The sequence below is a fragment of the Ceratotherium simum genome, chromosome 26, assembly GCF_057802395.1.
Source record: "Ceratotherium simum simum isolate JZ-2026a chromosome 26, ASM5780239v1, whole genome shotgun sequence".
Taxonomy (NCBI): Eukaryota; Metazoa; Chordata; class Mammalia; order Perissodactyla; family Rhinocerotidae; genus Ceratotherium; species Ceratotherium simum.
In genome coordinates, this window is record NC_141925.1 from 35,952,119 (window position 1) to 36,080,231 (window position 128,113).

The 128,113-nt window shown below is 56.9% G+C and overlaps 2 protein-coding genes across 4 annotated transcripts; one reads left to right on the plus strand and one right to left on the minus strand.

Annotated features, from left to right (window-relative positions):
- Positions 1 to 2,938: 2,938 nt before the first annotated feature.
- On the plus strand, positions 2,939 to 20,354 carry SLC29A4 (solute carrier family 29 member 4). 3 transcript variants are annotated; one of them, XM_004440877.3, is made up of 11 exons: positions 5,129 to 6,316; positions 6,462 to 6,647; positions 10,091 to 10,222; positions 10,478 to 10,591; positions 11,085 to 11,213; positions 13,715 to 13,789; positions 15,315 to 15,562; positions 16,197 to 16,338; positions 16,499 to 16,686; positions 17,573 to 17,813; positions 19,006 to 20,354. In XM_004440877.3, the coding sequence occupies exons 1-11, from the start codon at positions 6,052 to 6,054 to the stop codon at positions 19,146 to 19,148; spliced, it is 1,863 nt and encodes a 620-aa protein (XP_004440934.2). In that variant the 5' UTR covers positions 5,129 to 6,051; the 3' UTR covers positions 19,149 to 20,354. The 3 variants fall into 3 exon arrangements, with proteins under 3 accessions (XP_087273625.1, XP_004440934.2, XP_087273624.1); XM_087417499.1 differs by lacking the exons at positions 5,129 to 6,316; positions 19,006 to 20,354 and adding an exon at positions 2,939 to 3,058 and having other exon boundaries at positions 17,573 to 18,291; XM_087417498.1 differs by lacking the exon at positions 19,006 to 20,354 and having other exon boundaries at positions 17,573 to 18,291.
- A 1,224-nt stretch (positions 20,355 to 21,578) lies between these two features.
- Positions 21,579 to 111,270, minus strand: TNRC18 (trinucleotide repeat containing 18). Its single transcript, XM_087417500.1, is given in 33 exon segments — positions 21,579 to 23,031; positions 23,851 to 23,925; positions 24,057 to 24,293; positions 27,751 to 29,093; positions 29,467 to 29,631; positions 30,367 to 30,483; positions 33,396 to 33,504; positions 33,596 to 33,671; positions 34,202 to 34,319; positions 36,302 to 36,443; positions 36,819 to 36,971; positions 40,793 to 41,223; positions 51,831 to 52,076; positions 56,893 to 57,168; positions 60,528 to 60,888; positions 62,307 to 62,478; positions 64,148 to 64,276; positions 64,499 to 64,635; positions 65,234 to 65,409; positions 70,881 to 71,879; positions 73,118 to 73,547; positions 74,964 to 75,154; positions 75,744 to 75,890; positions 76,261 to 76,466; positions 76,775 to 76,877; positions 83,776 to 84,991; positions 84,993 to 85,102; positions 85,105 to 85,146; positions 85,149 to 85,478; positions 85,954 to 86,079; positions 88,556 to 88,711; positions 108,542 to 108,974; positions 110,870 to 111,270. Coding segments are annotated over 32 exon segments (8,913 nt in total). The 5' UTR covers positions 108,729 to 108,974; positions 110,870 to 111,270; the 3' UTR covers positions 21,579 to 22,824.
- Between the last annotated feature and the right edge of the window lie 16,843 nt (positions 111,271 to 128,113).

Below are 128,113 nucleotides of genomic sequence, written 5' to 3' on the forward strand. Positions count from 1 at the left end.
GGGTAGGAAGGCTGTGAAATCTCTTAAAAGGCTTCATTTGTGTCGCTTGGATCTTCCAGCTGTATAATCCTGTCACTTGCAAATAATAATGGCACTCCCCTTTTCCAATTTTTATGTATCTTACTTCTTTCTCTTGGGTTACAATGTCAACTAGGACTCCGAAGCGGGGAGAGGCAGAAGGTAAAATAACGGGTGAGGGCACACATCCGAGCCTAGCTCTCACGTTTAGAGAGATGGGCCTTTTGACTTCACGTTTAGAGAGATGGGCCTTTTGACTTCACGTTTAGAGAGATGGGCCTTTTGACTTCAGTGCATGTAAAAATCCACTGATTCTTATCTTACGAAGGTTTTTTAAAAATTAAGAATGGATGTTGTATTTTCCCAAATGCCTTTTTAGTATCTACACAGATGATCATATGATTTTTCCTTTGACCTATTAACATGATGAATTATGTTAATGGCAACATTTACCTGAGATGATCTTGTATCTGGAATGTCGTATTCTTATTTTAGGGTGCTCCTGGATTCTGTTTGCTAATATTTTATGTAGGATTTTATACTGATATTCACAGGCGAGACGGGTCTGTTGTTTCCTTAGAGAAATCTCCGTCAGGTTGAGGAAGCTCTTCGTTCTTCTCTCCCGTGCCGTGGAATGCTTCAGTTACCTTGTGGTGGTCTTCTTTAACAGTTCGGTAGAATTCTGGAAATGTGTGAAACTGCCTAAGCCTGGGGTGTGGGAGCAGAGGAGTCACAGCTCTTTAACAGAATTCTCTCCTTCCTCTCTAGTAATTGTTCTGTTCAGATTTCTTTCTCGTCTGATGGCAGCTTGTCGGCTCATTTGTACTTTCCCAGAAAATCTTTTTACCCAGTTTTTCCAACTTTTTGGCACAAAGTGCCAAGTATCTTCTGTATTTCTTCTCGTTTCCTGCTTCTGTATCACTTAACACTTTCACGCCGCCAGTTTTCCACATTACTATAAATACTTCAGAACCATACATCCTAGGGGTGACTTCCGATTTCTCTGTGTGGTTTCACATTATTCCACTGGTTTTCTCGGGTTTTTCAAAGATACCAATCATGTCGTCTGTCCCCCATTGTGATGAATATTCCTTTTCCACTCTTCTTGGGTAATTGGACTATTTGCAATGTTTGGCTATTATGACAAACATCTTTGTATATAAAAAGCTCTTTCTATATTTAGAATTATTTCCTTGGGCTAGATTTTCTGGATCAAAAGGTAAGCACGTTTTTTAGGCCAATTTACTTTCCAGAACAGTTGTTCTCATTCGCACTCCCACCAGCAACCTAGGCATAAAACCTAGGTCACATCATGCTCGCTCCTTCACCTAAAGGAAGGAGCCCCATGGGTTCCTTCTGAAACTCCATAGGCAGGGACCCCTGATGGGTCCCCACATCTAGAACAGTGTCTCACACACACACAATAATTTTTATTCACGTCCAGGACAGCTCGGCCTGGCTTCCTGCACAGGCCAAGGATCCCCTTTCAGAGCTCCAGACCCAAGGGAAGCCTCAGGCTCATTGACTAAGATTAACCATTGGAACCACTGGCCAGCAGAGGAAAGGCAGGGGGCTGCCTCCCACCCCTGGGTGCACAGCAGCATCCTCTCAGGTCACTTACACTCCACTGCACTCAACACAGCCCCGCTTAGCACCCAGCTCAGCCCACCCTTCAAACAAGCATTTGCTTCCTGCTGTGTGCCAGGCACTCCACCAAGCGCAGAGGATCCAGAGGGAAACAAGGCAGTCCCTTACTCCTGGGGCTCGTCTCTTAGAAGAGAAAGGCAAGGCCTCCAGGGAAGGTGCCGCCCACAGCTATGGGTGAAAGCACCTCTGGGGCCTCCTGGTTGATGGCAGGTGGGTCTCAGGGCAGGAGGGTCTCTAGTCTGGTGGAGAGTGAGGGGAGGGCATCCAGGGGGGTTCTGGCCGGTGCCCTAGAAGGCCCCTGTGTTGATCACACCCAGGTAACTCCATCCTGGGTGGGGAGGGGACTCCCCTGATCCCCATGGACAGGCCCCAGCCCTGGAGGGACCCAGGGCAGTCTAGCTCCCACCTGGTTCCTGTTCTCACCTTGCGCCGACCCCTTCCTGGCAAGGAACACCCTCCCCTCCATCCCACCCATCGCTGGCTCACTTGCAGTGCCAGGGCCCTGGGGGTCTCCTCCCGGGCAAGAGCTCCTGAGTTCAAGAGTCTCTCTTAGGGCCACTTTACAGATGAGTAAACCAAGGCTCAGAGGCTAGTGTGCCCGGCAGACAGCCCTCAGGGGAGGGTTATAATTCTACCTGGGAGAAAACTGAGGTTCCATGATGGGAAGCGACCTAGTCAGGGTCTGATCCCAAGCTGGGGGGAGAGGAGACTGGGCAGGGGGTGGGGACCAGGCAAGGGCGCTGGGCACAGGGAGAGGCCGCAGCCCCTAGACCTGGCTGGAATCCGCACTCCGCAGGGTCTCAGCCCGCGGACTCCGTCCTTCAAAACTTAGAGTCTGGTCATTAGGGTGACCTGTCACACACCCCCACCCTGCACCGCAGACCTCCCTGCCTCACGAGGGGACCCAGGGGGCTGGGAGGGGGGAGTAGTCCTGGGCACCAAGGCTGGGAGGTGGGCATGGGGTGGGGGGCTAGATCAGCCGCAGGTCACCCCGAGGTCAGCGGGGCCACCATGCCCCCCTGGGGTGTCAGCTTCTGCCCCGCCCCGCCTCTGCGGGCGCCGCGGGAGGGGGAGGGAGAGGGGGAGGAGGAGGAGGAGGAGGAGGAGGAGGAGGAGGAGGAGGAGGAGGAGGAGGGAGGGGAGGGCGGGACTCCGCTCGGGGCGGGCCGGGGCGGAGCGCGGGGGCCCCGGCTGTGCTCGCCGCTGCGCTGCGCCCCCGGACGCGCTCGGCGACCAGGGGCGGCGGAGCGGGACCCACGGAGGACGCCGGCCGCGCCCGGCCCGAGGCGGGGTGCGGGGCGCAGCGGCCGGGGCGCGGGCGCCCAGGGGTCCCGGCGCGGGGCGGCGGGCGCGGGCGGGGCCGGGCGCGCCGAGGACCCCCGGGCCGGCCGAGGTAAGCGGTCCCCGCGAAGGGACGGGCGGGCGGGGACCGGCGGGGCGCGGGGACCTGTCGGAGCCTTTGTCTGCGGCGCGTGGCCCCGCTCCGCGCCCCCTCCTCCTCCGTGCCGGCCGGGGCAGCCGAGGCCAGGGGCGGGGGCGCGTGACCCCGGGGACTCTAAGTCCCCCACCTGACCCCAGCCCCTGCCCCGGGAGAAGAGGGCTCCCACCCCTACCCCCTGTCCAGCATCCAGACCGGGCCAGCCCCCCACCAGCCCAACTGCCAGCGCAGGACCCAGACCCGGGAAGGGAGAGAGTGGCCCGTGGCCCGCCCGAGGCCATGCCGGCCTTGGCGCGACCTCCTTCCGGGGCACGACCTAAGGGTCCTTCCACCTGAAGTTCCTCCCTGACCCCTTCCGTCCCTGCTCACCCCTTCCCCAGCCAGCCCCCTCCTAGTTCTTGAGAAAGTCGTCTGCAAGAGGCCGGCCTGTGCCCAGGGGTCACCTCGGAGTGGCCAGGGGACTCTGTCCTTTGCCTAGGGGCGCAGGCCTCGGCACCAACTTTGTTGCTGATGGGGCCAGGCAGGCAGGAGCCTGGGGTGGGGTGCTGCCAGCGTCTACAACTGCAGAAACCAGGGCCGCGGAGGCGTGGGTCCTGGCGGCTCAGCTGCCAGCCAGCGCCTGTGGCCAGTGCATTCACCTGTCCTCCAAGAGCTGCAGGAAGGGAGTGGCCGGAGGGTGTTGAAACTCACTTTCCCGTGGTCAGGACCAACCGGGAGGAGCTGGGGCAGTCTAGAACGCTTGGCTGGGGAAAGGGCAGCAGAGGAGTCACAAGCCGGCCCAGGCACAGGGGCCTGGGGCCAACCGGGGGCATCCACTACCAGGGCTCCTGGCCCCCGGGGAGTGTGAGGCCCGAGGAGGGCCAGCACTGCTGGCTTTCCAAACCGAGTTCAGGTCCCTCGTTCCCCCCGGCTGGAGGTGCGGCGCGCGGCCCTGAGAGGGTCAGCGTGGCCTTGGGGTCCAGATGCCTGGCCTCCACAGTGCCCGGGGCACATTCAGATCCAGTGTCCATTCAGTCGCAGCTAAGATGGGGGGAAAAAGGAGGTCGCCCAGGCCAGGGCCCCAGTATGAGCTGCAGGAGCGCTGGATTCGGCTCTCTGTGCCTCAGTCTCCCTTTCCACAAAGTGGGGGCATGAGCTGGGCTTTCGGGACTACTGGGGTCGGGAGCCCTCTCTGGCCCCAAGCAGTGTCCGGAGGTGGTGGCCTGTGTGACTGCTGAGCACGTGCTGTGTTCAGCCAAGCCTTCCCTGCTAACCCCCGCCCCGCCCTGTTTGTGAAGTGCTTTCTCACCTACTCCTCCACAAGAGGGAGGTGGGGAAACTGAGGCCCAGGGGGCCCGTTGAGGCAGTGACCAGTGACCTGAGGGCCAAAGAGATGCCCTGTGTCTTCTCAGCTGCGCCCCGGGCGGGTGTGGAGGGCTCCTGACAGGGTGGGGGAGCAGAGAAGAGCCCTGTGCAGGCCCTTAAGTATTAATGAAAGGAGGGGTCTGGGGAGGGGCAGGCTGGAGGCCTGCAGCCCCGGAGTGGGGGTCGTCCCCGGTGCACCCCTGCCCCGCCACCACATGAGGCCCAGCCTCTGCCCAGGCCAGTGAGGTCATGTTTAGGGGCCATGAGCCATGGTAGGGGGAGCCAGAGCCCTCCCAGGGGGCCTGGAGAGGCACATGGGGACAGTGGCTGGGGCGGACAGTGTGGGTGGCAGCTACCCGCCTCCCGACTGAGGAGCAGTGAGGCCGCCTCCCGGCTCGATGCAGAGCATGTCTGCAGCCGGCCGGGAGAGGCCGAGCGGAACCTCAGCGTGGAGGCGGGCGTGTCTGGGCGCTGCGGCTCGGGAACCTCTGCTGAGCACAGGCCAGGGGTCGGGGCTCTGGTGTCCTCAGGGGGCTGGAGGGAGGAGGGTTCTGTCGTTGTAGACCGGCTGCCGCTGGCCGCCGTCCTGGCCCTTCTTATCAGCGGAGGGAGGCCGGGCATCTCCAAGCCTCCGCTGCAGGATCCTGGCCAAGGCTGAGCTCTGTCCTAAGTCCAGCTCGGTCCCCCAGCTCCAGGTGTGGCTGGGGGCCCAGGGCTGGGGGCTCAGGAAGAGGACTGAGCCTGGAGGGGGAATGACACCTGCTTCCCAGCCCCCCCTTCCCCACTGCTTCTGGGGACCCATCAGCTTGGGTCAGCCCCCCCGGCAGGGCCAGAATGTCCCCAGTCCCCAGGACCGACTGGAAGCAGTGATGGCTCCAGCCCCCAGGCCCGGATAAAAGGTCTCCTTGGAGAGTTAGGAAAGGAGGAAGGAGGCCAGGAGGGGGCGCTCCATGACTCGTCAGCACCACAATGTGGAGGCTGGGGGTTGGATAAACTGAGGCAGGAGAACCGGAAGCAATGAGATGAAACGGGGGTCGGCATGGCTGTGTGCCAACCGCAGAGAAAATCGGAGTAACTCGGGCGCGTGGGATCCTTCTCCCGGCTTCTCCCATGGGTCCCCCAACCCGTGCTCACGGACTGGGGAAGCAGAGGTGCCACCCTCCGTGCCCGATGCCGTGGTGTCCCATCTCTGCCCCAGATGCTCTACGACGGGCACGTATCCTTTTTGCAATCAATAGAATGAATAAAGACCATTAGAAAAATGAATTGGTAGATGTTTTAGGGAAAGAACCAGAGCCCGACCCCCACACACAGGGTTACCTATACAGTGGGGGTGTCTCTCCATTGCGGATCAATTAGCTCCTTCCTTTCCTCCAAAGATAAGGGCTAGCAGATTTGAGCTGAAGCAAGAGAAACTGAGGCAAGATCAAAGGAAGGACTTCCTGCCGCTGAAGGTGGCTGGCCCTAGAACGGAGGGCCGTGGTGGCCCAGGGTGTCCCACAGGCCTGGGTTTGGGTCTGGGCTCCACCCCTGACTGCCTGTGAGAGCCAGGTCACGGGGCGAGGAGGATTCACTCCCTCACCCTCGTTTTCCTCGGCTGTAAAATGAGTGACTATCAGCACCCCTCCTGGAGGGAACTGGTGCGTGGGACACTGAGCACAGTGCTGGCACGCCAAGTGTTCCACAGTGTCGTCTGTTTTCTGACTGCTCACCAAGTCCTGGCATTCCACCTCCAAAATATTTCTCCGCTGCATCTATTTCTCTCCATGCCTGCTGCTGCCACCCCCATGCAGGCCTCCGTGGTTGCTCCCCACTGCAGCAAGGGTGAGCTTCTTGACGCAGGTCACACGGCATCACTCGTCCGCTTAGGTTTGTGCCCACTGTTTCAAAATCAGTGGAATGAATTGTGCAGATGGCCCCAGGCGGGGGGCGGTGCAGGCTTGGCCACTTGGCAGCGGGACATGGGGGTCCCTCCTCCCCGCCCCCTCAGCCGCCTCCTCTTCTCCCTCTGCAGCACGGGCTGCCATGGGCTCCGTGGGAAGCCAGCGCCTCGAGGAGCCCAGTGTGGCGGGCACGCCGGACGGGAGCCTGGTGACGAGCTTCAACTTTGACAGCTGCCAGCTGGATGAGGAGGCAGCGGCGGGGGCCGCTCAGGGCCAGGGCGGGGGCGCCGGGGGCGGCCCGATTTCCCCAGACTCTGGTGAGTGAGGGTGCGGGCAAGGTATACATCTGGCCCCAAACAGGGTCTGGCCCTGGGAGCCCGTGGGAGCCTGGGGGAGGGGCGCCTTGGGCGGTCACTGGGCGCAGGAGGCAGCGTCTGTCAGGGCGGATTGCTGTTTGCACAACAAACAAGCCCACCGGCTCAGTGTCCCCACCCTAAGGCCGCATGTCCAGTGCAGGTCACCGAGCAGGGCTGTGGAGGCTCCGTCTTGCCGGGGGCTCCCGTGGCCACTGGGCGGGTGAAAGGGCACATGGTGAATCACGGACTGATCCATACCGTACATAAAGCTTCCATCTAGAAGAGACACGGGTCACTTTGGTCACATTTTGTTGGCCAAAGCAAGCTACACCTCGCTTCAGTGGAGACGGGGAAGTGCCGGAAGGGAGGAGGATTGATGTGAGGTTCAAAGACCTGATTTCCCATCTTGCTGTATGACCTGGGGCAACGGCCCATACCTCTCTGAGCCTCAGTGTCCCACGTTGAGGAAATAGGCCAGGTGCTTGTGAGTTCAGACTTGCAAAGTGGGCGGCGTGTGAGTCTGGAGGCAGACAGGTTTGCGTTCATCGCCAGCTCCCACCCCTCTGCCTCTCGGGGACTTGGGCAAGTCACTGTTCTCTGGGCCTGGTTTCTTCATCTGTGAAGGGGAATGATCCTGGTGCCACCCTCAGTGTGCTTGCAACAGAATCCCTAAGACATGGCTTAGGACTGTCCCCAACACTCTGGTGGCCCCCGTAAGTGATAGCTGTGTTGGGTGGTTCTGGATTATACTAGATTGTACCACCTCAGGCTGGGAAGTAGGGGCTCATTCTCTAGTTCCCTCCCTTCTTTCTGCAGATGGGGAGTGGAGCTTCTGCTGGACCAACCCTGGGATGGGTTGGGGTAACCTCCCTGCCCCCAAGTACGTAGACGGAGCCAGCTCGGTGCCCATCCCCCCAGGTGCCAGACTCCTCCTGGCCAGGTGTGGCAGTGGCCCTGGCAGCCATGGCCATAGAAGTGGGTGGTGGCCGTGGTGGCCGTGGCAGTGGTGGTTTTAACTCTAGTGGCCTTGGTGGCTTGATGGTGGCTGGATCAGTCAGGTTTCCACCAGAGAAACAGAGCCAGTAGGAGCTACAGAGACAGAGAGCAGATAGACAGAGGGCTGCTGATGTGATGCAGATACAGATATGTACATACACATACGGATTTCCTACAGCAGTGGGCTCACTGAAGGGGAGGCTGGCTAAGTCTGAGTCTGTAAGGCACATGGTCAGGAAGGAAGATCACAAACAGGCTGAAACCCCACAAGTATGAGCTGTTTGGGGTCTCTGAGCTCTGGGAAGACCTAAAGGTCTTGCCTGATTAGGTCAGGCCCACCCAGGGTAATTTCACTCTTGATTAACTTAAAGTCTGCTAAGGGACGACTTTAATTGGAAAACTCCCTTCACAGCAGCGTCTCGATCAGCGCTTGAATGAACAGCTGGGAAATGTATTCAGCCTGCCACGTGGACCCTTAGAACTGACCGTCACAGTCTGCCCCTTGCCAGCTCGGTTCCCATACACAGCCCCTTAAAGCATACTTTATCTCCAAGTAAAGGCACCAGCAGTCATACCACGACCTAGCACGACCTAACTAACCCCCGTACCACCAAAACCAGGCTAACGCTTTCCCCGGAAGATGCCAAGGCCTCGTGTGGTGTTCACACCTCCCCTGGGATACCCCGTAACTTAAACACTGAGATGTGAAATTAACTGTTACGGACACATCTTATGGTAGATGATAAGGGAATAAGAGAGGGAACAACACGAGAGTATTTGGTTAACACGTGTACACACACGTTTCGTGTCACAACGAGGAAGGAGTGCTCAGAGCGGTTGCGGTCCTCGTGTCTGTGCCTGGTCACGTGCTCACGGCTGGGATTTACAGCCACCTCCTCCTCCTCCCTGTCTCTACCCGCCTCGGCCCCACTGGGCGCTTCAGCTGGTCCTGGCTCCTGCCTGGAGGGGTGACCCGAACCTCCATTCCTGAAGGTTCTGGGGGGCTAGCAGTCCTGCTGGAATTGGGGTGTCGTTTGCCATTGACCTTACTCGGGGCCTGGAAGTCCTACGAGATGCCATGTGTCTGTGCTCCGCACACGCTCGTCCTTTTGCCGCGTGTAGTAGCACCCTGACAGTCAGGGTCACTCACCCCTCTTCCCTGCCTGCTGATTCAGGGCCGGGGGGCCCCGAAGGGGCTGGGTGGCAGTCTGCTTCCAGGTCAGCGGGATGAGCGTGTCTCGGGGTAGAACATTCCTGCCTTTGGAACTAGGACATTTTGCTAGTGGATCTCTAAAGGTCGTAGTGAGTGGTCCCAGTCCCCTTCCACCCCGTGGTTCCTGGACACGTGACTACTGACCCAAGAGAGTCAGCCTGGTATACTGGACACTGATTTAGAGCATGGACAGCCTCCTGGGGGACGCCGCCTCTGCCCCACAAGCTGGCCCCGTAGCTGAGTCTTCAAAAGACCATTCTACCGTGCTGTCCAGCCAGCTGCTTCCATGGCCACTGATGGCGATAGTCGTGGTGGCAGTGGTCTCTTGGTGGTGGACAGTGGCCGTGGTGATGGTTGCACTGGCCACCGTCAATGGTTGTACATCTCTCAGCCATGATTCTGATGACTGGGGCAGCTGTGGCCATGAAGGTGGATGGTGGCCATGGTGATGGTGGCCCTGACACTGGTGGTGGCTATAGTGACAGTCACCATGGTTATAGTGACTGTGAAGGTGACCGCAGTGGCTATGACAGTGATGAGAATGGCCGTGATGCAGTGGCATTGGCAACCATGGCTGTGGGGATGGACAGAAGGCAGGGTGATGGCCGCCATGACACTGGTGGATACGGTGGCCATGGTCATGATGGACCGTGGATATGGTGATGGTGGTCATGATGGTGGGTGCTGTGATGACGGTGGCCATGGTGTTTGGTGACTTGTGATGATAGCCATGATGGCACTGGCATGGACATGGGCAGTGGTTGCCATAGTAATGGACAGTGGCCACAGTCATGATGGCTTTGGTAGTTTGGATATGGTGGCAGTGGCCATAGTGATGCCGGCTGTGGTGGGAGCCAAGATGGCAGTGGCTCTGGTGGCTGTGGCAGATGAATGGTGGCACGGGATGGTGGGCTGCCATGTCTGTGATTAGGATAATGGCTGTAGTGGCTGTGGCTGAGGTGGTCATGATGGTGGGGGCTAGGGTGGACTCGGTGGCCACGGTGATGGCGGCCGTGGCGATGGACCACAGCCCTGGTGTGGCGGCCATGGCGATGGACCGCAGCCCTGGTGTGGCAGCCGTGGCGATGGACCGCAGCCCTGGTGTGGCGGCCGTGGCGATGGACCGCAGCCTTGGTGTGGTGGCCATGGCCGTGCGGGGGCTCGTCCACTTCTCACCTGGTGTCTCTGGGTCTAGCGGCAGAGGAGCCAGCGCCCGACGACCGCTACCACGCCATCTACTTTGCGATGCTGCTGGCCGGCGTGGGCTTCCTGCTGCCCTACAACAGCTTCATCACCGACGTGGACTACCTGCATCACAAGTACCCAGGTGGGTCCCCCGGCCGCGCCCTCCCTCACCGGCTGCCCGGCAGGCTCAGCTCTGGCCGCCGCCCTCCGGAAACCCCGTGGGCAGGACCCTGCTGAGGAACCCGTTTTATTCAAATCCTGGCTGAGCTGTGAATTGCTGAGTGACCTCAGGGCAGCCACTCACCCTCTCTGGGCAGAGCGAGGGGGCAGCGCCTGGCAGGGGTGGGTGCAGAGGGTGGGCTCCCCCTGAGCACCTGTGGCTGGCTGACCCTCACAGGGACCTCCATTGTGTTCGACATGAGCCTCACCTACATCTTGGTGGCGCTGGTGGCCGTGCTCCTGAACAATGCACTGGTGGAGAGACTGAGCCTGCACACCAGGATCACCGCCGGTACGCCGCCCACACGCCCCCCGGGGCTCCCAGCTCCCACTCGCCTGGCCTGTCATTCAGCGCCCCGGTTTCCCGGCCTCAGTCTCCTTGCCTGTAGAATGGGCACGCCTCCTAGGACTGTTACGGGGTTCAGTGTATGAAAATAGGGTCAGGCCCACAGTGGTCCACAGGCTAGCTGCTGCCTGGCCCCTGGGGAGGCTCTCGTGCACCACACAGTGTATCCCAGCCCACGCTCTTCCCTTGGCCTGGTCTGCCCTTCCTTTCTCCTCTTCATGGCGACTTCCAGTTTCAAGGCCCAGCGCCAAGAGCACCTCCTCCAGGAAGCCCTCCAGGTGCCCCTCTTAGACTCTAAGATGTCCCTGGCCCTCCCAGTATTAAGGAGAAGGGCAGAGAGAGAGGTCACCTCAGACCTGGCTCTACAGGGGGGGTGGGATGAGGGGGAGCCCCAAGCCCAGCAGCTCACTGCCCTCCTTTCTGGCTTCTCCCCCGACAGGCTACCTCCTGGCCTTGGGCCCCCTCCTCTTTATCAGTGTCTGTGACGTGTGGCTGCAGCTCTTCTCTCGTGACCAGGCTTACGCCATCAACCTGGCTGCGGTGGGCACCGTGGCCTTCGGCTGCACAGGTAGGGACAGGGGGCAGGGGCGGGGCTGAGCCCCCGAGTGCCTGCCGCAGGCCGACCCCCAGCCCCACTCGTGTGCTGGGGCATAGCACACGAGATGAGCCCAGCGCGGTGCCGGTCCGTATCCACACGCACACCCCACACACGGGCTCACACACAACACACACACACAGTGCCTGCCCCACACACGGGCTCACACACAACACACACACAGTGCCTGCCCCACACACGTGCTCACACACAACACACACACACAGTGCCTGCCCCACACACGGGCTCACACACAACACACACACACAGTGCCTGCCCCACACACGTGCTCACACACAACACACACACACAGTGCCTGCCCCACACACGTGCTCACACACAACACACACACAGAGTGCCTGCCCCACACACGTGCTCACACACAAGGCACACACAGAGTGCCTGCCCCACACACGGGCTCACACACAACACACACATAGTGCCTGCCCCACACACGGGCTCACACACAACACACACACAGAATGCCTGCCCCGCACACGGGCTCACACACAACACACACACAGTGCCTGCCCCACACACATGCTCACACACAACACACACACAGTGCCTGCCCCACACACATGCTCACACACAACACGCACACAGTGCCTGCCCCACACACATGCTCACACACAGGGCCAGAGCGCACACACCATGCACGCGTCCATACCCCGCTGTGCCACATGGACATTGGGGCAGTTCCCTGCTTTTCTCTGATATAAACTGGCCTTCAAGGCCCATCCTGCCCATGTCACCGTGTCACTGTGTTTCTCTTGAGCATGGCTTCCAAACTAATTTTTTTTAAACTTTTTATTTTGAAAATATTTCAGGGGCCGGCCCTGTGGCGTAGCGGTTAAGTGTGCGCACTCCGCTGCTGGTGGCCCGGGTTCGGACCCCGGGTATGCACCAACTTACCGCTTGTCAGGCCATGCTGTGGCGGCATCCCACATAAAGTGGAGGAAGATGGGCACGGTTGTTAGCCCAGGGCCAGTCTTCCTCAGCAAAAAGAGGAGGATTGGCATGGATGTTAGCTCAGGGCTGATCTTCCTCACAAAAAAAAAAAAGAAAATATTTCAAACCTATAGAAAGGTTGCAAGAATAATATAATGAACCCCATATACCCTGCACCCAGAGTCTCCACTTGTTAACATTCTGCCATATACGCTGTCTCTTTCCATCCCCTCCCAATAAAGTGTGTGTGTATATATAAAAGATATAAAATTTCTCCCAAATATATATAAATATAAAATAATCCATGTTTCCCCCTAAACCGTTTGAGAGTGACGTGACATCATTACACATCTTGCCTAAACACCAACACTTCACTGTGTTTTCTAAGAGCCAAGATATTTCTTCTGTAACTACACTATGATTCCAAATTCAGGAAATTTAATGTGGATACCATACTGGGATCTAATCTGCAGTCCATGCTCAAATCTCACCAATTGTCCCGAGAACGTTCTTCATGGCATTTTATTTTTCTGACCCAGGATCCAATCCGGGGTCATACACTGTGTTTAGTGTCACATCTTCAGTCTCCTTTAATCCGAAACAGTCCTCAGCCTTCTTCTGTCTTCCGTGGCAGTGACGTTTTGGAAAGGTCCGGGCCAGTTGTTTTGTAGACTTTCAAACTGTTTCTGACCATGATTTCCAGGGAGAAAAACATTTTACATGTGACCCAGTGAACGTGTGTGTGTGTGTGTGTGTGTGTGTGTGTGTGTAAATGAAATCCAGGCTGTTATCCTGAAATAATATCCTCCATCTAGGCAGTGTGCTCAGGTCTGTTCGGTTCTGTTCTATTTTGTTTAAAAAAAAAGTGCTGGTGGGGACCGGGAGATCCTGGTTGGCCAGCCCTGCTCTGGGGTCTACATCTAGGCGTGGACTTGCCCGACCGCAGGGGATGAGCCAGTGCGTTTTTATTTTCCCCACAATTTCTGTCTGTGTTGGTTAGGATGAGAGAGGTTACACTGTAGTAACAAATGAGCCCAGACATCTCAGTGGCTTCGAGAACAGGACTTATTTCTGGCTCTTGCTGCGTGTCCAGCGTGTCGATGGGGCTCTGCTCCACACAGTCACTCGGGGATTCAGGCTGACAGCGGCGCGCCTGTAACGCGTGGCCTGCCTTCAGTCACCAGCCGCCAGGGGGAAGAAAGGCTGGAAGTCCTCGCGGGCTTTTCACAGCCTCGTCCAGAGGCGACGTGTATCATTTCTGCTCGTTTCTCATTGGCCAGAGCTAGTCCAGGAGTCTGGCCAGCCCCGGGGGCATGTGGAAGGCAGTACGCGCACTCTGTGGTGGGCAGTGCTGTTTCCCCCATGCCCTGCAGGGTGGTGGGACCAAAGCCCTCTGCCGCCGGTGGCGTTAGCGTCCGTTTCCCCACACACGCACCAATGTGGCGTTCTCAAACTTGAATTCCGTTCCAAGCCGACAGGTGATAAGTGGTGTCTCATGGTTACCCCTTTCTCTCTCGCTCAAGTGCAGCAATCCAGCTTCTACGGGTACACGGGGATGCTGCCCAAGAGGTACACGCAAGGGGTGATGACCGGGGAGAGTGAGTATCCGCAGCCCCCGGCAGGGGGCGGGCTGCCCAGCTCTGGGAGCCTCTTCCTGGGGAACCCCCAACTATGTGCCCCACACCGAGGCAGGGCTCACAGCTCTGGGGCTGCCGGGCTGGAGACGGGGACCACCATCTCCCCTCGCCTGGCTGGTGGGGGACTCCCAGACGGGAGGGGCATGGCTGTGATGTGTGCACGGGGTAAGCCACTTTACATCCCAGATGTCCGGTGCCGAACCTCAGCGCCAAGCTCTCCGTAGAGCCCCAGGCCCACCCCTGCTCAGCAGCCCCCCCCCGGCTTCTCAAACTCACTTTCCCAGGCTCACCTCGTCATCTCCCACCTGCCCCTGCTCAGTGAATGGCGCCCCCGAGCTCAGACCCGAAACTTGCCAACACCCAGCCCTCCCCCAGGTCTTGTGGACTTGCCCTCCAGGCTCACTCCTTCATTCCAGCCCCGGGTCCAGGAGGCCAACCCCCTTCTTGCCCTGCTGCCCCCTCTCTGCACAGGGGCAGCACCACCCTTAGGTCGGCCCCACACTTGGAAGCACCTTTCTCCAGATGCCCTCCATCTTCCTTCCGTGCCTGGACGGGCCAGGGTCAGCAGTGCTGTCCAGGCAGGAAGCTGGGCCCAGGCCAGGACCCGCGTGGGCTCTGGTCCCCATTTCTCCCCTCTGGGGCAGTCTGCACCCGCTACCTACAGTGAGGTCGACCAGAGGCCCCCAGGGCTCCAGGCCTCACGTCTGTGGAGCTTGGTTCCAGGAAGGGAGCAGGCAGGTGGATGACTTCTGCCAGCCCAGACATGTTTGTCACGGAGAGGAGGAGATGCGGCTGCCAGAATGGTGCTGACACGCTGATTTGGGGTGACTTATGTAGCCAGGGGCCCCACGAAAAAGATTTACTTGGGGTCCCGCCCACACTAGGGGTGGCCCACAGTGGCCACGACCTGCCCCTGCCAAACACTGCCCAGTGGCATGTGGTCACCCTTAGACGAACCCCCATCCTGCCCAAGACCCCCCGCCTGCCATGATCCCGCCGCCCTCCCCTGTGACCTCAGGACCCCATCCACACAGTTCCAAGCCCTCCCACTGCCTTTAGCTCCTCAAACAGGACCGCGCCGAGCTCACGCCAGCTCCCCGCCAGGGGCTCGTCCCCCCAGTCTCTGCCTGCACCCCCATCACGCACAATGGTTGATGTTTTCCTGTGACTTGTTTGTGCCTGTGTGCTGTCCCCGCTGTGTCCTCAGGGCAGTACGGTGCCGGGCACACAGCAGGCACTCAATAAATGCTCCCGGGGTGTGCGTGTGAGCAGGCAGCAGTGCTGGGGAGGGGCGTCTGAGTGGGCACATTCTGTGGACCATCATGTGTCTGAGGCCGGGCAAGGCTGGGCAGACTGGGTTGGGGGCTGGGAGGGCCTGGAGCTGGGGCAAGGGGGGCAGGACTGGGCCAGAGCCAGCCTCAGGCGGGGCGGGGCGGGGTCTGGGGAGGACAGGGCCCAGGCCGGTCACAGCCCCCCATCACCGCAGGCACTGCGGGCGTGACGGTGTCCCTGAGCCGCATCCTCACCAAGCTGCTGCTGCCGGACGAGCGGGCCAGCACGCTCATCTTCTTCCTGGTCTCCGCCGGCCTGGAGCTGCTCTGCTGCCTGCTGCACCTGCTGGTGCGCCGCAGCCGCTTCGTGCTCCGCCACACGGCGCGGCCCCGCCACAGCCGCCCGGCCGCCCGGCCCCGCTACTGCGTGCACCACGACGTGGCCGCGGGGGACGTCCACTTCGTGAGTCCGCCGCCGCCGCCGCCTCCCTGCAGCCAGGGGGGCCCGAGGCCCGGCCCAGCGCCTCCCGCTGTGGCCTCCCCAAGGGGCCTCCCGGTCCCGTGGGCCAAGGTGGCGGTTGTTGGTGGCGCCGCGCATCTGCGGCTGGGGACCCGGGCGCCCTCTGGTGGCGGCAGGCCGCACGGCCCCCGAGGGCCCAGGGCTGCAGGGGTGGAGGCACCTACGGGATGAGGCGCAGGAGGCGGCTGCGCAGAGGGCAGGGCGGGGGAGCCAGGGTTATCGCAGACGTTGATCCAGCAACTCACTTGGGCCCTCGGCTGGGGACACTGCAGTGAGCCAGAGACACCGTCCTCCGTGGAAGCCAGAGACCCGGAGACGGGCCAAAGGATGGAAACTAGGGGCCTCCTTAATGGTCAAAGAGGTTCCCCAGGAGTGGCTTTTGGGCTGAGACCTGACCCGTGTGCAGGGGGAGATGTGACGATACACAGGAAGGGTGTTGGGAGCAGAGGGAAAAGCACGTGCAGAGGCTCAGAGGCTGGGAGCAGCTTGTGTGTTTGAAGGATGGTGAGGAAGTGAGGGCGGGCAGGAGGCCTCAAGGGCCCCCCCCAAACCCCGTCTTGCTTTGGCCTCCCTCCAGGAGCACCAAAGCCCAGCCCTGGCTAACTGCGGGTCCCCGAAGGACAGCCCAGCCCACGAGGTGACCAGTGGCCACGGGGGTGCCTACACGCGCTTCGACGTGCCTCGGCCGAGAGTCAAGAGGAGCTGGCCTTCCTTCCGAGGTGGGGGCGGGCCGGGTCCCGAGCTCGCAGCAGCACCGCAGGCACCCCTCCCCACCGTGGGCCCAGTCGTCAGTCTGTACCCGCGGGTGGCGCTCAGGCTGGCCGAGGCGGGTCGGGGCCCGCAGGGCGCTGCCCCCTGACCCCAGCCCGCCGCCCACAGCGCTGCTGCTGCACCGCTACATGGTGGCCCGCGTCATCTGGGCCGACATGCTCTCCATCGCCGTGACCTACTTCATCACGCTGTGCCTCTTCCCGGGCCTCGAGTCTGAGATCCGCCACTGCATCCTGGGCGAGTGGCTGCCCATCCTCATCATGGCCGTGTTCAACCTCTCTGACTTCGTGGGCAAGGTGGGCCGCCCGCCCCTGCCCCTGGACGGGGGGTGTGCCACCAGTGGGGGTGTCAGACCACCAGGGCCACTGACGGAGGGTCCCCAGGGAGGGATAGGCCCTGAGCTGAGGATGCGTGTGGCTCTCGGGCGGGCAGGGTGGAAGCCAAGCAAAGGCGCTGTTCCAGACCACGTCCCAGAGGGTGGCCCCCAACTGACCCCACAGGGTGGCGCTGGAGTGTCAGCTGTGTCCCCGAGGCTGGCACCGGCTCTCGTCCTCCCGCCCCACGCTCACTAGTGAGTGGGTCTCTGACAGCACAGGAAGAACCCGAGGGGGCAGGGCCCCAGAAATGGCTCCAAGGGGCCAGAAGGATTCGAGCAGAGGGTCCTGTGCTCCGAGTGCAGGGCGGGGTTGGGAGTCAGGGCTGGAGTCAGAACAAAGCTGCCGTTTCTGGGGCAGTCCTTCTCTAGATGAAGGAACAAGAGGCTCAGAGAGGGCAAGCCATTTGCCTGCGGTCACACAGCTGAGAGGGCCGAGAAACAAGTGTGTGCTTCGAGAGGGAGCAAGGCTTAGTTAGCGGGTGCAGCTCCTAATCCTATTGCTTCCTGCTATGCGAGTTGATGCAAGTGGGCCTGCCCCTCTGGGCCTCGGTGTCCTCACTTCTCAAGAGCCCCCACCCTGCGAGGGTGCTGCTGTGAGGACTGAGTGGGGACGTGGGCAGCATTCTGATGGGGGCTGAGCACACGGCACGGGCTGTTTTGCTCTAACGAGGGGTTTGGTGGGTTCTAGCGGACGGAGCTGGGAAAGGACGGGGACACAGCCTGAGCTGGCCTGAGCCGGGCGTGTCCGGGACAGGGGGTGTGTCTGCGGTGGAGACGCAGGGGCCCACACGCCCGGCTCCCCACAGATCCTGGCGGCCCTGCCCATGGCCTGGCGGGGCCCCCACCTGCTGGCCTGCTCCTGCCTGCGCATGGTCTTCATCCCGCTCTTCATCCTGTGCGTCTACCCCAGCGGCGCACCCGCCCTCCGCCACCCGGCGTGGCCTTGCGTCTTCTCCCTGCTCCTGGGCATCAGCAACGGCTACTTCGGCAGCGTACCCATGATCCTGGCGGCGGGCAAAGTGAGCCCCAAGCAGCGGGAGCTGGCAGGTAAGGCCCCGCTCGGCCAGCCCCGGCTCACCCGCCTGGCAGCCGACGCCCGCAGGCCTGTTGGTGCTCCACTGCCAGGAGGGGAAACCAAGGCCCATAGAAGCCAAAGCCACACGGCAAGAAGGCGCATTTGGGTTCCAGGATTCACGTCACACTCAGGGAGCTCGTAGGTGTGGGGACATTCTTTAGTCACTCCTTCCTTCGTTCATTCCACAACTACTTGGTGGGCCCCTGCTGTGTGCCAGGCATTGTTCTAGGTGCTAGGCACACAGTGGCAACAAAACAGTGATCCTTGCGCTTCTGGGGCTGAGCAGTGTCAGAAGGCTTCATTGAGGGGGTGACTTTTGAGCAAAGACCTGGAGGAAGTAGTGAGGGAGCCAGCCACATGATAATGCAAGGGAAGAGCATTCCAGGCATTGAGAATAGCATGTGCAAAGGCCCTGAGGCAGAAGCAGCAGTGTGTGCCAGTGGCAGGGGAGTGAGGAGGTGGGAGGGGGCCGCTGTGAGGGTGGGAGCAGAGGAGGGACGGGATCTCACTGTGTTTGTTAAGGACCCCTGTGGTGCTGCTCCGACAGCAGAGAGAGATCAGGCAGGGACGGGGCATAAGTGAGGAGCTACTGCAACAGTCCTGGCCCTAGAGAACAGGGTTTGGACCAGGGCAGGGGTGCCGGGAGCTGGAAGGTGCTGGATCCTGGATCTGTTTTGACGGTAGAGCCCGTAGGTCTGCTGACAGATTAGGAAATGGTGTGAGAAAGGGACGTGGGGTCAAGAAGGACTCCCCAGATGGGGGCCTGCTGCTCAGGGGAAAAGGTTGGGTTGGTGTCCGCTGCGGTGGGGCGGCGTGTGGCGTGGGAGGGCGCCGGAGTCAGGCACCAGACACGGTAGGTCTGAGAAGCCCGTTAGACATCCCAAATTGCCCGGGACAAGGAGGCAGTTGGAGATGGGAGACTGGAGATAAAGGGAAGCGGACAAGGCCCGGGGCGCCCTGCGTGTTCAAACGGGGGCCAGTCCTCGGACGGCCACCTCCCCGGAGCAGGCAGTGGTCACCCGCTTCAAGCCTGGAAGACAAGGCTTTGGCCCCGGCCCTTTGTCAAGTGGCCGCCGGGTTCGTCTGCGGGGATTCGGCCGCTGTGGTCCCCGAGGGCCGCTCGCCGCCCCGTCCTCCGCCAGCTCGGGCCGGTCTCGTCCGCAGGGAACACCATGACAGTGTCCTACATGACTGGGCTGACGCTGGGCTCCGCCGTGGCCTACTGCACCTACAGCCTCACCCGGGACGCCCACGGCAGCTGCTTCCCCACCTCCCCCGCCAACGCCTCCTTCCCGGCCGGCCTCTGAGCCAGGCCTGGGCCCCAGCCGTGCCCCAGGAGGGCCGCTGGGGTCCAATCCAGGGACCCGAGGCCTGAGGCCCCCTCCCCGCCCCTGCCTGCAGTGCCTGCGGGGCCCCGGCCTCCTCCTCGTGCCAACAGCGCCACCCTCTCTGGGCCCAGCCACCTGTCCTTGCGGCCCCAGGGTTCTGCCAAGTTCTTGGAGGCCTGGGACGAATTGCTGCCACCCAGGGCTCCGCTCAGCACTGTGCTCTGGTCCCGTCTCATGCCCACCCTTCATCCTCCATCTGCGTCCAGTGGCCCCAGCTCTAGCCAGGCCAGTGCTCTGTGGGGTCACTCACAGGCGAGCAGAGCACCAGCCAGGGTCCCCGCCTGGTGACCCCCACCCCCGGGTCTGCTTTGAGGCCCCCGGCCCAGATCACACCATCCACGGTACCTGTCAGGTGCCGCCTGAGCCAGCCCTTCCTTCATCCGGGACCTTCGTCATGAACGTGAGGCCCTCAGAGGAGAGGGCCCATCCCCAGCCTTGTCACCCCACAACCTCTGCCTCTCACTCATCCTTAAACACCGGTTCTCCCAAACAAAACGCATTTGCCATAAGGGAATTGTAGCCCTGGGTCTGAATGGTCTCAGACCACGGTCTGCGCTGGCCTCTCCGCGACCACAGCTTTGGGGCACCCACAGCTAGGCACCGACCCCACACCGGGACCTCTCCGTGCACCCAGGCACCCACCCGATACCACAGGCCCGGGGGTCTGTGCCTGACCAGGGACCCCCCTCAAATTCTTGGCTCCTGCATCTGTCCGTGATACAGGAGGGGCGCAGTTTGGGGGCCACAAAGCAGGGCCCCACACCCTGGCTGAAGCCAACTTGACCCAGGCCTTGATCCCTGTCCGGCGAGGCCCAAGGAGGGACGTGACATGCCCCGAGTCCCTGGCAAAGAGGGAAGGCGGGGGTCCCACTCCAGCTTGGACCCTGCAGAGCATCCTGCCAAAGATGGGCTTTTCCGGGGGGGACGGCCTGCCCTTCCACACCCACAGCACAGCCGTGACCACCCCACCCTGCTGTGTCCCGTCCACCTGTCTGTCCACCAACTGTACCGCACCGGCCATTAAAAAACGAAGGCAGAGACTCCTCCACCGCCGCCTCCTGAGTAACGTCTGTGAGGGTGGGGTTGCCGCTGCCATTTCGGCCACCAGGGAGGGGGGGGTGCTGGTGGGACAAGGCCACCTGCGCAGCTGGGACCCCAGTCTTCCCGTCTTCCCGTCTGGAGAGGGGCCCGGCCTGCACCCAGGCCTGAAGTTTCCAGCGGGCGGGTGGGGGAGGGTCTCCACTCACCTGGTGGGCCTGGGACAGGTTTGTGGGGATGGGGCGGGGCTGAGGAGCGCCTTGGTGCCCCTTGGGTCACCAGCTCAGGGAGCATGGCTGCATCCCGCCCATTTGAAGGGGGAGAAAAACAAGGAGGGGAGGCACCCTGCCACCCCACTCCCTCACCCCCACCCCCTGGGGACTCAGCAGGTCCAGGCTGAGGTTCTGGGCTCCAGCAGCAACTCTGTTGCTGATTTGTGTGATCTGGACAAACTCCTGTTCTATTCTGTGCCTTAGTTTCCCCAAGGAGTGGGGTTGGTCCACTCTTTGATGTAGGTCCCTTTCAGCCCAGGGACCCACCCACCCAGCAGGCACCGCCCTTGGGAGCCCGGGGCAGCCACGTGGGCCAAGACCACGAGGGGCAATGCCACAGGGGCTGCCAGGTGGCGCCAGTGTGCTGTTCCTCCCCAGACTCCAGGTGTGGGAGGGGCCACCCACTGCCGCGGGACTCAGTTTCTCTGAAATGGGAGGATGGTCAGAGCCCCCCCGGCCAGAAGCTGGGCTAGCTGCCTTCTGTGTTAACGCTCTCAAGTGCCACGCTGTAACCTCTTCACACAGCCCTGCAACAGCAAAGCCTGGAATGTCACCCACATCCCATCCACAAGAACACCAGGTCACTGGGCAGTACCATGGGGTCAGGCTGGGAGCTGACCTCAGGGAGGGAGGGGGCGGCAGCCTCCCCTGCCGCTGCAGCCGCCCCCCTCTGCATGCGCTCAGGGCCACTCAGACCATCAGCATTTTGTGGACCTGGCTGGGAGCGCTCGACTGGCATTTTAAAGGAAGGAAAAAGAAGCCCTCCGGCCCCACACTAGCCAAGAGAACTCTCTGCACTGATGGACACGTTCTCTACCTCGGCTGCCCAATACAGTAGCCACTAGCCACGTGTGGAAACATGGCTGGTGCAACCGAGACACTTCTCATTTCTGTTCATATAAATGAGCTGAATTTCCACAGCCACAAGCGGCCCCTGGCTGCTGTACGTCTACTCTGCCCCCTGCGCCCGCCCAGGGGCTGTACCCCTTCCCGACACCCAGCCCACCCCGCCCCTGAAATGAGCCACTCCAGACAACGGTCCTTTTCCAATTATAGCTTTTTCTTTTCTTTTCTTTTCTTTTTTTATGAAAAAGATCACACAGAATTCGTCAACAAACAAAATTCCAAAAGAAACTTTTTTAAAAAAAGGAAAACAATAATTCCCCCAAAAAACAAAACCGAAGTCTGGCTTTTCCTTCCCTTAAGATTGTCTGGACGAGGCCTCCGCCCCCGAAGGTGGGGGCTGTAAGTGCCGTGGAGGAGCGCTGGCTCCCCTCAGCCTCTGCTCTCCCTAACTCTTCTCCATCGTGGGGGCGAGTACAGTACACCTGGGCAGGGGGTGGCGGGCGGGGTGTGCATGGGATGGGGGGCCTGTGAAGCGGGGTGCTAGACGCTCACGATCTAACAGGAAATAAAAAATAATATTCTGCACGTCAGAATGTGTTTGCTTTTTTTTATAATTTCATAGCTATTTTTTCACAGTTTTAAAAAGTTTATATTTATATATATTTATATATATTTATCTTTATATATATAATTAAAAAGTGGACTCCATCTGAAGGCGTATGATACAGGGGAGAGTCTGGGTACAATAAAACTGTACAGTTAAGAACGGCCGCCTCCCTCGGGCTGGCGGGCCGGGCCGGGGCCTTCAGCACCATTGGGGTTGTCTGTAGTGTGAGGGTCTGGACTGGGTGGGGGGCCTCGCTGGGGCCTTGGGGCGCGCAGCCCCCTCCCGGTGGCGCCGGCCAATGCTCCCGGGCCCCACCCTGCCCTGGGTCTGTACTCCAAATCCAGGCCATCCTGAGAGGGCGGAGACCGGCCCACGGCAGGAGGCTCGGGGTGGACTCCGTGCTGACGGGGGCCAGGCACGGGGCGCTCCAGGAGGACCCATGGGCGGCGGGAACCCCAGAGCGTCAGTTCGGGTCCTCGGAAACGCCTCCCCCCCGAATCCCCAGTCCGCATGGGCCCGAGGACGCCAGAGTCCAGGGGCCTGGCCTGGCCGAGTGCTTACAAGGTGCTGGAGGGGAGCCCCGAGGGGCCGGGCAGAGCCATACCCTGATAGCAGAGAGGGGCCCCTGACTGGGGGCACCGAGGAGTTCACAAAGGGGGGCTGGAGACGTGTGCACATGTGGCACACACGTGCATGCATACGGGCACACACATGTACACACTCACGGGCGCACTCGCATGCACACAACCGACACGCGTGGCCCCCGAGCTGTGGCAGTGATGGTGAGGGCCCATCGGCCCTCGGGGCCCAAGGCGGTGGGCGGGGCGCGGGCTCAGCAGAGCACGGGGACGCCGTCAGTGGAGAAGATCATGCCTGTGGTGGGCTCGTAGGTGCCCGCGAGGTAGTACAGGCCCTCGCTGTCCTGGTACTTCTTGGTCTTGAGCATCTGCTCGTACTGCTCCAGGCCCACCACCAGGCACTTGTGCGACACCGTCTGCACATCGTTCTCATCCACATGTGAGGACTGGTACAGGGCGCGCTGCGGGCATGGCAGGCGGTGTCAGGACGAGGAAGACCCCTCCCAGCACAGAGCACCAGAGAAAGCCTCGAGGGCAGAGCCCCAGAGACCGAGAGAGACTCCCCAGAGAGACCCAGAGACCAAGAGAGACCCCTCCAGAGAGACTCAGAGACAGACAGACCCAGAGAGACCCCCAGAGACAGACAGATCCCCAGAGACCCAGATGCAGAACACACCCCCTAGAGAGATCAGAAGACCAAGAGAGACCTCAGAGAAACCCAGAGACTGAGACAGACAGAGTGAAAGAGACCCAGAGACTGAGAAACAGACATAGAGAGACCCTCAGAGACCCAGAGAGACCTAGAGACTGAGAGACAGAAAGACCCAGAGACACAGAGACCGAGAGACAAAGACACAGAAAGACACAGAGAGACCCTCAGAGAGATCCAGAGACCGAGAGACACAAAGAAACATATCCCCAGACAGACCAAGAGACACAGAGACAGAGAGAGACCCACAGACAGAGAGAGAGAGACAGAGAGACACAGAGAGGGACTGGGGACAAAGATGGATAAAGAATAATTAAGCCAAAGACTGAGACAGAGACTGAGAGACAGACCAAGACCCAGAGAGGTGAAGAGACAGAGATCGAGAGAGAGAAAGAAACAGAGACACAGACCGAAAGAGACAGAGACTGGGAGACAGAGACCAAGAGAGACACAAAGACCACAAGCGACAGAGAGACAGAGGCCAGGAAACAGCGGCGTAGAGTCAGAGGGACAAGGGACGGGAGGCTGAGAGCGGGAGCCCAGGGCCCCCGGCTGTGTGGGGCCCTCCTACCTCCATGAAGTCCTTCCTCTGGCTGGAGGCCCGCAGGGCTGCGGGCAGGCTGCGGCCAGACTTCTGGTCCCAGTGCTGTGTGCGACAGACGAGGGGCAGTGGTGAGCCAGGGCCCGGCCTTGCCCAACCCCAGACCCCAGAGTGCGGCTGCCCTGGCCTCCACCTCCCCGAGCCGCGCCCGCCTGGCCCAGGGACTCGCGGCTCACCTGGCCCTCGTGGAGGCGCTTGCCGGGGCTGGTCTCCTCGGGGTGGTAGAACCACTTGACACGGACCACCATGTTGCTGCCCCACGACTCCCACATGCTCTGGATGCGGCCGATGTAGGGCAGGTTGGGGCGGCCGGCCGACAAGAACACGGCGCAGTCCCCGATACGGATCATCTCCTTGCCGCGCACGATGGCCTTGTAGAAGAGCTTGCGGGCTTTGCCCTTCATGCCGCGGCGCTGCGGGAGATGGGCAGTCAGGGCGCACCCGGCCCCGCCCGGCGCCGCAGCCCCTTCCCCAAACTCCGGGGGTTCTGCAGGGTTCGGGGCAAGGGGGAGGAAGCCCCTTGTCTAACTGGGGAGCCCTCTTTCATCTCTTTGGCATGCTGGGTCTCCGAGAGGGGCTCTATTTAAACCAAGCACTCTGCAGCTAGCAGGGACTCGCAACGCCCCGTTCCAGAGCAGTGTTGGCAAATGACGCCCACGAGGGCCCGCAGCCCCCACATGGCTCCACCCCGCAAGACTGCCTCACATGTGGGGGCCGCCACAGCGCACAGATTCATTCAACACACCCCCGGGGGGGTCACAGAGCTCGGCACTCACTGCGCAGCCTCAATCTACACCAGAACAAAGGGCACAGGGGCTCAGCACGAGTCAACCCCACCACGGCATGACCAGGGGCGAGTGAGCACAGGGCGCGGGCTGAGGGCCGTCCACCCGCCGGCACGGCCGTCTGCCCCCACAGAGGGCAGCTGCTGACGAAGGGCAGAGCCCCGGCCTGCAGGATCCAGCACTGGGCCCACGTCTGCAGGCTGCCAGGCCCCATGACAGGCTGGGGGTCTCTTTATTCACTCAACAAACACTTCCTGCACCCTCCTCAGTGCCCGAGCCTGGGCTGGCACTGAGACAGATGTGCAGTCTCCGAGAAGGGACCCAGCAAGCACCAGGCGGCTCCAGGACCTGTCACTGTCCCTAGGGGACCCCCCGCCCCGCCCCGAGAACCCAGGCCCAAGCAAAGCTCTGCCCTCCCACGGAAAGGGCAGGTCTTCTCCTCAAACTAAGTTCTAAAAGTCACTTCTCCCTTCTCACATTGCCTGCCAGGCAGCTCAACACCAATTTTCTGCCAAAATAGTAGAAACCTACATGCCCATTTCCTCCCGAGCCAGCAGTCCCTCTTCTACCTTTACTTCATCAGATTCCTGGTGGCGACAAGCTTTTGGATGTCTGTATTACTCATTTCGTATATGTTCTGTAAAATGCTCAAGGCACGGAGTAAATCAGTTTGAGGTGAGAGGAACAGCTCAGACTTCTAAACTGACTCATCTTTGACAGCAGGTAGGTTGTTGGCATCCAGCGGCTACTCGCCTTCCCACAGACCCCGCCCTGGTCCACATGGTTCCCCAGTGGGGCTGATCCCACCCTTGGGGTGGACACAGGACTCAGTCTGGCCAATCCAAACATCCCGTTCTCCTCCTGACCATTGTGATTGGCTCAGGGGTGGGTTCAGGACCCAAACCAAAGATATTCCAACAACTTCAGCTTGAAACCCTGGGACAAAGATACTTCCTTCCTACTGTCACTTCTGAGCTGGCAGACCATGAGCTGAAAGCTACTGGGGCTGCCTGAGAAGGAGACCGATACAAAGGAAGGAAGGAGAAACTGAAGCCTGGAGCACAGAGTGGTCCCAAGAGTGGGTCTGAAGACAGCCTTTGAGCCCCTGGATCCAGCTGTACCTGAAGCCAGACACCCCTGGACTTTTTTGTTCAAGAGGCCAGCCAGTAAGTTAGGCCTTGCGCTCTGTCCTCTACAGCAGTAAGAGCCCTCAGTGATACTGACATTAGAACTTGCAATGGCAAATGCTAAAATAAGGAATGGGCGTCACCATGGGGGCAGGACAGCAGGATGTGCCTGTCCTCAGCTGAGAAGCTGTTACTCCTTGATATGCCCCCTCAATAAAGCCCCTGCAGGATCAGAGCTCCAGGGGGCCTGGTCCGGAATGTCTGGCTGAGGCTTATCAGGAAAGATTCTAGAGAACCTACACGCTCAGGTTTGCTGCCTCAGTGGTGACCTTGCCCAGAGAGGCTCTTTCGGCCTGGATCCAACAATCCGAGGTTTAACGTCAGGTAACCTCCGCCCTGCAGGGTCAGAGAAGCAGATCATCTGCCCCAGATTCAAGTCAGTGCCTCAAAAGCAGGGCGGCCCAGAGGAGAGCAGGAGCTGAAGGGGTGGGGGAGCCCTCCCTGACGTTCTGCTGTGCATCCCTTCCCTGACAAAGGGGGAATCCCCCGTCCTAAAGAGCTCTCCGGGGGTGCAGCCTCGGGCAGGTGGAGCCGCCCTCTCCCACTCCGGGGGTTTCTAACTGCCCCTGGGGGGCACGAGGAGGAGCCCTAAAAGGCTGCTGAAAGACGGAAACCCCCACGCTAAAGTCTTGATTCAGAACATCCCTCAACTTCTCTGGCCTTGTTGACACACTCCAGGGAGCTGACCCGATGCAAATACGCCAGAAGCTTCCCAAGCTCTTAAGAGGTACATTGCCAGAGACCCCACAAGCTCACTGCTGTCAACCCCCAAACCCTAAACCTGCCCTGGCAGGAAGTGGCTCTGGAGAGGTATAGACCTAGCAGGGCGTCTCCTCCCTGCCTGTCTCAGGTGTGGCCTCCAAGGACCCAGGACTAGTGAGACGGATGCCATGGGTGAACCTGGCCGGCTGCACCCATGGACAAGCTCACACATCTAGTGGACAAAAGCCCCCAGGCTCTTCCTGTCCAGGGGGATGGGACAGACCGGTGGCCACAGAAGAGGCTCCTATTCTGCACATGGAAGCACGCGTGTGCGCATGTGTGTATGCATAGGCAGTGCATTTGTGTACACGTATACATGTGTGCCTGCATGTACTGTGTACATGTGCATGCACGCGTGTGCATGTATGTTTCTGCATGCATGTATGCAGGTGTGTGCGCATGTGTGTACTGCACTGTGTACGAGTATACGTGTGCATGCATATACGGGAATACATGTGTGTGCATACATGTACGTACGTGTATAAGCATATGTATGCCTGTGTGTGCTGCGTGTCCACATGTGCAGCTGGTAGGCAGGCACAGAGTGGGTGGGAAGGGCTCCTCCTGGAGAACCAACCATCCTTTACTGTAGGGGTGGCCTCGTGACCCAGACCTGGCCAACCAGAATGTTCTGCTTTTCGGGCCACACTGATCGGCTCAAGACTGGGCATGTGATGCAGCCAGGCCCCGGGACTCCAGCCTGGACTTCTGCTGGCAAATAAAGGGAAAGGGCCCTCTGCTGCGATTGTGAACGGGTCGGCGGGAAGCCTTGAGCCGTTCTGCCACATGAAGGCCGAGAGCAGAAACGAAGCTAACGCAAAGCAAACCAGGCTGCCCGGCTGAGAGCCCTGCTGCACGGGACTCAACACCCGCCAATGGGGTCTGTGCTGGTCCCGGCACGCTGTCCTGACTGGCTTCTGCGGAGGGGTGGGCCTGGGTCCCGGGAACTGGAGGGCAGTGCTGCTCTGTAAGGACACGGACTTGGGAGTCAGGCGGAGACTCAGCATGCCGTCCTACAAACGGGAGAGCCAGCCGCTCCCCCAGCCCTCCATGCCAGGGGGACAGGAAGGGAGGAAGGCGGGCAGCGGCAGTCAGCCGCCAGAGGAAGATAAAGACTCCAGACCCCGCTGCGCTACCTGGGTGGGCTTGCCGAACCACTTCCAGAGCTGCCGGGCAGGTAGGAAGGCGGCAATCTTGGGCCGGTTCTCCACGGACGGCAGGCGCTGCCGCTTGGCCAGCTCCTTGGTGGTGGGGAGGTGGACCCCCTCTCTCTTCTTGGGTCGGCTCTTGGCCCCGGCCCCGGCCTGCGCCTTGGGCTGCAGAGGCTGCGGGGGCTGTGGCGGGGGAGCCTGGGGTACGGGGGCCGATGCCTTCTTGCCCGGGGAGTGGGCTGAGGAGCGGGCCTTGCCAGTCTGCTTGGGGGCCTTGCTGGGGAGGGCTGGGGGGGCAGAGGGCCCGGCCGCGGGGGCAGGGGCTGCCTCATCGTCCGAGCTGCAGGAAGAATCGTCTGTGGTGGAGGAGGAGGAGGAGGAGGAGGAGGAGGAGGAGGAAGAAGAGGAGGAGGAGGAAGAGGAGGAGGAGGACGAGGAGGAGGAGGACGACGAGGAGGAAGACGACGAGGAGGAAGAGGAAGACGAGGAGGAGGAAGACGAGGAAGACGAGGAGGAGGAAGAGGAGGAGGAGGCCCTAGAGCTGGAGGCACCGCAGGTCCGGCCCCCGCCGCCCCGGCCTTCCTCCTCTCCCTCTGTCTCTGAGCTGCTGCTGCTGCTGCTGCTGCTGCTGCTGCCACTGTCGCTGCTGCCGCTGCTGCCGCTGCTGCTCTCCGACTCCTCGGCCCCGTCCTGCTCCGCCTGGCCCTTGTCGGGGCTCTTGGGGTTCCCCGAGTCCTCAAACGTGAGCCCGGCCCCGGGCTCCTGGGCCAGGTCGCCATCGCCGGCCTTGGGCCGGGCCGCCTTGGGCTCGTTGCTGCCCGCTGCCGGGGGGTAGCTGCCCAGGCCCAGGAGGTTCTTGGGCTCCTGCCAGCTCCCAGCCCCGGGGTCCTCCCGCAGAAGCAGAGCCTCTTTGGCCTTCTTGCTTTTGGGTGACATTACACCCTCGTGGTCCAGCTTCACGAGCAGCTCTGCCTCCTCCCCGGGCCTCCGAACGCCCTTGGCAGCCGACTCCTCGGCAGCCCGAGCCTTCTTGGGCTTGGGGCGGGTGGCGGGCATGGTGATGGGCATGGTGACAAGGGGGGCCGGGGCCAGGGCTGTGGTGGGGGCCGGCAGCTCCCCAAAGGGCTCAGGAGCCGGGCAGCTGGCAAAGGTGGATGGCGCCGTGCTGGGCTGAGGGGGTGCTGGGCGAGCCTTGGGGGCTTTGGCCCGCTTGTCTGCGGGCTCTGGTGGGCTCTTCTTGGAACTTGGGGTGCTGACGGGCTCCAGGGTCAACGGGGTGGAGGGGACCTCATCCGTTGAGCCCCCCTCCTCCAGGACAGCAGCTCTGTCTAGAAGAGAGAAGGGAAGAGCAGATGTGAGGCCGGGGCAGGGGCTTCCCAAGCCCGAGCGCCTGCCCCAGTGCTGGCTCCACGGCTCCTACGTGGGGCCCAGGAACGGCGCCCTCTCCAGGATCACAGTCATCCACATATTGTGACCCGAGTGGTCCCGGTGGCCTTGGATCTTAGTCTGAGCACTTTTCTCTGGATTCTGGAGCAAACACACCCTGGCTGATCTCAGCTCTGCCTCTGAGCCCCAGCTTCCTGACTGCTCACCAACCGTCAGAGAGCAGCTCCCACAGAGGCAGGAGTGGTCTCTGTGCCAAGACCCCGCACCCCCAAACCGGCCCTTGCGTCTCGGGGGGTCAGGGTGTGGGCCACGTACCACCCTTGGCTTTGGTGCTAGGCTTCCGCCCGCGCCCTCGCGCCTTGGCGCCGGTCTCCTCGGACCCTGGCGCACCCCCATCTTTGCTGTCCCCGGTGTCTTTGCTGGTCTTCCGGCTGCGGCGCTTGGCGCTCGGCACCAGGAGGGCCGGGGACGGCTCAGCACCTGCAGGGCAGGACAAACAGCGGCTCAGGCCTGGTCTCCACTCTCCCAACCTCTGGAGCATCCTCTGTCACGGGGAGCAGGGGTGGGGAGGAACTGGAGGACACTGTGTGTATGGTTGACCCCACTTGGCCTGCCTGGCAAGCTGTGCAATTGGGGAGGAAGGCCCCATCTGCAGGAACACAGCCCAGGTGTCTGCACACGAGAAGCTCAATGGAGGCTCCTCGAATGAGCGGACTGGGAGAGGCTGAGCAAAGATGCTGACTTTGGTGTTTTTTATGATTCCCTTCAGTGGTGCTTAAAACCTCTGAGGTTCTGGACCCCTGAAGGTCAGGCAGTCCTGGGTCCGAGTGCTGGCTCTGCCTCTAACTAGTCATGGGTGTGTGGGTAGTCATTTCACCTCTTTGAACCCGAGTTTCGTATTGGTCAGTCAAAGGGGACGGCATTTCTGTCACACAGGACTGAGACAAGGATTCAAGGCTATGGTGGACTTACATAGCACAGAGCTGTCCATAACAATTACTGATCCCTTCCACGGCCTGGGCCACCTGGCCTTACAGGCCTCGGGATGCAGACCCGGGGAGCCGTGGGATCCCCTCTCCAGAGCCCGTCCTGGGAACCCCCACCCATGGTTTCTGCCATTTCCTTCCCCTGGGGGTTCAAATGGTCGAAATGGCGACAGAGTCCAGAGTCTGAGGGAAGCCAGGTGAGGGCCCAGGCAGCAGGACCACCACTCACACTGGATCTTATAGTCGGGAGGCAGGAGGCGGATGTGTGAGAGGGGAATCCTTCCTGTGTCTCCGTCGTCAAACTCCACGGTGATCAGGTCCCCATCGTCCTCGAGGCCCAGCAAGCCTGTTGGAGGAGGGGCAGGGTCAGCGGAGGCCCGCGGACCTCTGGCTCCTGGCGGGCACGAGAGCAAAGTGGAGGCCAAACAGGCCAGTAAGCAGCCCTGGGCTAGGATGTGTAAGGGCGGGTATGCAGTGGTGCAGAATGTGGGCTTCAGAGCCACACGGTCCCGACGGGAGCACTGGGTCTCCCATTCTAGCTGAGTGTGTGTCCTGACTTCGGAGACACATGCCTGAGGCCACTCACTCCCCGGGCCCTCCCCAAAACAACACAAAGGCAGGTGAAGGAACAGTCAAGGACAGAGGGAGTGGGCGAGGGGACGCAGCAGGTGGGAGTGCCAGCGTTTCGGAAGACGACGTCCGCATGGACGAGAGGGACTGACTCTGGTCTCAGCGGTCTCTGCTCTGTCGGGGGCCTGAAAGGAGACGATGCCAACGAGAAGGAAGCTGGTTTTCACAAGGAAACCCCACAAAGTCTCGGGCCCTGGAGGCGCCAAGCACTTCTGGAGGCAGGGCTGCAGGGGACCCCAACCCTGGACAGGCTGAGGGTCACAAGGCAGCAGAAGCCGGGAGGTGGACGTCTGGGGAGAGATTCTGACGGACACTGGGCACAGGGAGGTGCGTGGTGGGCGCCCCACCAACCAAGGTGACAGGGAAGTCTGCACACTGAATAGTAACCCCTAGCCCCACTCCCAAGTGCCAGGCACTGAGCCCAGATCCCCAAGGATAGAGGCCTGGGGCAGAGCCGCAGGGGCAGGCACTTGGGGCCCCCAACAACACATTCCTGCGTGCCACTGTCAGGAGACCCTGCCCATGCATGGGTCTTCCAATCCACTTGTTGAGGATCCCCAGAGACACAAGGACAGCCTGTAACGAAAAGCAGACACCAAACAGAGAGTGGAGGGGAGCTCGAGAAGGAACACAGAACCCAGAGATGGGGAGGGAGACCTGGAAGGAAGGGAGATAAGAAACCTAAAATGAAAACAACAGGTCCTCAAAGAAAATTAAAAAAGAGAGAATGTATCCATGAAACAAAAAAAATGATAAAAAAAAAAAAAGGAATAGTCAGAGAATAAGAACAAACTTAGGAATTTTTTAAATGATAGCAGAAATTTCAAAAATGCAACAGAATAGAAAGGCCAGAAGGTAAGGTTGGGTAAATCTCCTAGAAAGTTGAACAAAAAAGATAAAGAAATAGGCAATAATAGGAAAAAAGATACCAGCATTGAGGGCCACCAGAAGAGTGTGAGTTCCAGGGAAAAGAGAGTAAATGAAGGAAAGAAACTCTCAAAGAAGGAATACAAGATATGTCCAGGAAGGATAAAAGGAAATTTGCTTCAAAATCAAAGCCCCTCTCCCCCAACTACCCAGCACGCATGCGCGTACACGCACACACGCACACACACAGAAAACCACATGAAATTCTACATCTAGAAGATCCTAAAAGCTTCCAGAGAGAAAAAGCAGGCCTTCTACAAAGATTTGGGAATAATCATGACATTGAACTTCTCAGACAACATTGGAAGCTAGATAAAAATGGAACAGTGACTTTGAAATGACAAGGGAAAATTATTTCCAACCTAGAATTTATACCCAGCTCAACTATCTCTAAAGAACAGGATAAAATAGGGGCCAGCCCAGTGGCATAGTGGTTAAGTTCGCACACTCCACTTCGGCAGCTCGGGGTTCATGGATTCGGATTCCTGGCGCAGACCTACATGCTGTTCATCAATCCATGCTGTGGTAGCATCCCACATACAAAACAGAGGAAGACTAGCACAGATGTTAGCTCAGTGACAATCTTCCTCAAGCAAAAAGAGCATTGGCAACAGATGTTAGCTTAGGACTAATGTTCCTCACCAAAAATAAAAAAGAATAGGATAAAATAGAGATTTCAGGCACACACATGCTTGAGGAATTTACCTCCCTCAACCCTTTCTCAGAAAGCTATAGAAAGATTCTCAACTACAACAAGGGAATGAGACAGGAAGAGAAAGGCACAGGTGCAACCCAGGAGAGAGATGGAATTCTCAGAATGATGGCAAGGGGAAGTCCCAAGAGCGACGACACCCAAGCGGCAGGCCTAGAAAGCAGCTAGCCCATCATGGTTCAGGGGACAGAAAGCTCTGGGAGATCAGAATCAAGACAAACTTTCACCATACTAAGAGGACTTCCTGCCCAGCACCCCTGCTCCCATCTTCTGGGTATGTACAGATATTAGGTGGGCAAGGGGTGGACTGTATTTGGCATCTGGGGTTTTTTTTTTTTTTGATGCCATGAACATCCACATCCACATCCCCATCTCCTGGATATGCTGGTTTTGCAATAGCTAAGGGGTGCACTGTTTGAGTAGCTGCTGCTTTCGTATGTCTGACATCCATACCTATGTCTTCTGAGGCATCTGTTATTTCTGTCTGCTAACAACATCCCAGCTTTCCTGGGGAAGCTGCCTTCCCATCTCTCTCAGGCCACATGTAAAATTAGGAAGCACCCCCACTCATCAGCTTCAGTGATGAGCAAACAACCCAGGCCCAGCTGATCAGACTCACAGCAGTGGGGCCCATGAAATCCACGTGATCCAAGCCAGTTCAGTAGGATTCCATCCTAGGACTTATATGGGAAAAGCGAGAAGTTCTCTGACGACAGGATTTGTTAAGATGGTGACACAGAGGCCCTGAGGAGCTGAGTGTGAAGCCAGCACAGATAGAGCACTGCTGACAGCCTGAGTCCTGAGGACACCATGTCCACAGTATGGGGGTCCAACCGTGCCCAAAGGCCCCATACGTTTTCAGTTACAGGAGCTGATGAAATTCTTTATGCTTAAGCCAGTTGGAGATGGGTTTCAACCAAACAAATCCATACTGATACATTAGGAAATGGGGGTGCCAGAGGGGGTCTCGGGGGAGCAGAGCACCTCACCTCGGACCACAGTGCCCGGGTAGAGGCAGCGGTACTGCTGGCTCCAATAGGCCGCGATCCTGGTCCCTTGCGGCAAGAAGCGAGTGGAGGCTGGCCTCACATCGATGATCTGGGAAGGCGAAGGATTGAGTGCCAGGTGGAGACCAGGAACAGCCCCGGCCCCCCATCCTCCCAGCGGCCCTGCCTCCCCTCCCGCTCACCGCCTCCTGCAGCAGCTGCTCCAGACAGTAGATGTGGGGCCGGTTCCCACGTTCACCCTCTACCACCACACGGTATCTGCAAGGCCAGGGCAAGTGTGGTGTGAGGTGGCAGAGACCGGGGACGGCCCAACAGGGGCCCCTGCACACAAGACTCCTGGCGCCACCACCACCAGCTCTACCTCCTAGACCGCTGAGCTGTGACATCAGAGCCTGAGGGTTTGCTGACTCGCTGTGCAAACTTGGGGCAAGTCTCTCCCCTTCTGGGCCTCAGTTTCCTCATCTGTACAACTAGGAGTTGCAGATCCAAGAGAGGTCAGCACACTCTCTCATGCCCCTTCCTGCTGAGGCCCTTGCCACCTGGGGGCCGGCCACGCCCACCCCAGCACACCCTGAGTGTACTGTCCTCCCAATGTCCTCTGAGCCCACCCACACCCCTTCGAGGTAAGCACCATTCGCCCGGTTCTATGGAGGATAAGCTGCAGCTCAGACAGAGGAAGCAACCTGCCCACAGAGGCCCAGCAAGCACCCCGGATGCAGGACTGGGCAAGGTTCTTCAGGCTCTGAGCCGGGCGCTGCCCCTGCCCGGTCCCCTAGTCCCCCACTCACATGTCTGGTGAGTGCACCGTCTGCACGTGCCCGGCGTACAGCAGCTTGTCATCCATGGGGATGAGCACACGCAAGCCGTCTTTCAGCTCGTCCTTGTCGATGATGCAGGAGCGTGGAGCTGCAGGAGGGCGGGCAGTGAGGCGGGGCTAGAGCCAGGGGGCCACCAGGAGACCCTCCCTCCATCCCCTCAGGCCTGCCTGGTCAACCCTGAGGCACCCCTCTCAGAGCGGAAGGCCTGGGGTGCCTGGGGAAACCTGCAAGGCATATGCACCCGTGTGTGTACACACCTACTCGCCTGCACAGACAGCCTCGTGTGGAGATGTGCATGCACACACAGTGTGCACATGGGGTCTGTGTGCAGCCCCTCCCCTCCCAGCCCTAGGTGTCTGAAAGACCCCAGGCAGGTGTGAACTGGGGCTGACAGCCTGCACACACTGCCCACCCCGCTCCCAAAGACCACCACCCCGAGCCAGGCATGAGGCTCTAGGTCATCAGCCCCCCACTGCTGCCCCTTTGGCCAAAGCTCTGGGAGTTTCCATCGGCTTTTTCTCCACCTGGAATGCCATTTGTTCTGGAAATCAATCCTCCACAGCCAAACATCCCGACCCCGCTGTCAGCACTCACTGCTCCCAGCAACTCATCTCTCGCTGTCCTCAGCCCAAGGTGCCACTCCCCTTGGCTTAGGCCTCCCCTTCCTGGGAACCCCCCCCACCAGACCCTCCTCAGTTCTCCTCCTCCAGGCTCCACCAAGCTGCTGAGGCCTCCTGGGCCTGCTCTTCCTCTTGTGGGACCTCGAACCCGGCCCCTCCGTGTCATTACCGAGAGACCCAGACAGCTCGTGGGGGTGGATGGAACCACCAACCCACCTCTCCTTCCCTGCCTGCACCCACACCCTTGCCACAGCCTCCCCGTGGCGGGAGTGGACTTACCACCCCTCGACATTGGGCATAACCATGTGACCCGCTCTGGCCAACAGCACAAGGGTAGGAGTGACCGAGGGCCAACTCAGAACCCGGGCCTTAAGAGGCCTCATCGGTTTCCCCTCTCTCTCTTGAGCCTCTGGCAGCTTGGCCATGAGAACATGCCCTAGCTAGCCCACCAGTCCAGGGCGATGAATGGCCACGGAGCAGAGTGGTCCCTGCCTCCCATTATCATGGGAGCAAGCCCAGCTGAGGTCAGCCCAGCCACCCTGAAGACAACTGAGACACAAATACTTACTGCTATCTACCACTGAGATTGAGTGACTGCTTGTCATGCAGCAACAGCTGACTCATACACTCCCAATGAGGTGACAAAGTTACCCAGGGCCGGCCCTGCTCCTCCTTGTGCTCCACACCCGTCCCCACCCAACTCACCCCTCAGTCTGTCCTCCGAGCTCCAGACCCCCAGGTCCAAGTGCTACTGGACGGCACTTCCCTGGGATGTGCTCCAGGCACCCCAAACTCCAGCCAGCAAAGGCCGGCACATGAGCTTCCCCCGCGCCCCTCCATGACCCATCTCGGCAACAGCTGTTCCACTCAGCCCACCACCACCAGTCTGCACCCCTTCCCTTCTCATCTGCTCACACAACCCACCCCACAGCCCGTCTACTCCCCCTCCTAAGGCGCTCAAACCCACCCTGTGTCCCTCCCTGCTGCCCCCACGGCAGCCCCACCATTGCTCACCTGGATCCTCGCAACAGCCTCCTAACTGGACTCACTGCCCCGCCGCGGGCCCCTCCAATTCATTCTCTACACTGCAGTCCGAGAGCTCACTGCAAAACCAACCTGACCACACTGATCTCCCACCTACAGCCTCTGACTGCTTCTTGTTTTCATCACAGTGAAGACCAAACTCCTACCAAGGCCTGGGAGATTTTGGGTGATCTGCCTCTGGCCTCCTCCCCAGCCCAAGGCCACTCTCTCACCCGCAACTTACTAAATCAGAGCCAAACTGGCCTTCTTGCAGTTTACCGCAGGCACTATCTCAGGGCCTTTGCACATGCCGTTCCCTCTGTCACCCTATTCCCTGCCCATCTCAGGCCCTGGTAAACTTCCCCAGGGCAACCTCCTGCACCCCCATAGTCCAGGCCTGAGCCAACACAGCATTGCAGGCACTCACCTGGAGTTAGCGGCCGCTCCACAGCCCCACCACGTGGCAGGTGCTCATCCTCAGAGAAGCTCGAGTCCTGGTTGGGTTCAAAGTCCTCCTCGGCAGCCATGCTCTCCATCAGCTTGCTCACAGCTCCCCCCTTCCCCCGGTTCTGGGGACAGAGTATGGCCCACCAACAGCTTAGGACATGGCATGAGAGTCCTGCCCAGCTGGGACCCTCCTTGGAAACTCTGGGTCACAGGCTGCAGTGGCATCTGCCACATGTGCAGTGAGGGGTTCCCAGCTGGGCTCACCCCACAGGCCAGAGGGAGGATGAAATGGACCCATAACCCACCCGGCTGGGGCCTGCATGTGCTGAGGCAGCACGTCCAGCCACACACAATGGATCTGGGCAAACAAGCTTGGCCGGGGGCTGGCCGGGGTCTAGCTGGCGTGGAGGGCAGACGCCCAAATCAACTGAGCAAAGAAGCCCACCCAGGCCTGGGGGAGCCCATGGGACCTGACTTACTTGCGCGGCGAGCCTCACCTCTTTCTTCACCTCCTTCCCTTTGGCCTTGGCCTTGCTCCTCTTGGCGGTGGCCGGGGAGCTGGTGTGAGGGGCCCGGGCCTCCGGGGGCAGGGCGGGAGCGCGGGGCGGGGGCAGCACAGCTCCCGATCCCGCCTCCTTCCCCTTCTTCTTCTGGGGGAGGAAGCAATAGAGCAGAGCCATCAGAGGGCAGGGAAGGCCCAGCCTCCCCACCACTCGCCTCCTGAGAGAGGAACGAAACACCCTCCCTCCCCCCAGCCAGTATTTTTGGTTTCAATCTTAGTTGTTTTATTACTACTATATATTACTTGTTAAAAAAAAAAAAAAAAAACACCCAAGTGTGTTTACGTGCAAGTTCCTCTCCAACGATCCTATCAACTGAACAGAAGTAACTAGAGTCACCAGTAACAGTGTGGGGTATCCTTCCAGAACTTTCTACAAGCACTTATAACCGTGTAAACATGAAGGCTATGCAGACACGTTTGTGCACACAGTATTTTTTTTAACTAGATGGGAATTTACCAAAAGTCCGGCTTCGCAACTTTCCCCCCCAAGTAGATCTGATACACACAGAGGTAGCCACATTTTTTATTTTTAACAGCTGCCAATGTGCTGCAGCATGCAGGAGCCGCAATTCATTTAACCACTCCTCTAACGATGGACACGTAGGCTGCTTCCATTTTTTTGCTCTTTCACATGATGCCATGAAAAACAACAGTACCGATTAGTTCCACAGACATATTCCTGGGAGTAGTGCTTAAAACCGTTGGGCTGCTGCCTGAGTCGCTTCCCGAACGCCTGTTACTTTCCACTTGCCCCAGCAGTGGGGGGCCACCTCCATCCCAGCCCAAAGCCCCTCCGCGTGGTGGAATGGGGCACTCCCCCTCCCTGGTGGGGCGAAAACTGGGCCCAGCGCTCGGGGCTGTGCACGGCCTCACTCATCAGAGCAAAGACTCAGAACCAGCCTAGAGGTCCAGCCACCTGTCAGAGAAAGGCTGGAGCCCCAAGAGAGACAGTTACAAGCTTTCATCACAGAGCTGAGAGGCCTGGTCTGAGGAGAGCGGGAGGATGACACTGTGTGCCACTGGCAGGCTCACACCAGTCAGCTTGACCCAGGGGTGACGGGTGGCAGGGCAAGGCAGGGGGAACATCAGGCTTTTTAAAAGAGACATTCCTAAAACATAACCAAGTCAAGAGACCAGGGGAGGGGGAGAATTAAGAAACAGGAAAAGATAGTACCAGGCAAATGTTGCCAAGACTACAGAAGCCACAGCTTCTCCATCAGACGCATGAAACTCTAAGCCAACAGCATGAAAAGCGACAAGATAGGAAATGTTATAGGGATAAAAGGTATCCGGTTTAATCCCCATTTTGGGAAAAAACATACACATACACATACACACACACACACACCCATTACATTGTCCTGTTTCTGAGGCACGTTTCAATTCTGTTTGCATCTCTGAAGTCAGAGGCATCTTGGGGGGTGAAGGAACATTGTTAACATGGGTATGTTTCCTCTCCCCCTAATGTCTGTTATTAAAGGGACAGCTCATCCTATGGCACACGTCTCTGTAGCTGGACACACGGGGGAAAGAACGGCAGCAGAAACAGTATCTCTGAGTGGATATCTCTCCATCTTCCAAGTTACTGTTATAATCAGATAAAACTGGTAACTGTTTCTTTCCCATTTCTGGGAACCTTATTATTTTTTTCAAATAAGAAAAACACCCCAAAGGTGACAAGTCTGTACAGAGAATGGAGATGGTCATCGCCATGGTAATTTCAATGGCAAAATACCATTGTCGACCAAATCACCGAGGGCCAGCATGGCTGATGGCGGGAGACAACGGAAACCAGGGACAGCCAGGGGGTGGGGTGTTATCCAGCCATTTACAAATATTGATTAAAAAAAAAAGTAAAGTAAAAGCTCATGGTAAATGAGAATGCACAAGATATAAACCCAAGTCTAAAAAGCAGGATACGAAAGTGTATCTCAAAAAACCATGACCCGTGGCTGCTCCTGGGGTGATCTGCCGGGTATCTGACTGCCCCTTTCGTTGACAGTTAACCTGCTGTTTCAGTCGCTTCCTGTACCACCAGGGGGCTGGGACTGGGCGAGCCCCGGTCCTCTCTCCAGCAGGAGGCGCCATCTTGGGAGAGGCCCAATGAGGCAGTGTGGCCCCGCGGTCAGCGCCCAGGCTCTGGTGCTAGACACCCCGTGTTCAAAGCTCTGCCCCGATGATCCTTAGTGCTGCGACCTGGTGTGGGTTACAGGGCCCCTGTGAGGCGCAGCTGATGCGATAACCCACCTCATGCGGTTTTGTGAGTAATAAGAAATCTCTATGTGGTCTCTGGCCCCGGGGCCTGACACAGAGCTCCTAAACCCCTCGGAATGTCCTGGGTCACAGGAGCGCCTTTTGTTCTAACGAGGCGACTCCTGGTAAGCTTAGACAGCTTCAGGATGGGGCCTGGTCACCAGAAAGCCAAGCCACCACTAGAAGTGTGGAATTTTCAGCTGCACCTCCCATCCTCCAGGGAGGGACGAGGGGCTGGAGATTGAGTTCATAATCGACCATGCCAAAAGGAGGAAACCTCCATCAAACCCCTACACGACGGGGTCTGAACACAGTGGGGTGCTGGGCAGGTGACACACCCAGAGAGGTCACAGAGGCTCTGCGCTCCTTCCCCCACGCCTCGCCCTGCACGTCTCTTCCACCAGCTGCTCCTGAGTCGGATCCTTTAGAACAAACAGTAGCAGTCAGTCAAGTATCTTCCCGAGTTCTGCGAGTCATTCCAGTGACCTATCCAACCTAAGGCAGGGGTCAGGAAAATCCCCAATTTACAGCCGGTCGGCCAGAAGCACAGGTGACAACCTGGGACTTGCAACTGGCATCTGAAACTGGGGCTAGGGGCTTAACCTGTGGGGTCTGTGCCAACTCTGGGTAGTGAGTGTCAGAAAGGCTGTGAGTAAACAGCTTTCCTTTATCAATAAATGAAGTAACGGCGGTCAAGTGGTCAAAACACACCTGGGCCCCACCGTGGGTCTCCTGGCATGATCACCATCATCATCATTACGTATTGTTCCAGCAAGCCTTCTCCCAGGCCTGGAAAACCCTGAGACGGCTTCAGCCGCGAGCAAACAAGAGGCAAGCACGGATGAAGGTGCTTGTGGATGACACTCAAATGTGGCCCCTTCCTCACCATACCCTGCTATCAGAAAACCAATCCCAAGTCTCATCCCTTTTTGTGACTTTCTCTAGAATGTTACTGTTATTTGAGGGTCATCCGCTATCAGGGACACGGGGTAGAGAGGCCTGAGTCAGAGACGACTGTCGAGAGCTGGCTGTTGGGTCTGAAGGCAACCACCTAAACAGGGAACAGCTGGCCATTAACTTCCTAGCAGCCAGTGCAAAAAGGGTAACAAGTCTAATCATCATAGAGTTCTTGAAAAGCTGGTGTTCTCAACCTGGGGTGTCCACAGAGAGAATTGAGGGAATATGTGAACTTGGACGGGAATAAAGAAACCCCATCTTTATTTTCACTAACATCTGAAGAAATGAGGTTTTCCTTCAGGTGTGGGTGGAGGCCACAAACCACAGTAGGACCAACGGTGTCTAAGACTTTGTCACCAACAGAAATCACTCCCATGCAACTCATGACAGTTACCACAGAGACCTTGAAATATCGTTTAAGCTCATCGCTTCAAGATAATGACATTACTAGACCTGCTGCCAGGTACAAAAGACGTTCACGGAGGAGCACAGAGAGGGCCGTATCACAGACGGAGGTTTACAGGAGCCCTGTTTTCCTCTGGGGTCCCGAACTTTTCTCTCACATTTTAGAAGGTTATTCTGAGACGGGAGGCAAAGGGTCCATGGCAGACACTGAAGCCACCTCCTGAGGCTGGGCGGGGTGGGGCCTGGCATCCGGGGCCCCTTCCCGCTGCCCCCACCTGTGCACTGAGCCCCTACCTTCCTGGGGTCCTTCCTGTCCTTGGCACGGCCGGCGTCCTTGCGCGGGCTCAGCGGGCCACCTTTGCCGCAGCGGCTGGGCTTGGTGACAACGGGCACCACACTGCTGGGTGCTGGGGCCGCGGCCGAGGCGTCGTGCAGGAAGATGCGCTCGCTGCGCCGCCGCGTCCACAGGTCGTCGTCGCTGGCCTCGGGCCCCGCCTCGAAGCCGGGCTCCTTGGGACCCCGCAGCTTGCGGGCCTTGCGCCCCTTCTCCGTTGCCAGCTTGGCCTTGTCGGGGCTGGTGGGGCCGGGACCCCGGGCGCCTGGCGCGGGCGTGGCCAGGGAGGGGCCTGGCTCCCCCGGTCCCTTCTTGGGCCGCAGCAGGCCGGCAGGTGACCGCTTCCGCACCTTGACCTCACTCTCCGAGTCGGTGTACTCGAACTCCGTGCCTGGACGTGGGGCGAGGGAGGGGCTGTGGACAGGGGCTCCTGGACTCCACTTCCCACCCAGCCAGCTGCCCTGGCCACCAGCAGAAAGGCCAGAGACCCGTTCCAGGGGAGGAACCTGAGGCCCAGAGGAGGAGGACCCACCTGGCCACATGCCTGTGAGGGGCAGGTCCTGCTGGCCCCACTCCTGTCCCAAACCGCCCTGGCTGCCCAGACTCTGCTTCCCATCCCTCACCCCCAAGGCATCATCTGGGAAGGTGAGGAGTCCTGCCTGGGCCCGCATGAGCTTCCCTACTGCCTCTTGTGTGCCCCATGGGAACCCCAGAAGCCAGGGCAGGCGAGCCGGGGAGGGCCCCACACCTGCAGGGGCAGGAACCGCTGAGGGAAGCGGGTGGGGAAAGCCCATGCAAAATCCCCGAGCCCGGCGGGGCCTCTGCTCCCTTCCTGGTGCCGCTTCTCAGAGCTGGGCAGTCCCTGGCACTTTACAGAGGCAGGCCCCACCAGAACCCACACAGCCCAGGGGCCCAGCCCCTCCTCTCACCCCAGAGGCCGCCCCTTCCCACTGCCAAGGGGCCAGCTTCCTCGGGCATAGGGCAGCCCTGGGTCTCAGGGCCCAGCTCCTGGGGTCCTTGAACACACAACCTCTCACCAACACCCAGCTGAACTCTGTCCCTTCAAACCTCCAGGCCTTTGCTTCTGTTGGTCCCTCTGCCCAGAGCACCATCTCTCCCCTGACTCCTACCTGGAAAACTGTGGCCTTCTCTCTGAGAAGACCCACTCAGCACCCTGGGGAGACCTCTGTGCACCCCCATCACCACAGGCACATCTCACACTGTAGGGTTCCTGTCCATGTTTCCCCCTGGGTTGACCACCACAGAGGAAGACTTGCCCTGGGTCCCACAGCACATGAGCCAAGAAGCCAGGATGAATTCCAGGCCTCTTGACCCCTGGGCAGCCGGCAGCCTGCCCATGAGGGCTCCTGTGGGAGGCCGGGCCCCATTGCCCCAACAGATGCAGCCACAGCAACAGGAACCAGGGTGGGGGAAGGAGACACACTCCATGGGAAGGAGCCATTTGCAAAGCTTAATGATCCTATTAATTAATCCTTTGTTAACAGACTTCCTGCTGCACAGGGAGGCAGCTGGGTGGGGGGCTTTCACAGCTGATTAGGGTGCAGGCCATAAAACACAGGCTGGAGAGTTCTGCTGCTGGGTATGGCGGAATGAGACCCCCCGATGACAGCCCACCTGCAGAAAACCTAGATGCACATAAAACACTGCAGGTGCACTACACAGGGCAGGGGTACCAGAGAGTGGACAGAGCAGTGACAGAGAGTGGATGCACGCTTGGAAGTGGGGAGACTGAAGCTGTGTGGCTAAGACAGGGTTGGAGAATAAATATTCATGAGACCAATGGGATAGCATGAACAGTACCTGGGACAGAGGAAGCGCTCTCTGTGAGTGTGCTGCGGTGGGGACAAGCAGGAAGCCCAGAGACAGGGAAGGATCTGCCGAGGCCTCACTGCCAGACAGTGCCAGAACAGGGAGGAGAACCCTCATCCTTGACCCCCACCTAGTGTGCTGTGCTCCTGCCTCCTCCCAAAGAAGTAAGGCAGTCAAGGAGGAACAGAGGAACAAAAAAAAGACTCAAAATAAGAAACAAAAGGGTGAGACACAAAGAGATGCAAGTCAAAGGATGAGAAAGATATACCTGTAAATAGCAACCAAAAGAGAGCTGGGGGGCTACCCTAATATCAGACAAAACAGACTCTAAGACAAGAATTGTTACTGGAGACAAAGAAGGACATTTTAAATTGAGAAAATGGTCAATCCATCAGGAAGACATAACAATTATAAACATACACAAATACATTCCAAAAACATATTTAAAAGATTATACACTATGACCAAGTGGGATTTATTCCAGGAATGCAAGGTTGGTTCAACACAAAAAAAAATCAGTGTTAAGACACCATATTAATAGAATAAAGGACAAAAACCACAGGAACATCTCAAGAGGTACAGAAAAAATAACTGACAAAATCTAACACCCTTTCATGATAAAATCAGTCAACAAACTAGAAATAGAAGGAACTTCCTCAACCTGACAAAGGACATTCCTGATCAGTATGATGACCACTAACATCATACTTAATGGTGAAAGAATGAATATTTTCTCCCTAAGATCAGAAGACAAAGATATCTGTTCTCACCACTTCTATTCAACATTGTACAGGAGATTCTAGTCAGGGCAATTAGGCAAAAAAAAGAAATAAAATGTGTACACATTGGAAAGGAAGAAGTAAAACTATCTCTATTCTCAGATGACATGACCTTGTATTATAGAAAGTCCTAAGAATCTACTGAAAAACTATTAGAACTAATACATGAGTTCAGCAAGGTTGCAGGATACAAGATCAATATACATAAATCAACTGTATTTCTATACACTGGCAATGAACACTCCAAAATTGAAAAGAAGAGAATTCCATTTATAATAGCATAAAAAAAATACTTAGGAATAAATTTAACAAAAGAAGTACAAGACTTGTACAGTGAAAGCTACAAAACATTGCTGAAAGAAATTAAAGACCCAAATAAATGGAAAGACATCTCAGGTTCATGGATTGAAAAACTTAAATTGTTAAGATGCCAATACTCCGCAACATGATCTACCAGTTCAACACAATTCCTGTCAGAATCCCAGTTGGCTTTTTTACAGAAATTGACAAGCTGATCCTAAAATCCATATGGAAATGCAAGAGACTCTGAAGCACCAAGACAATCTTGAAAAAGAAGAACACAGATGGAGGACTCACATTTCCCATTTTCAAAGCTTCCTACAATAATTCCTACAGTAATCAAGACAACATGGTACTGGCACAGGAACAGACATATAGATCAATGGAATAGAACTGAGGGTCCAGAAATAATCCTTCATATTTATGTTCAATTGATTTTTGACAAGGGCACCAAGAGCATTCAATGGGGAAAGAATAGACTTTCACCACGTGATACTGGGACAACTGGATCTCCACGTGCCAATGCTCCCACATCACTCCATACACAAAAACTAACTCAAAATGGAGCACAGACCTAAATGTAAGGCCCAAACTATAAGACTCTTAGGAGAAAACAGGACTAAATCTTTGTGACCTTGGATTAGGCAATATTTTCTTACATACAATGCCACAAGTACAAGTGACATCAGAAGAAATAGATAAATTAGATCTAATCAAAATTTAACTTTTCTTTCAAACAACACTATCAAGAAAGTGAATAGATAACTCCAGAATGGGAGAAAATACCTGCAAACCATGTATCTGATAAGAAAGTTATAGCCAAAATATATAAAGAACTCTTACTCAACAACAAAAAGACAAATAACCCAATTAAAAAATGAATAAAGGATTTAAATAGACAGTTCTCCTAAAATGGCATACAAATGGATACTAAGCATGTGAAAGGATGCTCGACATCATTAGTTATTAAAGAAATGCAAATCAAAACCATAATGAGGTACCACTGCACCCCACTAGTATGGCTATCATCAAAAAGACAGATAATAACAAGTATTGGCGAGGATGAGGAGAAACTGGAATTCTCATACACTGCTGATGGGAAAATAAAATGCTGCAGCCACTTTGGGAAAGTCTGGCAGTTCTTTAAAAGGTTAAACATAAAGTTTACAAATGACCCAGAAATTTTACTCCTAGATTTGTACCCAGGAGAACTGAAAACAAGTCCACACAAAAATGTGTACATGAATGGTCATAGCAGCATTATTCATGATAGCCCAAAAGTGAAAACAAAAACAAAAAAGTAGATAAAATGTGGTGAAACCATAAAATGGAATATTATTTAGCCATAAAAAGGAATGACGTCACACAAGAAGAAATAGACAATCTGAATGGGCCTATACCGAAATCAATAATTAATAACCTTCTAAAACAGAAAGCGCCAGGCCCAGATGAGTTCACTGGTAAATTCGACCAAACATTTTAAGGAAGAAACTATACTAATCCTCTACAATCTGTGTCAGAAGATAGAAGAAGAGGTAATACTTCCTAAGTCATTCTATGAGGCCAGTATTACCCTAATACCAAAACCAGACAAAGATACTCCAAGACAAGAAAACTAGAGAACAATATTTCTCATGAACACAGATGCAAAAATCCTCAACAAAATTTAGCAAATCAAACCCAACAATGTATGAAAAGAATTATACAATCACGACTAAGTGGGATCTATCCCAGGTATGCAAGGCTGGATCAACATTCAAAAATCAATTAATGTGATTACATTAATACATTAATACATACATAGCCTGTTGATTAACAGGCTAAAGAAGAAAAATCACATGATCATATCAATAGATGCAGAAAAACCATTCGATAAAATCCAACACCCATTCATTATAAAAACTCTCAGTAAACCAAGATCAGAGGGGAACCTCCTCAACTTGATAAAGAATATCCACAAAAAACCTGCAGCCAACATCATACTTAATGGTGAAAAACTTAGATCAGGAACAAGGCAAGGATGTTCCCTCTCACCACTGCTTTTCAACATCATACTGAAGTCATAGCTAATGCAATAAGACAAAAAAAGGAAATAAAAGGTATACTGATTGAGGAAGGAAGAAGTAAAACTGTCTTTGCTCACAGATGACACGATTATCTAGAAAATCCAAAAGAAGTCGACAAAAAACAAAAAGCAAAAAAACAAAAACAATCTCCTGGAACTAAGAAGTGATTATAGCAAGGTTGCATGATACAAGATCAATATGCAAAAGCCAATCGCTTTCCTATATATTAGCAATGAACAAGTTGGAGTTTGAAATTAGAAACAAAATACCCTTTACATTAGCACTCCAAAAAATGAAATACTTAGGTTAAATCTAAAAAAAATATGTACAAGATCCATATGAGGAAAACTACAAAACTGTTGAAAGAAATCAAAGAAGACATTCCATGTTCATGGATAGGAAGACTTGATATTATCAAGATGTCAATTCTTCCCAACTTAATCTACAGATTCAATGCAATCCCAATCAAAATCCCAGCAAGTTATTTTGTAGATATTAACAAACTAATTCTAAAGTTTATATGGACAGGCCAAAGACCCAGAACAGCCAACTCAATGTTGAAGGAGAACAAAGTCAGAAGACAGACAGTTCCTGACTTCAAGACTTACTACAAAGCTACAGTAATCAAGATGGTGCAGTATTGGCAACAGAACAGCCAAGTAGACCAATGGAACCAAACAGAAAGCCCAGAAACAGACTGCCATAAACATAGTCAATTGACCTTTGACAAGGGAGGAAAGCCAATACAACAGAGAAAAGATAGTCTTTTCAACAAATAGTGCTGAAACAGTTGCACATCCACAGGCGAAAAAAAAAAAAAGAATCCAGACACAGATCTTACACTCTTCACAAAAATTAACTCAAAATGGACCACAGGCCTAAATGTAAAATGCAAAACTATAAAACTCCTGGCATATAACATAGAAGAAAATCTAGATGACCATGGTTGGGTTTGGCAGTGAATTTTTAGATACAACACCAAAACCATGATCCGCGAAACAAGAACTGATAAGCTGGACTTAATTAAAATAAAAAATTCTGCTTATGAAAGACAAGCCATAGACTGGGAGAAAATATTTGCAAAAGACAGACCTGATAAAGGACCGTTACCCAAAATATATAAAGAACTCTTAAAACTCAACATTAAGAAAACAAACTGAAAAGTGGGCCTAAACCCTTAACAGACACTTCATCAAAGAAGATATACAGATGGCAAATAAGCACAAGAAAGGATGCTCCACATCATATGTCATTAGGGAAATGAAAATTACCATAATGAAATACTACTACACACTTAGGAGAATGGCTAAAATCCAAACACTAACACCCAACGTTGGCGGGGATGTGGAGCAATAGGAACTCTCACTCACTGCTGGTGGGAACGCAAAATGGTACAGCCACTCTGGAAGGCAGTTTGGCAGTTTCTTACAAAACTAAATATACTCTCACCATGTGATCCAGCAATCACACACCCTGGTATTTACCCAGAGGAGCTCAAAACTTAGGCCTACACAAAAACCTGCAGACAGATGTTTATAGCAGCTTTAGTCAAAATTGCCAAAACTTGGATGCCACCCACATGTCCTAGATATCCTTAAGTAGATGAATGGATAAATGAAGTGTGGTCCATCCAGACAATGGAATATTATTCAGTGCTAAAAAGAAATGAGCTATCAAGCCATGAAAAGACGTGGAGGAACCTTAAATGCACATCACTAAGTGAAAAGTCAATCTGAAAAGGCGACATACTGTATGATTCCAAGTATATGACATTCTGGAAAAGGCAAAACTATGGGGACAATAAAAATATCAGCAGTTGCCAGAGGTGTGTGGGGAGGGGAGATGAATAGGCAGAGTACAGAGGACTTCTAGGGCAGTGAAACTACTCTGTATGATACTATAATGGTAGATACACGCCATTATACATTTGTCCAAACCCACAGAATGTACAACACCAAGAGTGAACCCTAACGTAAACAATGGATTCTGGGTGATGATGAAGTGTCGATGAAGGTTCATCAATTATAACCAACGCACCACTCTGGTGGGGGAATGTTGATAACAGAGGGGCTATGTATGTGTGGGGGCAGTGAGTATATGGGAAATCTCTATATCTTTCTCTCAATTTTGCTGTGAACCTAAAACTGCTCTAAAAAATAGGTCTATGTAAAAAAATAAAAGGAATGGAGTACGGATACATGTTACAACATGGATGAAACTTCGAACAATTACACTAAGTCAAAGAAGCCAGACACAGAAGGCCACATATTGTATGAATTTCATTCACATGAAATGTCCAGAATAGAGAAATCCCTAGAGACAGAAAGTAGTGGTTGCCTAGGGCTGGAGGTTTACAGGAATGGGTATTGGGTTTCTTTCTGAGGTGATGAAAATGTTCTGAAATTAGACAGTGATGATTGCTGGACAACTCTGTGAATACAATAAAAACCACTGAATTATATACTTTAAAAGGGTGAATCTTATGCTATGTGAATTATATCTCAACCAAGCTGTTGTTTTATAAAATGGATAGATTCAAACTCAACCATAGCAATGGTTACATTAAATATTAATAGATTAAACAGTCAAATGAAAAGACAGAGATTTCAAAAAGGATTAAAAAAAAAGGACCCAACTATAAGCTGTCTACAAAAGACTGACTTTAAACATGATGACAAAGGTAAAATGAGAGTAAATGGATGGGAAAAGATACACTATGCAAAGAGTAAGCAAGAAAGCTGGACTGATTATTTAATACCAGATAAAATATATTTCAAAACAAAATGTATTACAAGAGAGAAAAGACTACTTCATAACAAAAGGGTCAATTCAAGAGGAAAACATAACAATCATAAATATGTATACACTCAATAATAGAGTTTCAAATATGTGAAGCAAACATTGACAGAATTAAATTAAAAGGAGAAAGAATTCTGCAATCATAATAGGAGATTTTAACACTCATCTCTAAGCAACTGATAGAACTAGACAAAAAACTAACAAAGATATACAAGATCTTAACACTTTCAATCACACTGACTTGACGGATAGGATTGACTGATTTACAGAATGCTCTACCTCGTGACGTCAGAATACATATTCTTTAGGTGCACACAGTACATTTACTGGGAAAGATCATATATCCTCAGAGTTTAAAAATTTAAAAAGATTGAACTTATACAGAGTGTGTTCTCTGACCAAGATGAAATTAAGTTAGAAATCAGTAACAATAAGATAACCAGGCAACGCCCACCAATAGCTGGAAAACAAATAACACTCTTCTAAATAATCATTGGCCCCATTTGAGGAAAGCATCCTAGGAGCTTGTTGGAAAACAAGGATTTTTGAGATGCACTAACATTCTGCCTCTACACTGTTTCCAATCTTTTTAATCTACAGAGCCCAGACTTGGGCTGCAACATCCAACTGGATTTCCAGCCTCCAGCCAGCCCTGTTCTCTTCAGATGGGTGAGCGCCGGCCACCTGAATTGACATGAGCCAATTTCTCAGTCGATCCTGTTGCTACTGTTTCTCCTGACTAATAGGGATTTTGTTCAATCCAGGGGAGACTGCCAGCAACCAAGGACGTCAGGTCAGTCCTGAACAGGTTTTTCCTCCAATTACAACCCAAAGTTTACATAACGTCTTCTTGTCCTTATACCATTTACTTGTGCCATTAAAATGTGTGATTGTAAACAGACAAGGAGTTTTACCACCCCTAGATTTTCTAATGGTTTAATGAATTCTATGTCTAACATAACACATTCTCAAAGCTATACATCCAGTTACCTTTACATTTGAAAAATCTGGTCATATGACCAGCATGTACTTAAAGCTACCTAATGGTGGAATTTAATAAAGTACAATAAAATGTGAAATAAATAAATAAATATCATTGGATCAAAGTAGAAATTACAAGAGAAATTGGAAAATACTTTGAACTGAATAATAATGAAAATATGACAACATAACAAAATGTGTGACATGCAACTAAAGCAGTGTTTAGAGAAGGTTGATAGCTCTGAATGTCTCTAGAAGAAAAGAAGGTCCCAAGTCCATGACCTAAGCTTGCACCTTAAGAAATAGGAGGTGCTGGAAATTATATCCAAAGTGAACAGAAGGAAGGAACTAATAAAGAGCAGAAACAAATGAAATCAATAACTTCTAGCCAGACTAACTGAGAAATTGGAGACACAAATTATCTATATCAGCAATGAAAAATGAAGCACCACTACAGATCCTTCAGACATTAAAAATATAAAAAGAGGGGGCTGGGCCCATGGCCAAGCGGTTAAAGTTCTGTGCACTCCGCTTCGGCGGCTTGGATTCGCAGGTTCAGGTCCCAAGCGCAGACCCACTCCACTCATCAGCCATGCTGTGGAGGCATCCCACATACAAAGGAGAGGAAGATGGGTGCAGATGTTAGCTCAGGGCTAATCTTCCTCAACCAAAAAGAAAAAAAAGAGGCATATTGCCAACGAATGTTAGCTCAGGGCAAATCTTCCTCACCAAAAAAAACATAAAACAAAACATATATATATAACAAGAGGATAACTTGAACTCTCTGCCAATACATTTGACCATTTGAATGAAATGGATGTCTGGGCAAGTGCAGAAGCCTAAAGGTTCTAGGACAGCTGGTGCATTAGGGGGTGGGCTGGGGGCTGTGGACAGGTTGATGACGTCTGAGCAGCCACAGTCTGAGGGTGGAGGGTCAGATAGGTGGAATCTGACCAGACAGCAATGGGGAGCCAGTCAGGGGTTCTAAGCAGAGAAGTGGCCTGGTCAACTTTGAGCTTTGAGGAAAAGCACTCCAGCTGTGTAAAGAATACCTGAGGGGGTGAGCCTTGGGGTAGGCCAGCGCCACTGTCCAAGGAAGCCAGGCCCGAAGCCCCCAGGGAACAATGGGAAGACACAAGGGTGAGAAGGAGGGAGAAGGGAGAGGAAGGAGGCAGGGCCAGGGCCTGGAGGCTGGTGTGGGTGTCGGGGAGTTAAGTGAGGCTGCCCCAGAGACCGGGGTCCCAGGAGGTGGTAGAGGCCACTGGGAATAGGGCTTTGGTCCGGGAGCCTGCAGAGTGCATGAGGCCAGGAGCAGCTGGAGGAGGCCTGGGCAGGCAGCCGGGCAGCACCACAGCCCGTTTTCCCTGTCCCAGCCGCTGCCAGGAGGGCCTCATGTGTACCCCTGAGGCTCAGAAGAGGGCATGAGGAGATCAGCTGGGAGGCCAGAGCAGCTGCGCTGACGACCCAGCCTCCACTGAGGCCAGATGAGCTCACAGCCTGAATACATGCAGGACTATCTCAGTCTCGAACATCAACCCCAGGTGCGGGTGGGCTGGGTGCAGGTGGGGACACTTGGCCTGGTGAGAAGGGGGATGGGCCCCAGCAGGCAGGGATATGACTGGAGACGCAGAGAGGAAGGAAGCCGGGCCAGGACAAGGCCGAGCCTCTTGCCGGAGTGTTAGCACCTGCTGCCTCCATTTGCTGATCAGATCACAGAGCCCCTGGCAACCCCGACTCCTCCAGGCCCCAACCCCAGGCCACATGAGGCCTGCCCCATCTGGGCCCACCCATCTCACCAAATGAACCCCCTCTGATGCCCCAAATGTAAAGAAGCTTCCCCTTCCCTAAACCGTTGCAAAGCCTGTCCCTTCTGCCTGCACCTCTGCTTCTCCTCCGGATGCTTGGCCAGCTCCTACTTCACTCTCGTGCTTCAGCCTGGTGTCACCAACCTCCCTTGGGCTCCCCCAGGCCCCACGGTACCGATCTGAGGCCTCTCTGCCTCCCACAACAGCCCAACGTTGGGCACCTGAAGTGGGGGGGTCAGGCCATGTTCCCCCTCCTGGGGAACAGTAGGCCAGGCCCGCGTTACCAGTACCCCTGAATGCTCAGGACGGGGCTGGCCCACAAGGCCGGGCTCCCCCAGCCCCCAGCCCCGCTCCTACCATTCTCTGAGCCTCAGTTTTCTCATCTGCAGGAGGGGGCAGTGATATCCCCCTCCCTGCAACCCACCTGCTGGTACTTACCCAGCAGGCTCTGCCGCTCCTCCTTCTTCCGGGCCTTCTGCTTGGCCTCCAGCTGCACCACAGAAAGGGCCGGCCCCACCGTGGGGCTGGGGAGAGCGCTGGCTGCAAAGCGGGCCAGCAGACCCAGCCCACTCTCCTCCAGGCCTGGCGACAGGGCCCGCTCCCGGGCCCCCAGCCTATAGCCGCTGCCGGCCTCGTCTTCCTCCTCCAGCTCATCCTCCTCTTCCTCCTCCTCGGAACTCTCATCTGGCGTGCAGAAAACAGGGGGCAAGTCAGAGCCTTGGCCTGGGCGTGCGCAGCCCCCCACCACCCCCCACTCAGCCGGAGCACCAGAGCGGGTGCCACAGCTCCAGCCTAGCTCCTCACTCCTCACCAGTTGGGGTAGATCCAGAACCAGCCCACGAGGCCCCCCCATGGCCCAATGCCCCCATCAAAGCAAGCCCAAGCCGTGGGCAGCCTGAACAGCCCAGAGGTGGACAGCGGCTTTGGGAATCAGAGTGGGTTTCTGCAAGGGGAACACCAACATGCACCTGTGCTGTGGGGGGCGACAGACACGCGGACAAGGACTGGAGACAGCTCTCTCCACGGTCTCACGCACACACACACACACGCCCCAACGTACAACATGAAGGCTGAGGAGGGAGGCAGGAGAGAAGAGAAGGAAAGAGGCGAGGGAGAAGAGGAAAGGGGGCTCAGACTGGGGGTCCAGGCACAGGAGCCTGGGGGCAGTTTCACCAGCCGGAAGCCTGGGGGCTGGCAGCAGGAGAAGGTGGAGTTTGGTCTCTTCGTGGGCGGGTAAGGAGACCCCCACAGATGAAGCCCTGAGCAGGCTCTGGGGTCCAAAGTTGACTCCAATACCACGCCCCCTGCTGGGAAGCCTGGGGCAAGTCCCTGGCCCTCTCTGAGCCCCTATTTTCTCATCTGTGGCACAGGGTAGCCCTCGCGGCCACCCACCCAGCTAATGGTAGGGTCCAAACAGGATGACATGTTATGTAGGAGAAAGCACTTTGCAGTCACAAAGAGGATCAAACAGAAACAGGACCACCCTGTCCTGCAGAAAGTACTGCCCCTTGTACTGTCCCTGCAGCCGAAGGAGCCACAAGCTGGGTATGCTTCTTGACCCCCAGGGAGTGGTGAGGGGAGCGGGTGGGCCGGCTAGCCTACTCCGCACCAGGAGACTGAGCACCGGCCTGCTCAAGCACTGGGGCAGCAGAGCAGCACCCGAACCTGAGGTTCGCTGGCTGTCTTGTCGCCCCTGGTCAAGTAGAAGGAGTCTCGAAAGAAGCCCCAGCCTCTCTCTGGTTGGTGAATAGAGACGTGCCTCTCCGGAGGAAGTGGCCCTGCCGCCTGAGGACCAACAGCCTGAGCCCAGCTCAGACCATTGGGACAAAAGTAAGTGGGCGGCAGAGAAAGCAGGCAGGACGATGCCCTCCACCAAAAACAGAGACCGCCTGGAAGCACACCTTGCTTCTGACCTTCCCAGGGAGATGCCTCAGCTGACCCCACAAGGGCAGCCAGGCGGGAGAACGTCAGGGGCTGACTCTACCCGAGACGCCACGGCCAAGGAACCACTGAGGGACACCTGCCCAAGGGTACCTGTCTACCCAGAGCCCCGGGAGTGTGAAGGTGGCTCTGGGAGCCACTGGCCAAGGGCAGGGCCAGAAGAGGCTGGAGGCACCTCTCTCTAGCAAGAAGAGGCAGGAGGGAGAGAAGATGAGCCATCGCCCCTCCGCACTCTGTCTGGGGACTCAGGGGGGCGGGGGCAGATGGACAGCCTAGTCCACCTTCTCCTGCCAACATCCCACTCCACCTGCTGGCTGGAGTGCAACCAGCGGCCAAAAGCAGTGGCCCTGGGGTGCCAATGAGGACCAAGGTTCTCTCTGTCCACCCACGTATCTGAGCGACCCCTCAGCAAGGGAGGCGGTGATGAGCTTAAGGAATCCCTGCAGGGAGTTGAGAGAGGAAGGATGCAGAGAGAGAGGAGGTGTTAAGATGGGGAGAGACCGAGCCCGGCTCCCAGAGCAGTGACGGATGAAGCGGGATGGAGGCCAGCGGGGCAGGCAGGCAGCAGGCAGTGCACACTTGCGATCCATTCACAGTGCGGGCGTCACATGGTTCTGTCTCCGCCCCAGTGGGCCACAGCGGCAAAGCAGGCTAAGTGTAGGCAGACTTTCACAGCACCTGGGTCCCCCATGGCAGGCCCCCCCTGGGGTTGGACAATTTGAGCAGGGTGGCGGGCAGGGGCTGGCTGGGGTGGGGGCACTGGAGGGGTGTGGCCAGGTTTCCCTTCTAGAAATATCCTTCCTGGGCTGCTCAGGTGTGGAGACTCCAGAACTCTCTCCCATCCGGAAAGATTCTCCACCACAGGGTCCAGCGGAGGAGGGCTGGCTCTGGGTTTCTGGACGCCCGGAATGTCGACTTCAGATCCCAGAAAACCAGTAGCAGCCCAAGCCCAGCACCTTGAGATGGAAGAGTGTTCGGAAGGCAAAAGCCAAAACAGGGTGTGCTTCACACACAAGAGACGCAGATGATCTTGGTCTCCCGGGACCCTCCCCCCGCCCCCCTCCCACTCCTGCGAGCCTGATAAGCCCGCCCTGGCTGCCTCCCCTGGTGGCCAGTAGGCTAAGGCCGGGGTCTGTGGGTCAGGGGGAGCAGAAGGGTCTCAGGACCAAGAAAGCCTTTCTGGAGCTGTCCACACCTGAGGCAACAAAGCCCGCTAAGGGCAGCGGGAGAAAAAGTCCCAACAAAGAAACCCAAGGAAATGTGGAAAAACATTTTTATAAAAAAACTCTTGGCTCAGTATGTGGGGTTGGCTGTTGGAACGTGGTTTGGTTTTCCAAAACCTGATCCATAAATGCCCAAGCAATCCGCTGCTGCCATAGCCGATGGGGGCAAACCCCGAGGACGGGAGGTGCAGAGGGGACACAAAGAAAAGGGTTTTGCCTACCTACGGAGCAACGAGCCAGGCTCGGACCCAAGCTCAGTGACCCGCTGCGCCGTCTGCCCTACTCCCAGCCTTCGCTTTGCGTCCAGAGTGCAGCGTGAGAGCAAATGCAAGAGACCAAAACAGACATTCAAAGCATCATGGGTAGGGGTCAAGGGTGAAGGTATGGTCAAGCTGCTGGGAGGAGAAAGCAGACACACTAGAAAAGCCAAGCCAATTAGGGGTTTTAGTATCAGAGGTCAGTAAGGCCCTATTACCCAAATATCCCTTTCAAGACCTGACCGACTGTCTGTGGGCAGCGGGGCCCCTCCCCTCCCCCATCTGAGCTCGGGCCACTGCTGCGTCTGACTCTGGTCTGAGGGCCCCCAGCTTCCTCTGCCCACTCTGCACAAACGGCTCCTTGCTAAGAGATCTGGGTTGCTGTCTGCTTCTCAACAGGGTCTGAGCTGGGGCAAGAGAGCTCAAAAACTTGGAAGCTGGAACTCTGGCTTTAAGGGGTAGGAGGCATGGGGGTCCAGCCTGGGGAGGAGGGGAGGGGAGATGATGAACCAGCCAGACTCATCCATGGAGGCCCGGGCTGGGGAGGCCTGGGAAAATGAGGCTGGGTGGCGAGCTAGTGGCCTTCCTCCTCGGCCCAGATCGCATTCGCTCAGGCGAACGTCAGTGCCAAGGGCACCTGGCCCCCTGCTGCACCATCTCCTGGGTCACCCAAAATGGATCTCGGCCAATCAGGAAGGGAGGTGTTCGAGGAAGAGGCAGACTGGGACTCAAGAGTTCAGCTAGAATCGGGGCAGTGTTCCAGTCCCTGGGGCCGAGCCACTTCCTGTCCAGGCTGGGCCTGACATGCCCAGGCCTCACTGGGGGAGCATCGGGGTCTGGGCTCTGACTCAGGGGCTGCTCTCCAGGCTCTGGGATCCCTGAAGGGGGTCCACTCTGAAGCAAACCCTAAACCAGGGCGAGAAACATTTAAGGATCCACTGACTTCCCCCCGATCCCCACCTGGGACATTTCTGACTGGAGGGCCTGGTGAGCTCCAACACTTCTAATCCCCGAAGTCCAACTGTGATGTCAAAGCATCAGAGCCAGGATGCTCGCAGGGGTCATGGAGCCGACCCTCTTTACAAGTGAGGAGAATGAGGCCCGGGGCCGCGCTGAGAGCAGATCAGGCCTGTGGATGCAGGCCAGGGCTCTCTCCAAAGTGCTGTGCTTGCCCCTCTATACGGCAATAAGCCCACACTTTCAAATTTCACAAGAAAACTCGGGGACAGCAAACGGTCTTGACCCTGCACTGCCTACATGCCCTTCAAAACAGAAATAGGTGTTAGAAAACAAGTGTTTGTAAATATTTCTTAACCACTGTTGCATAGCAAAATAGAGCTTTAAGAAAAAAAAAGGACAAACAAGCAGCTAAAAAAAAAAGATGAAGCTGGATGTGAAAGCAGCTGACTTTAAACCTGAAAAAAGAAACGCATGCCAACAGCTCCCAGGGATATTTGAATAATAGAGGAAAGCGCAGACTGCATTATTCCGTCTCTGCCCCTTCGGGGTGGGGGTGAGCAGGGGAGGGGGAGGAACAACGGGGAAGCGGCACCTAACGTCTAGTAAGGACACAGCAAGAGAGACAAGGCACACGGGTTTAGTTAAAAATGAACTCGGTATGTTTAATAAAGCTTGGCATTACCAAAATCGCGGTACAAACATCAAGTCACACGCCCACACAACAGGATCCCATTTACAAAGCGTCCCTCAGGAGGCCTCCACCGCCCTGCCAAGGGCACCCAGCCCAGGCCTTCGCTCTAGGGCAGGAGGCGAGGACAGGCGGGCGGAGAGGGGAGAGTGGAGGAAGGTGGAGACTAAAAACAGTCCACATAAAAGCTCCAACAGAGCCAGCCAGTGATATTACCACAATGATACAGGTACAGATAAAAACAAGGGTAAAAAGCCTCCGGCTGATAGCAGGCTACGCTGCCAAGAACCAAGATGGCGCCGGGCCGTGGCCCCCCAAGGGGCCGCCGCAGCATGGCCATCTCTCTGTGCTCTCGCTCTCTCGCTCGCTCTCTCGCTCACACTCACTCTCTCGCTATAAACACAGAAGGTATTGTGTTTGGAGCTAGTAACCTTGGTCAAATGAGTCCTCCGAAGAATCGCTGAAGGAGGAACGGGCCTCGACCTCGGGAAGCAGCAAACAAAACGGCTGCTTCCTGCCAGCGGCCGGCTTGGGTTTCAGAGTCCGGGTGGCCACCAGGCCCCTCTTGCTCAGCTTGGGGCCCCCCGCCGGCTTGCTGCTCTTGGCCACCATGCCACACAGGATAGAAGATGTCAGCTTGGAGCTGGAGGGGCCTTGGGCAGACCACTCATCCTTCAGGAATTCTTCGTCTTCCTCTGAGTCAGTATCTGCAGTCAAAGTAGTTGGTAATAAGGATAAGTCACACAGGCGGGGGAGGGAGGGGCTCGGGTCTTTCTTTCATTATTCTTAGAGGTTTTGAGAACAGCCTGGTCCGTGCCACAACAGAGAAGTCCAAAGGCCTGCTGGCCACAGAACAAGCTGGGACACCACCTCCAGCTCTGCCGGCCTGGACCTCTCATCCGGGAGGCCTTCGAGCCACAGGCATACACAGCCCGTCTTTCACGGGCTTCGACCCAGGCCCTTTCTAGGCTGGCTGCTGCCAACGTCACCCACCACACACCACCTCAGCGGACAGCCTTTCCAGGCCCTGGGGAAAGATGAGCCCCGCTCTCAGGAAGGTCTCTCCCCTGGTCACAGAGGTCACCGCCAGGTCTCGTCTATCCCACAGGACAGCACCCAGCCCAGGGGCTGCTACTGGGGAGGGACAAGGCCCAGGAGGGGAAGGGCTCAGGTAAAGCTCTTCTCCTCCCAAACACCAGTGGTGTGCCGGGCTGGCACGTGCAGACCTCTTCCCAACTTCCCGCTCAGCCACTTCACCATGGCGGCTTGCAAGAGGCCACGACGAAAGCGGGTACACCAAGGAAACTGGCAAATGTTACAACTTGGGGCTTACAGAGCCAGTTACTAGCACACGGCTTCTCATGACTCTCTGGCTTTACTACACCGGTGAGGCCAAGGGGTCCCAAGCTTTCGTGGGAGATGATCACCCAACTTTGAAGAAGGGAGCTGTCAAGTGGGCACAGTTCTGGCCCCTTCCAACCCCAACCCAAATATATACCATTTCCATCTGTTTTACCCATGGGGTTGTCAAGCAAGATTCCATGGGAAGAAAGGGCTCTGAAGCCAAAGTCTACAATCCCTTGACCTGGGATCCACTCTGAACATGAGGAACATGAGCAGACGCAGCTCCAGCTCCAGCAGCCCTACCATCTCCAAGTCCAAGAGAAACTACACATGCGTATGTGGGGCGGAGGGGCACTGGCTGCCTCCTCCAACATCTGCACTTTCCACTCCAACCCAGACCCCAGCTGCAGGATGGCCCGGCAACTTGTCCCGGGTAGGACAAGGATAAGCACGAGCCCCTGCCCATCCCCTAGCCACAGCTCTCCCTCCCGTGTGCTCCATCCAGTCCCTCCCAAGGCCACATCCCATGCTGGAGACACCCATGGGTGACGATGACCAACTTGGCCTCCCACCAGAACCCACCAGGCAGGCCATCCCACCCCTACAATCCAAAGGGAAAAAGCAAGAGGCAGCGTCCTCTCTCCCTCCTCCTGCTGGCACAGCATCTCTCTGCTCAGAAACACTCTGACCTCTTTGTGACCGTGCACCCATTTGCCTAGAATGGCACAAAAGGCAATGTAAAAAGTAGAGAGAACAGCTCTCTCAACAGCCAGCTGCATATCAAATCCCGCATCTAGTCGCAGATGGGCCTTCCGACCTCCTTGTTGCAACATTAACTCACTTCTCTCACCTGGACAGGTCTCAGCAATTTGAACCCTGCTTCTCGAGCGTGCACATCTGCCGCCATGGACTCACTGGCTGAGAGCATCCCAAAGGCCGCAGGGACGGAGCCTGCCTCTAGCCACAAGCTGTATTCCATCCACATCCACTTGTAAGCAGGGGAATGGAGGATTCTTCCAGCAACCAACCAGGCCACACTCATCGAACACTCTCCCTTGATAGACCAAAGAGCAGCGATCCTCCTCGCTCCCTCTTCATTATTCCAAAACAAGCAGAGACGGAAAGAGCAATGGAAAGCCTTTGCCTCCTCCTTCAGAGCTACAAGTCTCTGAAACTGGCCCACAGCAGCCAGGAACCTCGGCAGCGCTGTGCGGATCACACCATCCGAATCAAAGGCCACAGAAGCTACAGCAATGGCACCGGTCCTCAGCACATAAGGCACAAAGGAGCCACTTGCCCCACGTCCTCCAGAGCATCAACCCTGGAGAGTCACTGGTCTAGGACAACCAGAAACATGAACATTTAAAAAAATAATAACAACAGCTTAATCTGCTGCCAGGTGCCCCCTCCAGATCTTTACCGACCTGAGCTCAAGTAAAGCTCAACGGCCCTGTGAGGCAGGTGATGACATCCCAAATCGAAAGCAATAAAACTTTTATTCTCCTCCCTTAAGAAAACACTTTGTTACAACATTAAACTCATCTATTTTTTGCTCTAGACATTCAAACTCCCCCCGATAAACCAGGCAGAGCCAAATCAAAAGCCCCAGACACACAGATCCAGGCACTCACCAACGAAAAAGCCCTCCACCCCAGCCAGGGCCTAGGGACCCCCAGAACAAGCCCCGCCGACAGATGCCAGGAGCCTGACCTTCCGTCCTGGGCATCAGGTGTTCCGCCCACAAATACTTACAGAGCACCTGTTACAGGCCAGTCGGCGGGCTCCCGGCCCCCCGAGTCCAGGAGAGCCGGCGGGGGGACTCAGGCTGCCGGCGCAGGAAAACCACACGCCCCGAGTCCTCGTGGAGGAGCTCCAGTGTCCCTCAGGCCCCCAGCTGGGACGTCTCAGGGGCTCCACAGCCACGTGCAGCCACCGTCTGGGCAGCGCGGAGACCGCGTCCACTGTGGCAGGAGCTCCTGAGAGTGGAAACCCACAGGCTGGGCCTGACCGCGGCGCGAACCCCACCAGCGCGCAGTCGACCTCGCCTCGCCTCAGGATCCATCCTCGGGAACAACACCGCTAACCAGTGGGGGGGCCCGCCCTTCAGTGCCCAGCACGGCGTACGCTCCACAGACGCCATTTTCAGTAACATTCGGCCCAATGATGGAGAGCCGCGTGCGGGCAGGGAAGGCCGTGTCATCTCTAATGTCCTCACCAGCGGCCGCTCTAAAGCTAACGGCCAAAAACTCGGCGACGCAAGGACTCCGCACGACGCCTTTCCGGCCAACAAGCGGAAGGCGGGCACGAGGGGGCAAGCGGACTTCCGTTCCCACCTGCCGATCACCGGCGCCCACAAATCACAAGCGCCGGCCCGGCACAGCGCCCGGCAATCACAGGCACTTCCGCTTCAGGCAGGCGCGCGCGCGCGCGCGCGCGCACACACACACGCACACACGCACGCGCACGCACACGCACGCACACGCACACGCACACACACGCACACACACACACACGCGCACACACACACACACACACACACACACACACACACACACACACACACACACACACACACACACACACACACACACACACACACACACCCCTTCCGCCCCACTTCCGGCCTGGAGCCCTGGCAGGGAAGGAAAAGATACCTTCGAGCGCCGTGACAGAAAGAGGAGGGAGGAAGGAGAGACGAAGCGGCGCGGCGTCCGCTACTTACTGTAGGAATAGCTGCTCACTTCCGACGCGAACGGGGAGTGGGCCGACTTGGGCTGGCCTCTGGCCTTGAACCCCACCTCCGTCTTCCGGGCTTTGGCGGCCCTTTTGTGTTTACCTTCTCTGGAGGCTTTGAGAGACAGGCCGAGGCCTTTGGCCAGCGCCTTCCTGTCCTTGCCCAGCAGCCCATCATAGGGCGTCAGGTACCGGCCGCAGCCCCCGCTCGTCTTTGATTTCCCCCCAGAACTGTCCGAGAACTTGAAGGGCGACTTCAGCTTGTCTTGCTTTGTGAGGGAGAGGGCCTTGTCCAGCTTGCTGGCCAGCTGCTCCTGGTCGCTGGCCATCTTCTTCTTCTTAATCTTGAGCTGGAGGGGAAGTGGGGAAGTCACGGGTTAAGACATTGGGCAAAAGAGGACGGCGGGTTTCAGCGCACGAGCTCTGAGGAGCAGGGGCTCCAGTCCCCCTCCTCGCCTCTGGGGCTTCTGGCAAGTTGCTTAATTCCTCTTAGCCTAAATGCTTCTACTCTGTAAAATGGGTATGGTTATGTATGAGCATCGCGGGGTTATTCCGAAGATGAACCAAGATAAGGCACACAAAGCACTTAAATAGCCGTTACTGTGGTTATGATTATCGCTGGCACTGGCGTCTCCACTCTGGCTGTCCAGCACTGCCTGGTGCCTCCTAGGGAAGCACTTGAAACAAGCAGCAAGGCCGATGAGCAGAAGGCAGCTGGATTAAGGGAGGAGGGAGGGAAGCAAGATGGAAAACCCAGATCACAACACCGCTGATCTGCTTATCTCAACCATCTAAAGCATCCCACGAAGACTGCACCACAGCCTAAGTCAGCCCATCCAACCAAATCGGCTGAAGCTGCCAAGAAAATGCCTCAAGTGTGCCTGGCATGCCTGACGCAGAAGGAACGATTAGAGATTTCACAGATTAAATTCCTGCTTGCATGTCTCTCGTCAGCGGTAGTCGTTTGTTGTTAAAGTGAAATGTGCAGTTTCAAAACCATTAATGCCCCTCGTTTGAACATTTTATCTCTGTTTTCTTTAATCAGGTAACATTTCATAAGGAGAACATTTGAAGAACAACAAAAGTATCCTTCACGATCTGAGTATAAAGGATCCTGATGTACAAACTGGCTCTCTTCCCACCACCTGGATCCAGTCTCCCTGCGTGAGTATTTCCCTCTGATGGCCAGGTCAACCAAAACAGCTGCCTCGCACAGGGCTTTACAGGGAGGGATGACAAGGGACATTGGTATTTAGAGACAAGGGCCTTAAGTGGATGATTTCAATGCTCTGCAGAAATAAGGCAAATCAAGGACTTGGCTCTTACCCCATGACCCCCGGAGAGTTCACAGAGGAAATTACAATGGCATCAAGCCATTGTTTCTTACAACTACAGAATGATGAAGCTGCTCATTAAACAATTACACCGTTAAACAAGAGAGTGATTGCATTATTTGGTTAAGAACTTGAAGTCTCTCTGCTGAGCTTCAGCAGAGGGTCATGGAGCACACAGGGGATGTGGCTTTAGTCTCAGCTCCACCTGAGGCTGTGTTACTTTGGTAAGTCTTGGACCTCCTCTGGACCTTCACTTCCCCCTTTGTACAATAAGGAAGATTGAAGAAAAGTCCCTCTGGCACTGAGGCAACCATTTCTACAGTTTCTGTGCAGCAGTAGGGCCCACAGCCCTGCACAGGGCACATGAACTCTGGCATATGCTCCAGACCTTCCACCCCAAGATGGCAGCACAGCTGGAAGACAGGGTTACTGACCTGACTCATGAAGTCAGACGAGGCTTCGTGCTCGTCCCAAGGCTGGTTCCTGCCCCTAGCCTTCCCCGTTCCAACAAGGGCATTGTGTTCCTCCTCAGGCCCCTTGTGCCTCTTCCTTGTTCCTGCTCCCAGCTCGTAGTCATCCGATGTCAGCAGGGGCTTGCTGCTCAGCCTGAAACCCAGAGGCACCACTGCTCAGCACCCTGGCCAAACAGCACTCGAGGGCTGGGGGTCGCCCTCATGGCCCTGAAGGGTGGGCTCTGGATGTCCAAGCACAGACAGTGATGACAGAGTGACGAGTCTGGGGAGACGGATCCTGCAAAACTATGGTGCTGCAATTGTGGGATATTTGTGAACGAGGCAGGATGCGAGTTTAAGGTAGAAGAAAAACTTCTCCAAGTCAGTCTCCTCCGCTGGCCCCTTTCTCTCTCGTGCTCCTTCACACATACACTCGCACACACATCTTTGGTCAGATACCTCTTTACCAAAAGATGTCAAGAACAAGGATCAGAAATGCCAAGGAAATCCACCAGGATGAGAGAGGATGAAGATCAAGAGCTTCTATGAAAAAGGAGCCACTGGCCAGTCTCCTATACCCTTGAGAGCACAGGCAGCCAAGATGTGGGCCCAGTTAAAAGGCTTCTCTTGCTGCTTTAAACTAAACCCTCACAAATAAGAACAGCCCACTTTTACTTGGTGCTCACTATGTGTCTTGCCCCATGTTAGCGCTTTATATTTTAGCCACAAAACAACACTCTGTTCTATACACTGCTTTTTATAGATGAGGAAACAGGCTCAGAAAAGCTAACACCTGGCCTGAGATCACAACGAGGGAAGGCCTAGGACTCGAAAGCAGGAAGCACAACCACCTCTAGGGTCCGCACCCCTAACCAGTCGGCCTGCTTACTGGTGGCTTCTCCAGGAGCTGCTCCCCTACCCTCCTATGGCTGGTGATGGGGTATTTCTTCCTTTCCCCATCCTCTCCTCAGTCAGGAGCATCCAAGGAGATTAAATGCAAGACATGGGGGCCATCCCCTCCTGAGAAGACCTGTGGCTGACTCACTGCCTCTCCTGTGCCTTTTGAAGGCACCCTGTGGCCCCCTCTGCTTCCTCAAGCCAAGCACTGGGCCGCCTAGCGTCCACCCCGCCCTGATGTCCCAGGCTGAGGCCCACTCTAACCCCCTTCCTTTGATGGGCCTCCTTCAGCTCATGCTACTCCCTGACACCCAGGGAAGACCACAGCATCTTCCCTATCCACGCCCGGCCTAGAGGAAAAGCTCTCGTCCCAGCCAGCATTTGAGAAAACCACACGTAGCTTCTGCTGCCACCCAAGGAGCCTGTCCCCAGAGTGCACGAAGGAGGTGGCCCTGGTTGGAAAAGGCAGGCTCTGGCACGACGAGCCAAGTCAGGAATGACATTGTCTGGCACACAGGAAACCAAGCAGCAGCACGAGTGTGAGCCGTCCCAGTGAGGCTGGCAGCTCATTGGCTCCCTCCGCAGGGAGGAGGTGCATGGGGAAGAGCGGGAATTAGGCTCTAGCCGTGAGGGAAGCAGACGTGGCAGGAAGATGGGTGAGGCGCTTGGGTGACAGCACGGCAACCTTCCTCGTCGGGGTCATCAGCCTGCTCAGTGCTGGGACAAGTCTGCCTGTCTGTTCCACGCCTGGCTCACCCTCCTGGCCCGGGCAGTGTGCACCGTGCTCCCTGAGAGCTACCAATCCAGACGGGTCAGAGCCTGAGGGACTCAAGGTCCCCGGCACCCAGACACAGGCCCCGCGTGGGCCGCGCTCCTCCCCTCCGAGCTCTGTGCCAGTTCCCGACCCGCCGAGGGGCCAGCCTTACTTTCCGCTACTGTTGCGGCTCTTCCCTCTCTTGCGGGGGGGCGACAGGGCGCTCAGGGCGTGGGTCCGTTTCCGCGGCCTGCCAGGGCCTCTGCGTGCCAAGCTTCTATGGGGTTCCTCGCGCCTGTCCCTTAAAAAGAATCACACGCTTGGCTGTGAACCTGGGGGGTGGAGGGGGCACGGAGAGAGGACACACGATGCGCACACGTCACTCGCATCCACACACACCTCTGACGGCCTAGCACAGCCGACCTACTGAGCGCCAGTGCCTAAGAGAGCCCGGCCAGGGCGCCGCCTGCCATGGCCTTGTCGCCGGCCGGGGCCCACAGTGGGGACCAGGGTGCAGACTCACTCGGAATCACGCCGTCTCTGCAGCTTCACCAGCTCTCGCTGCTTCTCCTTGTACTGCCGCTGGACCTCTGCCAGCCGCATCCGGAAATCCAGCTCCATGGCGTCCATGTTTTCCAGGGAGGACTTCATGGCATACATCTGGAGGCAAGAGGAGGGATGAGGAGGCCGACGGCCACTATCCCCGACTGCCAGGTGCCCACTCCCTTGGGTGGGGGTGGCGCGACTTCCTGGTGAAGACCGGGGGCCCAGCCCAAATTCCACTTCTGCCTCTCACTAGCTGTGGCCTTGGGCAAACTGGGGACTCCTCATCGGCACCCCCAGGACTGTAAAACCCGCCTTGCAGGGCTGTGTCCAGGCCAAGTTAGCCCGTGACAACTGCTTAAGCAGCATCAGCTATCGCATTATCTATCGCTTATACCCGGGGTCTCAGAGAGGTGAGGCTGCTTGCCCAAGGCCCACAGGCAGCAAGGGGCACAGCCAGATCTGCTCTTCCCGATCTGCCAAGCTGCCGCCTGTGGGACCTGCTCCACACCTCATCAGTTGCATAAACTGAGGCCATGGAGGGGAAACAACCGGCCTGGGACCACACAGCAAGGTGGGAGAGGAATCTGCATGCAGATCAGGCCCTTCTGACCCCAAAGCCAGCTGTGCCACAGGCAAGATGGGGTCTCTAGAGGGGGACCCTGCCCCCGCCCCCACCCCACAGGCAGGAGAAGATGGGCCCAGAACACCTCACCCGCTCCTCCTTCTTCTGCATCCAGCTGTACTTCTTGTTGGGGTTCAGCTCCCGCGGAAGCCGCAGGTTCTTGAGCGGGTCCACGAAGGGGCTGTCTAGCACCTCCTTCAGCATGTGGCTGCTGGCCGCCAGCAGGCTCTCCAGCGAGGGCCGCACCGCCACGCCTCGCTCCGCACCTGCAGACAGGAAGCGGGTGAGCCCATGCTCCCTGGGTGGGCAGGACTCACAGGCATTGCAGCCACCCCCTCTCAGACCTCACACAGGGAGGAAACTGAGGCCCCAAGCGAGCTCAGGACTTGCCCCAGGCCACACGGCCCCCCAGGATGCTGAATGGACCTCAGCCCTTTCAAGATGCAGGAAAATAGCGCTAAGTAAGAAGAACAGGGGAGAGCACCAGACATACAACGTGGTCCTGTTCCTCACAGCTTTTGCTGGTGCACAGAAAAACCTGCGGAGAGTCACCAAAGGCCAGCAGAGGTTCCCTCGAGGAGTGTGGCTCTCTTTTTGCTTATCTGTCCTTAACATTTTCCATGAGAAATATGCATGGTTTTCATAGTCAGAAAAAAGAGCCCAAAATGAAGTTTTGTAAACAGTAAAAAAAAGTAATATGCACATATGATAAAAAACACAAACCAAGCGGAAAGGTGTGAAGAAACGAAAGCCGTCCCCCTCCTTGGACAATGCCATAGCTGACAGTTTCTGGTAGATGGTTCCAGAAACATGCATATTCAAACATACATAACATACATGGCATCCTTATAAGTATAAAAATGGCATCAATCAATACGTACCAAACCACATTTTGCTTTTTTCTACTTGACATCTTTTCACGTTAGCACGTAACAAAGATCTACTGCATTCATATTATTAGCTTGAATCTTAAAAAAATTGCCATTTCCGTAGGTCAAAACACTAGAACATCAGCAATTTTATACAGCCAAACCTAATAACAACAGCATACAATTCTCTTGCACTGATTAGTTTTAATTTATGTAATAATCCCCCACTGATGGCATTTAGTCGTTTCTGATTATTGTTGCAGTGAATGGACAGGCACACAGCTGAGACACGTAAGTTAGGAGAATCCCTACCCATGCGACCAATGTGATCGAGGAACATGGGTTTGTCTCTTTGATAAGTATTCCAACTGCCCTTCAGAAAGGCTGCAGGAACTCAGAATTTCAGCACTGGTACATGAGAGCCTGTGTCCCCCACAATCTCTCCACCAAATTAACATTTAATATTTTAATTTTTTAATTGATGTTTTCTTTTTTTTTCTGCTCAGGAAGATTCACCCTGAGCTAACATCTGTTGCCAGTGTTCCTCTTTTTGCTTGAGGAAGATTCAGCCTGAACTAACATCTGTGCCAGTCTTCCTCTACTGTGTATGTGGGTCACTGCCACAGGATGGCCACCAACAAGTGGTGTAGGTCCGCGCCCGGGAACCGAACCTGGGCCCCTGAAGCGGAGCACACCGAACTTAACCACTAGGCCATGGGGCTGGCCCTAATTGATGTTTTTTTTGTGATCTAATTTATGATCAATTTTTGTGAATGTTCCACGTGTGCCTGGGGAAGAAAGTGTATTCTTTACTATCAGCGTGTAAAGGTCCATAAAATCGACATTAATATTACATCGCATAGACCAGGGCTTCTCAGCCGTGGTGCTGTTCCCGTTTCTTTCTGGTCGGCTAATTCTCTGCTGCGGGGGTGGCTGTCCTGGGCTCAGGGTAAGATGCTCAGCAGCATCCTTGCCTTTACCCACTAGATGTCATTAGTATTCCCCCCAAGCTGTGACAACCAAGTGTCACTGCCTGTTGAGGTTTGCTGGTTTTGCTCGTCTATATCCTTCTGAAAACTGAGACCACAAAGCGGTGAAGCCTATCGGCTCCCAAGGATGGGTATTAGACTGAGCTGTCTGGCCCCCCCGAGATAATGCCTGTGTACCACCTCACCCCCTCCAAGGTCCTCCAAGCCATATGATTCTTGCTGGGTAAGGCAGGGGAAAGCTGCTCCCTTAGGGAGGAGGGGACCAAGGGGCCACTCTGTCACCTCCTTCTCCCACCAACAAACCTGCCTTGCTGGGGCACTCACGACTGACAGCCCAGGCCAGCTGCTATGGGTTGAATTGTGTCCCCCCCAAATCCGTATGTTGAAGTCCTAATGCTGGTACCTCAGAATGTGACCTTATTTGGAGACAGTCTTTACAGATGTCATCAAGTTAAAGTGAAGTCTTTAGGGTGGGCGCTAATCCAATATGACCGTGTCCTTATAAAAAGGGGAAGTCTGGACACAGACATGCACAGAGGGAAGACCATGTGAGGACACAGGGAGAAGTTGGCCATCTACACGCCAAGGGGAGAGGCCTGAGAAAGAACCAACTCTGCCAAGACCTTATTCTAGAACTTCCAGCCTCCAGAACCGTGAGACAGTACAAGTCTGTTATTTAGGCTCCCCAGGCTGCAGTATTTGTTACGGCAGCCCTAGCTGGCTAAGACACCAGCCTTGTGGCTTTGCCAGTGCAGGAGCAAGACATGCACCGGAACCCCACGAGACCAGGTGTCAGTGACGGGCTGAGGGCCGGAGGGGCAGGAGGGAGGGAAGGATGGCTGCCCAATTCACTCACAATTGTAGGTAGTTGCATGGGGGCGGGGGAAAGTGGGATGGCTGGCGACTCCAGGACATGGCGTGGGCCATGGGCAAAGCTCTCCCTGGCCTATGAGCCCTGGACCTGCTGTGTGACCGGGACCATCCACTGCCCAGCTCTGGACGGAAACCACAGGGGACTGATGCTCAGTATTCCATCAGTGACTGCTGGGAAGAGAAGAGGCCACCAGGACCTGCCTTACCCCTGTGGGTCACACCCCTGCACACAGTGCCTCCAAGGGCACTTTCCAGCCCCCAGAGGCGCAGACCCAGCACTGGAGCCACTGTGCAGCACTAAAGGGCAGCTCAAGCTTCCGGGTCCAAACCAACTGCTGATCCTCCCCCAAAACCTGCCCCTCCCGCCGCTTCCCCAGCTCTGAAACTGGCACACCTACTTTTCAGCAGCTCAGGCCCAAACCCTGGAATCACCTCACACCACATCCAGCCCATCAGCAAAGCCTGCTGGCTCCACCTTAACTCCCACCCAGACCCCACCTGCTCTCACCTCCGCACCCCTGCCACGTGGGGGATCCGCCCTAGCCCCTGGGTCAGGTCCCCACGTAGCCCCCAAACGACCCTATTTAAGTCTGGTCCTATCACGCCAACTCAAAACCATCTTCCGTCGGCTCTCCATTTGACTCGAAGTAAAAGGCTCCCAGGGATCTGACCCCACCCCCATTACCCCACCACCACCTCCTCACCACCGCTCTCCCCTTCCCGCTCTGCTCCAGCCCCTGGCCTCCTTGCCCTTGTTCCAACATGCCACGCACACTGTCACCTTAGGACCTTTGCATCTGCTGCTCCTTCAGCCTGGAATGGTTTTCCCCAGAAGAATCTTGTTTCGTCGCCTGCCTCGGGTCACCTGATCAAGAGGAGCTTCCCTGGCCGTCCTCTATAAGAGCCCACCCTCCCACCTCTGCCCTGTCCCCTTCCCAAGTTTCCACCACCTGCCTGTCACCACCCGATGGTGCCGAGGGCTGCAAGTGGATGACCTTGCTCACTGCTGGGCCCCAGCGCCAAACACAGTGCCGGGCATACAGTAGGCGCCTAACGAGTATTTGATGGGTGAGGGTATATGGGGCCCCCAAATAGAAAGTGAAACAGGAATGCAAAAGGGGGGGCAGGGGCCACCAAAGTGGGTGATCCACCCTCAGCCCTCCCTCCCAGATGACCCTGGCCCTCTGCCGCCCCCACCAAAAACCCACCGCCAATGGGTGGGATATCAAGGGGGTTTTCATTTTCTTCTGAAAAAAAGATTTTTTTGTACCAAACTATTTAAATGAGAGCAAAGAGGCAATGAACCTTAGAAACACAACAACAAAACAGACTCGTGGGGCGGTGGGGGGGGGTGGGGGGCACTGGTCCAAGCTTCCAAGGGGCCATTTGACCACAACGATGAACAAGTCTTGAAAACGTGACCTTGTTCTGAGCCAGCAATTCTACCCCTGGGAATGCATCCCCAGGAAATGAGAGGCATGGACAAAGATCTTTCTTCAAGAGTAATCATCATGTTATTAACAACAGCAAAAAGAAAGAAAAAAAAGGCAAACTAAAATGCCCGGCCATCTAGGATTGGGTCATCGAAGGCTGGGGCCTGCCCTGGGCAGTAAACCAGCTATCCCTAAAAAAATTTTTTTTAAAACACATGACTTTGAAAAATGTTTAATAAAGAATATACTAAGTAAAAAGGGCAGGTTACAGAACTGTTTACAAAATGATCTTAATTTTAGCAGCATGTGCGTGTATAAAAAAAGTTCTAGAGGAAAGACACCAAAACACGGGCAATGCTATTATTATCTCCCAACAGCTGTCGTCCGCCCGTTCTCCATGCTGGTCCCAGCCCAGTGTGGGGTGCCGAGGCTGTGCCTGCCCACAGCCCCTCCCTCACACATTTCTTGGAGCACCCCAGTTTTCTATGTCGAACATCAGTGGTTTGTGCCAGCCCAGAATGCACTGCCCCTTCTGCTGAAGGCCCCCGTTTCCATTTGATGACCACCCCTCCCTACACTCCAGAGGTGACACCTCCATCAAGGGCAGGGCATGATCAGCCTGGTCCATCCCATCTCCTGGGCTGCAGGGTTTGCTTCTACAAAAAGCATGAACCTCAGTGAGCCAATGAGAATGAATCACAGTATCTTTGCCAGAGCTACCAGGAAAAAGGTGGCCTCTTTTGGGAGTCTGCTGAGCTGAGCAGACCCATGGGCCTGGGAGGAAGTATTGGTGACCCCCAGGAGGACAGTGGGCCTGCCTCGAATAAGGCCAAGAGAGAGAAAAGTAGAGCAAGGGGGAGAGACAGATGGGGAAGGGTAGGAAAAGAAACTCCTGATTACTTGGTTTGAGCACCTGGATCCAGCCATACCTGAAACTAATTACCTAATTACTGCTGTACTTTGGTTCTATGAGCCCATTAATTTCCCCCGCCTTTTTCTTTTTTTTTTGTACGTTTTTGTTTTGTTTTGTTTTGTTTTAAAATTATTTATTTATTTATTTTTCCCCCAAAGCCCCAGTAGATAGTTGTATGTCATAGTTGCACATCCTTCTAGTTGCTGTATGTGGGACGCGGCCTCAGCATGGCCGGAGAAGCGGTGCAGTTGGTGTGCGCCCGGGATCCGAACCCCCGGCCACCAGCAGCGGAGCGCGCGCACTTAACCACTAAGCCACGGGGCCGGCCCATCCCCCGCCTTTTTCTAAGCCAGTTAAAATGAGAGTTTCTGTCCCTTGCAACCCAAAGAACCCTGCCAATACAAAATTCACCACTGACAGAACAAGGAGAAATTTTACCACTAAAACCCCCAGAGACTGACTGCACAACGTGAATGTACATAACACTACTGAACTGTACACTTAAAAATGGTTAAGATGGTAAATTTTACGTTATGTGCATTTTACCACGATTTTTGAAAGGAAAATATGAATAAACCATATCCTGGGATTTTTCAAAATTATATTCTCATTAAAACAAAAAAATTAACCTATAGACACCAATGGCCCAGCATGGCTCACCTCCCACCTCCTGGCTCCTCTTCTCCAGCTCCCGCTCAGCAATCTCGCTCAGCAGGGTGATGCCGTGCAGGAAGTTGTGCTCCAGGACAAGGCTCTGCACTGCCTCCAGCTTCTCCAGGGCCTGGGCTCCGGTGCCTGGGGAGGGCAGGGGCCTGGCCTGGGGCAGCTCTGCAGCCGCCGCCAGGGCATTCATGCCGGCCAGCGGGTCCTCCAGGCCAGGCAGGAACTGGTCGGAGCCTGCCTCCTCCAGGAAGCAGGTGCCACCGGGCACCGGGGCAGCCTCCTGGGCCTCCAGACTTGGGCACTCCCTGTCCCTGGCGGGCACATCGCAGTCTGCCAGTTCCAGGCTGGGCCGGGGCTCACTCTGTGCCGCCTGGGCCAGGCCTTCCTCCGGCACTGCCTCCGCCATGGGCACAGCCATGGGCACATCAACGGGCACCTCCACCGGCTCCTCCTTAGCCTCGACCAGTGTCTTAGGTGTCAGCCGCGCCCCCAAGTCCGGGACAGCTGTGCAAGATTCTGTCCGGCCTGGAGAATCCACCCGCACTTCGGCCCCCTCGGTGAAGTCTGGGCACCCCGGGGGCTCCGTGCCCTCCTGCCCACTGGCACTCAGCGCCTGGGCCTCCAGCAGGCTGCCTCCACAGCCCCCCAAGGGGCTTGGGGGTGCCATTGCTTCCTCAGGGGGCAGTGTCAGCGGGGACTCCAAGGAGGGCAGCTCTGCGGGGCCCTCGTCCATGTCCTCCACCTCTGCCTTCACCTCCCGCTCCACTAGCGGCGCTTCGTCCGGGCCCTCCCGCAGTGGCTCTGGGATCTTGGAGGGCGACAGGCGGAGGGGCTTGTCTTCGGGCGAGAGTGCCAGGCGTTCGGGCCCGTCAGCTGGGAGCGGCACGTCGGGGGCCAGGCCATCGGCGTCAGCAGCTGCCGTGGGCTGCAGCAGGAACGGGTAGGGCCTCCCATAATGCGGCGGCAGGGCTGGGAACGGGTACCTGGGCGGGATATCTGCAAGGACACCAAGGGTCAGCGGGGGCCCTTATGCCATGTCTGATAAGCTCTCTGTCCCCATCAACACCCACCCACCCAGCAGCCAGGACAGAGACCCACAGCCACCCTCTCTGCTTGGCCGGCCTGCAGGCCTGGGATGTCTTCCAGGCGTCATCGGAGGAACCCCAGGGCCTTTCTGCACGTCTGGGCCACAGAGAGAAAAATCAGCCACCATCCTGTGTCCCCCAGGGTCTCCAGGCTCAAAGGCAGAAACCACAGTTGGCTCTTTCTCTAGTCCCTTCTCCCTCAGCACCCAGAGCAAAGCGGGACCAGAAGCCAATGCTCAGTAAGACCCCAAAACCATCCCACCCAGCCTGTGCCATCTCTGCCCTCCATCCCAGAAGCACCCGCCCACCCCACCCCATTAGAGCAGAGTTAGGGCATCCAAGTTGTTCAAAAAATAACAGTAACACAGTGCTGCCTCCCCTTTTTTATTCTGAACTCCTGCCCTCGAGTGTAATCCCCGAGAGCAGGAGGGCGTGCAGCTGAACTTCTGCAGTGCTGGGCAAGTGCAGACACTCAGCAGGAGCCTGACCTGGGGAGACAGATGCACGGAGCACCCCCCAGGGCCGTCATGTGCTTAGCACATGACGTTAGCCCAGCAGCAAATCTCCCCAGAGAGGGGAGCCACTTGCCCAAGATCACACAGCATCCTGGTGGCAGAATTGGAATTGGAACTCAGGTCCTCCCAAGTGAGCTCACACTTGTAACAGCCCCAGGGCGGAGGAAGGCGAGCCTCGGGCCCACCAAGGCACCTGCTGACCGTCCCCACTGACTCAGGACAGGGGCAGAGTGCATGAGCGCACACAGCACATGGGGTCGGGGTACTGCCCAGAGTGGGCATCCCTGCACTATTACCAATGTGACAACTTAGCAGCTACTGTGTGCCAGGGGGTGCTAAATACCCTACAGGTCTGATTTTGCTTAATGTCAGGACAAGTCCCTCTAAAGTTCTAAGAGTACACCCATTTTCTCAGAGTCAGAGACAGATGACATCTCACTCATGCATTCGTTCTACGAGTGGCAGTGGGCCCGTACGCAGTAGGTGCTCAACAGAGACAGAAAGAATAAAAGGATGAATGACTGAATGAGTAAATGAACAGAGAGGGGACCCGCTTCACTGGCAGCCAGAGCCAGAGCCGCCTGAAGCTTGCGCAGAACTGAGGTGAGGCCCGGGGTCTCAGCCGTGCTCCTACCTGAGAACAAGGCCTGGAAGGGGCTGGAGGCTTCCTTCTCCAGCTCCAAGTCCTTCTTCTCGACCACATTTTCAGGCGCCTCCTCCTTGCGAGTGATGCCAGGGGTGGGCGGCGGGGAGGCAGGCGGCGGGCTGCTGGGGTGGGAGCTGGGTGTGGCGGGGTAGGCGTAGGTGGGCGGCTTGGACACGTCCTCCAGCTTCTGGATGACCTTGGCCTTCAGGGCAGCCACAGGGGAAGCGCGGGGAGATGGCGGTGGGCTCATGGTCTTGCCATAGGTGCCCGCGGAGCCGGCAGCCAGGCCGGCGGGCTTCCGAGGCAGCAGCCCGGGGCCCGAGGCGGCCAGGCCAGCCTTGCCCGCGGCCTCCAGGCTCCGCTTGCTCACCTTCTCCTCCATCTCCGCCCGATGCTCCTGGGCCTTCAGCCGCTCCTGCTGGGGAGGCGGCCAGCAGGCAAGGTCAGCGCAGCAGGAGCCATCGCCCAGCACCTGCCCTGTCCCTGGCGTCCCCTCAGCCCGCGGAGAACCTCAGGCAGGGTCCGGGGTGCGGGCCGCCCACCCTCCCAGCCTGAGATGGACATTCCGCCACAGCACACGTGTAACCAGCACGGCGATCCTTCTAGAACCCCAGCAGACAGGGCAGGGGGCCTCGGTGGGCCTGAAGGCCGTCCGCTGGGGCTGGTGGGGGACCTCCAGTGCAGACCTTGGCCCTGCTGGGACCCGCAGTCAGGGTGGGGGGGCCGGGGCAGAGGCGTGAGCCTCCTGCAGTTGAAGAACCCGTGCCGCTCCCCAGCACCTTCACGGCATTAGGATAACTACCTTCACGGAGAACTCCCTACCTACTGAACATTCTTCCGTCTTATCACATTTGGGTCTCAAACACCTCGAGGGGGTATGGGGAGCCTTTTCTTGCCTTTGATGACTTTTGAGGAAACGGGAGGGAGCTGGCTCAAGGACAGCCATGCTCACAGCCAGGGCAGGGAAGAGCCCAGCTGGTGGGGGGGTGCCAGGCAGTCAGCACACAAAACACACTGGTAAGAAATGCTCCAGGCACCAGCCACTCTCACGATTATTAAATCTCACTGAACAACCCAGCGACGTAGCAATTACTAGCATCTCTGTTTTCCAGGGGAGGAAACTCGAAGCCCAGAGAGGTGAAGTCACTTGCCCAAGGGCACACAGCCAGGCGTAGCAGAGCTAAGGTTCAAACCCAGGGCCCTGTCTGTGCCTGTGCCACCTCTGCTGACTCCTCTGGAGCAGCTGCTTGCACAGGGAGGAGGGACGAGGCCGAGCAGAAGATACACATCCTGACCCTTCAAGGAGGCAGAGCTGTGGGCTTCAGGGAGTCCACCCACACGGGGGGCTCCTCACGTCTCTCACCTTACGGGGTCAGGCCACACGGCTGTCAGAGGCCAGCCCCCACCCAAGAGGGGAGCCCAGGGCCATCACGCGGGCAGCCCAGTCAGGTGGCCCGGAGAGAGAAGTCAGGCTGGGCTCAGGAAACATCCAATGAAAACGTCCCCAGGCCACAAGCCGCCTCTCCTGCCTTGGTTTCCCCACTGCTCTCTGCACCCCGCCCCTGCTAGCCCTCATCCACCTCTGGGCCTTGCTCACACTGTTCCCTCTGCCTGGAGGGCTTGGCCATGGTTGACTCCTTCAGGCCTCCAGGCCCGTGTCACCTCCTCCAGGAGGCTCCCCCTGACCACCAGCCCCTCTCGTCCTTCCTCCCTCACAGTCTGTAACTGTTTGAAGTTTCCGCTGGTGACCTGTCTGCCTCACCGTCAACGGGGGGCCCCAAAAGGGGCCTCCACTGCCCCCATGGACCCCCGTGACCACCCCACCCCAACTCACCACCAGCTGGGCACTCCTCTGCAGCTCCAAGGCCTGGGCTGCCTGCTGCTGCAGGTACAGGAGCTCCTGCTGCCGCAGGAAGTGCTGCTGGGAGAAGAGCTGCAGCTGCTGGGCGTGGTGGAGGGGGCTGCGGCCCGGCGGGTACAGGGCCGGCCAGAGCGGCGGCACGGTGGCCCGCTCCATCAGCTCCGCTGAGGACGGACGAGACGGACAGTGAGGCTGCACCCGCCGCCTGACGCCCCGTCACCCCATCTTCCAGCGAGTAGATGTTTCACACGGCGGGGGAGTTGGGCTCGGCTGGGCACCTCCCCGGGTGCTTCCTGGGCGCCAGGAAGCCTGGCCTCCCTTGGCACCCACACCCCAGGCCCAGGGAACATGGGCCCTGTCCACACCCCATGTGGGATGTCCCCAAGGCCTCACAGCTGGAGCGTGCCAACGTGGGGACTCCAATTCCTCCTCCCACTACACCCAGTGGTCTGCAAGGTGGATTCCTGAGGGATGGGGCCACCAAGGCAGGGGCCCAGCCAGGGGGGCCCTGCTCTGCTTCTCCACATGGGCTTTCTGGGCAGGAGCTCATCGAAACAAGGACCACTGGGGCCGTGTGACACGTGGAAACCACAGAGGTCAGAATGTCCTCTCTGAGCCCCAGTCTGCCTCCCACCCTGTTCAAAGGCTGGGCAGACACTCCCCTCCCCAGTAGGAAGCCCTTGGCATTAAGAGATGGTCTTGCTGGGCAAGGCCACTGCAGCCACTGCCCCCGGCCACAGGGCTGCCACTCACCAAAGTGAGGCAGGTGATCACTGGGAATGACTACCAGCTGGCCCGACTGGGGGTCCCTGACGAACTGGTAGGCCGACGGCAGGGAACCCCCCAGGCTGGGTGGGAAGGCGGGTGCCATGCCCTGGTGCAGAGAAGGGGGGCCCAGGCCTAGGAGAGACGCAGGCCCAAGTCAGTGCTGGGGGCCTGGGCCTACCCCCACCCCTGCCCTGCCCACTCCCCCGTCCTCTACCTCCTGGGGCCTCCACGCAGGAAGCCGAGGGGTGAGGGCCAGCTGACAACTAGCATGCCCACAGCCGCCACCCACCTCTGGGCACCATCCCCAAATGGGCTTGGCCAAGAAACCCTACGAGGCTGCTCCCATAATAAGTACCCTCCTTGGACAAGGAGGAGAGGAAGGGTCCTGCCCCTGCCCCAGCCGCCAGCACTGTGCTCCAGCAAGACTCAGGTTGGGCGTGCTCTAGCACACCCACCGCCCCAGCCCTCCCACCAGATAGGGGAGCAGTCGCCCCACACTCACCATAGGGGTGTCCGGCGAGCCACATGGATGTGCTGCCTGAGCGGGGCAGCCAGGGGTGAGTGGCCAGGTGGGCCGCAGGGTCGGCAGACCAGCGACCTGAGCCCGCCAGTGCCGAGCCCCCAGTCACCATGAGGTTGGGGTTCAGGCCATTAGCAGCACAGCTGGTGGGGTGCAGGCGGGCCAGGTCAGCCAGCTCCTTGCTTTCTCTGGAAGGGGAACAGAGGCTTCAGCAATAGCCCACACAGCCCCGGGGACGGGTAGGAAAGCAGGGGTGTCACCCGATGTAAACGAGGGACAGCCAGGCCTGCTGTCAGGACAGCACTGCACCTGGCTTCCAGACGAGCAAGCTCAGGCTCAGAAAAAAAGGGCCCCTGGGGCCGGCCCCGGGAGAGGGCCCACGCTCACTGGAGGGGGCTGTGGGGGCCACCTGGCCCAGGATCAGCTCCCGCTCTCAGGATCACAGCCCCAGTGGTCCAGGGGCCCCTAGACCCCCCAGGCTGCCCCGACCCCGCACCTGAGCAGCTTCTCCTGGTCCCGGTCCAGCCGTGCCCCCAGCAGCCGTTCCTCCCGGTGCCTGGCCCTCTCATCCCCACAGTCCTCTTCAGCTCGGCCGTGCCCTGAGGGGAGCAGGCAGGGAGTGAGCCCCCGTCCAGAGCCGGGGGCCCCCACTCAGAGCCCCCAACAAGCCCTCCATCTCTGAGCAGGTCCTTCACACTGGAACACCTTCCCTCGTGATGCACCTGCGGCCTCCAAACCCTGGCCAGGGGTCCTCTGAGCCTGGAGACGTCCCTCCATCAGCCCCCAAAAACCTGTTCCATGACACGCAGTAGCCGCAGCCACAAATGGACTCACAGGCATGGGTGTCGCAGTAAATGGACAGCGCCCTCCTACTACAGCGTCAGGCCGAGCGGGCTCCCACTACTCTATATGGAACACCGGGAAGGCAGGTGCCGGGGCGCATGGAGGGGAAACCACAACCCAAGATAGCGGCCACCGCTCAGAAGCACAGCCAGACCCAGGTCACAGGACCCGGCCGCCATGCTGAGGTCCCTCATGCTTCTGTCTGTTGCAGACACGTGGCTAATCTTCTTAAAATCAAGATAGAGAAGCAAAACCAGAGAACACCATCCACGTGGGGTTGAGTGCAGGAGGTGGGAGCTGCCACCGGCTTGCCCGTGCCTGCCCTGCTGCCTGGCGGGCACCCCGCCCATGGCTGATCCAGCTGTACCTTCCCTGACCTCCCCAACCCCCCAGCACAGAGAAGGCAGGTCCCCAAGTCCAGCCTGGCACACAGCGTGTTACTAAAGGGGAGGGTCCCTCCTGGCCCGGCCATCTTCCACCAGCCCTGCCGCGGCCCCTCTTCCCAGGTGTCTTCTACACCACGAGCCAGAAACCGGTGCGCGTGTGGCAGCCCCAGGCAGGCCAGGACACAGGACACAGCAGTCACCAGCAGCAGAGGCCACACTGTGAATGGCGGCCACGTGTCTTAAAGGAGACGCCTGCTGAGCTTGGACTACCTACCTCTCAGGGTCGGCCTCCCTGGAGCTGCCAGGAAGAGGGTGGGCCGGGCTGGTGTCCTCCCTGCCACCCATCCAGGGACACTATGCCCAGGACCCCACCAGCGGGGCACACTTGCCTGCCCTGAGGACCCTAGGAAGCCCCAGCGCAGCCTCAGCCCCCAAGGCCCAGTCAACTCAGGTGATGTGCTCAGGGAAGAGGCCGCCCCCAGCCCCCAGCACAATGACGTGATTGCTCTGCTGGAGACAAGTGTCCCGGGCCCTTGCCGGGGTCCATCTGCAGCCCCCACACTCATGACCCCTTTGGGCAAGGAGCCTACTTGGAGTGCTGCCGTCAGGCACCTCCCTGTCGCTTCTCCCTTCCTGCACCCCCAAAATAAGGGCTCCCAAAGAACAGAGCCCCCAGGAGAGGCTCAGGGAGGCCGGCTTCTCCCTTTCCCTACAGGAGGTGGGGGCCCGCCCGCCCCAGGACAAGGGAGAGGAGCCCGGAGGGAAGGCACAGCTAGTGGCAGCTGGAAACGGGCTGGTGGGGCAACCTGGGCAGGCCTGGGAGGCCGGCCTAAATGTTCCAGAAGTTCTGGAGGCGACCCAGGACAATGGGGAAGCGCCGTGCACCTTTAAGCAGAGAAAAGCCAGAGAGGTGGGGCATCCGACGGGCAAGCAGGAGTGACGGCAGGCAAGAAAACCCATCTGTGGTCTGTCCTCCAGACTCGGCCCCCACGGGACGCAGAGGCGCATCCCTGAGCACCTGCTAAGTCATTTCACACGGGCCGCGGTCAGCAAAGGTGCTGAGCGGACACTCCACCTATGCCTGCGCGAAGTCACTGCCACCGTTCCTGGCACGCGGCAGGCAGAAGAAGGAAGCTGAAGGGGAGACACTGACAGCCGGAGAGCAATGCTGCCCCGTTTGGGGTGACACCCAGCCAGGGTGCCCCCGGCCTCCAGCATCCACGTAGTTCCCATATCCAAGGGGACCCTAAACCCACCCGCCCCCTTCTCGCAGGACTGGTCGGGGCCCCACTCGTGCACCCCGAGGGGAAAGGGTAGCAGTGGGTTTCAGGCAGGCCTGGGGCATGGAGGGCCACCCCAAGTCCTGCAGCTGGGCCGGGAAATCAGAGCGAGCGCATGGGCTTCCTTCTTGCAGGGTAGAAGGCCTCCCAGACCCACGGAAACCCCAAGGGCCCTCTTGCCCACCAGGCCACCCTGGAGTCGGGGACAGGCTCTGGGCACGGAGCTCCCAGTGTCCCCAGAAGAGACCAGCACCTGGAGTGTAGCCTGGCCCCGAGCCCTCCGTCCTCTGCCCTAATCCCTCTCCACCACCCCAGGTCTCAGGGGCTTCCCATCCCAGGCCCCACTGGCCACAAGAAAACTGTTTGCAGGCCAGCCTCATCATGGAGCACCCGCCACCCCCAGGTTCACTCAGGGCACAGCTCCACACTGCTCCCTCCAAGTCTGGGTGGTTGCCAGAGGAACGTGACACACCCTCCACTACACCTCACCTCCAGGGTCGGCTGGGCTCCGGCCCCACCCTCATCCTTCCGCATCTCCCCATCCCCTCCAACCTCTGCTCACACCAGTCCCTCCTGTGGAGTACCAGCCCCCTGGAACCAAGCCCCTGCCTGCGCCTGGGCCTGGATGGTACCCCCAGCCTCTCTGCCCTGGCTCTCTGCATTCATCACGTGTCCCTTCCCCACATTAGGGCCACACATGCTACTCCCTCCACCCAGAGTGCCCTTCCCCTGGACTATTCAGCCTCCCCCATCAGATCACAACTCAAACGCCACCTCCTCCAGGAAGCCCTCCCTGACCATCTCTCCTCCATTACCCTCCCTTATTTGTCTCCTTCACGGCACTGACCACAACACCCACCTATTCTACTTATTCCCCGTCAACCTCCTCCATCAGACTGAGTGTTGCTCTGGTTTGAGCAGTCACACTTCTGGCTGTCTACCTCTCCCCTACACAATGCCTGGCACAGAAGAAGCTGCTCAATAAACACCTGGGGAATGAATGAATGAATGAATGAGTGAACAGACTCATGAGGATATCTAGAGAAAGAGTGAGCTATACAGAGGAAACAGCAAGTGCAAAAGCCCTGAGGAAGGAGGCCACGGTAGCTGGAGAGAATAAGCAAGAGAGAGTGTAGAAGATGAGTCCACAGAAGGGGTGTGGGGGGTACAGGCCGTACGTAGGGGCTTGCAGGCCGTGGAAGGGAATATGGTTTGGATTTTGTTCAAGGTGAGAGGGGAAGCCACAGGAAGTTCCGAGCAGAGACGTGACAAAATCTGAGGATGCTTTGAAAACTTCTCATCCTCCGGCTGCCTGTGGACAAGCAAACCAGAGGGCCCACCACCTCTCTGTGCTGAGCTCCAGGCTGGCAAGGGACCGGCTCCCCCGGGGAGGCAGGCATGGGGGGCAGAGGGTCACCAGCTCCAAGGTCCCAGAGACACAGGACACCACCCAGCCCCCAAGGCAAGAGCTTGGAGACAAGGGGCACGCACGCGAAAGCAGGGCCCTCGGTCGTCTCGGTGCGTTCTCACGTTCACAGTCATCACCCCGAAGGCAGTCCCAGTCCTCCTCCCCCTCCAGCTGAGGGGACTGAAGCACAGGTAGCCCGCCCACTCACGCCCCTGACCCACAGGGCGGTGGCACAGCTCAAATCGGGATCCTACTGGATCTTCCTCACCCTGGGGGTGCACGTCCCTCCCGCAGAGACAGGGCACAGGGTGGGCACTGGGGAAACGGCCACATTACTGTCATCACCCACCCGCAGGCCTGCCCCGGGGCCCACGGCCTGTGCCCACCCCTCCAGGGGTGACACGCTCAAATCCCAACCACAATGGCCGAGGCGGGCTTGGTTCCCACAGCAACCCCCTCCCGACTCCATCTGAGCATTTGGGCAGACATGGCTGGCACGGGCTCGGCCGACTCGGAGCCCCCTGGAGGCTGGGGCCGACACCACCGCTTATATCCACGCAACCCCAGCTCTGCCCTGGGTGGTGGGGGACACCCTCACAGCCCCTCCGCCCAGATCTGAACCCCAACTTGCTCCACCACAGAGGTGATGACAGGCAAGGGAGAGAGGTGGGAGGTGCAGGCCTAGGCAGAGGGTTCAGGCTCAGGAGACCCTGGGCCCCGCACTCCCGTCCGCAAATAACGTTCCCCCCTCGCAGGGCTGCTGGGGGAGTCGGTGGCCGGGCCCTGTAACGACCGAGCGTCCTCAGGGAGCTGCCCGCTGGGTGGCAGTGACCGCACAGCTCTGTGGCTTCTCGGGCACGGGGCGCCGGTGGTTCAGGGCTCACAGGACTAGATAACGTCTGTCCTTAGCCTGTCTCAGGGTCTAAGACCCCCTAAAGCCAAACCAGACCCTGTGTGGGTTTTTCCAGAAGAATCTAGAGCCATAGGCCTTGTCCAAAGCTCTGAGACCCTAACGCCCTGAACGTGAGCAGAGAAAAGGCAGGTCTGCTGAGGAAGCGCCTACCATGTGCCCATCAGCCCACCTGTCACCATGGAACAAGGCGGCCCATGCTGCCACCACACAGGAAACGTGGACACAGGCCGGGGGGCTCAGGCCTCTCGCTCCAGGTCACACAGCAGCAAGGGCAGAGCCTGGATTTGAGCCCTCTGACGGGGAGAAGGCTTACCCCAAAAACCAGAGACAGGGAGGACGGGAAGAGACCAAGAGACCTGGGGTTGACGCCTACCCACTCGGCTGCCAGTACCCCAACTTCCTCCCCCCGCCCAGGGTGCTCAGACGGGGGACAAACCACCACTTCTCACGGGAATCGTTCTAAGGAGAAGAATCCAGCCGCCGACTTTTCAACAGCACAAGACAAAGCCGCTTCAGACCAATCCCTGAAGGTCTTGCCCCAAACCTGCCACTGCCACCCTCCCTCTGCCCCCATGCTGTCAGGCACACATAGGCTCTCTCTCACACACATCCTCACGTATTCTCTCATACACACTCATTCTCTCGCTCACACGCGCACACACACACACGACCCCATGGACACTGGCAGGTACACTGGGCTCCAGGATGAGCTCTGGGGACCATGAGCCCCCCACAGGGGTGCCACACCCTGTCACATGAGCATTCTTCCAGAGAAAAGACCTGGACAGATCTTTTGCCTCCCTGAAGGTTCCATGGCCTCAAACCTCTGTCCTGCCAGAGGGTCTGTCCCCCACTGAGCTGGCCCCCTCCAAGCCAAGGGCTGTTGCCCACTCCTTCAATCCTAGACAAGGCAGGGCCTCGTGCAAGCCCCCCAGGGTCTGAGAAGAGGGCTTCCTTGGCTCTGGGGCACTCCACACAGAACAAGGGGCTCAGCTAGTCATTCAACAAACATCCCCTAATAATCACTCCCTCTGAGCCACCCAAGCTAGATGAAGACCCTTGGCAGCCACAGTGTGCACGCAGACGGGCAGGCCCAGTGTGAGGCCCAGGGCAGCCCTATGCCTTACTGGCCTCGCCAGGGAGAGCAAGGCTGAGACAGCAGGTCTAGGAGGCAGCTGTGACAGAACACAGCAGTGGCCACTCACCATGGACAGAGAATGAAGCCCAGGAGTCGGCTGCGGTGGGCACAGGGGGCCAAGAGAGGGATGCAGACCCAGGAGATGTGCACCCAAGACGCCCGTGCAGCCTACGGGAGTCAAGTCTGGGAGATGCAGGGAAGGGGGGGGCCAGGTGGGGGCTACAAGCAGGGGCCAAGGCTGAGCTCACAGCCGGTGAGTACAGGGAGCGAGCCGGGGGCTGGGGACAGAGGTGCAGACAAGAAACCCAGGCCGACTGTTGAGAAACGACACAAGCAAGGAGCAGCGGGACACAGCCTTCCAGGGCCCTTATGACAGCCTGCCAAAGCCACACCACGGCACACTGGGCACAGCGCAGGGACAGGGGGCGGCCTCCAAGCCCACCTGCAGGTGGGGCCCCTGGCTCAACAGCAGGCTCTCTTCCCTGCGGGCCAAGTCCAGAGTTTCAACAAAAATGCCACAAATACCACTCCCCAAAACCCCAGGAGGGATTCCAACAGTGAAATACCCAAGAGGCAAAGAAAACGCAAGCAATCAACCAAGTGTCAGAAAAATGTTCAGCCTCCCTAGTAATTAAAAGAAATGCACCATTCCTCCCTACCGGAGTTAGCAACGTTTTTTTTTTTTCTTCTAACGTTAAAACACAATTCTGAGGAGTCTAAAATGCAACAGACTCATACACTCCTAACAGGCATATAAAATCTCTAACAACCTAAGAAGTCACTAAGGTACTGAATGTCCCATAAGAACCCATAAGAACATCGGGACCCTCGTTTCTATCTGTTACACTCAGTCACTCATCCATCAAACACCTACTACGCGCCATGCCCCACCCCAGGTACAGGAGACACTGAACTAGGTAAGGTGCCGTTAGCTCCCTTGAAGACTTTGAATTGAAGGCATAAAGCAGCTCTATTCCTAGAAACCTATTCTTAGATAATGACTCAAAATATCATCAGGAAGGTGCAATGCACAGAAATATTCAATGTAACATTGTAAACACAAAACCCTTGGAGAAGCACACACTCAGATGCCTGCGAGGGGAACGGCTAACTGAACTATGGCATGTGCACTGAACAGAACAGGAAAAGCCATTAAAAATTACACATAAAGTCTGCAATCACAAGAAGGGTCAACCCAACTGTCACTCATGAAAAATGCAGGGGCCCAAGATCCTAAGGGTGCAAGGAGCTGTGCAGGTAGACGGGAATCACACAGGAAATGCATCCGGGGAAAGATCTGAGAGTGTTCAGGGTGCTGGGAAAATCTAATGGTCCTTTTTCTGTCTCCTTTTTTGCATTTTACACATTTTTCTATGTCTATAATGGAAAAAGCAATAAACTTTAAATCGCAGCGCTGGCCCACAAGTGGGTAAAGACACGTGGTGCAGCAGGAGGGAGAGCCGGGGTGCAAGGAGGCCAGGAGACCCCAAAAAGCGAAAAACAAAGACCAGAGGGGACCCAGGACCCACCTTTGACGTTGCTTAGCGACAGGGAGCGCTCCTGGTCCGCCAGCCCTGGCCCCAGCCGGCCACTGCCGCCACTGTCCTTCTGCCGGGCCACGGCCACCGCGATGCCCACAGGCGGGTGTCGCACCTCTGCCTCACCCTGGGCACCAGAGCTCTCGCGCCCAAAAGCCTTGGCGCTCTCGGGCCTCTCGGGGTCCCGCTTTAGCTGCCGACCCCCGGCCGCCGCAGGGACCCCGGGGTGAGGCAGGCGGGCCTGGGCGCGCGGGGTGCCCGCGGCAGTGGGGACAGGTTCGGGTTTCATGGTGCCCAGGCCCCCAAAGGGGCTCTTCTTGCCGCAGCCGCCGGGGCGCACAGCCACGGCCTCGCGCGCAAAGCTGCCACTGTACTTGATGAGGCTCTGCATGGCCGAGGCCTCTCCCGGCCCATGCGCGGCGTGCAGGTCGGCGCCCGGCCTGGCGCAGGTGGCCGCGGTGCGGGGCAGCGCGCCCCCAGGGTCCAGGTAGGCCTTCTTGGCGGCGGCGGCAGCCTCCTCCTCGGCGCGGCTGGCGTGGTGGTGCTGCGCGGCCAGCACGGCCATCTGCGTGGTGGCAAAGTTGCCCAGCTCGAAAGGTTTCCACTTGGGCTCAGGGCCGGCAGGCGGGTGCGGCCGCCCGGCCTCCAGGCCGAAGAGCTTGGCGGCCTGCTGGGAGGCGGCGGCGGGTCCGCGCGGGGCGCGCTCGCAGGGCCGCGGCTCGGCCTCGGGCTTGAGCAGCTCCTTGTTGGGGAGGTAGGCCCGGGGGTCCGGGGAGGCGCGCGTGGCCCGCGCCGGCGGGGCCTCGGCGGGCGGCGGCCGCTTGAGCAAGCGGATCACGGAGCTCTTCTCGCGGAGCCCCTCGGGTCGCTCCGGGGGCGGCCGCGGGGACCCGGGCGGCGCCTGCAGGACGCCGGGCCTGCCCGCCTCGCGTTCGCGGGCCCTGTTGTCGCGCGCCTGCGCCGCGATCTGGATGGGCCCCGGGCGCTCGTCGAAGGCCTCCACGGAAGGCACGAAGGTGGGCGCCACCACGCGGTGCTCGCGGCCCGGCTCGCGCGCCGCCGCCGTGGGGAAGATGGTGTAGACACCGGCGGGCGCAGGCTGCGGCGCTGGCGAGGCCCGGCCGGGCAGCGGGGCGCAGGAGGCCCTTGCCGGGCGGGGAGGCGGCAGCGGCGAGGGGCAGGGGCACGGTCCGGGCAGCAGGGCATCCAGCGCGCCGCAACCGCACGCTCGCCCTGGCGCGGCCTCCTTGGCCCGCTGGCCGCCTCGACCACCAGCGCTGGGAGCCCGCGCCCCGCCCGTTGCAGAGACTCAGCGCCGCGGCGGCGGCGGCGGGTTCTTGCCCTTGGACTCGGCGTTGGCGTGCCCGGCGCCAGCGGTGGCGCCTGCTCGGCCAGGAAGGGCGACAGGCGCTCCGCGATGCGCGGGGCCCCGCGGTCCTGGCGGCCCTCCGCGCGCGCCTCCTGGGTCAGGTCCACCACGCCGCGCGGGCCCACCGCCTCCTCGCGGGCCCGCGGGTCCTTCTTGCCGAACAGAGGGGGCGGCTCCCCCCCACGGCCCGCCCGCTCCTTGGCTGGACCTTCCCGCGACGAGCCTTTGGCCGGGGCGCCGGAGGAGTGGCCGCCTGGGGTCCTGGAGGAGGGTGCGTGGGAGTGCAGGGCGCCCGGAGGCCCTGGGGCGGGCAGGTAGAAGCCGTCTGCGGAGAAGAAAAAGGCAGCTGTGAGCGAGTGTCCCTCTGCCTGGCCCAGGACAGAAGGGGGACCCTGAAAGGTGCCAGAGGGTGTCCTGCGACCCCAGGGGTAGGGAGAACCATGCACACTGCACAGCCCTTGGGAAGGTAGGCTCTGTAAATGGACAGAACCGAGTTTAACTCTGCCTTGGCCAGACTCAGGTTCTCTCTGAGCCTCACGTTTCCTCATCTGTGAAAGGGAGTGAGGCCAAGGTTGTTTCAAGAGCTGCCCAGAGGACCAAAGAGGGTTAGAGGAGCAGAACACAACCAGAAGGCACCAGAAGGCTATGGATGGGCCCAGCGAGCCTGTGGGGGCCCTCAGGAGCAGGGGTCTTGGAATATCGAGCTGAGTGCTGCCTGCAATACTGCAGGTGGTGGGGGCCCCAGAGAAGCCCCTCAGAAGGTCCCGCCACCCCCAGTCTCCCCACTCCTGCCTCCTGACCTTTCTGGGTATCGAAAATGCTGGGCTGGCCCAGCTGGCTGAGGAGGGGGCTCCCGCTGCTGGGGGGCTCCAGGTGGTTCAGGTGGAGGTAGGACGGGTACAGCCCACTGGGCAGGTGGGAGAAGCCTGGAAGAGAGAAGAGAGAAGCGGGCTGGACCACCTCATGCCTCCTCCAAGGAGCTGCCTTCTGGCCCTCTCTTTTTCTTGGGAATAAAGTGTCATGGCTGTCTGCCCGGCTCCCTGGGGTTTACCACCAGCCCCCAGGGCCAGGCATGCCCCCTTCCCAACCCTGGCTCTGCAAGCTTCCTTCCAGTCCCAGGCAGCCCCCAGGGGCTTGGGTGTCAAATTTCCCAGGAAAAGCATCAGAATGGATCCAACTAGGAGGGTGATGATGGAGGATGAAGATGATGGCGGCTCTAATCGCCAGCCAAGCATTGTTCACTGCTTGGCTTCTGTTATTTTCATTTAAACCTCAAAAAGAAAAAATCCCGATAGGCAGATACTTTTAATAACTCCATTTTACAGATGAGAAAACTGAGGCTCAGAGAGGACCACTTGCCCAAGGTCACACAGCAGAGGAGCCTGGCTTTGAACTGAGGACACCGGGACTCTTTTTTTTTTTTTTTTTAATTTTATTTATTCATTTATTTTTTCCCCCAAAGCCCCAGTAGATAGTTGTATGTCATAGCTGCACATCCTTCTAGTTGCTGTACGTGGGACGCGGCCTCAGCATGGCCGGAGAAGCGGTGTGTCAGTGCGCGCCCGGGATCCGAACCCGGGCTGCCAGCAGTGCAGTGCAAGCACTTAACCACTAAGCCACGGGGCCGGCCCCACACCGGGACTCTTAACCTCAGCCCAACACGGACCCGGATGAGTGGTTTAAGAGTTTAACGGGACCCTGCTCTGCTGTGTGACCCGGAGCAAGTCACCCCACCCAGCATCACCAGGCAGGTGCAGCCAGGAAGGAATTCCTCCTGCTGAGGATCCTCCAGGCCTCCTACAAGGCCCCCACCAGTGACGCCCAGAATCAGGGTCTTGTGGAACAGAGAAGACAGGAAAGGGTAGCCACAGAGAGAGAAACAAGACGCCTAAGGGGCACAGGGAGAACGGAGGCCCAAGAGCAGCTCAGCAGGGCCCCGAAGGCCAGGCCGGCAGGCGCTGGGTGCAGGGGAGGGTGCTGATGCTCTGCCTGGGCTGTGGGTCCTAGAGGACCACGGGCCCATTGGAGATCCCTGAGGAACATGGGTCCCCCAGGCCCCCAGTCACTCCCTCTGAGCCCAGGGGCGCAGGCCCTGTCCCTAGCCACACTAGGCTGTGTCTCCACTCACAGCATCACCTGATGATGACATGAACAACAATCACAAAACAATAAAGAACACCTGATACACATCCTCTCAATCACTGAAACAACGCTCCTAGATAGGTACTGGTCCCTCTGCTTTGTCATCTGTGAAATGGGCGTAAGGGTACCCATGGCACAGCTTGTTCTGAGGATAAAAGAGTTCGAGTACGCAGCACCTGGGACATAAGCACACGAGGGGTTTGCTGTCCTTACTGTTACTACCAGTCCTTGTTGGTCAAGGAGCAAAGGGAGCCAGGGAAGGCAGAGGAGCAGGCTGATGGGACACGGGCACAGACGCGGCCTCTGCCCTTCAGGCCCCTCCAGCCCCCGCTGGAGGCTCGGACGGGACCCCAGCCCTGAAGGACTGCCCGCCATCCCAGGCCTAGAGACACGACCGCCCCTCTGTGCAGGGCACACACGAATCAACTTGGGAGGATGGCGGAAGCTCTCGGTGAGACTCCGGCCTGGAGGAGGGGCGGGGAGATGGACTGGGCTGCGGAAGGCCCAGGAGAACCCTCGGCCTGCACCGGGTGCTCCCAGGACCCCAATCTGCCGGGACCGGGAGCACCACAGGACACCTAGGAGGCAGGAGGAGGGAGCTGGCCCCCAGCATCCCAAATCTGCCAGAGCCGCAGGTGGGGGAGGAGCACAGGGTCCCCCAGGCCCACCCCCTGACTGGGAGAGGGGAAACTGAGGCTCCAGGCTTTGCTCAGGGCCAGCAGGAAGCCGGGCCACAGCACCCCCCCCACCCCGCCATTCAGGGGCATCACTGCAGAACTGCAACAAGAAAGCCCAACGGTCCCTGGTCCCCTTGTCCCCACATTATTAACAAGCCTACTGCGCCCCAGGGAGACAGGGGCGAGCAGAACGAACTAGGCCCTGCCCTCAGGGCTCACCTTGGTGGGAAAATGGATATTTCACAAAAAATACACAGATAAATCCATCATCACAAGTGAGAGGTGGAACAGGGGATGGGGGAGTGTTGGAGGTGAGCCCTGAAGGATGAACAGGAGACAGCCAGTGGGGTGGGGTAAGGGGCTGCAAGCAGAAGGAACAGCTCGTGCAAAGGCCCTGTGACAGTGACTAGAGGAAGCAATGAGCATCTGAAGAACAGCAGGGAGGCCAGATGACAGGGCTGGAGCCCCGCCGGCCACAGCAAGGGGGGTGACTGTGGGGGTGGAGGGGAGTGGGCAGATTTAAGAAGTGCTGGGGACAGTGGCCCAGCAGGCCTCAGCCCCTCCCACCTGGCATGCTCCTTACCTTCGTGGGCATGGGCGGCCCACAGCTGCACCATGGGCAGGTTGCTGGGGGTGGGGGAGCGGAAGGAGAGGTCAGAGGGCAGGGGCACCGGGCTCCCATGGGACGAGGCCGAGGGCCCCATCCCGCTGGCCACAAAGCTGCCCAAGAAGGCCTCGCCTGCAGAGAGAAGGGGGTGCTGTCAGGCGGCCACCAGGCCACTGCCACCTGGCCCACCGCCCCGAGGTCCCCGTCTCTCCCCCACGGCGCGGAGCTGACACAGGCAGTGAGACCAAACCCCAGCCCCTTGGCCTCCAGACGGGCCTGGCTCAACTCCACCGGACCCAGGCCTTGAGAAAACTGCCAGTGAGACACGGGGACGAGAAGGAAGGCCCCCACAGCAGGCCTGCCTCCGGGGCACCCAGCATCTCGGCAGGAGGGTGTCACCATCCCCACACACGGCCAACCCAGACCCCAGGGGGCACGGCTCTCCCCATCTGCAGGTGAGAGCTGAGGCTCGGGGGGAGAGGGGGCAGGGACCTCCTGAGGCCACAGAGGGACGAGGTGGAGAGGGGCTCACGGTCGCAACTCTGCTCATGTTTAGAGCTCCTGGACTAGGGAGGACACCACAAGTTGGAGAACGACCTCCCGGGGGACTTCACTGCAGCCCAGGCCAGGCCCAGATCCACCAAGTCCACGGGAGGCACCATGTACCCATTTTACAGATGAGAAAACTGAGGCTCAAGGCTGGGAAGTGCCTGGTCCCAAAGCCAGTGTGAGTGGTGGCTCTGAATGCACACCCAGCAGCCTGTCCCAGAACTATAGTGCATCAGCAGATGAATCAGTGAAGGAATAAGGGCAGTGCGCATGGGAGCTGGTTCTGGTGCAGGGAGGCCGTCTCAAGGGGCTGTCCCTCCAGAAAGCAGAACCCATCCCGGGCCCTCAAATGGGGGCTGTGACGGATGACCGCTGCTGGAAGGACCAGCTGCTGGGGCCTGAGGAGGAAGTGCGCCCGCCCTGGCCACGCCCCACGCAGCCAGGCCCGTACCTGAAGGGACGCCTCCTCGCATCCCCACCCAGGGCCCTGCCCCACAAGATCGACGCACCCCGCCCTCTAGAGGGAAACCCCGCAGGCCTTCAGGTCCCGGCCAGAGGGAGGCTGGTGAGACCTGTGCTTCCCTTCCCTGGTCTTAGTTTGCTCATCAGCAAAATGGGGTTAACAATGCCTCCCCTGAGAACCGCAGTGAAGAAGGGAGGATCCCTTTGGCAAGAAGAAGAAGAATGAATAGCAGCAGCGCCCACGCACTACAGCTCCTGAGCACCCAGCAGCCTGCGGGCAATCTGAGTCCTCCCACAGCACCCCCAGGAGGAGGGGCGGAGGCCTGAGCAGAGCCAAGTGTGGGTCACCAGCACCCAGCAAGGGCCAGCTCTGGCCGCCGAGCTAAGGGCTTCCCGGTGCCCCCTCAGGTGACTCTCCCCAAGTCCCTGCGAGGCGGCACTGTCCTCGGCCGCCCAGAGAAGCGAAGTGACCGCAGGGAGGATGCAGATGATCTGCGTCACTCGGGGGCCCAGGTGGCCCCAGCCTGGCCCACAGGGGCTCACAGACCCCCGCTCAACCTCTGGGCCCCCAGCAGGCCTGCACACAAGGCCTGTATACAACAGGCGCTCACTCACCACCTCCCGGGGGCACAGCATCCCAAAACGCCCACCCAGACCCTCTGGGGTACTCATAGGGAAACTGAGGCTGCAAGGGGCAGGGCGTCCACCTTGGTCCCCCGCGCGGAGACGGCAGCAGCCAGAGCGATGGGAGGACACCTTCTGGCCACATGCGCCATCGCCACCACCCCACATCCAGCCCCTAGTCCAGCCCAGCCCCGCCCAGCCCCCTCACCAGACTCCAGGGCCAAGCCCTCGGGACCCAGGGCCATGGTGGCCGGTCAGTCCACCCATACGGCCCAAGCCCGGGCAGCAGGGCCTCTGAGCCCCGCTAGGCCCCAGGCTTCCTCCTTGGCGGGCAGGCGGGTGGAAGGCTCCGGAAGCCGGCAGCCAGAGGTTTGCGCAAGGGCTTACATCAGCTGCCAGCTCTTCCTGCCCCGGCCGCGCGGAAGCCCGGTGGCCCGGGCCTGCCCCTGCCTGGGCTTGTGAAACCCGCCCAGCGGCGCGCCAGGCCCGGCGGGGCGTTGGGGCCCGGATGCCACCAACGGCTCCTGCCTGCCACAGGGGCCCAACGGTGCCCAAGTGCCCTCCCCCGGGCCCGGCTGGGGAAGCTGCTGCCCTGGTGGGACCACAGACAGGCAAGTCTGTGGCCCTCTGAGAGCAGCGGTTTGCAACTCTGTAAAATGGGCCCCATTCCTGCCTCCCCGCCAGCCACGAGGACAGCAAGCACGACAGCGGCATTGATCTGCACGTAGTCACTGTCCCCGCCCCCTCCCCAAATCCTCCTCCTGGAGCGGCCGGTGATGGATCCCAGATACAAATGAGATCAGCTTCCACCGGCTGGACCCCTGGTGCCTGCCTCCCTTTCCACCTGCCCCTGGCCTCCTTGCAGACCCCTCATTCCCACCTCGGGGCCTTCCCTGCACCCCAGAGACACCTTCTGGGCCACACAATCCAAGCCCCCAATCACTGTCTCCACCCAGGACACCTTGGAAATGTACGTCTCTCGGGAAGGGACTGTCAGCCTCCCTTCCCGCCACATCCGCGGTGTCCAGGGCCCAGCACACAGCAGGCGCCAACTTTCAGATTAACTCACTCCATGAGCATCGTTCCCAACCTCTCAGGGCAAAAGCAGATACACGTCGGGATCGGGGGAGAAGGTAAGCGCAGCCCCCGACCCCCAGGACGCCACATGCCACCCCAGGCCGTCCTATCTGGTCTCCCGGGGAGGGGAGCATGAGCAGCTCACGCCCACCCATGTCACCAGCGTCTCCAAACTGCTTCCTGAGCCCCCCGCACCCCCCCGCCCAGAGTGCCTGGTGCTCTTCTCAGGCTCTAAGTGTGCACCCCCAACTCCTCACGCCCTCCCCTGAGGACTCAGTGGTGGCCTCCTGGTCTCACCAAGAAGGCTATAGGCCTCAGGGGTCCAGGGGGCAGTGACAGTCAAGCCCTAAGCCACTGGCCTCTCCCTAGACTTTGCTAGAAATCTCCCTCCCACCCTGGGCTGAGCTCGAGGCCTGGCTGCCCACCCTGGTCCCAGGCCGCCCCCGGCGGTGACTAGGGGCCTCCATGCCACCTGCTCACCCACGTATCTCACTCGACGCCTTGGAAACTAACACTGATGCCTGTTGAAACCTAAAACACACACGTGTAACCACAATAAATTAGTATCGTTCATAATAATAACAGCGACCACTAACTGAATCCGTACAGGCCCAAGCACCATGCGTGCTAACCCACGAGCAGTAACTCACGGAATCTTCTCACGAGCCTTTCACGGGGCAGAGAGGACAACCGATGATCCCGAGTCACACGGCACTGGGCAGGGACGCAGCTGGGCTGGGAGCTGGGGCTGACCCCAGAGCCCTACACCCCTCCTACGGGGAGTCCCGCGGGGGCCCCCAGGATCCGCGTGGGAGCGTGTTCCTGCCGCCCTGCCTGCCCCCCGAGACAGACTGGAGCAGGGTACATAAATGACACCAGTGTAGACACGTGTTCTAGATCTGCGCTGGACACAGTAGCCGCTGGCCGCCTGTGGCTACTGAGCACTTGAAATGTGGCTGGTGAAACTGACGAACCGCATCTTTTATTTTATTAAATTTTAATTAATTTAGACTTAATTTAGCCACAGTCTGGGCTGAAGGCTCCTCCTTGCCGGGAAGTGGAGCAGGGACAGGGCCTCTGACAGGCCAGTCCCCCACCATGGGGCAGGATGCGACAGAGGGGTGCCCGGGGGACGACAAAGAGTAAAACCAGCTCCAACGTCCACTTGCTCTGTGACTTTGAGCGAATTTCTTGATGTCCCCAGGCTGCCTGAAGTGGACAATGTAGGAACATCAACCCCTCCGGGTTGAGGTGCAGATTAAATGAGTTCATATTTGTAAAACGCCTTCCTGAAGTGCCATTCATATCAGCTACCATGATTACTGTTAGTCTCGTTATTTATAGTCACAAAGACTGGGGCTCGGGGAAGCTGAGTGACTGCTCAATTCCATCTGTCCTTCCTTAAAACAAAAAATCCAATTTTGAAATGAAACGAGAGAGAGCTGGTGGTTGCCCATTATGAACACACTAAATATCACTGCACGCTTGCAAATGGTTAATTGCATGTTATGTGAATTTCACCTCCATTTTTTAAAAAAACAATAGGTAAGCTCTGCCTCCGAATCCAGGGCTGCGACACCCCCCAACCCCGGGCCAGGCCGGCTGGTGGACCAGCCTCAGTGCCCAGGGCACCCCAGGACCCAAAGCAAAGCAGGCCCCACGGGCCCCACGGCCCTCGGGCTGCCACCTCCCCATCCAGGCTCACCCTCCCACAGCCCTGGGAGCAAAGGGATCTTGTTACCCCCGTTTTACAGATTAAGAAATTGAGGCTCATGGGGCCACCCTGGTGATGTAGTGGTTAGGTTTGCAAGCTCTGCTTCAGTGGCCTGGGCTTCACAGGTTCGGCGCGGACCTATGCACGGCTTGTCAAGCCATGCTGTGGCGGTGTCCCACATATAAAGTAGAGGAAGACGGGCATGGATGTTAGCCCAGGGCCGATCTTTTTCAAAAAAAGAAAGAAAGAAAGAAAGAAACTGAGGCTCAGAGAGGTTGCACGGGGTCACTGAGCCTGGACCACATGGCACAGCCGGCCCTACAAGCGCACTGCCACACCAAGCCCTCAGCCCGGGAATCCCACCGTACTGTCCCTTAGCTCCAGTCCAGCCCCCGTCCCTCGGACCCTGAGTGAGGGAAGCCCCCCTTACAGGGCCTGGCCCTTGGAGGTGCTTGGAAAGTAGCCTTCTCCCTCTCTGGTCCCCGGGGCCCAGGGAGAGGGGAAGGATGCCCCCGCGGCAAGAAAGGAGGCACCGAGGCCCAGCTATGGGGCCATGCACCTCCCGCCTACGCCTGGGGCAGGAGTCCAGGGTCCCTCTAGGAGCTGAGCATGGACACCCCACCCCGCCGGGCCTTAGCTCCCCAGTCTGTGCCCTCTCCTGCACTGAGCTAACAGGTCCTCCCCCAGCTGGGACCCACCAACATCCCAGGCCCTCCTACCCCCACACTGCCAGCCATGGGCAAGCACCTTGGGAACACAGCAGAGAGCCATGAGTTTTGATGTGGACCGGCCTGCTCTCAGCCCTTGCCAGCCCCCTCACCAAACACCCAGAACACAAGAAGGGCTCCCGGGCTTTGTCAGCTCCGAGACTGACCAAAGCCACCAGAAGGTAGAACTCGAACCCAGAAAGGTGCACGCTTCCTTCCTTCCTTGCTTCCTTCAACGCTTATGCAGGGCTGCTGGGGGCTGGGGAAAGAAACCCGTCCAGGTAAGGGGCTGTGCTCTGCCCATCTGCTGGCAGGTCCCCACAGAGAAGGTAATGGCAAGGCCACCTCAGAGAGCCACTGGAATCTGGCCTCTGTAATGGATGGAGTTGCGGGGGCCCTTCTAGAAGCTGACTATCTAAGGGCATCTGAAGTCCTCTCTGGTGGGAGCAAGGAGGACCTGATGAGATCACGGTAGGTACAAAGGTTTGGTAAACAGCAGCAAAGGACTCAGAGGCCTTTATCATTGCAAATGGGCTGGGCTGGGCTGGAATATGGAACAGCACACTCCACAAGCTGCACCCCAGGGCCTTTGCACCTCAGCCTGGAATCCATTCCTCCCTCCATATACAGCATATTATCTGTATCCTCCCTTCTGTATACACCTCACTCTCTTCTCTAACAGCCCACGTGACACTTGATGAATGCAGCCTTCCCTAACCATCCTGTTTAAAATGGCAACCCAGCCCACCCCCACCCTTTCCTGAATTATTTTTCTCCATTGTGCTTATCACCATTTATCATTCCGTATACACACTGGTTCCTTCTTGATTGTGGTTCCTTGTTTATTGTCCATCTCCACCCACTGGAACAGGAGTTGGCAAGCTTTTTCTTAAAAGAGCCAGATAATAAATACTTCAGATAATAAACAAATAAATAAGATAATAAATACTTGCAGGCCTACTCTGCCTGCTGGAGGGGAAGTAGCCACAGGTAACACTTAAACTATTGGGCTTTGTTCCAATAAAACTTTATTTGAAAACGGGAGGCGGGCCAGATTTGGCCATCCTGTGCAGACCTCTGCATGCCGATGTGGGTTTACTCCACCCCCAGTGCCCCACACACTGCACACAGTAGGTGCTCAATTAATATTTATGGATGGGAAGGATGGGCAAGGTCATGATCAGCTAGATCTGAGAAAGGAGGAAGGGGGTGGTCTTTCCTGGGGCGCTACTTCACAGCCAACGTAGGGCTCGCTAGAGGCTTCCAAAGGCTTCGCTTCATTCTGTCTCCCTATCCCCCTCAGCTCTAGGAGGGGGGATTCTTATTCCTTTTACAGATGAGGAAACTGGGCCTTTGACTCCAAAATCTACGCTCTTCCGCTCAGCCACACCACCCAGACACTAAACCTTATTTTCATATTTTCACTCGCAAAGACCCCTCCCTAACCAAACGCAAACAAACACATTTTTCTTTTCTATTTTCAAACATCTATTAAAGTGTTCTGGCCTCGAAAAGGAACAGCATCCCTTAAGATGTCACCAACAGCTATTAGAGCATCTCATCAGCATGATCAGATCAGGGTTATCGCCCAGAAAAGAGCTCATTCTAGCCCCGAGCGCCAACATGTGACAGGCGTTTCTATGACAGCAGCTGAAAATAGGCGAGGACCCTCTGGATAAATCGACCTCCAGACTCCCATTGATCCTGAGATTTGAGGATTTCTGTAATATCTAAGCCAGAGAATAGGTTACTGCCCTCGCCCTATAAAGAAAGCGTCCTATCGTTCAGTAAGAAGCCCAAGCAATTCACAAACGAAGAACAGTAAATGGCCAAATTCAGTAAAAAGTCCAAATTCAGTAAAAAGTTCAATGTCATTAGTATGACAAAGAAATATTAAAACAGGATGATGTCATTTTCATCTATCAAATCAGCACATTTTTGGTTTGGTTGTGGGGAGGGCGGGGGTGGGAAGCAGCACAGAGGCAGCCAACTCATGCCCAGCTTTTGGAAGCAACCCAGCAGGGCTGATCAGGGCCCACGAAGAAGCACAGACCCAACTCCAGGTCCCTCCCAAGGAAGTCACCAGACTCACGGGCAACGGTGGACGGACCAGGATGCTCGCTGTAGCCCAAGTGATCTCACGATTCAATGCAGTCCCAATCCAAACCCGGGCAGCTGTGTGTGTGCGCGTGCAGAAATAAAACAGCTGTCTCCAAAAGTTACACAGAAAGTAAAGCAGGGTCTCAGAGATATTTGCACACCCATGTTCCTAGCAGAACTATTCACAATAGCCAAAAGGTGGCAGCAACCCAAGTCTCCCTCAGCAGATGAATCATGAACAAAATGTGGCCCATCCATACCATGGAATATGATTCAGCCTTACAAAGGAGGTTCTGATACCTGCTCCAACACGGATGAACCTTGAGGACATTATGTTAAACAAAATAAGCCAGACACAGAAGGACAAATACTGTATGATTCCACTTATATGAGGTTCCTGAAATAGTCAAGTTCAAAGAGACAGAAAGCAGAAGGGCGGTTGCCGGGGCTGGGGGAAGGGGGTGGGAGTGAGTGTTTAATGGGCACAGAGTTTCAGTTTGGGAAGATGGAAACGTTCTGGAGATGGATGGTGGTGATGGTTACATAACAATGTGAATGTACTTAATGCCATAGAACTGTACATCTAAAAATGGCTAAAATGGTAAATTTGTGGAATGTGTATTTTACCAGCTAAAAATAAAGTTATACAGAAACACAAAGGGTCAACAAGCATAGCCCAGGCGACCTTGAAGATGAAGAACGCCGTGGGAAGACTTACACTATCAAATACCAGGACGTGTACCCCCGTAATCATGAAGCTGGCGCGGCATCGGCTGGTCAGCTCGGATATCCATGCAGGAAAAGCCACGAGTCCTGACCGCCTACTTCACACCACACATAAAAATCAACTCCAGGTGGATTGTAGATGTACATGTGAAAGGCAAAAGAAGAAAGCTTCTAGAAGAAAACACTGGAAAATTCCTTCATGACCCGAGGGCAGGCAAAGGTTTCTTTTTTTGTTTTGTGAGGAAGATCAGCTCTGAGCTAACATCCATGCCAATCCTCCTCTTTTTTTTTTTTTCCTGCTGAGGAAGACTGGCCCTAGGCTAACATCTGTGCCCATCTTCCTCCACTTTATATGGGATGCCGCCACAGCATGGCCTGACAAGCGGTGCATCGGTGCGAGCCCGGGATCCGAACCCGGGCCGCCAGCAGCAGAGCATGAACACTTAACCACTACGCCACGGGGCCAGCCCCCAGGCAAAGGTTTCTTACACACCGTATAAAAAGCATTAACCATAAAGATAAGACTGAAATACTAGATTACATTAAAATTAGGAACTTCTATTCATCACATGACACCATTAGGAGAAAGAAAAGGCAAGCCACCATACGGAAAATGATCTGTGCAGCCTGCCAGCAATGAAGGGTTTGTATCTAGAATATATAAAGAACTCCTACAAATCAATAAGAACCAGACAGACAACTCCATGTAAAGATAGGAAAAAGATGAGACAGGAGGGTCACAGATAAGGACGTCAAATGGCCAGTAAACCCAGGCCAAGGTCCTCAGCCTCTTAAACCCTGGAGGAAACGGGAATTAAAACTACTACCCACCCGGCGGAAGGGTTAATGTCAAAAAGAAAATATTAACACACGGCCAAGGGAGTGTAAATTAGTACAACCACTCTCAAATAGTCTGGCAGAATCTACCGAGCTCTCTGACCCAGCCACACCACGGCAGGTATGTACAGAAACGAGCATTGCAAGGCGGCATTCAAGAATCTTCCCCCAAGTAGTAGCCAAAAGTGGAAAACACCCCAAACGTCCATCCATGGCTGGATAAACAAATTGTGACTTATCACAGAATGGAACACCTCCAGCAAGAAGAAACCACAACCACACGACCACGACCGGATAAATCTCACGACCCCATACAAAAGAGAAGACATCGTGTGCTTTCCGAACACGAGGTGAGCGAAGACGCAATTCCAGTGTGTGGAGGGTTAGGACAAGATAGGGGTCACCGTGGGACAGGGACGGGGAAGTGACCGGACAGGGCAGCTGGGTTTCTTTTTGAACCTGGCTGGCGGTTACACAGGCGGGTTCAGTTGGTGAAAAAAAATAATCGAACTGTACATATATGATCTGTGCTCTCATTTCTGTGTGTATCTTAAAACCCAATAAAAAATATCTTTAGAAAAAGCTCAGTGGGGCAGAGGGAGGCCAATGTGAACCCAAGCCCAGTAAGGATTACATGTAATTTTCATGGAACTCTCACATTGACAAAATTTACAAAAATCGAAACATATATAAACAAAAATGAGCCAAGAAAGAAAAAACCCTATCAACACCCCACCTCTCCCCAGCCCTTGGCTCTCCTGAAGATAGCTCAGGCATTGCTCCTAGATCCCTCACTTCCCGGCTGTGTGACCTTGGGGAGGTATCGCAACCTCTCTGGTTCCTTACTTTCCTCTCAAGTAAAATGAAGAAGCTGTGATTGGGGCTTCACTCGCGTCCTCTGCTTCGTGGCACTCCCCTCTCCCAGAGGAAGGTGCCACATGACAGAAAAGCAAGGCTGAGGGACAGAGCTCAAGGCTAGGGTGGCAGGCGGGGGGCTTACCCTGCACATTCTTGGTGCTGTGGCTGGGGCACGGGACCTGTGGCCACTGCCACCTTCTCCGAGCTCCCATCCGTGTGGCAGGGGCCAAGGGTCCTGGGCTGCTGAGTTCCACACCAAGCAAAGGTCCAGGAGCTGCGGGAGCCACCAGGCCAGATCAACCGGCTCCGCCCCGCCCCGCCCCACCCTGCCCCGCCAGGAGGGGAGGGGTCCAGCTGGGCCTGCGGGCTGGCTTGAGAGAGGTGGAAGGCTTGCCCCATCCTCCCCACCCCACCCTGCCCCTTGCTACAGGGCTTTGTGCCTCCAGCTCCCTCACCCAGCCTAAATGCTACCTCCAGCCTCCCTCCGCTCCTGCTAGGAGCCAGCCCTGACCCCCTCCAGGTGCTCAGACCCCAACAGGCATCTTTCAGCATCCACAGCTCCCAGCTCCTCCCCACCAGAGGTCACAGCAGAAGGGCAATCTGGGTTTAATTCCAGCCCCTCCCCTTCCCGAATATGGCCCCTTGTGGGCTGTGACTCTGCCTTGCTCCAACCAGACGCCCGGCCCACAAAGTAGGTGCAGAAGATAAATAAAGGGAATCCCAAGGCAGCCCAGAGCGGTCAAGGCTGCCGCCCGGCCAGTGATATGCAAATACAGCCACCCCAGCCAAGCCCCAGGGCTCCAGACGTTCTCAATTCTAAAGCAATTACAGAGGATTTCCCCGTTGATTTCTTTCCCCCCAACGGAGGTCTCGGCCTAGAGGAAGAAGAGACAGGGATGCAGGGAGGGCCTTCTAGGAACTGCTGGGGCAAAAGCTGGGAAGCATCTGTGTGAGGAAGGCAGAGACAGACAGCAACCAGGTCTCCCAGGCCCGAGGGCCAGGGAAGGAGATCGGGCTGGATCCCAGAAGTGGGGGCGCAGAGTTCTATCGTGACCAGTCCTTTCCCAAATGCCAGAACCTCACGAAAATGACAGTGATGCGGTTTAAAAAGGAGAGACAACAAAACGAGAGGAATGGAAAGGAGACTACCTCCACAACACTTTGAAAGCGAGAAAGCAGAGGGACGAGAGGTGTGCGACCTGGCAGAGTGGGGAGTGGGGAAAATTGAAACCTAAGCTTGGAAGGGGAAACTATCAAGAAACAAGCGATTCCTGAGAGATGCAGAACCTGCATTCCAGCACCTCTAAAGGCCAGGATGCAGAGAGGAGCAGAGGAAGAAATGAGAGGCCCCCAGGAGCCCTCTGTTTCCTAGGGAACAATGGAGCCATTGAGGGTCTTGGGCTGGATGCTCAGGGCTGGAGTGGGGACCAAAATGAAAACAGGATCTGAGTGCAAATCTTCATCCTTAAAAGGTACACTGAGCTCTTGAAGGAGGAGCAAGCAGGCACGAAATGGGAACCCTGCCTGGGAGACTGGCGGAAAGGAGAGACCTACAGACACACTCAGGGAGTTCTGCAACGGTCAAGTCCCATCCTCGGATCTGAGTCCCACCAGCCTGTTAGCGGCTCTTGCTTAAATACGAAGAGACACCAGATAATCAGTTACTAGACACCTGCAGAAGTCTCCACTCTGAAGGACAAATGAGAAAAAAAACAGATCCAGAAGATCAGGGGCAATGCCTGAGAGAAGAAAATTCCAGAAAAAAATACAATTAATATCCTCCAAAGTGATGAGAACTAATGTATCCATGAAACAAGAACAGGATGCTATTAAAAAAAAAAAAAAAGGATAAGAGGAGCACCCAGATCATAAGAAAGAATTCCCAGAAATTAAAAATGACAGCCTAATTAAAAAACTAAATTGAAGGGTTAGAAGAGACGGCTGAGAAGATCTCCTAGAAAGCAGAAGAAACAAAGAGATAGAAGATAGCAAAGAAAGTTCAAGAAAAGTAGATGATCAGTCCAGGACACACAACATCTAATAGGAGCGCTAGAGAGAATAGCAAAATTGGTGGGAAGGAAATTATAAAATACAAATAAAATTAATAGTAATTCAAAAAAAGTTCAGACTGACGGACTTGAGTTTCCAGATTGATAAGGCCTATGGAGCACCCATCACAACAGGTGCAAAAGGACCCACAGCAGAGCACAAAACATGAAATTTCAGAACACCAGTGATGAAAGAATAATAACAATAATATCTATGGGGCTTCCTTTGCGCCAAGCAATGTTGCAGGCATTTATGTACATAAACTCCTTTAGTCCTCATACAAACCTTTTACGAAAGTAAAAGTAAGCACTATTATTTATTTTGCAAAAGAGAAAACTGAAGCATAGCAGGTTCGGTAACGTGTCCAAGGCCACACGGCTAGTAAGCAGCAGGGTGTATATATGAATTTCAGAACCACAGAACGATTATGTGGTTCTAAAAAAAGTTCACATACAAAGATCAAGAATCAAAATAGCATCACACTTCTCAAAAGTAATAGTGGAATTTAGGTGATGTTGCCATTCCTTCAAAACGCTAGGGGGAAATTATTTCCAAAATGCCAGTCAAGTGTGAAGGTAGAATAAAGGGATTTTCAAGCATACAAGGCCTCAAAAAAATTTGCCTTCCACGTACTCTTTCACAGAAAGCTACTGCAGGATGTGCTCCACCAAAACAGGGAAGTCAAGCAGGAAAAAGGAAGGCATGGGAATCAGGAAACAGGAGATCCAACACAGCAGAGAGGGAAGGGGAGTTGGAAGGATGACAGCTCCACAAGAGGCCCAAGCACCAGGCAAACCAGATTAGAGCAGGAAGATGGAAAATTCCAGGAAGGTAATCTCCCAGAAAAGATTGATCATTCAACAGATCTGACCAAATGAAAAGTGTGCCAAGAGACCGGAAGACAGATTCTCAGAGATCCCAGCAAATGAGAAAAAAGAAGCAATTAATAACTCTAGGAAATAAGGAAATGAATTTTATTATACCACTTGGCTCAAATATAAACAATATTTACAAAGCCAGAGCCATAAAAATAAAACAGTATTTCACACATACTGGGGGCACAGAGAGAGTAGAAATGGGCAGGGGGTGTAATGTTACAACAACAATAATAAACATTTACTAAGTGCTTATTATACTCCAGATACTGTTTTAAATGCTTTCCATGTATTCACTTAATCCTCACAACCATCTCATGAAGTAGATCCTATTATTAACCCCCATTTTATTTATTTACTTATTTATTTTTTGTTAGGAGATCAGCCCTGTGCTAACATCTGCCAATCCTCTTTTTTTTTTTTTTTTTTTTTTTTGCTGAGGAAGACTGGCCCTGGGCTAACACCCGTGCCCATCTTCCTCCACTTTATATGGGATGCCGCCACAGCATGGCTTGCCAAGCAGTGCGTCGGTGCGCGCCCAGGATCCGAACCGGCGATCCCCAGGCTGCCGCAGCGGAGTACACGCACTTAACTGCTTGTGCCACCGGGCCGGCCCCTAACCCCCATTTTAAAGATGAGAAAACCAAGGTGCAAGAGGTGAAGACACTTGTCCACAGTCTCACAGTAATTAATGCAAGAGACAGGATGCAGACTCAAAATCCTCACCTTCCATGGAAGTCGACAGAGGAAGCTCAAAAACTAAAAAATAACTAGCAGTGGAAGGAGGTTATTACTTACAAATATGGATGAAAAAGGCAAAAGAAACAGCCAAAAGAGGTGAAAGTGGGAATCGGGAACGGGGAGACAGGGGGCAGAGGATTCCTGGTTTTCCTTATAATCCTTCTAACACTGACTTTTCAGATGATGTGAAACTTTTCCTCTAAAGTTTATATTAAGCATAAAGCAGGACTGTACACTTTCAACAGGTGAATTTCACAGTATGCAAAGGATTCCTCAACAAGCTTAAAAAAATAAATGAGGAAAAAAGTTTAAACACACACACACAATTAGATATTACTACATACTCACCAGAATGAATAGAATTTAAAGAAATAGACAATATCAAGTGTTGGCGGAGACTTGGAGCTACTGGAATGTTGCTGCTGGGAATGTGCAATGGTGCAACCACTGGAAAACTCATGGCTACTAAAGCTGACCCAACATATACCCTGTGACTGAGCAATTCCACTTTCAGAGACCATACGTATCTCCAAAGAAACGTGCACCTATGGGCACCGAAAGGCCACGTTCATAGCAGCACTATTCACAGCAAATACTGGAAAGAACCTGAATGCCCATCCACAGGCGAGTGGATGAACTGTGCTCGATTTATGTGATGGAATACTATACAGCAATGAGAAATAACAAATGACTGCTACACGTGATATGGATGAATCTCACAAAGATAATTTTGAGTGAAAGAAGCCAGAATAACAAAGGGCAAGTTGTATGATTCCACTTATAGAAAGTTCAAAAACAGGCAAAACTGTAGAAAAGAAATAAGAATGATGTTGGGGGTGGGTAGATAGCGATTAGCAGACAGCAGAGGGAGCCCTCTAGATGCTGGAAAGGTCCTGATCTTGAGCTAGCTGGTGGTTACACAGGTGTGTTCATCTTCTAAGAATGCAATATACTGAACACTCAAGATTGAAGCATTTTACAGGGTATCTGTTACACATAAAAAAAAGGAGAAAAATAAAATAAAAATGATGAGTTCAGGTTGGGACCCCGGAATCTAAGGAGGCTGTGGACCATGCAAAGGGGCTTAAAACAGAATTCCAGAGGCCCTCAGAGAGGACCAGACTTGAGCAAAGGATTTGTGAGTCATAAGTTAATGATAATTGTAATTACAGCAGTCACTTTTACTGTAACTTGCAGAGGGCCGTATCTCTGTGAGGGACCTAGCTGGCACTTACTCATTCAAACGTCACAAGAACCGAATGAATTCAATACCACTAATGGACCTTTTTTTTTTTTTTTGGTGAGGAAGAACAGCCTTGAGCTAGCATCTGTTGCCAATCTTCCTCTTTTTCCTTGAGGAACATTCCCCCTGAGCTAACATCCGTGCCCATCTTCTTCTATTTTGTATGTAGGACACCGCCACAGCATGGCTTGATGAGCAGTGTGTAGGTCCGCACACAGGATCCAGGCCCACGAACCCTGGGCCACAGAAGCAGAGCACATGAACTTAACCACTATGCCACCAGGCTGGCCCCTGGACCCATGTTATAGCTGAGAAAATCAAGGCTTAGAGATCATCACACGGCTAGTAAGTGCAGAAGCCAGATTGAACCTCAGCCCCTAGGCCATCCTGCCTCAGATACAGCAATTCTTCATCTGGATATTAAAGGGCAGAAATCTCAGCTGGCTCAGGAAGGCCCAGAATGTGCAAAATTGCTAATGAGAGTGTGTGAAGTGGGTTTTTTGTTCTGGGCTGAGGGTCCATCCCTTTACGAGCTCATGAAGGAACCTCGGATGCAGACAGTGGGTGCATTCGTGGCATGCAAAGGTGGCAAGGAGCTTTGGCGGTTCCCACCTAAAGGCCTCGATTTCCTCCAAAGTCAGATGCCAGGCCTCTGTGGGCAGCCGATGTAGTACGGACCCTAGCCCTGGGGAGACCCAAGACCTGTCCTGGCAGCAGCTCCCATCGGTCCCCTCACAAGCTGGCCTGGGAAGCGGAGGACAGGGGTGGTCACAGCGATGGGGCTGGAGTCTGGGTGAGAGTTAAGTCAGATCAGACCGCAGACCGGTCCGTGCCGGGAGCCAAGAGCACCCCACGCCAGCCACATCCAAATCAAGAATGCCCAACACGGCCCTCTCCCCAAACCCGTCCCTCCCATTCCTCCCCAAGCAGCACTTCCGGCAAGCCCAGCCGTCATCCTCCTCCTCGGCCCGCGCCCAGCCACAGTTACCTTAGCAGCCCCACCTCCACGAGGCACCAGACCCTTGCCACCTCCAGCCTCACTCCCTGGTCACTACCGCCTCCTCGCCACTGACTGGTCACTGGCCTCTCTCCCCGTCTACCAGACAGTCTCCAGGTGGCAACCCAGACTGATTCTGTTAAATGCTTATTTTGAAATAATTTCAAACTCAGAGAAAAGTTTGAAACAGTACAAGGAATGGCCACAAGACCTTGCCCGGGTCCTGCAATTGTGAACTGCCGTCTCACGCTGTTGTGTGATGTCACTGGGTCTTCGTCTCCCATATACATAAATTGTAGATTTTATCTTTTCTCTTCCTGAGCCATTCCTGAGAGTAAATCATGGACATCACGCCCCTTGCCCCTAAACATTTCAGTGTTCCCACTTCCTAAGAGCAAGGACATTCTCTTACATAACCACAGCGCCGTTATCAACTTCATGAAACATAATATTGATTTGATACTATCAGCTAATCTACGGTCCATATTGGTCCATATTCCAATGTCGTCAATTGCCCTGATGATGTCCTTTAGAGTAATTTCTTCCCTGCTCCGAGATCCAATCAAGGGCCACACATTGCCTTCTGCTATCACATTTTTTGTCTCTTTTAATCAGGAACAGTGCTCAGCCTTCCTTTGTCTTGCATGCCATTGACATTTTTTGAGTCCAGACCAGTTCTATAAAATGTCCCTCCATTTGAGTCACTCCCTCTGTTTAAAACCCTCCAATGCCCTCTCATTCCTCCGTTTGAAATTCCAAGACTTCATTACTGGCCTTCAGGGAGCTGCAGGATCCCACCCTCCTCCCAAGGCCCCCTTCCCACCTCCCCCCAGCTCTGGGCACTCTCAGGCTCACAGGCCCTAACTCACCACTCAGGCCAAAACAGACACCCCCACTCTCTTTCCTTCACGACCTGAATCTCTATTTAAAATGATCTCCTCTGCTGATTTGTGTGTTTACTGCTTGGCCCCACACTAGGACGGGAGCTCCAATGAGGGCAAAGATTTTCGTCTGTTTGGTCACTGCTGGATTCCCAGGGCCAGGGCGGTGCCTGGCACGCAGGAAGCCCTTGGAAGTCATCCGCTGAGTAAATGAACAAGCATGGAAAGGGGAGCACCGGAGTAGAGAGCTGAAGAACCAGGAGGCTCAGAGAGTCAGGGGGCCCGGGAGGCCCTTCCACATTCCAGAACCTCCCCCAGCCTCCCTTGTGCCTCTGACCAGACCAGGAAGGACCCAGCAAATCTCCCTTATCTTTGGGATCACCTCACTCCACCAGCCAGTCCCACTGATTAATCTTTTTAAACCAGTCCTAGTAGGCTGCCAGGCTGGATTCCACAGATAGAGCTAATCCGATCCTGGAGAAGGTCTGAGGCCCCCTATTGTCCACTGGCCAGTCCAAAGTGCAGGGCCTCCCCATCCTGGTCCTTGGTCCCACCCCCCATTCACATACTCTCCAGGGGCCAGCCCCAGGAGTGGGGACAGGGAGAATAAACAGCCAAGTACAAAATCCTGCTAATAGTTCTTTAATTGCAACGTGAGGACTGAGTCCAGGCCTCAAACCCCAGAGCAGAGGCAGGCCTACCAGGTGCTTGTCACTTATGTGTCCATTTCACTTACTGCTGTGAACATTTAAGGGCTCACACTACAATACTCAAGGTTACTGGACAAATAAAGCCACCCTTCATCCCCAACACCATCATTCTTGATTTCACCTCTTCTCCTGCAGAGAAAAGAGCCAAACCCCTTGGTCTGGACCCACGATGCAGCGGCAACCCCTGTCAACACCTTCCTTGATGGGGTTCCAGCCACACCCCAGCCAGGGTCCCCTCCAGCTGTCCCAAGGCAACTCCCTCTGCCTAGGACTCATCCACCAGGCGCTCCCGCCCACGCCGGAGTCCAGAGGTAACACGGCCTCTCACTCCCTTGCTGTGTGACCCCGGGCAAATGGCTCAGCCTCTCCAGGCTTCCCAGTACAAAAATAAACAAGTAAAGATGGGTCTGATAACGCTGGCGAGACCTAAGGAGCTGACAGCCAAGAAGGAGAGGGTGTTGAAAGAGAAAATTTAGCACCTGCACCCCGCAAAGAAACGGGAGTGGGGTGCTGGGTTGAGGAATTTGTAATCCGGCCCCACCCCAAGCAGTGAATGCGGAGCAGGCTCCCCACCTCCTGGCTAATGGGATTAGCACCGGGCTCCGCTCTGGGCGTTGGCCTGGGGTCCGAGGTCTCTGTGCACCACTCAAGGTGGGGGCAGCAAGGGTCAGCGCCAGCCCCCCATCCTTCCCTCCCGAGTGAGCACAGGCCAAGGGGCAGCGCTTCCCGCTCCCGCCTGCTATTTCCTTCGTGACCTCAGCCGCCCAGCATGCAGAAGTCAGGCAGCTCCTAAAGCCCAGCATGCAGAAGTCAGGCAGCTCCTAAAGCAGGAGGCGGAGGCGCCGAGACAGGTCTCTGCAACCACCTCCTGCTGGACTTCTGGTCCTGTCTGCCTCGGTCACGTCGCTTGGCCTCTCCTGCCTCAGCCTCCTCATCTACCTAATGGGCGTAGGGCGCTCCCACTGCTGCGTTTGGTTAGACGCGGCCAGGCACAGTGCGCACACGTAGAGGCGCCCCAGGAGTAGTGGCTGTTGTCTCGGCTTTCGATTAGGGCACCTGGTCTCTGCCAGGCCCGAGCCAGATCCGAGCAGGAGAGTCTTCGGCGCCCTCTCCCTGACTCTCGGAAGGCAAGCGAAGGCCCCGCCAGCCAGGAAGACCCGGGATCTGACTCCCAGGCCACGGAATTCTGCCACCACCCCGGGTCGGCCCGAGTGACTAGATGAGCTCAAAAGACACGCAAACAAAAATTACCGCAGCCTCTGGGGACACGCAAAAGGGGACGGCTCAAGTGGCCCTTTGTACCCCAGGGCCGCCCCCAACCCTTCCCCTAGGATCTCTCTAAGGTCCTTTGCCTGAAGCGCACCACTTGGAAGAAAACCCTCGCGCTCGTCGAGCCCTCCTGGCAGAATGCAGCCTCTAGTTCCTGGGGGCCACGACCCGGCGGTCCTCGCGCTCCCGCCGTCGGGGATCTCCGCGCTCCCGGCCTGCGCGTGCCCCTCCCCCGCCCAGCCTCACAAAGGCCCTTTGTCCCGCCGAGCCCGGGGACTCAGGTTCCTGAAAAGTTCCAGGAAAAAACCCAAGAGGCAAAACCCGCGAGCACTGCCCAGCGGGCAGAGTTGGGGGTTAGGGCCACGGCAGCGCTGCGGCCAGAGGTGTCCCCTCCAAGATCCCAAGGCGGAGGAGAGCGTCGGGGATCCCTGAGAAATCGCAAGAGTCCTAGACTACACTTTGAAGTGGGAAAGGTGGAGTTTTTAGAAGTTGGACCGTGGGACGCCAGGCACAGAAGCTGAAGGCAGCGCGGGGAGGAGGGACCGGGTCTCCTGTGGCGGCCGAGGGCAGGTCTGGAGGCCGCGCGTCTCCCTTCCCACCCCGCCCGGCTGGAGCTCCGAGGCCAGCCCGGGGCAAGTTTCTCCCTCTCCGGTGCTGTCCCACCGAGCCTGGCTAGCCCCTCGGAAACAGCGGAGGCCGCTGGGCCTTCTCGGCCATCTCCTTTAGCGGTTCGATGTCAGACCCAAGGTTTTTCCTCGGCCGCTCTTGCCCGGCCCGGTCCACTCCTGCGCCGCTTCCTTCGGGATGGCGGCGGCCCGGTTTCTGCGTCCCTGCCGCGCTGTGCCCCCGCCTTCCCACCGGAGAGCAAGGGTTCCTTGGGGCCGGGGTCGCTGCCCTCCTACGGGGTGTGGGTCCTGAGACCGCCGTTCTCTTCCCGGCGGACAAGGGATCTTCCAAACGCCTCTGCCCACCTGCCAGAGGCCGTGGTCCCAGGACTGGGGTCATCGTCCTCCCCGCACCCCCAAAACCGCTGGGGCTGGCCTGAGACCCCGCACCGCACGAGTGGAAGAGCCAGGAACGGAACTCCGGCCCACCGGCGCCAGCAGGGGCGTTTGCCAAGAAAAGGATTCGAGTTCGGGCAGCAGAAGTCTCAAAGGATGTGGGGCTGGTTTGTTCTTTTCTTGCCCAGATTTTAAAAACTCCAGCCCAGGCTCGTGCCGCAGGGGCTCGAGGGTTGGAATCGTCCCTAGTGGCTCCGATTTCGCCAGACACGTGCGCCTTGGGAGAGACTGGTTCGCCTGGGAAGGCAGCGAGCCGCGCGCCCCTCTCCGCCGGGGCCTCCGTACTGGCCTCTGCTCTGAGCCCAGGGGTCTCCCTGCCCCGGGAGCTGAGCCTGCCTGCACTCCCCTGGACCGGCTAAAGGAGAGGGGGGCGCCGCGTCCCCGTCGCAAACGGCTGGGACAGACCGAGTAGTTTTTCCCAGGTCTCCCTCCCCAAGATCCCGGAGGGAGAGGAAAGGACGAGCATAGCGCAGGGCACTTACCCGGGTGCGGGTGGAGGTTGAGGCCGGCCATGTACTTCCCCGGCGGCAGCGGGCCGGGCAAGCCCGAGGCGGGCAGGCGACCGGCCGTGGCCGCGCCCACGCGGTGGCTATCCATGGCCAGGCTGGACAGCAGCGGCGGCGGGGGGCCGTGCACGGACCGCGGGGGCCCGAAGTCTCGGCCATCCATCCTCCGCGGGAGTGCCGCGGCCAGCCCCCCACCCGGCCCGAGGGCCTCGCTCAGTGGGACCTAAAAGTTCGGCCTCGGCGTAGTCCCAGAGTCCTCGGGCGGCGGGGGCTCCGCGGCGTGCATGGCGGCGGCGGCCAGCGGGGCTTGCGCTCGGCGGCGGGCCCGCAGCCCGGGGCGCACAGGCGGCTGGCGGTGGGGCCCCTCCGGGCGGCCAGGCGGAGCTGCGCAAGGCAGCGCACACGGCGTCTTGGCGGAGAGAGGAGACGGGCCGCGGAAGAAACAGAAGGGGACAAACGGGGGGGAAAAAAGAAACAAGTTTCAGAAAGTCGTCTTAACGTTCGGGATCGGGGGCTGCCAATCTGGTGGCCAGAAATGAAATCGAGAGTAGCCCCTTTTCCATAAAAAGTAAAAATCCATGTTCCTTCCTCCGGCAGCTTCAGGCTCCCGGGGACCCGACTCAGAAGTGGCCGGTGGCGCGCTGCGCCCCTGCCCGGACTCTGCCTCGGCGGCTTACGCGTCCTCCCGAAGCTGGGGAAGGCCCCTCGGCCGCGCCCGGACTTAATAAATACAAACCTCCGAGTAGGTTTGATTTGTCGGCGTCACATGCTCCGGGGTTTCAAACCGTAAAACCTTTCCATGAGCAGTTTGAAATGTCTCTCTAAACACTATGTCACTGCCTGATCCGGAAAGTTTAATATTTAACCTTTGGGGGCCTTCGCCTCCCTTTTCTGAGTTTGGTTTCCCCGAGCTCGCCTGGAGCCGTCAAATTCGTGGGGTATTTTTCGGAAGAGAGGTGCAAAGCGAGCTTGTTATTTTTAAGGAGACTCGCCGCTCCTTCCCGCCGCCCCCTTTGGGCCACTGGGAGTCGCAGAGTCTAGGTCCAAGGCCCCGAGACGTGGCATTCTCGCCCGAGGACTGGCAAGAATCCTTCAAAACAAGCTTTGGTTTCATTTTCCAACGCCCTGGCCTGGGAATCCTGCGGCCCGAGGACGTGGCCTGGCGCGGGAGATTTAGGGGGCGTCAGAGGGGAAGGAAGGGGCTCAAGGGTCTCGCTCCTACCCCAGCTTCCCCCCAACCCCAAAAATAACCTACAAAGGAGAGCTTCGCAGCGCAGGCCGACCGAGGGGCGCCTTCCCCAGCGTTGGGTAAATCCCCCTGTAGTTCCAGTTTAAAGCTGTTTGTTTAAAAGATTTGTCGTTTGCCGATTCCCGTGGGGGGGGGGTCTCGGAGCCAATCCCGCCCTCGCTCTCCGTCTGCCCGCAGCAGCTCGGATGCCTGATTCCGGGAGGCCCGGACGCTCGTAGAGCGTTGGATCACGCCAAAGCCACCGGCTCCCGGGTGCCCGCCCTGCGCCCTGCACCCCGCGACCGGAGCCCAGCCCCCCGAGCTGCCGACCCCCTCAGCCCAAAGCCCCCCAGCCTCCTTCTCCAACTTTGCTAAGGGTGCTTATTTTTACCCGGTTTTGGTTACAAACACCCCCTCCTTCTCTCCCTCCCATCAGGCTCTGGTTACCAGATCCGCGTTTACTTTGGAAAAATCTAAGATCGCCACATCCGAGGATACATGTTCTAAGGAGGCGATGAGCTTTCCGTGATTTTTTTAAAAATGTTCTTTATGTAGCTTTCTTTTAAAACCCAGCGCTTCGGAGCATGCCCTGGCGCCCCACTTAGGGGAAGTCGGGGTGAAGCCCCCCGAAACACCCTCGCTCCGGCAGAAGCTGGCTCGGCCATCTGCGGGCTCCGCTGCGTTCTCCCTACTTTTCTCCCCCTCTTAAATGCAGTTAAAATGGCTGAATTCCGGCTTTTAATTAAAAACAGCCTATAATCGAAAACGTCTCGGCGTCCCTGGCTCCCCCGCCGCCTGCTGGGAACCGAGAAGGGAACCGACGCCCCTCGGCCCGGCTGGGCGGGCTGGAGCGGGGCTGGGGGTTCAGGTGGGCGCCCGGGGCGCAACGGCCTGCCCCAACCCCTCCCAGGGCGCCCCCACCTCGCCGGCCCTGGTCCCCGATTCCGTTCTCGGCGGTCGGAGAACTGCGGGGATCCCCGGCGCACCCTGAGGGGGAGGCAGGATGGAGGACAAGCTGGAGAAGTTTGGAGACCATCACGCCCGGCCAGCGGCGGGCGGGCGTCCCGGCGGCGTACCTGGCGCGGCGGGGCTCCCGGGTCCGGGCTCTGGCGACGGCGACTCCGGTGGCGGCCCCGGCTCCCGGCGCGGCTAGGCGCCCGTGCTGCCCGCCATCCCGCGGCCGCTGCTCCCCTTCGCCACCCGCAGCCGCCTCACACTTTTTGCCCGCCTTTCCTTTTTTTGGTAGAAAACCGCTCCCCGGGCCGAGCGCTCGGCGCGCCAACTCCTCCGCCCTCCCGCGGCCGGGCTCCCGCAGCCCCCGGAAAAGCCAGCTTTCCTCCCGCCGAGCTCCCCGCTTTTTAATAAAATCCAGGTAGCGCCGGTTTAAAGAATCCCAAATCTCCATATACAGCCCGGGATTGGAAAAGGTACATTACACAACCCCCCTTTCAAGTTCCTCTCGCTGGATCTAAAAAAAAAAAAAAAGCCAGCGCAGGGGGGAGGGGGCGGCTGGGGGAGGGGAGTACTCTCGGGCGAAGAAACACGCATTGTTCCCCGGCGCCCGCCTCCCCCCCAGGCCGGCCCCCGGCCTCCACTCATTGGCCGCGCGCGCCGCCAATCACGCGCATGTAAACACCTTGGCCCTCAGCCATTCCTATAAAACCAATTACGGACCAAGGGGCTCCAGCAGTTTCCAGGCTCCCCTCGGCGGGGCTGAATGATCAAAACTGGTGGTGAGAATTTTTCCGGGCCGTTTCTAGGCAGCCCTCCCCCTCCACCAGCTCGGACCCCCCCTTCCTCCTTCTCCTCCCTTTTCCTCCCCTCCTCCCCCAGCGTCTGGGCTGAGCGATCAAAATAGAGGAAGATGGTTGTCGCCGCAATCCAGGGCTTTGCAAGGCGCGGTTTAATGGGCCGCCTGTCAGCTTCCTGCTCGCAGGAGGAGGTGACAAGCCGAGCGGGCCGGGGAAGGGCCTGGGGCCCGGCGCGCTGTACCCCACTCCGGGGCCCCAGCCCCCCACCTCCCCTAGGGCGCGCCTTCTAGAACGCGCGGCGGAGACGCCAAAACAGACAAGGGCTGCTTTTTCCCTTTTTCCCCCCCTCCCTTTTAAAACAAAGCAGCGATTCATTCCCTCTTCCCGAGCAGCCCGGTTGGGTGGGATGGGCAGGCGAGAAGGCCGTTTTCCTAGCCCCGGCCTGCGGGTCCCTCCCTGAAACGCGGTGTCAGATGGTTACTGATTAATATTTTGGAGAGGCCGCGGCGGCGGGCAGCGGGTGAGTCTCTAATCTTCTAAAAGGGGTTCCTATAGAAACGCGGGCCGGGGCGCGCCCCCTGCTTGGCCCGGGCCGGGGCTGCGGCGCTTCGCACAGCGCGCCCCTCCCCAAAGCTCTCTTTGCGTGGGCGCTCCCCTCCCCTTCTCTCCCCCCTAAAAAAATCAGAGCAGAAAAAAAGGATTAGATCGGCTGAGCGCGAACTGACTCCCTCTCGATTCTGACATTTCAGCCTATTAGCATTTCTCCACGGGGCCTTCTGAAACCTATTAAAGTGTAATATTAAAAACCTCTTGGCTGGGGGCCTCTCTCGCCTTCCATCCGCCGCGCTCCCTCCAGGGAGGGCGAGACCGGGAAAAAAAAATCTGTTGAGCTCAGAGGAAGCAGCGGCCAAGCCCAAAAAGTGCTTGGCTGGCCGCGGCGGCCGAAGGGGGAGGGGAGCCCCAATCCCCCAGACTTTGTACTTTTATTTTGCGCTTTCAGCAAAATCCTTTCTGGGTTGAGTCGCCGGGAGCTGCTCGCGGCAACCTTCTTGGCTGCGGGCGCGAGGAGTGCAGACGCGGTCAGAGGGGCCGCCCTGGGGGCCCCGCACCCTCTCTCTGCAGCCCCGCAGGAACCCATGCCCGGCTAGGCATTACGTACCCTCAAAAGGAAGCTTGGAGGGGCAGAAATCCTTGCCGATCCTGCCTCGGAGAGCAACCGCGGTGATTAGATTTTAATTAAAAACAAGAGAAGCCCGCTCTTTCGCCTCGCGATGCGGACTCAGCGTTTTCGCATCGCTCGTTCTATTTTTTTTTTTAAGACATTTTTAAGGCAACTTTTCTGGAAGGGAAAAAAATGAGCTAGTTAGCGCCCATTCGTTCTATTTTCCTTTCTCCACTTTTAGAAAAAAAAAAGGGGGAGGTAGGCTTCGAGAGTGAACTGGGGGTGTCTAATTTAATTCCAGTATAAATTTGAGGAAAAAAGTTCGGCCTCTTGAGGGCAGTTTCAAGTTGCCCTTCCTGGAGCCTCCTGCGCTGGTTTCTAGGCTGCCCTCTTTTGGAAGCTGGAGCTCCGCGGGGGGAGGAGGGAACAGTGAGAAGGAAAGAAAGGAACGAAAATAGCCGAAGCCGAGGGGAACGAGCGGCGGTGTCCGCGCTTGAAGCAGGGCGCATGGGTCTCAGTAGCGGCCAGGGCGGTGGTGCAGCCCCGGGACGGCCAGGAGCAAAGACGGAGAGGAGTAGGGGGTTAGAGAAAGGAGGTATTGTGTCTGTGTGCCTTGGGGGAGGCGGGGTGACTGCAGGAATATAATAAATGCAGTTGAGCTGCGCGGGGCCGCTGGAAGCCAAGGCAGGGAAAGGGGCCGTGCGTGGGGGCGCAGCCCGGGTGGGCGCCGAGCGTCCTCGAGTCTTATCCAGAGGCCTTTGTGGGTTCCTAGTAAACCCTCCCACAGCCGGCCCCCATCGCTTCCCCACCCCCCTGGTTGCCCTCCAGTATTCGGAGCCCAGACTCGGATCCCCCACTCCATTATCCCCGCCCTGGATCTGGAATGTTTTTCTTTACTTTAATATAGCTCAAGGAAAAAAAATGTATCTTGAGCGAGTTCGGGTGGGGAATACAAAGGGCTTGAGGGGTGGAAAAAAACAAAAGCCTCTTTTTATAAATGTTTAATGTTTTCACCCCTGGATGCTCCAAGACGCCGTAATTGTGACGGCGGGGTATGTGTGCCATAAATCATTTAGTTGCTAATAAAAATTCTGCCTGTTTGCCCTGGATTTGCCAATGGCGTTTGCATTTTCCAAGTGTGCTCCTTGTCGGCGTGGCCAACTGAGCCTGCATTTCATTAGGGCCGAGGTTCGGGGCAGGCAAGGTCCCCTCCCTCAGCACCCCCCGTCCCCGGCCTTTGTGGGCCCCAGCCCCCGTGCGCCCCCCTCCCTACACACACACACACACACACACACCCCGGCAACCGCTCGAGCCCCCACGCCGCCAGAGCCCAGCCGGGGCGCAGGGCCTGGGGATGCGGCGGTGGCTCTCCGTTCCCGGCCGCGGGGCGGGGCGCGCAGGACTGGTTCTGCGCGCACCCTTCCCCGGGCTGCAAGCGTGCTGGGGGTGCGCGCCCTGATCTTCGCGCCCTCCCTGGCCCAGCACCCTGGTGCCCCCGCAGTCGCGGGTAAACAGCGGCCGGGAGCCATCTTGGGGCGGGGGACGGATCCCAAGCCGAGTGGCGGGTGTGCTCCTTCGGAGACCCCCGCCTTTCGTAGGGGGCCTCTGGGGCATTCCTCGCTGGGCTCTGGGGTCTGGGGAAACGCCGTCCCCGCTCTGGTGGGCCGCATTTAAACGTGAAAACCGGGCCTGGGAGCCCTGCGCGGAGCGGGGAACAGCCCCGCCGTCCGCCCGGTCCGGCCGCCATCTTCCGTCCCCCTCCCCCCCACACACTTGTTTACCGGCGGGATCAGTGGCCAGAAAGAGTGTGTTGACGCACTGTGTGTATGTGTGTGTTTTCGTACTGACTGGGCGGAAAATCGGCTGGATGGGGGACCTGGCAACCCTCAGACCTCAGTTGCCGAAGAACCCGCCCAGGCCAGCGCCGTCAGCCGTGGCCAGCCTGGGCCGCCGGAGCAGAGGCCTTTTGTGTGTTCCTAGTTCTCTGGCTCCGTGGACGCGGCCCGACTGACAAAATTCTTCCCCTTTGTTTTAAAACCAAAGGTCAGGCCAACTTTGCGCGCGGCTGCGCCTTCGCCACGCGGGCTCTGCCCCCGAGCCTTGGTCAGTTCTGCTCTATTCAGGGCCGAACCCGGCGCTTTCCGAAATCCCACTGTTGCTGGCTGCGTGGACACGTTTTCCCCATACCCCTCCCCCCGAAAAAAACCAGCATCCTTTACTAGGTCAGGACACCCGAGCCACCTCCACCCGTCACCCGAACCGCCGTTCCCGGTGGGGACCGAAGTCCCCGCGCTCCGCCAGCTTCTCGGTGAAGGGGACCTCGGGCGATCGCCGGCCCCTGCTGCCCGCTCGGGAAGCCCTGGCCGCGTCTTTTAGGCGCCAGTTTCCAGGTCCGGGAACCATGGCGCTCCCGGCCCGGGCACTGCTAAAACCCGGAGAGGCCGCGCCCGGGACAACCATGCTCGCCGTCCCCTTGCTGCGACTGGTTCAGCCGCGATTCGGCGCCGAGCCGAGGGTCGGCCAGCCCAGCCGAGAGCGGCCCCGACTCGCCAGGAAGACCGCGCCGCACGCCACGGGGATCAGGGCTCACGGCGGGCAGACCAGGGGTGAAGCGCCAGGCCCGGCCCCAGCGGATCCCTGCGCCTCTCGGCTCCGCCTCCGGCCTTGGCCTCTTCCTCTGGCCCGGGTCGGGTCTTCCACTCCACTGTTTGGCTCGGAGAGGACGGAGACGAGCTCGGTGCGCCGGGAGCCGGCAGCGGCCATAAATCTCCACGAGCGCCCTCCTTCCCGCTGCTCACGCGCGGGTCCTCCGGGCCAGCCTCGCGTCCCGGGCCGCACCGGGCGCCCTGCTCTCCCGGTCACCGCCTGGGGGCCCTGAGACTGTGCAGGGAGTCAGGCCAGCAGTTTCCCCGTTCGCCAAAGAGAGGGAACGGCCCCACCGACTCGGTGCCACCATCATCCTTCCCCGCAGTCGCCGGACCCCGAAGCAACCTGGGCGTCACCGGATCGCCGCCTGGGGTAGGGGTGCTGAGCCGGGCACTTAATCCTGGGAAGGCTCGGTGAGGCTAGGGTGGGCGCGCGACCACCTGCCTGAGCCCAACTCCGAGGCCACTCGCACCATCGAGGGGGCGACGCCAGGGTCCGGGTCAGAGCGGCTTCTCAGAACTCAGCGCGCTGCCCCGCGGGGTCTCCGAAGACCCCGTCTTAATCCCGCGCCATCGTTCTGCCCTTGGAGCCCTCTGCGGGCGCACGATGCGGGGAGGGGGGCTTGTTTTACGCGGAGAGCACCAAGCAGGGTGTCTGCGGGCGCCGCGCCCGGAAGGCAGGGGCTCCCTCTGGTTCCCCACCCCGCGCCAGCCCATCTTCCTCTCCATGCCGGGGATACGCTGGGCTTTTCGCCGCCCGGCCCCGGCTCAACGCCCTCGTCGGCCGCCGCCTTTGGCGCAAATAGCCTAACCGTCGGGAAAGCAGAAATCGGTCGAGCAGTGTGGCAGCATGGTAGGGGCGGCGGTCTTTTTACCCGAACAGTCATGAGGCGCTGGGGGGCTAGCCCCAGAGAGGGTGCATTAGCAATAATAATGCTTAATGTCACCAGCACTGTTTGTCTCTGCCAGAGGGGCGGGGAACAGGCCTGCGCGGGTGCCCTGCATCAGCCGAGCAGGCCGTGCGCGCGATCGGGGACAACCACCTCCGAAGGGTCTTTGCTCGGGACTTCGGGTGGGAACAGCCTCGGAAGGGGGAGGCATTGACCCCCTCCTGGCTGCCTCCCCAGAGCCTTGCCGTGCCAACGGTCCGGGGCAGATACTGTAGGTGAAGGGTTTGGAAACCTCGCTCTGAAACGCTCTCACCCTGGGAGTTTCGGCTCCTTCCTAGGAATTCTAGAAGCACATCAGGAGGGACCGAGGCCTTCTGGCCAAGCCCAGAGGAACTTGAGAGCTCGCCCCGGCAGGGGCCTGAGCGCAGCCCAGGAGTGGAGGGCCATGGCCCTGCCCGGCCGCTGCGCCCAAGGAAGCGCCTCTGAAAACAAAGCGCTGTGGTTTCAGCCCAAGGTTAAAGTCCACCGTGAGCGTGTCCCCCCGCCCCCCCTCCCCGGAATCCAGGAGTGATAGCGTTTTTCCAGATAAACCGCCAATAAATCAGCTCCCGGGCTGCCCCCTGAAGCGCCCTGCTGACATTGGGGAATGGTTTTTCTTGCTAGACTCGCCGAAGACCAGCATGGGGAGGGGGACCCCATGCCAGCCATGCCCCCTCCAGAGAGGCGGGAGAGGGGATGGCCAAGGGCCTTTGTGGGCGGTTATCGGGCAGCCTTGGGCCCAGAGGGAGATTGGGGAGGGCTGTGGTTATTTGGGGGGCCGGTAGTGCCCGGTTGTGTGGTGGTGGTTGTAGGAGATTGGCTCCTTTGGGGTAGGCTGACCACGTGTTCATTGAGGCCTGGGTTGCTGCACTGTCCTAGGCACTGGGGAAGAGACACGGGGACAAACAAGGCCTCTTTGGTGGCTTCCTTTGTCTGGGTGTGCCTGGGTGTGTTGTGCAGGCGAGTTTGTGCGGGTGTGACTAATGGGATTTATGTGTGTCAGTACAGGGTGACTAATGGAGTGCCTGGCAGCACGTGTGTTTGGGGAGGGTTGTGCCTGCAGGAGAGGGTGCTGCACCTGGGTGGGAGTTGGTGCCAGGGAGGGGCTGCCTGCTCTCTCAGAGTTTCCCTTCTCCTGCTGCTGTGGGTCCCAGCATCGTTGGGACCTCTGAACCCAGGCTGGCAAGCCTGTGCATGCTGAGAGCTCTGGAGCAAATTCCACTGCCAGGCTGGCCCCCGGAGGCACCACCGTCCCTTCCCACCCACCGCCCTAACCCACGTGGCCCCTACAGATCCGGGCTGTCCCACCTGCTTCGGCGGCAGAAACTTCCCAGTCTCCTCTTTTTCAGTCTGAAAATTCCTTTTGATGCACACGGGCCTCTGCTTTGTGCCAGCTTCGACAACCCACTGACTCGGGGACTGTTGCGTCCATTCAACAGATGAGAAACTCGAGGGGCAGAAAGAAGTGACAAGCTCACAGAGCTAAGAAGTGGCAGCAAGCACCCTCAACTAGGCCAGGCGGGGTGCTGGGGATACAGACTTGGAGCCCCAGCACCCCTGGGAGCTCCCAGCCTGACCAAGACCGGCCTAGAGAAGGTAAAGGGCCCGACTACACGAGCCCACCCCCCACACTGCCACCTCCTTTACTGCCCTTCCCCCTCAATCCTCCCTTCCTCTGAGGCCTCACTCCTGCTGCAGCCTGGGGGGAGGGCACCGAGGTCAGAGGTCAGCGAGAGTCCTTTTGGCTTGGGGCCGGGTAGGGGCGAGGTGAGGTCAGGCTGACCCAGGGAGCGTGGCCGGCATTCCCTTCTGGAAGGGGGCTGTGGTCAGGAGCTCTGGAGGGCTGGCGCAGACGCTCCCATTGCTGATGTGGATTCCGCTCCGGGCGCACCTGGAACATCCCATTGCCCATCTCCCTCCGGGTCTTCTGGTTTCCGACACACCCCCACCTCCACCCCTGAGTGTTGGTGTTCTTTCTGCTACTTGCACACACATTCTGTCCCGTGTATCTGTGCCCCTATCATAGAGACACTCGTGAAAAGGGTCCCTGCGACCCAGAGGAGTGGGCTGACCTCCCTAAGGTCACACAGCCTGGGTGGCAACAAGCAAGCCAGACAGGGTTCTGTGCAGCTCTCCACCTTCTGTGCTCCCTGCTGGTGCTCCGTGGCCCATGGTGGCATCTCAAGGGGGGGACAGCAGGGCCTGACCCTCCTTCCCGGGTGTCCCAGGAGTCCCCCACACCCACAGGCTCCCAGGATGTCTTTCTCTCTGTCTCTCGCTCTCTCCATCTCTCTCTCTCTCTCATACACACACACGCACACACTCACACTGTCTCTCTCACTCTCTCTCTTCACCTCCCTCCCTTTATTTTTTTATCCTTCTTTGGCATTTTCTTTCAAGCAGAAAATAAAAACATTTCCCCTGGCAGCAACTTTGAACGCTTCCCTCTCCTTTTTGCCTCTCTCTCGCCCCCACCCCCATGTCAATCCATTTCCAGAGTCAGCATAAAGTCGAAAACAAACCCAGAAAGATCAGACCCGACAGGCTCCCCCTCCTGTGTCCCTCCACTTCCTCCGCATGTCTTGGTCTGTCTCCACCCTGGAGATGAGTGGGAGGCAGCCCCCCAACGCATGCATGCATGCACACATGCACTCGCATACCTTCTGTGGCTACAGGGAGTCTCTTAAGAACCTTCTAGAGCCGCCCCTGCCAGAAAGCCCTGCTCACTCGGTGCCTTCTGCTGGAAATATCTGGGTTTTCCCCTGCCCTCCCCTGTCCAGCCCTGCTCACCTGGCCCAGCTCCCACAGGCCCTTCTCTAGGAGGCCATCTGTTATGGGCTGAATACCCCCCGAAATTCATTTGTTCAAGTCCTGACCCCTAATACCTCAAAGTGTGACCGTATTTGGAAATAAGGTTGTTACAGATATGATTAGTTAAGATGAGCTCATACTGGTAGGGGGGGTGGGCCCCTAATCCAGCACGACTGGTGTCCTTATAAAAAGGGGACACAGATACAGAGAGAAGACTGTGAAAAGACAGAGGAGATGGCCAGCTTGGAGCCAGAGGGAGAGGCGTGGGACAGACCCTTCCCTCACGGCCCTCAGAAGGAACCCTGCCAATGCCTTGATCTTGGGCTTCTGGCCTTCAGAACTGAGAGACAATAAGTTTCTGTCATTGAAGCCACCGACTTTGTTGTCCTTTGTTATGGTGGCTTCAGCAAACTAAGACAGCATCCCAAATTTAAGTTTGCACAAGAGCCAGGTGGGAACCGTAGGTGAGCAGAAGGGGAGAGCATCAAGAGGGGACAGCACAGCGAAGACCAGGCCAGCCATCCCCAGGGGCCAGCTCTGCTGCTGCTCGTGGGAAGCTAGTGTATCAGTCAGAGTGGGCTAGGTGATGTTGCGGGGAGAAAAATTCCCAACAGCTCACTGGCTAACACAGCCCCGTACAGAGGTGTCCTCCCTGACGCACTGCTCCAGGCCTGGGGGACCTCCAGGACAGCTGACCTCCCTGGGGTGGCTTGGCACCCCAACCACTTAGACTACATGAGTTGCCCACCTCGACGTGAGACCATCACAGAGAAGGGCCACGGGAGGTTTACTGCAGCGCCCACAAGCCTCACGTCAACTTACACTCACAATCTATGTGAACACACCCAGCCAAGGGGTGCTGGGAAGCAGAATCTCCCCTGTGCCCAGGAAGGGGAGGAAAACCAGAGATGGGTGAGCACAGGGGATGTCCACTACAGCTGGAATGTGACATCTCCCAATCCATTAACCTTGGCACTTTTTTTTTTTTTTAATTTTATTTATTTATTTCCCCCCAAAGCCCCTGTAGATAGTTGTATGTCATAGCTGCACATCCTTCTAGTTGCTGTATGTGGGACGCGGCCTCAGCATGGCCGGAGAAGCAGCGCGCCAGTGGGAGCCCGGGATCCGAACTCGGGTCGCCAGCAGCGGAGCGCGCTCACTTAACCACCAAGCCACGGGGCCGGCCCATGGCACTTTTTTTAAATTGTGGTAAAATATACATACCATAAAATTTGTCATCTTAACCTTTTTTTTTTTTTTTGAGGAAGACCAGCCCTGAGCTAACATCTATTGCCAATCCTCCTCCTTTTTTTCCCTTTTTCTCCCCAAAGCCCCAGTAGATGGTTGTGTGTCACAGTTGCACATCCTTCTAGTTGCTGTGTGTGGGACGCGGCCTCAGCATGGCCGGAGAAGCGGTGCATCGGTGCGCGCCCAGGATCCGAACCCCGGGCCGCCAGTAGTGGAGTGCACTCACTTAACTGCTAAGCCACAGGGCCGGCCCCACATCTTAACAATTTTTAAGTGCAGTGTTCAGTGGCGTTAAGTACATTCACATTGTTGTGCAACCATCACCACCATCTCTCTCCAGAATTTTCTCATCTTCCCAAACTGAAACTGTCCCCATTAAACACTAACTCCTCAGCCCCTGGAAACCACCCTTCTCCTTTCTGTCTATGAATTGGACTCCTCTGAATACCACATGTAACTGGAATCACACAGTATTTGTCCTTTTGTGACTGGCTTATTTCATATAGCATAATGTCTTCAAGGTTCATCCATGTTGGAGCGTGTGTCAGGATTTCCTTCCTCTTTAAAGCTGAATAATATATTCCATTGTATGGATGGACCACATTTTGTTTCTCTATTCATCCATCATTGGACACTTGGGTTGGTTCTACCTTCTGGCTCTTGTGAATAATGCTGCTGTGGACAAATATCTCTTCGAGTTCCTGCTTTCAATTCTTTTGGGTTTATACCCAGAAGTGGAATTGCTGGATCATGTGGTCATTCGATGTTTAATTTTTGGAGGAACCTCCATTCTGTTTTCCATAGCAGCTGCACCATTTTACATCCCCACCAGCAGTGCACAAGGGTTCTAATTTCTCTACATCCTCACCGACACTTGTTATTTTGTGGGGTCTTTTTTAATAGCCATCCTAATGAGTATGAGGTGGTATCTCATTGTGGTTTTGATTTGCATTGCGCTAATGATTAGTGATGTTGAGCTTTTCATGTGCTCATTGGCCATTTGTATGTCTTCTTTGGAGAAATGTCTATTCAAGTCCTTTGCCCATTTTTTAATCAGATTGTTTGGTTTTTTGTTTTTTTGTGTTCTGTCCTTGGCACTATTTGTAACACTATGCTGACCAAAATAAAGCACACGAGTAAGCCACCGGTTGGTCCCCAGTTTGCAGCCTTTATGTAGATTCTGCTCAGACCACCCCATCCAGTCCCTCCACTCCTGATGGTTAATGTTTTCCTGAGGCCACACACTCATTTCCTTGTTTCCACTCGTGTTTGTTTAACAAATACTTACTGGGTCAGGCTCTGTGCTAGGCCCTGGTAAAATGGTAAATAGAATGGACCTGTCCTGTCCTCATGGAGCTTACAGCCCAGTGAGTGGTCAACTGTAAGTGTGGTGAGCACTACCAAGGAGAAAGACAAGGCCCAGGAGCAATGGGAGGGGCCAGACAGACCATGCAGGGCCTCACTGTAAAGGAGGAAAGAGAGATTGTAAGTGGTTGGTACCCAACTGTCTTAAATAAAAGAAATAGTAGGTCCCCAAAACTAGGAAGCCCACAAGTGTAACACCTTCGAGTATGGATGGATCAAGGACGTACACCCCCCTGTCCCCTCCCTCCCTCCCTCTCAATTTTACTTCCTGTTCCATTGGTCCCATTCTCTCCTACAAACATCAATTTCCTCTATGTGGTGGGATATGGCCAACCTCACATTTGCAGCAAGAAAGAGGCAATTCCCCAAAGGGATATCAGGAGAGTTAGTAGTAAAAGGAGTAATGCTGGGTAGAATGCAGACTGCAGATGAACTCTACCCATCAAACTTCTCAGAGGGCAAGATCTAATCAGACCTGAGGATGACTGATGGATGAGATTTATCATGCAGCCTTGCCCAAGAGGTGAAACTTCACCACAGGACTTGCACTGGCTTCAAACCTTGTACGCCTTCTCCAACCCCTCCCCCCACTCCGCCTCCTACCCCCTCCCTCCCTCTCTGTCTCTCAGCACCCTGCTCACCAGGTCACGATTCCAATGCCAGAGGATAAATTGCCACGCTGTGGGGCATGGGGCCTGGCTTCCCAAGTGACCGCGGTGACACATTGTATCCTCTGAGGATGGCCACACAATGTCTGCCTTCTACAGTGTGACCTTGACATTCCTCCTGTTGGAAGTGGAACCTTGTGTCTTATAACCAGACACCTGGAAGTGACAATGTGTGACTTCCAAGGCGAGGTCAGAAAAGGGGATGCAGTGTCATCCTTGTGCCCCAGGACGCTCGTGTGGGGACCCTTGAGCCACCAGGTGAGAAGGTGGACTGCAGAGGCCGCCATGCTCTAAAGAAGCTCCGGCCACACACAGGGGCCACGTGTAGGCGGGCCAGCCGATACATAGCCCCAGGGAGTCCCTGCCCGCCGCTCGCCAGACGTATGAGCGCTGGAGAAAGAAAGGATCCTTCTCAGAGCTGCGTGAGTGAGGCTAGGGGCTCTGTGATTGCCCAGGTCACACAGGGGGTGGCCAAGCTGGAGTTGGAACTCAGTTCTGTCCATCCCCGGCCAGGCTGCCCTTGCTAGCAGGTCCTGATTGAATGACCCCAGACTGTAGAGCCAGCTGGCCTGGGTTCAGGTCCTGGTTCTACCACCCACTTGATGTGTGACATTTGCAAAGTCACTTCCCCTCTCTGAGCCTCAGTTTACCTGTCTGTAAAATGGGGCTAAACGCACCTCCTTTCCTGGGATCAAGTGAGGGTGTGTGAGCCTATGGTGAGCAGGCAGATGGCGGCCGAGATGCTCATCTCTCTGAACTCTAGCAGGTGTTCCGGGAGCCAAGGGGCCTGGGAGCCCCACACCCCGGGGTCGCTGCCACCTCAGTCCCTCCACCAGTGAGGGCTGGGTACCGAGCAGGTGCTCAGGAAAGGATGGTTTCACAACCAGCACAGCATGGGCCATGGTCAGACCTGTCCCCAAGCCACTGCCCCAGAGTTCTGGACCAGGACAGGACTAAAGCCAACTGTATGGCTTTCCTGTGGTTGCCGTAACAAATGGCCACAAAGTGGGTGGCTTTGGACAAAAGGAATTCGTTCTCTCACAGTTTAGGAGGCCAGAGGTTCAGAATCAAGGTGTCAGCAGGTTTGGTTCCTTCTTGGTGGGAGGCTGTGATGGAGAATCTGCTCCAGGCCTCTCTCCAGCTTTTGGGGTGGCCGGCAATCCTTGGCGTTCCCTAGCTTCAAGCTGCATCGCTCTAGTCTCTGCCTCCATCGTCACATGGCTATTCTCCCTCTGGGTCTGTCTTTTTTTTTTTGGTGAGGAAGATTGGCCCTGAGCTAACATCTGTGCCCGTCTTCCTCCATTTTGTATATGGGATGCCACCACAGCATGGCTTGATGAGCAGTGCATTGGTCCACACCTGGGATCTGAACCTGCAAACCCCAGGCCGCCGAAGCGGAGCCCGTGAACTTAACCACTATGCCACTGGGCCAGCACTTTTTCTCTCTCCACATGGCACTCTCCCCTCTGTGTGGGTCAGTCTCTTGTGTCTCTCCTCTTATAAGGACACCCATCACGTTGGATTAACAGCCCACCCTACTCCAGGATGAGCTCATTTTAACTACAGTTATGTGCCACACAATGACATTTCGGTCAACAGTGGACCACACAGATGACAGTGGTCCCATAAGTACCATGTGGCCTAGGTGTGTAGTGGGCTGTACCATCTAGGTTTGTGTGAGTACACTTTGTGATGTTCACACAATGCCAAAATTGCCTAACGACACATTTCTCAGAACGTGTCCCCATCATTAAGTGACACATGACTGTAATGACCTCTGCAATGACACTAGTTCCAAATAAGGCCAATTCGGAGGTTCCAGAGGTCAGGACTTTAACATATCTTTTGGGGTACACAATTCAACCTGCAACCCTAACCTTGGGCCCTTGCCCCTCTGCCCTATCCTGGCAAAGCCCCTCCCTCGGAAGGAGTGGGGTCCTCCAGCCGGCTGTGATGCAGAAGGGGATACTGAGGTCCCGTGTGTAGGGGCAGAATCCCCTCGGCACACATTCCCCTGCATGTCTCCTAACGAGGGCCTGCCGTCAGCAGCCACCGTGACTCGGCGGGCTTCGGTGGTCAGGCGCAGGGCAGCAGGCGGGGCGAGAGGTTAGGTTGCCCACTCAGGCAGCATCGCCCCGTGACCGACTGGACTGGAGAAGTCACCTGCTCCCTGCCAGCCTCTCTGCTGTGTCCGGGGTCCCCAGCAGGGCTGTGCCCTAGCTGCCCACAATGCCCATTGGCCTAATGACCCACCAGGTTCCAGCCGTTTCTTTCCCTGTGTCACTCCTCCTCCCTTCCTAGGGTCACCCCCAAACTAATGACCTGCACTCACATCCTTGTGGTGGGGATCTGCTTCTGAGGGGGTCCCCTACAGCCAGCTCCTGCTGACCCTGCTCCAACCACATCATCTCCAACTGAGCACCCCCCAGCAGTGGGCAGGGGCCTCTCCTCCCCAGAGAGGCCAGCAGGGGCTCAGAAGGACGCCTCTGTCTGCGTCACCCAGGCTGCCGCTGGCGGAGCCGGGCTCGGGCCTGAGAGCGCCTGGCCCGGGGCTCCTCCTTCCCTGGTTTGTCTGGGTGTGGTGTAGGGTGACAGCATTGCTGTGTCGCCGCCATATGTCCAGGTTGCTGCCTCTCTGTTTCAAGGGGGTGAACGGAGCCTGGGGGCCCCAAGAGAGGGGTCTTGTTATGATGCAGAAATGGGGGCCCAGACAGGGGAAGTGACTTGTCCAAGGTCACGAGGCCGAATGGTGATGGAGAAGGGACTTGAACTCAGATCCTCTGACCATGCTGTTCCCTCCCAATGGCCCCATCACCCCTCTTTACAATGTCTCCTACGTGTCTGTCCCCCCTACAAGCCTGCGAGGCTGTACTGGTCTGCTCGGTCTGCCACAGCAAAGACGGGGTGGCTTAAACAACAGGTATTTATTTTTCACAGTTCTGGAGGCTGGAAGTCCTAGATCAAAGTGCCGGCAGATTCCATGACTGGTGAGGACCCACTTCCTGGTTCATAGATTTCGGGTTTTTTGCTGTGTCCTCACATGACAGAAGGCGAGAGGGAGCTTTGTGGGGTCTCTTTTATAAGGGTGCTAATGCCATTCATGAAGGCTCCACCCTCATGACTCACTCACCTCCCAAAGGCCCCGCCTCCTAATACCATCCCCTTCGCGGTTAAGATCTCAACATATGAATTTTGGGGGGACACAAATATTCAGTCCATAATACAGCCCACACCAAAGACCCCTTTGCTTTATCATCACTCTTTCCCCCATGCCCAGCCCACTGGACCTCAGTGAATGTCCACTCAATGAATGAATGAAGTGACATCATTTTGGTAGGGTTTTCAGGGATGAATAGAAGTTTGCTAGGCAGGGACATCAGAGACAGGCTTTCCAGGCTGAGAGAACAGCCTGTAGTAAGACCTGGAGGTCCTAGCAGGTAACATGCTGGGCCTGGGGGAGGAGAGAGAGCCAGGCAAGGCCTCCCCTCCCAGGGACTGGCAGCCCCAGGTCAGCACAGGTGGCAGTGGCCCTGCTGGGCCCGTTGCAGCCCTGCTGACCTCCTCCCCATGAGCCAGAGCCTGCCCAGCCTCCAGGAGAGCAGGGCCCCAGCACCTCTGCCCACAGGAGCCCAGCTCGCACAGTTTTAGGTATCTCTTTTCCCCTTCATGCCTGGGTGGGTTGAGTGGTATTTATTCAAATTTTCATTTTATTGGTGTTTTTGTTGAAAGCACAGGAATTATTCATGGCTGGTTTCGGTTCTCTTCTGGCAGTGACCACATCTTTGTACTCAAGGTACAAATTACATGTCAGCTCATTTCACCGCTAGTCAGAGACTGCCTCTGAGCATCAAGCAGCAGAAGCTCAGATGCCCTAGACGCCAAGTCTGGCTGGAGGCAGCAGAGGCCTGAATGCGTCATGGTCCCGAAGTCACTAGGGACAGGGGATGTGGATGGCATACAAGAGGAGTGATGGGACAATAGGTCCCACCTGTCCCTTTCCCCCTGTGATTCTGGTCAGGCTCAGTCTTCTCATCTGTGAAACGGGTGTTGATGTGAGTGTTCAGCACAGGGAACTATCGGCATTGTCTTCCACTGGTGGTGTCACCGGCTGCCTGGCTGAGCCTGGCACGTGGGGAGCCCTCTGTAGGGCCCAAGGAAGTGGATGGAGGTGCTGAAGGACACGAGAAATGGAAACAGGGCCAGCCTCAACGGCTCTGGCCCCCCAGGGGTGGCGATGTGAGAATACAGCCCCAAGATCCTCGGACACTACTCCGGTTCAAAGGCGGGGTTTCCATCCGCTCCCCTTGATGCTGGCCTCCATGACTCCTGTACAGAATGTGACAGACCCCACAGTGTGCCATGTCTGGACCAGTCCTTCAAGAACGGGCAACTCCTGCTTTCTCTCTCTCGGGTGGTCACCCTCAGAACCAGCCACCATGCTGTGGGAAAGCCCAAGCAGTCCCGAGGAGAGGCCTGTGTGCAGGACCATGTCCACACGCCCGCCGTGCATGCATGGGTGTGAGCCACCTCGGAAGTGGGTATCCAGCCCAGCTATGTGCCCAGCAGACACCACATGGAGCAGGGGTGAGCTGACCCGGCCGAGATCCACCCAAATTGCAGATTCACAAGAAAATAAATGATTGTCATTGTTTTCAGCCAGTGGTATTGGGGTGGTGTGTTACACAGCAACAGGTGACTAAAACATGAGGTTTAGTGGAGAAGAGTTTCTGAGGATAGGCTTCACGTACCGCCCACAGGAGGCCTGCGCCCCATTCACACCTGTGTCCCAGACTTGCCCCTGTGGGCACCCCTGCAGTGGGAGCTGGTGAGTTTTCGACGACAGGTTCTCGGGGGTGGATGGGCGGGAAGCCCTGATCTGTAGCATCTGCCAGTCTCTGTGGGGTAAGTACTCCCGACTACGAGCCGCCACTGAAGGCAGCGTTGGGAAGAGCTGGGCAGTGACGCATGTTATGTAGTATTTCTCCTGTACAGATACAGTAAATGTAGACAGCCTCAAAAGCATAGATGAAACTAAACTGTGGGAAAATAATTAGGAAATGATGAGTTTTGAGTCCTTATTTTTGTTTTCCATATGGTTTATTTAATCTTAAGTTTTTATCACCTAACTTTTAATAATAGCTGTGTTTAGCAGCCAGTTTACAAGAGTCCTGAAAATTCCAAGTGGCTCTCCCGAGCTGGTGGGAGCCAGTTCTAGCACAGCTCTGGGGCGGGGGTGGGGTGTTCAACCACGTGGGGCACATTCCCAGCCCCGTCTCCCGAGCTTACAGCTTAATGAGGCACCGTGAGCTTCATTACACCCAGATTCCCCTAGACACAGGCCAGGGGTGGGAGACGGAACTGGACTTGGTTTGCCCCAGGTCCCCTCTCTGGTCTGGGAATGCCCTTCCGCAGGGTCCAGCCCCAAGAACCGGGCCTTCAGAGCCCCCTATACAGAGAGCTCAGTGGGGACCCACTGGGACAGAGGAGGAGGAGGAACCAGCAGGCTCCATGCAGTATGAGGCTTCGCTAGGAAGACTTGAGGGCTGGGGCTACTTGAGGCTCTGGGGCTAGAACCCTCCGGAGTCTCCTTCACTCGCACGTCTCGTGGCGGATGCTGGCCGTCGGCTGGGACCTCAGCCAGAGCTCTGGGCTGGAACAACTCTCTGTGTTGTGGGGGCTTCCTCACAGCGTGGAGGTCTCAGGAGTTCCCACATGGAAGCTCAAGGTTCCAGAAGCGAGCA

Coding starts and splice junctions, on each gene's coding strand:
- SLC29A4 (XM_087417498.1), top strand. CDS start 6,052: ATGAGTGACTATCAGCACCCCTCCTGGAGGGAACTGGTGCGTGGGACA. Junction 6,648..10,090: donor CCCGATTTCCCCAGACTCTG/GTGAGTGAGGGT, acceptor CTCTGGGTCTAG/CGGCAGAGGAGCCAGCGCCC. Junction 15,563..16,196: donor CCGCGGGGGACGTCCACTTC/GTGAGTCCGCCG, acceptor GCCTCCCTCCAG/GAGCACCAAAGCCCAGCCCT.